The 144,179-nt window shown below is 38.2% G+C and overlaps 1 protein-coding gene and 1 long non-coding RNA gene across 4 annotated transcripts; one reads left to right on the forward strand and one right to left on the reverse strand.

The window, feature by feature from the left end:
• Nucleotides 1–2,762: 2,762 nt before the first annotated feature.
• ITGB8 (integrin subunit beta 8) lies at nucleotides 2,763–82,025 on the reverse strand. Of its 3 annotated transcripts, none has more exons than XM_036010528.1 (14): nucleotides 80,955–81,085; nucleotides 53,503–53,588; nucleotides 44,935–45,093; nucleotides 38,325–38,571; nucleotides 36,756–36,921; nucleotides 36,015–36,173; nucleotides 25,413–25,508; nucleotides 23,179–23,268; nucleotides 19,274–19,408; nucleotides 16,454–16,859; nucleotides 13,902–14,127; nucleotides 11,325–11,428; nucleotides 8,239–8,402; nucleotides 2,763–8,145 (listed from the first exon to the last, which is right to left on the reverse strand). In XM_036010528.1, exons 2-14 carry the CDS (start codon nucleotides 53,576–53,578, stop codon nucleotides 8,023–8,025), a joined length of 2,151 nt encoding a protein of 716 aa, XP_035866421.1. In that variant the 5' UTR covers nucleotides 53,579–53,588; nucleotides 80,955–81,085; the 3' UTR covers nucleotides 2,763–8,022. The 3 variants fall into 3 exon arrangements, with proteins under 3 accessions (XP_035866421.1, XP_035866422.1, XP_028381225.1); XM_028525424.2 differs by having other exon boundaries at nucleotides 2,778–8,145; nucleotides 44,935–45,106; nucleotides 80,955–82,025; XM_036010529.1 differs by lacking the exon at nucleotides 44,935–45,093.
• Nucleotides 82,026–82,049: 24 nt separating this feature from the next.
• LOC118497049 lies at nucleotides 82,050–87,421 on the forward strand. The gene is made up of 2 exons (XR_004899599.1): nucleotides 82,050–82,856; nucleotides 86,786–87,421. It is a non-coding gene; the product is annotated as an uncharacterized LOC118497049 (long non-coding RNA).
• Nucleotides 87,422–144,179: the final 56,758 nt, after the last annotated feature.

Raw genomic sequence — 144,179 nt, forward strand, 5'->3', positions numbered from 1 at the left:
GGAGAAGTCTAAACAGCACCAGGTCCTAAGTACTAAATAGTATATATACTAGACCAAGGAAGTGCTAACGGATTACCAAATTGAAACTCAAGGTGCCCTTTTTTAACTTTATTTTTACTGTTGACACTATTACAGATGTTCCCATCCCCCCTTTGCAGCCCACCACTGCTTTTAATTATGATAAAATATTCATATATAAAGAACTAGATAAAAAGGAGATATTGTGTATCTTTTAGATAAGTTTATTTTGATAATATTGAAAGCATGATCATTGACATAGTTTAAAAATTCACAGCTTTAGTTTTGTCTGGCCAAGTATTTTGATGAAGTTAGAATTTAGTCTGAAAGTCATGGATTGGCAAGAACAATGTGGTGTGTGAAACCAGATTGGGAGTTTTATCCAATTTGGATAGAAGTTTGTAGTGACTTTCAGAGTTGGCATCAGAATTCTCTAAGACTAACTCCTTTCCTTAATACTAAATTTCTGTCACCTGTGCCTGGCCAGTCCCCAAGTTCTCTCACATCTTCCTTGCAACAATAGCTCATATTTCATCATTTTGTACTTTTGTCTAGATCTTTACTTTCTCATACAAATTCTCTAAGCTCATTTGACTCCTTTTCATCACAATTTGAAATGTCCCCCTGTTGAACCTTAGACCAGTCCAAAACATTCCCAACATAAACATTTCTCTCTACATTGGCTGCTTTTCCATGATAAATAGGTGAATCTCTCCCTTTCAAAAAACTGGTTATTTAACCAATCTCCTCTTGTCAAATACTGAAGTTGTTAACCAGACTTTTAGATTTGGTATCATATCCTGCTCATTCTTTTTCTAAATGAATTTAAGAGCTATGATTATGGCACATTCATGGATGGGATATACCCGTCTAGTAAAATGATTGTTTAAAATGACGTGGAAAATATTTGAAACGTTTTTGAATAAAAATATCTTTACACCACACTATGTATAGCATATTTATATGTTAGTTACTAATGGATGATCTATGTAGCTAGCTAGCTATGGCAAGGTCAGCTCTAGGTGGTTGGATTAGACTGGTATGTAATTTAGGATATTTTACAGTAAATATGCATTAATAACATTAAGAGTTATAAAGTACATAACAGAATAAAATGAAAATATGTCTATATTTGAAAGTGATCACTATTAGGGAGTGGGATTTTGAATTTTTTTCCACCTTTGTATACTTCCATTTTTTATTCTAGTAACTAAATAGTGTTTAAATTTAGTATTAAGTTGCATTTAGTAGCACTAAATATTTAATAGTTTTAAATAGTACTTACAGTTTGTATTACAGGGTATAAAATTAATGTTTATATAAGATTACATTTAGTTTATGGAAATATATGCCAGACTATATATAATTTTAGTAACATTTCTTTTCTGTGCAAAAATTTCAGGGCTTATTTTTTCCTAGTAACCAAAGTTCAATGTTCTTAGCCAAGAAATCAAGCACTCCATAACTTAGGACCTACAGGTTCTTGCCTCCCGTTACCAGTGTTTTGCTTCAACAGTATTTCCGTGTTCTTGGACGGAATCCACACTCTTTTCTGCTTCACTGTTTTCCTGGCTCTCCTTGACCTCGCCTTTCAGCATGTCCCCACTCACCTTTCCTCCAAGGCCTCGGTTCCCAGCTGATCTGTGCCTCGTTTTTCTTATTTGAAAAGTTGAGGAAAATGGTATTTAGTATTGCTAAGAATTCAGTGAGACAATTATATAAAAAATACAGATAATCTGATATAACATCAAATGCAGTGGTTTAGCTATAAAGAGATTGCTTTCCTACCATGGATGTCTTGAGGTGAATGTTTGAGGGCTGAAAGGGAAGCTTTGACAATTTCAGCACAGAGCTTCCTTTGCTAAGACATGTGCTCAAGTTGTCCCAGACAACAAAAAGGGGAAAAAAGGAAGTAAGACCTGGGGTTGAATCCATATGACCAACTCCCATGCCTAACATTTAGTCCTGTAATCACAGTTAGCTGCAAAGGAGTCTGGGTAGTTAAGTCTCAGCTGTGTGCTCTAGTGAAATGCAGAGGGAGGGTCCTTTTAATAAAGGGGAAGCAAAGGCAAACAATATTAGTAATAAAATCAGGATTCTGACCCTCGAAGACTGTAACGCACACCCAACTTCGATGAATTCCAAAATGAAGACCTTGTGAGACCTGCTGATAGCTTCCCTCTGATCACTCCAGAGCCACTATTCTATCTATAGATTTGCTTCACATACTTTTCCTTCAAACTGTTAAAACTCCTAAAGGACAGGGAATCTGTCTACATGTCTTACTCAAATTTTAGTATGTCCCCTCATCTGCTTTTCTCTCCCCTCTAGGTTAAATAAAAAAAAAAGTCACCATAGGGGTATTCCATAAATTTCTATAGTTTAAATATGTTTCTAGAGGATGTGTGAATGAAGTTTACGAACACGGTATATTTTTATCAAGGTGCTGATAGAAGTCTCTGGCTGATATAAAAAGCCTGATTTACCTTTCAGCTACTTTTTAGATTTTTTTGTGATTAGGATATTCATTCTGCTTCCTTCATTGGGCAGCAATCAAAAGGCAAATAGAGTGATTAGGATGGCCCCACACCTTGTCATTGGCCCTACAACTTTCTAGAAATAATAGTTTTGGAATTATGTAATGTCCTCTACCAATGACAACATATGGATGTCATTACTTTTCTTCGTGTGGCAACGTGCTGTCATCTGGCAGCTCTGAGGATCATGGAAAACACAATGGTAAATCAAGGAGAAGTCACAGATTTTTGCATTTTTATTTTAAAACAAAATTTTATAGTGATTAACACCTACTTTTAAACAGAATGATGCATTAATTAAATGCCTTGTCATAACTATTATAAGCTCCATTAGAAAAATAGACATCTCACAACTACAGCATCAGCTCTTTAATAAATACATAATACAGCAGTTAGTAGTCAGTCAGAATTATTTGAACAGTTTTGTAGTATATTATATGAAATCGTCATATCCCCCAGTCTTCTGTATCCTTTAAGGAGGTTTAATTCTATGTATAATTCAAACCCAGAAATAACAAGACACTTGTTTAATGAGAATTTGTTTCTTAGAGCTATCTTATATTCAAATATTTTAACTTAAAAATACACACTATGTTAAACAATTTTTACAAAGGCAAAACTTGTTAAATGAAACAAATAAGGTTATATTACTGATAATTTAAAAACATTTCTAAACATTTTTTCAGAGGTTTAAAAATGAAGTAGCTGGTAAATGTAAAATTATTTTAAAGTTATGTTAAATAGACACAAAATGAATTGCTATATTAATATGTGCACATTTATACTTTATTATAATTTAGAATTAAAATACTTTATATTCAATATTCTTAATAAAATTTATGTACCATACTTGTCACTGTGTGGAATTCTTGTCAAAATCACATTTATCTGTGTACAGTGTAAAGTTAGTAAAAGTTCTTTCTATAAATCACATTTTCCTTCCTTGGTGACTGCAGTTTTTTATTTTTTTAACTGTTGGGTTAAATACTTTAACTGAAGTAGGTTATAGAGGTTAGAAACGTGATTAATAGAGTTAGCTTACAAAGATAAGTTTTATGCAGGAGGGAATTTCAGGTAGATAAAAGAGTAGTGTTGTTACTCTCAGGTATTTCATTAACAGCTGCCCAGATAGCTGAACAATTGCTTCATATAATTAAAATAACTTAAATATGCAGTTTTATGACACTTATTACATGGACTTGAAGGTAAATTTAGCAAAGCCAAAGAAGAAAAATCAATCAAAGAACAGACACGTTAAGGAAGAATAAAGAAGTAGAAGGGCTCAAAGAGAAAGTACTTTTTCCAACAGCATTGGTGGTTGTATCATATTTTCTCCTGTCACTGAAGTAACACGTGCAAGATGCTGCAAAATCTAATTATGATGTTTCCATGTAGTATTCTTCCACTCAATTCTGTTTAACAGCAAGATCATGATACAAAAGTATTCTTTACAAAGGAATAGAAAGAATAAAAAATTGTCAACAAAACTCACTCTTGTCAGTTAAGGTAGGGTTTGCAGAAATCATATCCACTAGCATAAACAGGAGGCCAAAAGCTTTCATAACATAAGGTCTGTAGGGCGCGAGCTCATAATCAGGCTCCAAGTTGAATCATATGTGATTCAGTTGTACTGAAAACTGGCTCATATGTTATCATAAATGACTTCTCAAATATTTGTAAGACAGGAATGTCCCTATGTCCATGAACATTTAGTTAAAAATTAATTAGTGTAATATTTACTTCAGCACAACTTCCAACACTGTATCTAACACACCAACAATTGCAAGATACAGCACAATTTCAGAGATGTTATATTGAAAAGGTAGATTTCTCAGAATCAATGAAACATGAACATGTAATCAGTTACCCATAGTATATTTTCCATAGAGGAATTATTAAAGAAAAGGGAAATGATCTGAAAGCTAGTTCTACATTTCTTTGAAAAGAAATACATTTCAATTTGCATTTTATGAAATGGATTTTTTAAGGTCAATATTGATAAGGACCATCATAAAATAAATGTTAAGAGCAAATAAAGCAATACAATATGCACATGCTTGAACTCCCAAGTAGCTGTATGTATTTCACTTGAAACTGTTATTAAAATAATGTCTTGAATCCTTTAAAACTGGATCTCTAACAATTGTGAAAATTTAAAAATTTTAATGGATCTGTCTTTGTTCAGGTGTATAGATTCAAATGAGTTTTAAAATCATTAAGAGATGTTTGGAAATGAAGAACTTTATTATACCATTACATTTCTTATTTTTCCACAATTAGGCTTATTGAGTTTCAAGTTTTAGTGTAATCCCTTAGGAAAACTGAGTAGAAAAAAACAGGAGTAAGGAATGGAAGTAAAAGCCACTGAGTCTAATTTGCTATATCAGGTACCCGGAGGAGTATATTCTACGGAGAAAAAAATTCATAGTTCCTCATAAAAATGTTTTGGTGTCTCATGGATGCCTGTTGTCATACATAAGAATATGTCCAATGGAGATTGAGTATATATTAGGAAATATTTGGAATTTATTCCTTAGTGAAGTATTGCATCTGATGCATACACGAATTTTAATTTTGATGTTTGAAAATCTATAGAAAAAATCTATTTTTTAATTCAAGTTTTTAAAATCTTTATTAACCTAAGCTACATTGAACATTTAAGATATGATCAGGTTTTTAGTGAATTTCTGAGACTTGCAGAGAATATGAAATCATAAATATTAACAAATTTTGTAAAAGATAGCAAATGCTTATAAGTCCATGTGCACTGCAGTGTAAAGGTGCCTCAGAGAAATAAAAGGCATACAATTATATTGTAGTGTATGGATGGCACATTTCTAAGTCATTGCATACTTATGGGTGCAGAAGTGCTGTCGTACCAAAAGTGTTCAAGTTATTAACGTTGTTAACCATTTAAAATTCATGACTTGTGTTTAATATCAGTGAATCTCAAAAGGCTCCTGTGGACACATTGAAAATAGCCTCTATTTACAGATACTATTTAATCTAATAATACCCTGTTTTCCCTTACCTCTTAATTAATTCTAACTAGTCAAATATTAATTCTCTTCTCACAACCCACTACATAGGAACATACAGATTATTCAAGTACAATAGAAGCTCTAAAATCTTTAAGAATTAGATCCTTAAGTAAAACAGGAAAGCACATAGCAAGCATAACTTCAGTCATCATCCAGCGCTGAACTGCCCATCAGGAGGTTTGTCCTTTCCTGTGATGACAGCCTCGGGTCATTACAAATTAGTGCAAACCAGCGAGAGTGTGAAAAATATAAACCCCAGACATTTCAGGGTTTCATTTTATTTTGCTCTTTTGGATAGATACTTCATTCCACATGAAAATTGTTTTATGAACATCATAATGTTCATTTTTAAGTTGTCAGCATTTTAATTAATGGATGTTCCCCACTTTTTCCTTTCGGGGTTGTCAGGTATCCATTTATTTTCCTTTTTAAAAGGATGCTGTGTGTGAGGCAGATTGCAAAATACGATTTTTACGTTATCCTTAGTGGTCAAGGGTGTCTTACACAAGTGAGTCACAGTACTGAATTATGTCAGTGTCCCCAGTCTCTCATTTGGGGAAGGAAATACAGTTTAACTTAGAGTCATAATTGCTTGGCTGGAGGGGACAGCTAATGGAGCTGCTGTGTTTGTTGGCTCCAGAACAACTTATTATATGTTTTAAAATGCTCTTCAGGGTAGAATATGGGGTGGGGAGTTAGTCTTCATTGAAATGCACTTTGATTAATTCAAGTGCTGAAATGTTAATAATTATAAGAAGACATGGTTGTCAGAGGCAAAGCTCAGGACTATACACAGGACGGGTGGGCTGGGCCTGTGGGCTGCGGTAATTGTGAAGAAGTTTCCACTGCGGCGGATGAAAGCTCACGATCTCTGTGTCCCACTCTCAGGTTGAGCTCTGCACAGACTAAGGCGGGAACGGATTTCCCTGTAGTTAGTGCTTAGAAGCTGATTAGCAGGAAAGATTGGAAGCCAGTCATGACCCGTCCAGTTTGAATGACTCTTTTCTGCTTTGCTTTGACATTTTCTTATGCCCATATACTTAAGACTTCAGTAAATCACATTTAAAGACACTTGCCAATTAGATATTTTAAAGACTCACGAGGTAGCATGATATTGTGCAACAAACACTAGCCTGGCAATAAGAGAAGTTTCCTTTGAATGCTGCCACGTAATCGTGGGGATGGTTTTTGAGAAATCATTTAAACCTTCTGAGCCTTGATTGCCTGACTAACTAAAAGGATGAATGATCTTATTTCTAAGATGTTGTCTGTCTTCCTCCAATTGCATACTTTTAGAATTCTGGCAGTGAAGTTGAGGTGATACAGGGAAAGAAGGTCCATAGGCTTCATCAAAAGGCAAAAATAATATAGCTTAATATATAGCATTTAATCTGAAAATGCTGACATCTACTTGGAGTAAATATCTGAGAAAGCTCAGTCAAAAGTGTGTGGCACTTTGCTTGAGGCAGAGTTTCTAAATATCTTGTGCATTTTAACCTGATGATGAGACACATTAAACGGTGAAACAGTCCATCCAGTTGACCAGGTAAGAAATAAAACTCCACATCTGCAAACAATGAAGCTGTTTTGATGTTACTTTACAGTGTCCCTTATTAAACATTCAGCTTTTAAAACCAGTATTCTAATAAAGTGACATTGTACTATTAAGTTTTTATGGCAGTAGTAATTTAGCACTTATTTAATCCAGTCATCTGTGACATATATAAACTTATCCTGTAAGAAAGAAAACCAAACTATAAAAGCAAAGAGGAGAGAATGTTGGAATTAGTATCCATTTTGTAAAAAAAAAAAAAAGAAAAAAAAGAAAAGAAAACAAACACACATGCATAAAACGACACAGTTTCAAAAGCAATATCCCTCAAGATGAAGGTTTCACCTGTTCAGCTCCCGAAGGAGTGAAACACTAACCATTTATTCATCTAGCTATTCTTGTCTGTTCACTGCCAAATGTTGAAGTGTTTGGCAACATTAGTATAATTGCCTTATTATTTTTTTTTTCATTTGCATGTTCTGTGCAGGGATTACTGTACCCTTGCAGCGACACGATGCCAAAACTCTCGAAAGCATTGTGTCTCTCTGGGAAGCGTAGGAATGGCAGGTACCTGTAAAGTGTAATCAGTGCTCTTCAGATGATCTACATTCTATGCTGATCTAAATAAGTTATATATTACAGTAAAGTGCTACAATGACACTAGTCTCAAACAGTAGTAAGACACATGTTTCTCGGAACAAGTCAGCAGCGATGTGAGTCACATGACGATGAGGATGCTTGTCAGTCTTCATTCGAGTGAAAACCAGCAACTAGCACGATCTAGAACAATTTGTCTCCTCCTGTGACTTCTACAACTATACTTTTTAGGAGCAATTATTAAAAATCCAGTTTCCCATAAAGTACTTTATGTTTTTTAGAAGTTGCACCTGAAAGTTTCATGAGCATTTAATTTGCTGATGTCCATTTTTATTTCTTCAGGTTTCTCACGTCGGTAGGTTACTGCTCTTGTGCAAACACTTTGCAGAATCAACTTGTCCTTGATGGAGAAGAAATATTATCATTAATTATCATACATATTGGAAGTAGGCAATCACGTACTGGTAGTAATTCTTTTTTAGAATTCACTGACCTTTTTTGAGGCTGACACCCTGTAATCTGCCGAGGACTTTATTTTGTTACTGTTCCATTGCAGTATCACCTGTCTAATGATAAGGACTTTCAGCAACCCAATCAAGAATGTAACTATGAAAATGATGAAAAATATCCTCAAGTAGCTTGGGCTAGAGAAGCATTCTGTAATAAAAGCAGACAAATAAATGGGTTAAAAAACTGGAATGAGCAAATCAAAGGATCCCAACAAGTAAGCATCTCAATTAAAAGGACCAGAGACATTTGTAAATCTACATTTCAAAAATAGAGGACTGCCATTACTATTGATTCAAAGAGTAACTCTTGATTTTTTATTACACATTTATTATTAAAATATTTCAACACAAAATTCCTCTTTGTAGAATAATCACAATGAAGGTATTTAATAAGAGCATTTTTTTTGCAGCTTCATTCCATAGTAGTATTAACTGGAATATGTCCAAAGCCCTTAACCAAATATAACCATATCCATTACAGAGAGAGGGACAATTCTCATGGTGTATACCCTTGAGCACTAGTGGAAGATAGGATTTAAAAAAATGACTTAACAGCTCTCCTCATTAGTTTATGTTTCTCTTGTTGTGCTTGCTCTTCATTTGTTGCACACAGTAATGGACGATAAAGTAAACATCTGCTGAGGCTAAAATCAGTACCACTCTAACAGAAGAATAAATATTTCCTATGAGATTGCAGTGCAACTTTTCACGAGTATTACACATAGCTTCTCCAGGAAATAGGAGTGTCCAATTCAGGGCAATATACAAATCTCTTTCCTCAATTTTTATTTATTTATTTATTTTTTACTTGTCTGTTAACCAAATCTTTTTTTTTTTTTGTATCTAAGTATTCTACTTGCAGTTTTCAGAACTCATTTACTGGCTGGAAAAGGTTATGCTGCACTGAGAGGAGGGGCATACTCGGTCTCTGCTTTAGCACTAGACTTTTGGCAAACTCCAGTTGGAAAGTCTACAGACTCTGTGGCTGCCAGGGGTATTATCCAAATCTAAGAAGAACAAGGTTGCACAATATGCAAGTATTCCACAGAACTTACCAGCTGTCCCAGACTCAAAAAAATTACCTCCTGGCCTAAAGAGGCATCTGTTTTTTGCCTGTTCTCCAGACTTTGGGGACTTCACCTAAATGTCTGAAGGTCTCTCCCTGAGAGGGCCTTTGAGGAGGGGACCTGCCAAGATTTAGAAAATCAATCACCCAATCGTGAGTGATTTGTGTCTGCATTATCAGGGATGATCAAGCATGCTTCTAAGCATGCCAAGAACTCAGTAATAAGGGCAAGGGCTCATCTCCAAGTGGGAAGACAGAGCCCAGTTTTCTTTTGGTTAATAATAAGATTCCTTGAAAGAAAGGCTAATGATAGGCTGGCGGACCACTAATTGGAATAGAAGCACCAAACACAAAATGCAAGTTTTCCTTTGTTATAGGTCTCTCACACACAGAGAATCCCTGAGGCTCTATTCAAAGGTGATGCCCTCGGAGACTTTCACTGCAACCTTAAAGTTTGTAACATGCATGCCTTTAATTCTGACAGGCTGTCATTTCCCTTGGCTGACTCAGAACTACTCAATCAGCTACGATCTTTATAGGGGGCATGTAGCTTGATCCCACTTACTGGCTCCTCGCCTAACAGAAGCTTAGCCAGAAAGAGCAAAGAACACCCTTTAAGTGTGATTGAGTGGCTAGATAATAGAGGTGGCTAACAAATGCCCTTTCCCTCTCCTTGCACAATAGTTGTGAAGAGGAGGGGAGTCCCCTAGCTACCGATAACATTTTACTAACATTTCTAATAGGTTAGGATGGAGGACGTTTTCAGGGCCCACACCTGAGTGCCCCTGGCCATGACTGTCTTCTTAGTTCAGGTCAAGCAAGGGCTTTTCCTAAGGAGCTTTAATGCAACACTCTTTGTAACCACACTTAGGTCATAGTAGGTTTATTTACTTAACATAATAGATGACATGTTGACAATAAGGGCTCTATTTATTAGAAAAGGCACTTGGCTTTCTGGAGTGATTGCTACAGCCGCAGCTGGCAGCACATGGCCTTTTGCAGAGGCCAGTTCACTAGGGGCTAACATCAATATGGATCCTAGGGAAGAGGCAAACAACACTTTATGGAGAAAGTTTATTTTTTTGTGCACTCTCCCTAACGTTGGAATTGTTTTTACAGTTGAACGTTTTCAGTGAAGACGTAATTTCAGACTCATGTGTATCTTAACACCTGACACTTGAGCAAAGCGGAGTGCTGGCTTCTGGGTTCTCATAATGAAATGGTCTTTGAACACTGCTGTCACGCTTCCCTCATTTGTGTGTCAGTGTTTAAATTTACATAATTCTTTCATGTTGACTGGCTCATTTAATCGTACACAACTCTGAGGTTGGTGTTACCATCTCCATTTTACAGATGAAGAAACTGAGGCTCAGGGAAATATTGTAAGAGGCTGATAGTGTCAAGGGGCATGTCCTAGGCCAAGGTCTTCAGACTGAAAGTTCCATACCCTTCCCATTATGCCACTTTCATTATCATTCACCCAAAAATTTATTGATGTCAGAATCAAAAGTACCATGAAGGAATGGCCCTTTTTGAAGTTACGCATCTGGCAAAAACACATCATCGCTACTTAGAATTTTCTGGCTTCACCCGAAATATGAAAATGTTTGACACCAAGAAGTTTATAACTGAAGCCAGTTTGAGTTATGAAGGGTGATTATGGTGCCATAGATACTGTTTCTAATGGTGAAATGGACTCCATGTAGGAAACTCCTTGGCTCACTGAGGTCTCTCTAGAAAATATGTTTGCTGTACTTCATGGAGGTGCACAGCATGGAAACTGAGCTGGGTTGTTGAGATCCGAGATCTAACAATTCAGCCAACGATGGCAAACATACTCAGCTGGTTTTATAGAGTCCCATCTCCGGGAGATTGAAAACACTGAAGCAGTTAGTCCATTCTTTAGGATGGTTCGCTAGGACCCTTATGGGGGAACATGATTCTCTACATATATGTTCTGTAGAGATATGTTCTCAGTGCTTTGGTCATTAAGCTTTGGTGTACCTGATGTTTGGTCCATATAATGTTCCATGAAAGCACATGAGGATTTACACCGATCAAGTATTGCTTGAGACAGGTTGTGGGGGTGAAGGCATTGCACGCAATTCCTGTAAGGAGAAACAGAAGGGAAAACATACAGTCTTTACCAAGGTTATAGCCTGTAGTGTTTTCTATAAGAAATAAAATTAGATAGAGTATCGCTTTAGTATAGCAGCCTTGTGGAACTGGGAAAGAAAGCTATGACACTTATTTGTAATCCTGGCTGAATTTGATACCATGGCAGAGTCACTTTCTAAGCATTTAAAATAGTTTCATAATGTATAAAATCAAAATAATGATTTTTCTGCTTATGTTTTCATCTACGATTTTATGGTTGCAAGTCCTACATTTGAGCCTTTAATCCATTTTATGTTTATTTTTGTATATGGTGTGAGAAGGTAGTCTAGTTTCATTTTTTGCATGTATGTGTCCAATTTTCCCACCAACATTTATTGAATGTAGACTTTCTTTATCTCATTATGTGCTCTTGCCTCCTCTGTCATATATTAATTGACCATATAGGCATGGGTTTATTTCTGGGCTCTCTAGTCTGTTCCATTGTTCTATGTGTCTGTTCCTATACCAGTACCATCTTGTTCTGATTACCATAGCCTTGTAGTATAGTTTGATGGCAGGTAGCATGATACCTCCAACTTTGTCTCAAGATTGCTATGGCTATTTGTAGTTTTGGGGGTTTCCTAAAAATTTTTGGACTATTTTTTTTTGGTTCTGTGAAAAGTGAACTTTGGCATTTTGATAGGAATTGCCTTGAATCTGTTGATTGCTTTGGGTAGTATGGACATTTTAATAATGTTAATTCCTATCCATGAGCAGCGTATATTTGTATCTTCTTCTGCTTTTTTCTTTCTTGAGTGTCATAATTTTCTGAGTACAGGTCTTTTATACCTCCTTGGTTAAATTTATTCCTAGGTACTTCAATTTTTTTGATGTGATTGTAAGTGGGATTGTTTTCTTAGTTTCCCTTTCTGGTAGTTCGTTATTGGTATATAAAAATGCAACTGATTTCTGACTTAGAGGGTAGAGTATTATGCTAAATTAAATAAATCAGTCAGATAAAGACAAATACCATATGATTTCACTTATATGTGGAATCTAAAGAACAAAAAAAACAAACACACAAAACAGAAACAGACTCATAGATACAGAGAACAGACTGATGGTTGCCAGAAGGGAGGGGAATTGGGGGACTGGGTGAAAAAAGTGAAGGGATTAAGAAGTACAGATTGGTTGTTACAAAATAGTCACAGGGAAGTAAAGTACAGCACAGGGAATATAGTCAATAATATTGTAATAACTGTGTATGGTGCCATGTGAACGTTGGAAATATCCAGGGAAGCACTTTGTAAAGTATACGATTGTCTAGTCACTATGTTATACACCTGGAACTAACACAAAATAATATTGAATGTAAATTATAATTGAAAAATAAAACTAAAAAAATGACTTTTCTATCTGAGGGGAAAATCTACAGGAAATAGATAATACTCTCACCACACACATACAAATAGCATAGATGCTTTAGAAGATGAATATTTAGACACCGTCAGAAAAGTTTAGCAATTGACTACACAGTTCAACACTATCATTATGTTTAAGCACTGTGTTTCTAAGAGAGTTACAGAATTGGCTATGCATACTTTAAAAAATTTTACTCGCGCTACCAATCCAAAGAAGTGAAGGTCATAAAAATTTGAATAGAACAAATTGGAAGGCACAGTGATGTTTAGAGTAGTGGTCGTGTTAGAGCAGGACTCACACTGTCACTGGGACATTAACCATTGGCACGAAACCCTGATGCTGCTTCACTTAACATAGCGCCTTTCATTTACCCACCATTCATTTCTATAGTGCTTCATAACCACCATCATTCTTTATCTTTAATAAAAATAAAACAATGATAATAGCTAACATTTTTCTATTAGATAACTGTGTACTAAGTACAAATTATTTTTTAACATGGAACATCTAATCTAATTATCTCACAGAACTATATAGAACTATATATAGCAAGGTATCATTATTATCCTCTGCTTTTGATATCAGAAATATTAACAGAGAATATTACCAGAAAATTCTCAGAGAATTTCAACAACTTGCCCTGGTCCAACAGCTAAGTAAGAGTAAGCAGGACAGGCAGCCCCTAAATCGTCATATTGGAAACCTTAAACTTGCATGAGGTTATGTGCCAATTATATATATCAATAAAGCTGGCAAAAACCCAGTGAACCTTTATGAATACTGAATATTATTCTTTAAAAAAAAACTAATTTACAAAAGCAAAGGCAGTGAATGCCTGGATAAGTTCTAATGCTTCCACAGCTATCTAGTGGTCAAAGATTAGAATCTAAGCCTGAAAATTCCCCAACTCCCCATTCAGTTCTTTTTTAGCACGATGGTAACAATTTAGTTGGATGAGAACATCCAGCACATCTAAGACTGTGGAAGGCAGAATAAAAAAGGAGCAACAAAGCTGTTACGAAGGGACTGCTTTATGCGTGTCTGGAGTCAGAGAACACATACCAGTTTTCATTGCAGGCTGTGGGACACGTGGGGCAGTGTTCACAGAAGCGGCCGATGCTCCTGGGGTCGGTGCACTCACACCTGCCGCATACACATGTGCCTCTGCCACTGCACACTTGGCCCTTTGGGTTGATGCAGTGCTGGGCTGATGCTGAAGGGCACTGGCACCGGTCTCCTTCCCAGCCACTGAAGCACTGGCATCTGCCCACTTCGCACTCTCCATGCCCTGTGACAGAGATACTCCAGGACCTAAGTTATTGGGGCCGCTGACACTGGGAAGCATTTCCAAATGTGAATTCCCCTCCCATCTCCATGGAAACACACAGACAGTCCAGTGAATGGAAATAGCGTCACTTTCTGTTTGTCTGACATAAACAAGCCAAGACGTAGGAATGTCTATTTTCAAAGCTGTTCTACTGTAGATAATCTCCTGATGCTATGGTGTCGTGCTGACAAGCGTGAGGTCGGCCCGGCTGCAGTGCCTGTCTGACTACTTGAAGGTCACTGTACATTCAGTTTTAAATGAAAAACATGAATATAGAGTTACAAAGACTGAAGTAATGCTAATTGCCTGACTTAAAAACAGGGTTATCTTATTAATAGCTTCCATAATTTATTCTGTCTGTCTCTCATTATTGCCAAGGGCCTGGGATCAATTTGAAGGTCCATGAGGCAAACCCTTCTAGTGCTTCAGTTTGGTGAGTGCCATGTTTAAAGATCTGATCTCCAGGAAGTCAGACCAATCTTTTACATTTTCAGGGCATTATGTGTCGAGCAGGTTGGCAGGGCCTGTCAAAAGTGAGCTGTGCACTATTATTACAGGTAGCAAGAGCAAGCAAGGCGGTAGATGTGTGTGTGTGTTGGTGTTGGGTGCAGACAAGTAAGTTGAGGAAAAGCACTGGTTGTATGTAGTGAATGTGAGACTGCACAGGTGTCCGAAATTTAACATGATAATGAGAACTAGACGGGTACATTTTACAGGGTTATATAGTGCTTCTCAAACTTACTTAGCCACAAACTTCTCCCCCCACCTGCCCTCCCTCCCTCCCTCCCTCCCTTCCCTTGCCTCCTTCCCCCTCCCTTTGTTGCAGAGCCCCTCACAAGGCTCCTGTTCCACAGAGCTTACTGTTGGATCAGCTGTGTGCTAAGTGTGAAGCTAATGAGGTCCAGGCCAGACAAACGCCTGCCAGGCCCCGTTCCCTGTGAGCAGGCTGCTCGGCTAACTCTAGGCAGTCGACCTGCGAACATGTGTTTTTATTCTCCAAGGAGGCTAGTGAAGAAAATGCTTGTCAGCCTACAGTTTGCGCTTATAATTTATACACAAATAATTCAAAGCAGGTTCTCAACTGCCTGTATCAGTAGTATCACAGTTATATAGAAGAGTGCCACGACATTGATTTTTGATGTTTGCTATAAACAGAGACTGGAATTTTCAAGACATTGACAGTTGTGGGAAATGATCTCAGAACTTTTTCTTTTCTCTGTCCCACATAGGATTAGCTCTGAAAGATTAGCAGATAATTACTGGTTTGTTCTAAAGTCATCTATAATCTATTCTACCCATGATAGCAGGTTGAGCTGAATAAATGTTTAAAATATAAAATATTTTGTGTATATAATAGAATAAAAAGGCAATTTGTCATTACATATTTGTGTAATATAGGGCAAATTTTTAGCTTACACAAGAATAGTAATATATTTTATATCATTTTTTACTTTCCATATGCTTATGACAATAAAATACTTGTCAATAATTTAATTGATATTTACATAACAAAATGCAAAGACTAAAAAGGTATTTTAACAATAAGTGATTAGCACCTTGGCACAGAAAAATTAATTCACTTAAAAACAATGATTTGTATTAATTTTTAAATGCTGCAGATTTTCTGGATTCTAACCTCTAGGTGGCAGTAAACTGAATTAGCCAAAAAGTACTTCAGATGTTTTTGCTTTAAGATTTGGTCTGTGTGTGGCCTCTGGGACTAATCTCTTAGATTACTAATGAAACCAGTTTTTCTTGAAGAATGCTATCTTTTGACAATTTTATGTCTGGTATTGTTCCCAAAATAAACTGGAGAGATTTAAATGACTACAAATATTTAATATCATCTATATAATGCACTAAGAATTTGCCAGTGAATGGTAAGTGTATTTTTACAGCTCACTGTCCTCTGAGCAAGCTGGAGGGAGTGACCACTTATAAGAATGAATCAGATCCTTCTAGAAGAATATCCTGATTATAGAAATCCTGTCAGACATCATCAGTAATTTCCTTTTCTGGTATATATCTTCACAAAGTCAAGGCATACTTGAGGATGACAGTTAATTTTTGGTTTTTATTTTTTAAGTGCTTAAAATAGAAACATCAGAATCATGTGATATAAATCTGTTGCTATGCCCCAATTGCACAGACCTTGAAACTCTGAATATGAAATTCAGGTTCAGGGTTAATAATTATAAAAGATGTGATTTAAAAGTACTTTAACATGTATGCTAGTTTGATAGTGACTAGTAAAAACTCATGCATACATTTATATATTTATACTCACCAGCACACAGCTTTCCATGGTGATATGGACAAGAAAAGTCATCCTTTTCACAGTATTTTCCATACACTTTCCCAAGCTTACTTCTGTGACACAGGCATTTCCCACAAATGCACACTCCTCGACCGCTGCAAACAGGCTGCTCCTCGTGTGGCTTGCAGCTCTCTGAAGGAAACTGATCTTCATCAAAGTGACATTTATTCTCTTCACACTGGAAACACTTGGAATCGAGAAAAGTTTCATCTACACACTTCCTTTTAGGTCCTCGGCTGTCATCACACTGACAGCTGCAGTTTCTGTGGATGTGAATTTTAGTGGTTTCATTGAAACCAATAGGTTTGATGATCGCATAGCTTTTTCCTCCTGTGACATCACATTTTTTCATTGTAACTGTTACATTGAAAAGAACCTAAATTTAGGACAGGGAGGAAGAAAACATATATGTCTTGATTATTTTTATTACCAATATTACATTTGTTAATGATATTTTGAATCAACATTCCATCTTACAGAAATTAGTATTTATAAATTATATATGTAATCTTCCATTTGTAGATTTTAATCCCTTTTGAATTTATTTCCTAATTAATGAACTAGAAAGTTAAAGGATGCAATGACTACTACTCACTTATGTTATACTACTAAATATATGGGGGTTAAAGAGTATTTGAAATGTCTGTTCAACTTTCAATGATTAATACATGTCCTCTATTGATTTTTTAACAAGCTTGAGAGAGCCTAGGTCATTTTCTGGATTTGGCCCTTACCATGGGCGGTTACTGACTATTTGATACTAAGTCTAGGTCAAATAAACTAAAAACCTTCTACTGCTTTGAACCCCTGAGATAGGGTATTCAAATTACTCAAGGAAAAAAATATCTAGGACTCTCACTCTCAGAACTTCAGATCTCAACACAGGTTGTGCATTATTATCTCAGTGGAGAGCTAAGCCCCGAACTATGAGTGTGGGCTGGCAGGGGTTGGTTTTCTCACAAAACTACAGAATTTCTTCCTACTGCCAAATTTGTTCTTTTTCTCTATTTTTATTTTGCACTTGATTGGTTTAATGTGTCTATTTATATTTGCTAACCCACCTTATGGTCTTTAGGTACTTTGGTAAATAACATATGTTTTTTCCATGTTAGACTGAAATCCATTACAATTTAAAATAATTTGTGCTAGACTTTTAGTTTGGAATGAAGACAGAAATATATATATATGGATAGATATATCACAAGCAAAAGTCTATCATAAATATATTTATCTTTGTATATATATACATGTAATACTATGAAAGTTTTAAATTTAGCTTTATATATTATATATGCATTAGAGATTAGAATCAGTCTCATAACATTAAAATCAATATAGTTGGTGTTGTATTTGAAATATTTTTCATCTTTAAGAATGTTAAGGATTAACAGATGTGTACAATAACGTGGTCACTGCCACATTAATAGTAGAACGTTACGTACGAAAATGTACGTTCATATAATTAAGAGGTCATATAACTCTCACTGAAAGTCAAACTGTTTATATTAGTTGTGTAACATGAGGGGAATAAAAGGATGTAGGCAAAAAGAGAAAAAAAGTAAGATGTAAGGAAGTATATTCTGTCAAAACGGATTTTAAAAGAAAGAACTACTTCTAAGAAGGTAACCCTTTCTCAGAAAGTAACCTAGTGCCTTGTATCTGTTATAAAATTTCCTCTATATTTAATGGAACTCAAATATGTATTTTGTAAATTGGTATATAATGTTTTTTGAACAAAATCCAAGGAGTGATTATGGAGGAGCCTACAAAATTCAAACTAGCAATAATTAACTTCAAACACACAACTTGTGGGAGCATCTATACCACCTGCAGATTCTAAATTTACCAGGAGAAAAAATATAGTCAAATCAAAGAGAAAGGAAGATTGTATTTTATTCAATCTTAGGATCTTAGGACCTTTTCATCTTTTTCAATAACTTTTGTTCTTTTTCCTACATCATGACATTAAAATGATTAATAACATCCTATAAGCCTTCGAGATGGAAACAAAAGGGTTTATAAATCTAGTCCACGCTGTTCACTTAAATATGGGGCAACTGATGTCTCAAGAGGTAAATGACTCACCGAAAATCACTTTATTCAAAAAGAATTTCCCTTTAAAAGTTTTTTTTTTTAATCTTTGTGTTTACTCTCTATTGTGCTGGTCCCAAGAGAATCCCTCTTTCCTCTGGTCCCATTTCCTGAAGCTACTATAATCTGGGCCTCTTTTTTCCACATTTCATCCTTTTTTAGTTAAATGATGACACTTCTTTCTATTGTTTTAACATATTTCCCTACCTCCTCCTACATTATTAAGAGTGTATTAGGAAAATCTCAAAGTGAAAGATTTTGGAATTTTTAGTCTTTATCAACTGATCCATCGCTTTCATTCCTTTCTGTGGCTCATTAACCTTCAGTTTTACATTTGCTCTGAGAATTTTCAGATTTGAAATAAAAGATATTATCATCATCATAAGTATAGACACTACTTATTTCAGGACATGTGATTTCCTAATATATAATGGCCATGTCACCTAAGTTTAAAGACATTATCATTGAATAAGTATATAATATAATATTTATTTATTTTAACTTGAGAGTTTGAGAGAAACATCAGTGAAGTTAAAACAAGTAGGAATTTTGCAGAAACAATAAAAGTTACTTTGAAGTGTAAATAAGATCCTTGGAGTCAGGAGTAAGTAAAGTTTCTCAGAATGGTTTGATTTTCTGTGAGAAAACATGGCAAACAACTTAGTTTACTTGAAATGGGAACCACGCGCACCCACATACTTCATCGTTGCTTGTCACATTGCCACATCCTTCTGCGCCTGGCCTCCGGGTCCCATCTGGACAGATGGCAGTAATGTTTACATAGATGCCTTTCACCTGGTTTTCCACTTGCACTTTGACTTCTGAAATAAGTTTCTGCAGAAACATCATTTTTAAATTTTATACTTAGCAGTATCAAATGTAAGCAACTCAACAGTGTCAGCTTTATTAAATCATTGTAGGTTTAACTAAAAGAGTCTGTCTCTATAAAAAGATGAATGAAACAGCATTTCCATATAATGACCCAATTATATGTGAAATACATGGAGAATACTGAAGGCTTAGACTGTCTGCATTTAAGTGCTCTATTTTTAAAGAATATCTCCATGCATTTCTTGAATTTTGATCCCTTCAAAGATAAACCTCACTCAGCCTGTGTTCCAAAAATAATCACACATCATCAAAAAGAGTAAATCTTGACAGCTTCAAATCTGAAACATATTTCTCACATTTACAGCTATTAAAGAAACATTTCAGTGTCAAATACTTCAGACTATAATGAAAGCTAAAATGCCTTATTGATACAGAATTAAAAGGAAATTTATGGGAGGCCACTTCTATACAGTAGGCATAAGAATTACCTGCCAGATATGGTCCTATAAATTGTCCATGAATGGACTAGGGATTTTGCCAAGTTCCTGAAGCTTGCTTGTGTCAATAAAATCTGTCCCATTTCTTAATACTGAAATAGAACCCCTTACTGAGCAGAAAACCATTTGCTCATTTATGCAGTCTTTCAAAAACCATCTATGTAATGCCTATCATGATTTAGGCACACACCAATTTCTTTCATTACAATCATGGACATAGATAACAGTACGCTGATTGCCAGAGAGAAGGGGTTGGAGGAAAGTAGGAGAGGGTAAAATGGGGATAAATGGTGATAGAAGGAGACTTGACTTTGGGTAGTGAACATACAATACAATACACAGATGATGTGTTATAGAACTGTGTACCTAAGACCGATATAATTTTATTAACCAATGTCACCCCATTAAATTCAATAATCAAGAAAGAAAGAATATTCTAGCTATATTAAATATGTACTGTAGATCTGCATGTATTTCATTTCATAAAACTATGAATCTACCACATGTAAATGCCCTTAATATATACTTGTAAACAAAGGAAGGGTAAAGATGACAAGTGTACCTAAGGAAAGAGAGTGAATGGCAGGGTATGAAGGAAAAATTTCCAATGTCTAATTTTTTACCTGAGTAATTTTTCTTCTTCAATTGTATCATCAGTAAAGAGATATGTGCTAATTAATAATTTATCATGGAATTATGGTAATAAATCTTGAAAACAAGATGCTTCCTCAACTTAGTAAATTTTATTTGGATTAGGTAAGACTGTGTCAGCCACATTTTTATCTCCCAGAGAACTCATACATTGTAATCACCTAATTGAATGATTTTGGCAAACCCACAGAGACTTCTAATGGTATACAAATAGTGTCGATATGGTGATGGTTTGACAGATCAGAAGGAAATTCCTAATATTCTGAGTGTTCTCAGCCTGGCCTTCTAAAATTTTGCTCTTTGAAAACCTTGAGCTAGTTATACTAATGTGTTTCAAGAAGGGTGTGAAGACAAATAACTAAAATGTTCCTCAGTTTTGGAATTTAGAAGTTAAGCTCCAGACACAAGCTTAAGTTTCTCTTTTAAGATCTAAAAGGTACAGTGGCAGAATCTATTTTTTTATAATGTATTATTCTTTTTCATTCAATGTAATTTATTTTTCCTTTCTCAATTTCAGCTAAATTACTATTGCTACTAGAGTTATTATTTTTATATGATTTTAATTCTAATGGCTGTCTTGGTGTAAATGCTAAAAAGTAAAATGTAATTGCATTCACCATGTGCTAAAATCTTAAAAAGGAAGTGCAAAAAATGAAAAGTTAAAATGAAAATATTTTTCTCCTTTGTTTTTCATCAATGAATTGTGAATTGTTTCTTTTCGACTATAAGGACAAAGTGAAGTTTTGGAAGGATTTAAAAAATATAGACATATATAAAATAATAACAGAATCCCAACTTAAGGAGATTAGTTAGCCAGAGTAAGTTTTTGTTGGATATACCAGTATTTTTCCATTGTTTAAGGTTAATTGGGACTGAAATTAGCTAAGGCATTACACACCTACTGGGCAAATAAGGAACACAAAATCAAATGCAGCTGTTTTCCTTTTCCTTGGTGCAGTCTTGTATACAGTCACAGTTGTCAATTTCTAGTCTTTGGGGTAATAAATGGGTTCATACTACAAAAACTAGAGTGGCTTCTAATACTGGGGGCTCCTTCCTTATTTCAATTATTCCTGGGAACAAACTGTGGATGGGAATGTTATACACGCAGTTGGTTTTCGTTGATAAGAAGCTCCCCCAGTCCTCAAGTTCCTTTGTAACAGTGAGAAAGAAATATAATTAAAGATGCAACGTATTTTCAGACATAGAACAACTTTTTGGCCAGAAAAAAAAAAAGAACCTCACAAGATTTGTTTTCCTTTTTTAAAAAATCTCACAAGATTAGCTCAAAGGGAATAGTCCAAGAACATGTATGAATGACCCATGGACATGGACCCCCAGGTGGGGAGTGACTGGAAGTGGGGATGGGCTGGGTGGAGGAGGGCAAAGGGGGAAAAATTGGGACAACTGTAATAGAATAACAATAACACTTTTACAAAAGTATATATAAAAGACAAAAAAAAAGGAAGTTTAAACAAGTCCTTCATTTTCTGTCCTCTGACTGCTTTCGGCCCGTCCTCGTTGTGCCCGAGCTGAAGGCGGATGTTGCGTGGAGACACTGCGAAGAGAAGCCTGAGGTTTCTCCCAGCGCTTGCGCTACTGCTTCCCCGTTCGACTCCACTGTGTCGGAGAGGGAATCAGAGAAGTCTGGGGAGTGAGACTGTATTAATGCCCCATAAATTCAGGGTCGAATAAAGCACATCTTTGGAGAGGATGTAAAATATAAAATCCCAAACAGGTGGTATCACCTGGTCCTGGCATTAAGGAAGATCTGGGTTCTGTTCCTGCTTCTTCTGCTTGTTAGTTGTTTCACCTTTGGTTCATGTGCTTAGCTTCTTTGGGGTTCTACAAATACACAATGGGAATACTATCGCCTGCCTTATGGGTCAGTTGTGCAGATTAAATGAGGTCGCATATGGAAAGTAACTGGCTCTTAGTGGAATTAAAGTAACAGTCACTATTGTCACAACACCCTAACAGAGAATTCTTTCCAGGGACGGCCTAGGTTGAAAGATCAGACGTTTCTTTAAACCGTGGCATTTGACACCCACTCTTCACAGACTGAGGACAGCATATAACTATCAATAAAATAATATATCTCTTAAGATGATTCTTTTAATAAACTTAGTTTTATAAAACTGCTAAAATAACTGATTGAATATTCAAGCGATTCATCCAGGAAACCCCAACAGAGTCCTCTTAGTAACCTCTGCATCCAAGGTAGATCATTTTACCTGACAGATTGCTGCTTGAAACAGCAGTATGATTTCTTATTTATCTTGGTGACATAGGAAATCGTGAAATTTCTTGGCCATAAGGTATATTCTATAGCTGTGATTTGGTGACTCATGGAATATTTGATGTGGAAGGAGATTTAGATTGCCTGTAGCCCCCTCCCAGGCTTACTGTCAGTGAGACGCGGTGAGGCACAGTGGGCTGAAATGGCCTTTCCCCAAGGCCCCATGGTTAGTGAGTGGGAGGGCTGAATTAGGTTCTTCAGCCCGGATGTTATGTTCTTTCCACCACTCTTTCAAGACAATAGGGCACTGGTTTGTACCTTGCCATAGAAATTGGGGTTAAAAGAATTTTTATTCTAAAAATTATGTGAAATATATTTGCACATACCTGATAGGCTTCTACTACCAAATTATTGAGGTTTGCAGCCTTTGATTCTATTTCACCAGCAATGGTGCCAGGCAAGAGGGGTAAAAGGTCCTAAAAAGACATACCAATAACATTTAATGACAATCGTATGCTATGGTTCAGCAATCAACAAACAGTAAAAATTCTTGTAGTTATCAGTGGAAGGTGACATGAATCAGAAAAGATTAGAGAAAAGAGAAATGTATGCAACCAAGTAGGGCAGCTAAAACAGGTACACCTGAAATGGTAGTGTGTATGTGTATGTGCAAGAGAGTGTGTGCATTGCACAAATGACATGCTGCCCCCCCAAACCTAGTCAAAGCACAGACCGGCATTTCCCAGAGTATCTTCCATGGAACATAGTCTCCATAGGTTTTAAATATGAAAGGATTCTAAGGGAAGATAAGTTTGCCAAGTTCTATGCATGGTTTCTTCCACTTAGTGACTCAAAATGTACACTTGCAAATTAAAGGTTCAGAGAAGTCCTGGAATTTAGAAACAATGTAGCATTATTTAGTGCAGCACTTCTCAACATTTCTTTAATTACAAAACTGTTTTCTTATGTAACAGCAAATATAAACTGTAGAATGACTGTTCTGTGGAACAAACTTGATCACATGTTGGCTCAGACTGGAGAAAAAAATCAGTCACAAGTGGAAGCTTCATGGAGCAACTGTTCTTGAGGGATGTTCTTGATTATTGAATAATGATGGAGAAGACTCCAGGTATTCCTAGTGAGAAAAAGCATTAGTGGAGGCTTAAAGGTTTATGTTAGATGAAAGGAAAATAGAGAAGAAACCAGTCTGGGTAGTTGTAAAGGATGTGTAACTGACATGAAATCAGATGATGAGGTCTCGAAATCCACTTATGCACTCATTTTTATCATTCACAAGCATCGTTAAGTTCCTGCTGTGTGCCAGCTGACACTTAGATACTAACCGCTTGGTATCTCAGGTAATAGGGAAAATGTATCTCTTACTGATTTTTTAAAACCTTTGTTAGGCACCTATTCGGACCACTTTGGAGATGCTAAATCACTAGACCACTTATTTTCCATTTTTATGGATCCCACTGGTACATAAATGACAATTTCAAAAAAACAATGTATAGCGAAGTAATAGAAAGAATGTGTAGACTCTAACGAGAGGGGTACCCAGCAAGCATTTGATGGCTGGGGAAGGTTGTCAGGGACTGTTTCCTGGAGGTGACACATGAGCTATGCCTTGTAGGATGTGTAAGAGTTAGCCAGGTAATGAGGGAGGAGGGAGAAGGGCTTCCAGGCATGGTGGGTACTTGGCCATAAACATTGGCACGAAGGAGAGAAAGGGTTTGGTGAGTGGTGTGCACAGGATCAGGAGCAGGGCTGGAGGGACAAGTGTGAGGCAGAGGGCAGTAGGGGATGAGTCCAGAGAAGCAAGCAGGGACCAGGTGGTCCCTTAGGCCACATTAAAGACTTGATCCTCTACGTCAGAGGGGACTCTGGGAACATTTGACTTGAGGGAGCACTCTGCCCACACTTAAGATTTCAACAGATCATCCTGCCTTGCAGCCAGGGGGATGATGGATTTGGGAGATATGTTAAGAAGCTGTTACAACTCAGATGAAGGCGCCTGATAAAAATGTCTCTGGGCGGCTAAAGTAGGCGACTATAAGAATCCACGCAGGACCAGAGCAGAGCTTGTCAGGTGCTCAGAACCTGTTGATTCTTACTGTGCACACAGCTCAACTAATAATAAGCCTGCCTGGTTTTATGGTTTACCAGGCAGTGAAATTCTCCTTTTAAAACAGAGCAGGGAGAAACTGATAGAGCCAATAACACCATCAAGAAATACTAAAATAGTGGTCAAAGAGGCAAAAGCAACAAAAGCAGCACAAGGAATATAGTAGGTAACATTGTAGTAAGTATGTACAGTGCCAGATAGGTAATAGTCTTATCGCGGTGATCGCTTTGTGAGGTACATTCAAGTCCTTTCCATTATTTTCACAGTACTACACTGAGTTTTAGTGCCCACACTTGGCTCTAGGTCCTATGGATAGAATTTATACATAAATGCTCACTCGAGACACTGCACAGTATATGTTAGCTAATATAGCATTCAGCTTCGAACATACGAAGTACAATAACTCTAGAATTCTTACTTGGGATTTTAAGAAGTATTTTCATTTCAACTACCAAGGCAAACATTTTAATTTTTGCATTTTGGGAATGCACATACCTTGTACCAATGAAACTGTTTTCCTTGAACTGCAAAGATGACATTAATGTTGTTGTCTATTAACTTCTCCGAGAGTTGGCCTAGTGAGGGATGTTCCTGTGAATGGGTGATGAAATAAGGAAAGAGTGAAATTGAGTAGCTCGATCCCACACATACGCAAACACTTCTTACATGGGAAACCATATGACTCTCATAAAAATCTGTTTTGTTGTTGGGAAGGGTTATGGTTTTACTAGAGACATTAAACTTCTTTAAAAAATAAGATCAACATTAATGCATTAAGGAGTTTTCATAGATAGAAGCTCCATGACAACATATATCTCAGAAAAATGAAAAGTGCTGAAGTCAACATACTACAGAGTGTTCAGCACCCCTTTAGGTTCACGTGGGGATCAAAGTGATGGAGAGATAATTTAGTATTCAGAAACAGACTCATTTGAGATAATCAAATTCTGCGGCAAAATTCATTAAAAAGTGTTGAAAGGCAAGTATGTGCGCACGCACACACACACACACACACACACACACACATTTGATATATAACACGATATAGTATGAACTCTGTTTAAAACCAGAAAACCCTGTACTCAAATCCCAGGTTGTCACTTTCTAATAAAAATTCTACCTCGGGCCCATCCTCTCTAACACATGAATGGTATCTGCTTTCCATGATTGCCGGCAAAATGAAGAAGGTAACATTAGTACGTGAACCATTTAGTGCAGTTTCAGGGTAGGTGCCCAAAACTGATATCAATGATCATGATGTTTACTCCCCTCAGCTTACACAAGGTGCAGATTATAGATTTCTCAAGTTACTACCATCTGCTGAACTTTTTCGTCATATAGATGTATATTTTTTTTAAATCTGTTTTACTTTGATAAATAAAGCTTACATAGAGCCAACTGTGTCATTCTTTGTAGTAGTGAAAAAGCTTGGGATGAGTAGAAGGAGAATAAAATTTAGTAAGTATGAGAAATCTGACAACTTGGAAATTGCTGTATCTAACGTTATATAGTTAGATACTATACTTGATATTTTTTCTTTCTACAGATGCTCTTCTAGGAAAAAGTAATAATCTCGTTTGACAACTTCATACTAGATACCTCTCCAAGGGGTGATGTCGAACTTTACCTGCACTGGTTGCCACCTGTCCCTTGGTGCCTGGTCACATTAGCCAAAGGGCATACTGAGCCTAATTAGTATCACGTGATTCACGTTCAAATTACGCTGTAGTTTTTACTCCCCTTTCTCCTCCAATGCTAATTGTTTTCTTAAGGGAAATTTCGCTAAACCATCTTGTCTGACATTTCTGAATTTTAGCAAATATGTGGACTTATTAAAGAGCTAATCTCATTAGTTTTGGTTATAGCCTAAGTTCTGTGACCCAGATATTAAATTTATATACAAGATATAAAAGATAGTCTTGTGCTTAAAGATATTATCACTAACATGAGCAAGTGCTATGATCTGAATGTGTCCCCTCTCCCCAAATTTATATGTTGAAACCCTAACCCCCAAGGTGATGGTATTAGGAGGTAGGCACTGGGGAGATGATTAAGTCATTAAGGAGGAGACTTCATGAATGGATTGGTTCCCTTACACAAGAGGACCAGTGGAAGAAGCTCCCTCCCCCATCCACAAGTGAGGTTACAGCTAGAATGTGTCATCTGTGAAACAGAAAGTAGGCCCTCACCAGAGCCTGAATCTGCCAGTGCCTTGTTCTTGAACTACCCAACTTCCAGAACTGTGAGAAATAAATGTCTGTTGTTTATAAGACACCCAGTTTATGGGGTTTTTTGTTGTTGTTGTTATAGCAGCCCAAATGGACTCAGAAAATAACCATAACAAATATGCTTTTATTTTTATATAATCTATAATTGCTGTGGTATAAGCAAATCAAATTTTTGTGGCCTGCATTTAAATATGATATGAAACCAATTTATGAAGAAGGTTTAAAAATATTACCACATGGGTTTCCATAAGAAACATTTTGCCCAGAGTAATTCTTAAAATATAATTTTAAAGTAATAGAAAAATAATCCCCCAAGTATGAGTTCTACCAGATAAATCCTTATTCCTCGTTCCTAACAATATATATACTCTTAAAATAGATTTATGACAGTTTGCATGAAGCTGGGAAGTTAAAGAGAACAAGGAAGGGTACATCTAGCTGTATCTGAAGTATTTTTTAATGGCAACAACTACTTTTCATATATTGGTGCTTGTACAAAAAATAATCACAATTTGCCAAGTATTCCCTCTTGTTAATTTTTCAAACCATTCATATTGTAAGGGTAATTTAATCCATATGTTTTTAACCAGCTTATACTTAACTCACTTAAAATCAATATTTAAACAACAGTCCAAGATGTAAGCAGCGTTTGGAGCCTTCTTAATCTCTTTCCCCTTTCAAAAACAGGAAATCACATTGAACAAAAGTACACAAATTTTAAATCTAGAAAGTTCTAGTTCAGTCAGAAGCTCATTAAAAAAAAGGTCAGTGGATTTTTAAGCTTAAAAGAACACATTTTTTTTGAACCATAGAAAGACATCTGTTTTAGAGAAAATTCCAAGTACCTTGACGCAGATTTCTTAAAATTACAAATGTTTAACAGATGTTTAAATAAACCACGTTGACAGGAGAGCTGTGGATTAATGACCATTGTTGAAACCCCTTCCCCTTCCTCCCCTGAAGCACATTATCCTTTAAGCATTTTATCTTTTATGTCTTGTATCTCCCTAGCAGGAACACTCCCTCTCAGCCAGCTGTTCTCGTGACGTCACTGCTCCTCATCCCTGACTCCCCCTTTGTCTAACCCACTACATATTGTTTCTCTAAACTCTGAAGATAATTAATAGAGATAACAGGCATTCCAGGAAGAAGGGGAAGCAAAGCGCCAAGACAGCTGCTGTGTAATTAAGGGCAAAGGATTCCTTTCACATTTTTCTTCTTCACTAACACCTTCGCTGTGACTTGTGGGAAATAACTTAAAAATGTCCAAAGGGAAGAGGAGTTAAAGATTCACTGACAGCAATTTTGGTTAAAGAGATAACTGTGTAGAAATGTATGGGAGAATTTTAATAATGTGCATATGTAATGGCGAAAAAGAAATGTTTAGGATGTTAAGACCTCATAAAAGTAAGGATAAAAAAAGTAAGGCTCATAAAAGTATTTTGTAAAATAATATAGACTTTGTAGTACTGAATACCATAATATGCAAAAAAATCCCAGTGTATTCATTAAAGTATTCAGTTATCTGGATTATTTTTTTACAGGTCACTTTTTAGAGGAAAGAGACAAATAGCATGAAAGCAATCTTATAACAGATTTATTTAGAGTTGAAGGCTTTATGTGTTTTCAGCTTATGTTCTATGTACATGACTACACAGCAGTAATCTCTTGGATCAGGGTTTCTTATCAGTAACCCTATAGACATTTGAGAGTCAGGTATGCTGTGCTGTGGTGGGGCGGGGGGAGGCTGTCCAGTGTAGTGGGATATTTAGCAACATCCCTAGCCTCCGTATACTAGATTTCAGTTTCTCCCCCTTCTGCCCGTTGAAACAGCCAGAATGACTCTGGACACTGAAATGTCCTCTGGGGGGCAAAATCGCTCCAGCTGAGAACCATAGGAAGAGCAGGGGCTCCAAACACACACCACTTGGGACCTCAACTCCTGGCTCTGCAATTACTAGCTATGTAACACTGGCCAGCTGTCTCAATCCCTCTGTGATCCAGTTTCCATATGTACAAAATAGGTGCAAATACTAGTATTGACCTCTCAGGGTGCTGGTGGGGAGTAAATGCGTTAGCATGTGTAAAGGCTTTACTTACCAGTCTGTAATCACTAAGCTTAGATTAGTGGTGAGCAGGAGCTCATGTGCTGATGTCACACTGCTTGGCATTTACCATGGGCAATACTCCGCAGGGCTGTGTGACCGACCACACGCAAGTTCCTGCTCCCTTTAGTGTTTCTATTTTCTCACGTATGAAAGGGAGGTGATAGCAGCATCTACACCTCACTGGGCTGTTGGGTGGTATTACGTGAATGTAAGGGACAAGCACCATAGGCCTGCCTAATAAAAGACAGCTTTCAACAACAGACTTAATCTAATGCACTTGGAGGCCATTACTAAAGGCTAGAGGTTGGGCTCTTGCATATGCTTTATTTGACTTGCCCGACTTAGGTATTTACCCTTAGCACCTGGCCTCTGAAGTGTTTGAGCGTGTGCCTTCTGCCCAACACGGTATCAGTGGTAACCATGATATCCTAGTTACCGAAGGGACTGAGGGGCATGGACTGATCATTTCTGCAAGCTTTTCAATCAGTGGGAGTGGTCAGAAAAAGTTCTGTGCTAGCCCTGGCTGGCGTAGCTCAGTGGATTGAGTGCGGGCTGCAAACCAAAGCATCGCAGGTTCGATTCCCAGTCAGGGTACATGCCTGGGTTGCAGGTCACCGCCTCCAGCGACCGCACATTGATGTTTCTCTCTCTCTCTTTCTCCCTCCCTTCCCTCTCTAAAAATAAATAAATAAAATCTAAAAAAAATAACCTTTAAATTAAAAAAAGTTCTGTGTTTACATGTGAACTAAAACATATCATTTAATTGGAACATTCCATTTTGTAAATATTTTCATCAAATTTTGTTTTCATTGTGTCACTTTATTTAGCAAGCCATTATTTGTTCTCAGCAGCAGGGCCATTGTATCAATACAAGCAGTGCTAGTCTAAGCCTGGCCCAGGCGATTCTGGGTGCGACTTTTGCTTCGAATTAAAAAAAAAAAAAGAAACTAAATATTGTTTTCAAAAATCATTTCCTGGCTCTTTTGCTGCTACCATGAAAAGCATTCAAATTAGGTCTCACCTGAAGTTACTGAGGTCAGTATTGTTCACATGGCATTTACCATTTAAAACAGATCATTCACAGAGCAGCTGATACCAGGCATTGTGTTGGTTTTAAAAGTCATAACAGTGTTTTAAAAAACATGTACATATGGGCTTAAACATTTTTAGGTATGTTCTGCCTGGGTGACATTTCCTTTATTTTCCTGATTTTGCATGTTCCTAAAGCCCAAAACTGCCAACACTGTAAACTGATCTTATCTCTTTAATTAATTTTAAAAGTTATATTTTTAATGCAATGTTAAGCAGAGAAAAATAAGTAAAAATCAGGAAATAAGGTTAAAATTTTTATTATATGCTTTAGTTTGGCCAAATTAGAATTACTGTTAATATTATTCTGAGACCAAATATCTAGTAATACATCCCTCTTTTTCCCCTTAAAATGATTGTTTTGATTTAGGTGGCTTCTCTACTTGACTTTAAATAACTATTTTGTGCTGATAAGCCCTAGTCTATGACAGCAGGTAGCAGATCTGGGTTGTTCCAGATTTTCTTTTTTACGAGCTATAGGATTCAGTATTATGAGAAATTAGGAACACTGTATGAATTTGGGCTTAGGAAGTGCATCTTTTTTAAGTGTTTAAAACATTTAGGGAGAGTCTTCAGAGTTGAAAGTGCTTAAAATATTTTTTAAAATGACTTGCACTACAGCTCCTTTCAGTGTGACCACCTGCATTCACAGGTTTCCTGACCGGTGGCCGTACTGACTTGGTATTAAGACTGAGGCGTACGGAGCAAGCTAGAAGTCTGCAAATCAGGTACCCTGGGGAAGATATTTACCCCCCCCCCCCCCACTTTATTTATCGTGGATGGGTATGATGATGCCTAACAGGCCAAGCTGATATGGAGATCTAATGAGCTGAGGTATGTTGAGAGTCTGGCAGGTGACCTAGCTCAGGGTCAATGACAATAAATGGAGGCAGCCAGCACAGCGTCCGGTTGGAGCACATCAGTGGATTCTGGTGTTAGGGAGCTGAGGTGTAGGTCTCAACTCAGATATTTGCAGTAGCTCCGTGACCTTGCATAAAATTACCTGATGCCTCTAAGTTTCAGTTTCCTCAACTATAAAAGGTTGTGGTGAAGCCTGAAGAAGATAATATAAGCAATATGATTAGCATGGTGCCCAGCTCAAAATAACTGCTCAGTGAATTAGTAATTTTATTGGTAAAATAAAAATGTGTCTGGAACAAAGAAGCCCAGATGCAGAAAAAAAAAGAGACATTTAACATTTTCTGAAGTTGAAGAGGCTATTTCTTAGTCACAGAGCAAAATAATTGTCTTTTTACTAAAAGATTAAAATTGTATCTTTACACAGAATGCTGTCTGATATCAGCAGATATAGCAAAATATCAGAAATAGCCCAATCAGTAAAGAATAAAACAGAGATAGATATAATAACTTCATGAAAGGTCCCCTCCCCCCTCAGGTAGCAAAGTTATGGATTAAATTAGCAAAATAGCTTCTCAAGCTTTCTTTCTCATTTGCAGTCCTGGAAAAATCTAATATAATTCCAAGTAGTTGAGGTACATGGTAAAGAGGAAGCTTCCTAAATGACTTACTACAAACCAAGAGCATGTTAAACAAAGTTGCATGGAAAGTCAGAGGCATTGACATTTTTTACCCATAAGGAAGCAAAACTCTTGAGTAATGCCTAACATGCCTTCTGCAATTCAGCTTGAGTCCCCTAAGACGGTGATCAGTTCAGCAGCTACTCTGTCCAAATGAGAAGGAACAAAATAAACTTTATATGACAGGAGGGATGGAGAAACACTGACTAGAATATGATGAGGCACAGAGAAAAAGAAGAGGAAGTAGAGAAAGAAACCCCAAACCCAAGCAACTAAATACAATGGAGAAAAACGATGGTGCGATCTTGCCTGGGTGCACCTCTCCATCCAGGACTGAGAGTCATAGCAACATTTAAAAAACCCCACTAACAATCGTTCATCGTGTGACCTGTGCGCCTCTTCCAAATGCTCGTTCCTTAGCCCCCTTCTGTTGTGACTGGAGACCCTGGTGTTGTTCTTGGCCTCTGCCAAGGGTAGGGTGAATGATGGTGAGGACTCTGTGTGAGGCTGGGCTTTACCCTGGAGGTGGGGGGTGGGAAGACAGGGAGAAATGCCAGACCCTTAGTATTAATAACCTATCTTCTACACCACTAACTGTTTTTATACTAATATCTACCATTTTCAAAAGAATACCATATCTTAAACTGCCCTTATTATTGGATAAATTATAAAATTACATTACCACTCTAGTTTTTCATTCTAGCACTTGGGAGAAAAAGCTGTGGAAAATGTAATTTATTTAAGAGTATCATCATCATTTGCCATATAAAATACTGTAATAATGTGTAACTATAAAGTCCTTTAAATTATATCTTTTTTGTAATTTATGTAAGCCAAATTATGTGCTTTATTTCTTCTATAAGCAAGACTGCAACCAGAAAGAGCAAAAATTGTACTATTTCTTCTACTTTTGCCCTGAAACACTGTGGCAAAGTGGTTAAGAATACAGATTTTAATATTACAAGATTGAGTTGGACTGAGCCCAGCTTTGTTACTTTTTTAACTTTTTATCTGTCTCCCCTTAGTCAGTTCAATTCTTCTACCATTAGTTTTGTGTTTATAAAAAATAATTATGACTGCCCTAAATAGTTGTTGTAAGATAAGTTGGATTCTGTATGCAGTGTTTGCTGCAGTGGTTTTGATTAGCAAATATTCAAAACAAGGTAGTTGTTTTTAGTTTGCAGGTCACATTGCAATAGTTATGTGTACACGCAGCAGAGCTCTGGCCCAGGTAATTGAGACATATAAAGAAGTCTTTTATTAGTTATTTCCTTCTATAAATAAAACAACCAGAATCTTGGACCAAGAAACTCAGATGGCATTTGACATTATGGGTATGGCTGGCTGAGATAAATTCAGGAAGCAGAGTGTTTGATTGCTTGTCTTACACCTTTTACAATTTCTCTGTAATGGCCAAATAGGAGAGGATGGAGGTCATTTTAAAATGAACAGTAAATATGTGTTGAGTCAGGTTCAGGGTAGCTTTGCATCTAAAGCAATAGCATGTTGTGTGTATATAAATGCATAGTCAAGGTGAATCAAAATGCTTCAACTTTTATTTTAGGGCAGTGTCCTAGAAATGAAAGGAATGAGAATTCTTAGGAAGAGGATCCCTAAACACAAATCTAAAATGAGATAAAAGTATTTTCTAAGATATTAACAAATAAACTACTCGTTTTTGTTTTGTTTGTTTTTTTTACTCAATACATATCAATGACACATGGAATGTGCCTCCTTTTAAGTAGGTGGACCAATGTCGAAGGATGCAAATGAAGTTCATGGTAGAATATACAAATTCCTGGTCTCATAGGAGCCTGTCCCAATACTTTGTAAAGTTCCACAAGATTAGAATTTATTTCCCTAAGTTTACATGGTGTGGCCTATGTTGAAAATTATGAGAGCATTTCTTTGCCTTAAGGCATCCTTTCTAGCTGAGCAACAGCACCCTCTAAAATACAATTATGGAGAGATGACTTCAGGGACTTGGCCAAACTTTAGAAGAATAATGCAATGCAATTTGAGAATAACGTGATTATCATTTTTCCTTAATGAAAGCTTCTTTTTGTCTCACAACAAAATAATTCCTCTTGTCTCCTCCTCCACTCCCTAGTAAGTAAATTCAAACTCTACTGAAAATTAAAAGAGGTTAACTAGAAGGAAGGAAAGATAGGAAATGACTAAACTGAAGTGGATGGATCTACCAAAGTGAAATGTGGCCAAGTAAAAGAGAATTAACAAAGGGAAAAGACACAGGGGGGATAACTCCCAATCCTAAATTTTTAAATTCAAACTCCAGTTAACTTTTAAAACCTTTACAACATGAGGCTGCCTTCAAGAGACTAAACTAACCGAGGATTGAACCTGTTTTATGTGAGAGTGCAGTTGCTCCTCTCGACTTCCAATATGCCTGGCACAGTGTTCAGATGAACCAAATTTAATCAATTTAAATTTCACTCCTGGGAACAACACACAGTTCAGCATAATTTATATGCTTTTAATATTGCAGTTCCCAATCTGGGCATGAGGTTCCTTGGAACACTGCAGCCCACTCACCAGGGTGCCTCACAATGTCTCAAAATTTCAAGGGAAACATAGAGGTCCTTGGCTTCCCTCAGGTGCCTGGAAGTTGTTCACAGTTTTAAGACCACGCTTGGCTCCGTTCCTTCGGAGGACATGGAGCCTTTACAAAGCTGGGCAGGATGAAAGTCAGTGTGAAACAGGAAATGAGGGTGGTGATGTCCAATCTGATTCCGAGGCTTGGAAGTTCCCATAAATAACTCACGAAGAGTGACACAAATATATGTATATGTGATTCATGATGTATACTATTTTTTAACTGGCTGCTAACTCTTAGGACATAAATAGTTAAGTTATTTGGACCTGACTACTTAATAAACAGAATTGTCAGATTTGTGTTTTTGTTTTGTTTTGTTTTTGTTTTGGACTAGGGGAGCCAGGGAAAAAAATCCCGAGACACTAGGGTACAAAGATCTGGGAAAGTGCGGAAGTTTCTGTTCCAACATTTGGGTGAATGTGAAAATATCTGTCAATGTCAGAAATAAGTGATGCTTCATGTGGTCAATTTCCCACATGTAGAGCAGATGATTCTGGGAAATATATGGTACTAGAAGAGTGCATGTAAACATATGACTCAGAGCTGAAATGTCCTGAGGCAGCAATCCAGGTATTTGCTGATTTAAAAAAAATTAAAGAACCCCTGAACACAGATAAGCTTCACAGGGAAGAATTGAGGCACAGAACACTGAAAGCTGGCCTTTTTTTTCCCTTGTCTCTACTTGGATTCTGTCTGTACACTGTGAAGTTTCCTCAGGCCAAATACACTTTTCTTTCTTTTTTTTTAAGATTTTTTATTTACTTATTTTTAGAGAGGGAAGGGAGGGAGAAAGAGAGAGAGAGAGAGAGAGAGAGAGAGAGAGAGAAACATCAATGTGTGGTTGCTGGGGGCCGTGACCTGCAACCCAGGCATGTGCCCTGACTGGGAATCGAACCTGCGATGCTTTGGTTTGCAGCCTGTGCTCAATCCACTGAGCTATGCCAGCCAGGGCTTCAAATACAGTTTTCTTACCAATCCTTAATATGTTTTTAGGTACCAACCCTGCCAAACGAGTTTATTTATATTAGGGCAAACATATATATATTAAGCCAAACATATATATAATATTAAACCAAATATATATTAAATGTGCATATATAATATAGGTATACATTGTATAATGCATATATTATATGTGCGTATATATACATTATATATAATATATACACATTTATATATACATTTATTTTATACACACACACACACACATTTCCCTTATATGGTCCTTCAGTTGCACAAAAAGTAAGGCCTTCTGTCATTTTTGCTTTCATAAATTATAAAGTGCTTTGTAGCATATCAGAAAGTCAGCTGTTAGATATTGTCAAAATATCTCAGCTTTATATTTTATTGACCAGCATTTATAGATTTCATTGTCCCAGAACCCTCTCATGGCTTGTCCTGACTACGTATGATGCTCATTGAGGTAATTTCTTGGTACAAGAATAGCTTAAATTGCCCACTTAAACTTATACTTCAGCCAGGAGTCATAACGACTAAGCGGCAGCAGCTGCGTTAATTACCATGCTTGTTGACCTGACGTAGACATTGTTCTTCAGGTGGCAGTTTCCGTCATTCGGCACCACTATGCCTGCCAATTTGCTGTCGAGAGCAAGATGAGATGTCTGATCTGTCATCACCAGCAGCAATCTTTTAGCTTCTTTTCTCCATCCAATATGACTCTTGAAGATAAACATGTAATTAGACCTTGTACAATAACATAGATCTGTATTGTGGTCTTTATCTTAAGTAAACATTAAATCCAAGTGCACAAACATTAAGTCAGGCTAGAATGATGTGCATAAATGCAATGCTGTTTCATAAACAGAATTGACTTTTATTTGTATATTCTCTATTTTACCACAGTCATTTGACCACACAAGCCCTGGGCTGGAGCTGTCCGATGTTCCCCCAGAGGAAGAGCAAGTCATGGTTAAGAAGTGCAGAGCACCCACGTCACGTGATGAGGACAGCAGGCACTTTCTGGTTCTTCCTTGGATGGTGGTGAGTAAAACAGCAGCCTTTTGGAAAGCATTTCCAAGTGCATACGCTACTCATTCCCTTTTATCTTTTCCTATTTATAGCCTGCCCCAAATTTAGCCTCTCTGTCCTGAACACATACCAAAATGAGTAACACTGGTGACGAGTAAGAGTTAGAAATTATTCTTCTATGCCATTTTCAACCCATAAATCAAAAATAAAACAGGAATCCCGAATTCTTGGGAGTTTTCCTTTTGAGCACTCAATGGTATGAAACTTCTTACCTCACACACAGCAGCCTGGAGCATCGCATCAAAACCTCCTTCAGGTGTGTCTATATTTCCAGAGATCTTCTGTCTATGAACTGCTTTTTCAAACTCAGTGACGTTCTCCGTCAAGGACAGCACGTGGATGTACCCGTGGGGAGGCATGCAGTCTAAGTTGTAGTCACTGTGTGGGGAAAGAAGAAATGCAGGTTCTGCTTTGCTGTGCTCCCTTCAGAGAGCCAACATACTGCTCACAGTAAAATCATGTGGTTGGTGTGAGAAGGTAGTACAGCTTTTGGGTTTTGGCGTATTTTTTTTTACCAAGGAAATTATATTAGAGAAAGTCTGTACTTTATAAAGTCAGAGAAAAGTTCAATATTAGTGAATATTTCTTGGTAATTAGGAAAGAGGAACATAGCAGTTTGGTGTTCAGAAACAAAGAAGATTAAACATGTTTCTTATATAATACAGGGCACCAAAGGGATTATATTTCGCTAATATATTAATTGTCAAGAAGGGATAAGAATTTGCAGTGGTTTCCTATCACCTTTGACCATGAAGCAGCTGAAAAGCACATCTTGGGAAATGTATTTTTAGGAATTTAGGTAAAATTGTATATATGCTATTGTTAGATTATTTTAAAATATTGTGCTATTTTAAAAGTGATGCTTGGTATGCAATTACTGGTGAACTGTCAAAGCTCATTAAAATGGCTCGGAGAATTCCATGATGTTCCGCAAAGTGAGAGGCATTCCTCAGGCGCATCCTCACGGGAGGAGGCGGATGCTTCAGCCCCGCCCCGCTGCAGCAGAGTTCTTGTGGGAAATTAGAGTGTGTGCTGTAAAGTGGTTTGGGCGATTTGTGGAAGTAGGAATGGAGATGTTAAAATAAACAGTTTTATTAAAGAAGAGCTAAGCATTTGTATTTCTCTCTGAAAATTCAACAGGCTAATTAGAATATTGCACGAGAAAGTTGTATTTTTAAAGTCAGTTTTGGTTTCATACTGGGGCGTGTACTATTTAAAATTAGACCACTGAAATGATAAGAAAGAGGGCTCTTCTGATCTGGCAAGCAGATTCTCATCTTTTGGCCTGCCCTCCAAGTGCTAGCTGAGCTTTCTGTGAAGTCACATCTTAAGCAACGAAATTATAAACAGCCACAACACAGTAATGGGAAGATGCAGTACTGCCATTGTGCGTACTATAAATTTGACAAATCTTCTTTGACAAACCTTATTCAACAAATTTGAAACCATCAGAAAGGAGAAACACAAAATTTTTGAAGAGGTATTTATATACATGGGACCCTAATTATCAGGAAGCTTGTCCCAAAGTACTCATATTATTTGTGTTTTGGGGGGACAAAAAGTGAATGGTATTTGAAAATATATAAAATAAAAAGCCCAAGCTCCAGGTAACCTCAGAAGTTTTCAGATAAGAACATACTTCCCCTCCAAATATTTTCACTTCTCATTTAATGAAGCAAAAATATAAAATTTAGTAATTCCTTTACATAAAAACAAAGTGAGATTTTATAAGAAAAAAAATTTCACTTAGCGGTAGGAAATGCACCTCTAGCACACGGTACCTGCATTGATTATGGATCCTTTCCGGGTGGATGCTGATGTACGGTGAGACTGTTTTGTCAACGTACGAGCCAAACCCAAGACGGAAGTCACGGGAGAAAAATGCCATTTTCCTAGATAAATCGTTTCCAACGGAATTTAGTTTTTCAATATTATTGTGCATTGATGCTGAGACGTCAACCAGGTAATAAAGATCCACAGGATATTTCTTCAGGGGATGAATTTTCAGCATAAAATGAGCTTCAGCTCCTAGTTCAAAGAAAGACAGATATCATGTATTTATTTTAAATATCTCAGGATTAGCTGTCAATGAATCATTTGTAGTTTGGATATTGAACAATGATCACAGATTCGTCGTGTATAGTAAGTGAAATTTGGAATACTCTGGAATAATTTTAAGGCAATTTGAAAACCATCCAAATTATGAGTCTCCAACTTCTACAATGCATTTCTCACAACTCTATAGGGCAGATAGAAATAACAGCAAATGGACCAGCTCAGTGTCAGTGTACTAGGGAATGTATTTATTACCATGTGCACGTGTATTTCTAGTATGGAGAAAAGCACAGCAGGAGACAGTGAGCAGCATTCCGTCTCAGCAGAGAGTAGGCGGCTGTGTTTGTTTGAAGCTGGCTTTCAGGTTTGAAGAAAACCAGAAAGCTATCTTAAGAAAAATGGCTTCTTATTGGCCGCAGGTATAAATTCATGCTTTTGGGTTAAGGCGTATTTACATAGGAGCTGTGAAAACTCCCTTACTTCTTTAAGAAGTACATTAAGCTATTCACAATAATTAGCACCTCATCAAGAATTACATGATAAGATTCTTCTCAGCAGTTAGTTGTTAGAAGGAAGGAGACAGTGGTCTAGAGAAGAGCGCCCGGCAGCGCCCCACTGAGGACCTGGGCAGTGTGGGGGACAGCACTGTCCAGTGCACACTGGGTTCCCGGTAACCACGTGTTCAGGAGGCATCACAGTGGAAGGCAAGTAGCTGAGAAGAGGGTCACCACAAGGAGAATCGTGGGCACTGCCCAAGGACAGCTCTGCACACCTGGCAGCTCCGTATTTAAATTTCTGAAGGAGATGGTGAAAAGTTACCAGTTTAAATACTTGGTGAATTTTACTTTTGTTAACAATGAAACAAATGTTTTGTAAGTCATCATTGGTCCATAGAGGATATTTTGAGTGGAAAAAATTTTAACGAATACCAATTTGTATACCGTATACATTTTTGGTAGTCTGACCTATCTATTAAAGGGATCCTCTAATCTAGTAAACCATATTTTCAGTCTTAATGTGCTTAAAAGTAGCAATATTTTCTCTTAAATTATTTCACAAATCAGATGTTTTTCAGCCAGATGAAGGAATGAATTCGAAACAGTAGGTTTTTTTTTCCTGATACATAATAATTATGGGAGAAAGGGGCTATTGACTCATTGCCAATAAGTGCAGGGAACCCCTTTTACTGTAGCACTCCAAACTTTCTGGCCCAAGAGTTTGGGAGGAGAAACTGGGCGTGTGTTGCCCGGCCCAGCCAACCCTCCCATTCCTCCCGTGGAGGAGGTGGGCTGCCTGCACAGAGGCTCTGCTTTTCGGGGACCTGGTGAAAAAGCCTGCCCGTCTGGAAGTGTCCTGCAGTTTGAGCAGAGAATTTCAATTCAGGAGAATGACAGAATCTGGCCGACAGGGCTGGATCAGTGAGAAACAGAAGTGGAGTGTGACTGGGGAGAGTGGTTCATGAGGAGGAGCTTGAACTTGAATGTGTGGGTCAGTACTGAGAGTTGTTTTTTTTTTTTTTAACAAATTGTGTGGATGTTTTTAATCATTGACTTGGACATATGGCCGAAGGCCTTAGGCACTGGCCGCACGGTATTTTCATCTCGGTGGATCATTGCAGTTTATCGTGGCTCTATCTAAAGATGAATGGCTGTTTGTTTTTATACAGTCATAGCATAATAAACCAGTTACACATATTTTGCAGGTTGTTATATTGTTAGTTATCTCGGCCAACAGGCAGAGTCCGTGGCCTAAGCTATTCAGGGAGCTCCAACCAAATGCCAGCCACACAAGGGCCCGCAACACACACCAGCTGCTCATAGACTAGCAAGCAAATCCTGGTCTCACTCAGTGTTAGTAATTATTACCGTTACTGTTACTAGAGTCTAAGCAACATTAGGGTAAGAACTGTTTATTCATCTCTGAAGCCTCTGGGTTTGGTATATGCATAGCCACTCAGAAATGTTTAACTGGACAATATTTGAAGCACATTTTTAAATAGCCTTTCAAAAGGCCACATATTTCTGACAGAAAGAAGCTAATATCCATGATTTCTTTCTCATGGGTTAGGGGAAACTTAAATAGTGTCTTTCTTTAAGAGGAAAAGAGTATCATCTAGCCCCCAAATGCTCGTGCTACCAGGTACATTATTATGTCCAGGAAAGCTTCATCCTCATACCTTTTGAGATTCTAAAGGCTCAGACCCTCCTTTCCTTCAATCAGCTTCAAAGGGAAGAAGTGAGTCTATCACACAGAATAAGAAAGAGGGCTTGGAGAAAAGTTGAGACCTACTTAGAGCTACTGCCAGTATTGGTTTGAATAGTCCAAAGAATTAATTAAAAGTTGTTAGAGAGATTTTGAAACACTCAGCTAATGGTGTGAACACTCTGAAGTCCTGGCTGCCACAAATAGGACTGCACATTAAGTAAAGATAATTTTAAAATGTTCTGCATTAGATGAAATTGAGAAACCATAACAGAACGTGTAACAGTGTAGCAGGAAGAAAGAGCAGGCAATTACTATGAATTATACTTGGGCAGGGGAAGGAGACTGCCCAAGAATGAGACTGGTTTGAATAGCCAGGCGCAGACCCCAACACAATTCTGAAGTTTTGTTGTGGGGGAAATGGGGTACATGTGTAGGGGTGGGGGGAAATGCTAATTTCTATGTTTTGTGAAAAAAAAAACTTAATTTAAAAAGAATACCTGAAAAATCTTTTATTTTAAATTAAGCCACACTAAATGAGAGAATTTTTTCTTTTCAACATTAAAATGAATCAAATTTGAAATATTTTTTGAATTAGTGAAGTATAGATTATATTAATCCTCATCATATACATTGTGTTACTCTGAAGCAGAATTAGAGAATTCTCCTCTGTCTCCTATCTTCCTAAAGGTTTAATTTCAGTTTTTAGGGCACATCAACTAGGATCAGTGACTTATTTCTGTTATTATTGCTCCATAAGTTTGATAGGTAAAATAATAAAAATGTATAGTTTAAGAATTGAAACATAAAAGAAAATGTCATTTTAAAATCTCATTTTAAATATTTATTATTGTATACATTTACTAACATCCTTTAAAAAATTTAGTCAATATATGAAGGAATAAAAATATCCATGGAAATTTAAAAAATCTTAATAGATGCTACATTGAAAGTCATGAACTTTTATCAGAAAAGAGTAAAGTGATTATTTATGACTAAATCAAGTAAATGTCAATTAGGGATAAAAAAATTTTGCACTTAGGTGTGCATTTTATCAAACCCTCAAGCCTTATATGCACCATAGTGGAAAAGACTTTGATTGTACATTGTGAGGGGTAATGTCCCTCTATGTCTGGAGTTAGTACAACAAGCTTTTTATATTATGCCCAAAAGCTGGCATGTCTTTGATGTCACAGTATATTATTTAAATGAACTAAATAAACCTAATTTAATGACTATTTGCTGTATGTGTAGGTTATAAAATAATCTACAAAGTTATGTCATAGCTATGTTGGAAAGATGACCTACGCCCATTAGACATTCATAGTAATTTGCATATATAAATTCAAATAGTGGTGGGAAATGGAGTAAAACCAAGTCCCATAATGGTTGACATAGACATTAAAGCATTTCCCTTTTCACTCATCTCCTACCCATGATCTCACCCACACTGCCTTCGCTTACCATCTCTTGTTGACATCTCCCGTGTCTCTGTCTCCAGCCTGTGTCTCTCTCTGCCCTGAACTCCAGCCTCACACACATGAGTCACTACCTTGACCTCAGCAGTCTCAATCTGAGCTCATGGCCACCTGCTCCACAGAGGGCAGCCTTCCCCATCTCACCTAGCTGCTTGAGCCAGAGCCCAGGTACGCCAATGCTCATCACCAATCACCAGCCCCTGAGGGTGCTACCTTCCCATTATGTCTCGAGTCTATCCATTTTCCCCCGCCTCATTGCCATCGCTGCCATTGCTGGCATTATCAGTACTGTCACTGTGCAAACAGCACTGAAAGTTTTCCAACTTTTTAACTGTTGATTTATAGTCTTGGGAGGATTCAGCTACATCCTATCTACAAAAAGGAACAAGCTAAATTCATTTAAATGTAACAAACTCATAAAAATGTACCTTGTATAAATAATTTCAAATCTTTAAATATTTTTTAAACAGACATTTTTAAAGGATGTAGTCATTAATTAGGTATAAATAACATACAAGCTTCATGTGTTCTTAACTTCTTATATCTTAACTTTTTCGATTTGCTAGGGTTTCTCCTCTGGTTGAGTCAATTTTTAATCATGTATTTTTCTATAAAATTATCTATGTCATCAAGATTTATACATTTTACTATAGATTTTTATGTTTAATATTTTCATAATGTTTTTTCCCCTGTTATTTCTCTGGTTACAGTCTGTATAACTAGTCTATTTGCTTTTTGTCCTCTTTTCTTAATTAGATTTGCTAGCAATTTATTTATTCGATTGGGCTTTACAAAGAACCAGTGCTTGGACTTGCATTCATTTTACTTTTCTATTTCTATTTTACATTTCATTAATTTTGTTTCATTCTTAACTTATGAATTCCTTCTCATTTTTGTTTTTCTTATAGTAATTTTGTTTTCATTGTTCCTATATTTTTATTTGGATAGTTAATTTTTGTTCATTCTTCTTTAATAATAAAAGCATTTAAAGTTTGAATTTTCCTGAGAGCAACTACAGTCACATTCTATATATTTTGATATGTATTAATGTTATTATTGCTATTATTAAATATTCTATGACTACAGTTGTGATTTATTCTTGGAGACAGAATTTATTTAGGAGAAGCTTTTCTTAGTTTCTCTGTTATTTAATATTTGTTCATCCTCTTATATTGATATCAAATTTTATTGCACAGTGCTCACAGATATTGGCATGTAACAGCAGTTTTACTTTTTGGAATTCAGTTTTCTTATCTAAAATATGACTAATTTCTGAAAATATTTTATGGCCTTTGAAAATATTATTATATATAGCACGCACTATGGACAGAATTGTGTCTCCCCCATTTACATGTTGAAGCCCTAACCTGCAATGGTGTTTGAAGATCGGGCCTTGGGAGCTGGTGAGGTTTAGATGACATCATGAGGATGGGCCCTTATGATGGGATCAGTGCCCTTAATCAGAAGAAACACCAGGGAGCTCTTTCTCTGTCTCTGTCTCTCTCCCAGTCTCTCTCTGTTCCTTTTCAGGAACGGAACCACCTAGCACCTTGGTCTCAGACTTCCTTGCTTCCAGAACTATGAGAAAATAAATTTTTTATTTAAGCCACCTTGTGTATGGCATTTGGTTATGGCAGCAAAAGAAGGTGGCAAGCATCACAATCTTACTTTCGCTTTTTATGTATCCCTTTCTGGCTGTTGCTCATATATGTCCATATTGTGCCATACAATTGTTTTGTATGGTGAAGGGCACAGCTTTAATTGGAAGCTGGTAATATATTTAAGGCCAAAAAAGAAATGGACTTTGTTTATCTGGTAATCCAAGAGTGTGGAAGAAATAGTTCTGCTTTGGAGTAAGGAGGTTGTATGTCAATAATAGTTATTTAAGAATTTAATGACAAGATCACCCAGAATGAAATAATGAAGGCTTGAAGGTAACTGCACACTGGTTAAAACTAAATGCATTTAATTGAGTGATGCATCCCTGTGCACCTGAACTGATTTTGCCACATGAGGTTGTACACTAGGATTCTCTAGCACTGGAGGGAAATTAATAGTTTCTAGTGGCCTACTACATATACCAAACTCCGGAATACAATGCAATGAAAGGGAAAGTACAAAATAACTACTGGAGGAAAAGTGTGTATTAATCTCAGGGGCCATGACAAAGCTGCTCAAGTTATTATGACAATTTTGAATTGTAATTTTTGTGTCACAAAGGTTCTAGGAACTTAGCTTAATTCACATCCCTTACTAATTGATTATTCCACTAATAAATTCAACAAATACTTATGGAATGCTTACTGTATGCCAGCGCTTTGCTAAGCATTGGAGAGACAGAGTGGAATAAAATGTGTTCTCTGTGTTCCAGAGCTCCCCGTAGAGCAGGAACACACTCACACTACAATGTGGTCAAGTCTGGTAACACATTATTATAATCCAGTGTGGTCAGGTTTGCAGAGAATGTCTGAGGCCACACAGCTAGCTAATTGTAGGCACAGCAAAGACTAGAATTCTGATTTCTTGATTCTGAGCCTACTTTTATTTTCACTACAACAATATTGCCTGCCACAAAATATTAAATATGAGCAAATAGAACTAAAGGCAATTTCAAATGAAAAAAAATCATCATAGATTTATTTGGAAAGCACCAAACCTGGACGCAGCTGGACCAACACTTCTCCTGGTGTCACCTGGGTATTAATTTCATTTTCGCTTGGCATTACGTGCACAGAAGGGTATTCTATTGAATCAATTGAACATCCTTTGCTTATTAAATTGGAAACAATATCACAGCGTTCACTCCTTGATCCACCTGAAATGAAATCCTGTTTAAAAGAAGGAAAATCACTGACATTTTTAGGCATATTATCTTAATTATAACCAAAGAAAATCACATTACAAATATTGCAAAGAGGCCATCTTCTAATATTGTACAAATTGTGCAACTATTTGAAATAGCTGCCTGTTTCCAATAAGGGTACTGGCAAGTTTATCTTAAGTAAAGCTTTAATTTCTAAATCTTATTTAAAAAGAAAAAAATGCATATTAAAGAGAAGATTTAAACCAAGTACTTTAAATGTTGTTAACTGATCACTGTAAAATTATACCAACTTAATTCCTTCAAAATATTTTACTTTGGAAAGACTGCTCCAAAAGAAAACTTATCCAAAATAGACCATTCAGTGGTTCCAAATGTAAGCCTCAGTTCTCAAAGAACTCAACTGGTATGTTTATTATATACTATTATGTTTGGAATATGAGAGCAAGTCTTCAAAAGTCACAAGCCTAATTAGGTACAGAAAATTCATAAGAGAATGAATTGGAAATCTATGTTTTGATTCTAGACTATGAAACCCGCCAACTTCTTATTCACCCAACAGTAATTCAATAAACTAAGAATGATCAATGCTTATAACGAGGCAGGGAGATGAGATGGCAGCTCAGATTTTCCTGATTTTGCAACTGAATCTACAACTTTCATTACTATTCAGCATTGTCTAGTTGATGTTTAGCCAATAAACTTGGAATTAATGGAGCAACCTTAAAATATTGTTTATCTGAACTGAGGAAAAAGAACTGATACTTTTTGCATCATGTAATCCTTCAGGTTGTTTCCCTAAGAACAGGATATGCATTGAAAAGTATAGAAATATATTTTATTATAGATAATGTTGGCCTGAATTGTTTGTGATATTTGCTTACACATTAGCTAGACATTTGCTCAGTGATCTTCCTGGCAGTGGCTGTTTTGATCTGGCATTCAGTCATTCCTCCTTTAGTTCAGCTGATTCACAGAACTGGATTAACTGTCAATTAATCATTCAATCAAAGAATGTTGATTGAATACTTAGAGACAGGAGTTTGTTAGGTGCTGAGGACACAGAACAGGACAAGGCAGAGTGAGTGTCTGTTATCAAAGACTTAATGGACCATCAGCGAATTCTGCCATTGAGCAGGTAAATGTAATTATCAGCAGTGTTAAAGTTAGGGGAAAGCAGAGATTGTCATAGGGTTATGGAGATGATTAAGTTCAATATTAGTGGTATATGAGTTCACTAATTATGAACAGGGACATCCCTGGCAGTGGAGAGTAATTAGATGGGATGGTGGTAGGCGATATAAAAACATTCATACAAGGATTTTAATTTAATTCCCGTCTCAATTTAGAACAAGAGTTGGAAAAGTAGGAACAGTGGGACAAATAACAACCCATGGCCTGTTTTCATATGGCTTTAGTAATAAAAAAATCTTTTTACATTTTTAAAATGCTATAAAACAGTAAAGAAGAAGAATGGCAACAGAGACAGTGTGTAGCCCACAAAACTCAAAAAATTTTACTATGACTCTTCACAGTACTGATCCTTCGAGTGTGGAGTGCACTTGTCATGCAATGTAATTAAAAGATAATGAAGAACATTTCCTTTTCATTCAAGGCTTTCAGGTTTCATTTGGTAAATGGCTTCATGGAAAACAGAAAAATTCAGTTTGCTTTGCTATTGACCATACACCAAGATTTTAGTCTGAAGTTTACAATGTTCAAAGCCTTAATTTCATGTATCTAAATTTATCCTAGGTAATAAAACTTAGAGGGACTGAATGTGAGATTTGGGCTATAAACAATTTGGAGTTCCTCAGAAAGAGGTGGCATATACTTCTATCATCTGTGTAACTTTCCTTCAGAAAGCCTCAGGCTAGATAGGGGGGTGGATCCCCCCTGTCCCGGAGCCTGGGCACCTGGGCAGCATGTGCTAATTTGTGCTCACATGACAGGACGCAGACCAAGGGCCACATGTGCTTTACGGATGCAAAACCCCAAGCCTTCGGATCAGCAAGGGAATAAAGTACAAATAACTCCAATTTTTCTTTTCAGCCAAGGATTTTGCTATTTGTGTACACAGAATGGAAAAGGAGGGAGTATGGTTAATTCACTGCAACTATACGTCAAGCTATGCCATGTGACCTTTAAATGTCGAATCAGTTTGCTGAAATGCGCCAAATAGTCTCAATTGTTGTGCAATGTCTAAACCAGCATGGCTGTTTTTACCCCACTGTAAAAACTTAGTGTGTGCATGAAACGAATATTGTATGCCAACTATAATTTTTAAAAAATGTTAAAAATGTGGAAAGGAGATGGAATGTTATTTGCATTTTTAAGCAGGATAGTCAGATGACATTAGACCAAACCTGTGAAGTATTAGATAGGAAACTACAAGAATTTCTGGAGGAAAAAAATACACGAAGAGGGAACACACTGAGTGAATGCCCCAGGCAGAAAGAGGTATGTCTGGCTTGGGCAAGGAACAATAAGGAGGCCAAAGCAGGGGCCAGAAATAATAATAATAATAGGAATAAAGTAGCTAACTTCTGTTGAGAAAAAACCCTAAGTTATAAAAATATCGCCAATTCGACAATTAGGATTGAAAAGGGAAGAAAAGACCATGGCATCAAAATAAAGAAAGGAATGCTGCCGTGTCCACTGTGGCCTACTTTCCACTTTGCGTAAAAGAAAGGAATTCGAGGCCACACCCGTTTACTTTTTGCTGTTTTGTGGCATTTTAATTTCTTCTAATTCTGATGTTTTATGTTTTACTTTTTCTATAAGAAATACTCAAGCAAACTCATACTTCAACTGTCTGCATCTAAAACCAATTTGGCGATGATGTTTTCAGTTGTACACTTGAAATCTATACAGTTTAGTTCATCAGTATCACCCCAATAAACTAAAAAGAAACCTAGGATCAACTGTTGAGTTTTCAAATTTGGCATCACATTCTATAGTGTAAGTTTAGTTATTTTGAGGTTACTACTTGAATTTGTATTATAGTCATGGAAATTTTATGTCATATAAAAATTTTCTCAAAAGTGTTTCATTGTGTTTATTATATAACTTAAGTATCCTGTTCTTTCTAAAATATATTACTTTATATTTAAAAAAATAAGAATTAAAAAATAGAATCTGTTTGGAATGAAACGCCCACGTCGAAGTTATCCTGGTTGGCCTTTCTTCAGCTATTACTTTCACCCATTTAATGTAATAATCTGGGGAGATAAATAAGAAAAGTGTTTTCTCCTACTCATTTCTGAGTCCTTTTGACTTTCAAATACGGCAATCTGTACAGAAATGAAAGAATTTTCTTTTTTGACAGTGAATGTCCTTTGTATCATTTTTTAAAAAATGACGATTCTATGGAGAGAGGGAGGGAGAGAGAGAGACAGAGAGAGAAATAGCAACCTTGTTGTCCTACCTATTTATGCATTTGTTGGTTGATTCTTGAATGTGCCCTGACTGGGGATCAAATCCTCAACATTGGTGTACTGGGACAATGCTCTAACCCACTGAGGTACCTGGCCAGGACTGTATCGCATTTTAATATAATTACGCTCCAGGGCTGCCCTCTAAATATGTGTCTGCCTATGCAATCTGTATCTGACCTCCCAGCCAGAAGAGGAAGAGAAACTGGTAAAGTCTTCCCCATATGTTAAAAAGGAACAGGAGACATTAAACTAGGTCATATTAATAAGAATTTGCCTATCTTAAATATTTTTCAATTACTTTTATGTAGCATAGAGAGAAAGAGAAGATAAAATATATGGAATGGCAGATTAACATGCTACACAAGAATGTATGCAAATTGAGTATATGAGGTCTGTCCAGAAAAAATCCAGCCATTGTTAATATAACGAGAACGGTTTGTAAAACATCCATGTATCCTGCCAGCCAAGGAGAATGGACTGGAACGTGCATGTGTGAACAATGATGACTTCACTGTACTAGTCAATGGGGGTGGTAGACATCGTTGAATGAGCATGTGTACTGTGTGGTTGTTGGCATTCAAAATGACTGAATAGAGCAATGAATCTGCATCCAATTTTTCGTTAAGCTTGAACATTTCTCTGTGGAAACTATTTAGATGATTCAGAAGGCTGCAACTATGCACAGCCAGAGATTGACAGCTTCATCACGATGAGGCGCCTGCTCATGCATCATGTCTTGTGCAGAGTTTTTGGTGAGACGTCAAATCACCAGGTGGCTCAGCCCTCACACAGTCCAGATTTGGTGCCCTGTCACTTCTGGCTTTTCCCAAAACTAAAATCACCTTTGAAAGGGAAGAGATTTCAGACCATCGATGAGATTCAGGAAAATACGACAGGTCAGCTGATGGCAATTGGGAGAACTGTGTGAGGTCCCAAGGTGCCTACTTTGACAGGGACTGAGGCATCATTGTCCTATGTACAACATTTCTTGTATCTTGTTTAATAAATGTTTTTCATATCACATGGCTGGATACCTTCTGAACAGACCTTGTATATTCTGTATAAATTTTCTAGTGATCTTTTTTACTTTTTGTTGTTGTTAGTGAGAGAGGGGGGTAGAGGAGGGGAAGAGAGAGAAAGAGAGTGGTTTTTAACACTTTGTTATTTATAGTACAGTTGTAATTCTTATCTTAGTACTAGTCATTTTATCTGCTATATGGTCCTAGGTTTAATTTTATTCAAAAGCCATAAGAGTCTCTCAGCTGAAGTTCTTAAAACTAACTGATGGTTAATTTAGCTTCAGGTCATGAATAATAAAGAAAAAAGATACCAATAATATTTCTTTAAACTTAAGAAAAATCTTTAAATTACAGCTGACATTCGGAGTTATATCAGTATGAAGTATACAGCACAGTGGTTAGATATTTATGTCACTCATGAAGTGACCACCCCGATAAGTCTGACACCATACATTGTTATTACAATGCTATTGACTGTATTCCCTTAAGCTGTGCTTCACATCCTGTGACTATTTTGTAACTGCCAATCTATACTTCTTAATTCTTTCACCTTTTCCACCGAGCCCTCCAAACCCTGTTCCATCTGGGAACCATCAGTTCGTTTCTGTATCTATGAGTTTGTTTCTGTTTTATTTTTTTATTCTGATTTTTAAATTCCACATATAAGTGTAATTATATGGTGTTTGTCCTTCATCATATGACTCATTTCACCCAGGACAGTGCCCTCTAGGTCCCTCCGTGTTGTCCCAAGTGGTAAGGTCTTGTTCTTTTTTATGGCTGACTAATATTCCAGTGTCTATATGTACCATTTTTTCTTTATTCATTGGCCCTTTGACTGGTCCATTTAATCCATTTACATTTAAAGTAATTATTGATAGGTATGTACTTATTGTCATTTTATTAATTGTTTTCTCATGGTTTTTGTTGTTCTCTGTTCTTATTCTCTCAGTCTCTTCTCTTATATGTTGATGACTTTCTGTAATGTTGAGTTTAGATTCCTTTCTCTTTATTTCTTGTATATCTTGTGTAGATTTTTGGTTTGTGGTTTCCACATGCTTCATATATACGAAGCTGTGTTTATAGAAGGCTATTTTAAGTTAACAGTCACTTAAGTTCAAACACATTCTAAAATCACTACCATTTTTATTCACCCCTTCCATGTTTATGGATTTTTTTGGTCATGATATTTTACTTCTTTTGTGTGTTTGTGTGTATCCCTTAATTTACTGTTGTAATTACACATGACCTTCTTGCTTTTTGCCTTTTAACCTCTGTACTAGCTTTAGTGTTGGTTGATCCACTGCCGTTACAGTGGGTTTGCTTTTGTCAGTGAGATTTTTTTCTCTGTGATATTTTCTAGTTCACATTTTTTATTTTCTCCTTTTTGAAGAAGTTCCTTTAATATTTCATGTAATACTGGTTTGCTAGGATGAAGTCCTTCAGCTTTTCTTTTACCTTTGATCAGCTTTGAAAATTTTATGAAACAGGCTTAATTTGTTACTGTTTATCTCTTCTAATCATGAACAGAGAAAACAGCATCTTCTTTCCTTGTCCCCCCACCCTTGATGATGGAGGCATAAAAGGCATCAGCTGCGTGCGTGCCTAAGTGGTGGCTGACCTTTCACAACTAACCATTACATTCTTTCTCTTGGTGATGTCAGGTCAGCCTACAGGAAGTGGACAACTCCTTCTGAGTCCTAACGCTGGTTGCTTTCCCTAAGGTTGTGTTCTTAACACAGGCAATTCTCTGACTTCCCTGAGCCTGAATGAACTGGTCCAGAGTCTCACTGAAGTTCTTATAATAACAACTCTCATTTTGTAGGCCATATCTGTTTGCCAAATGCTTCCCACATACTATTTCACTTAGTCTTCACAACAGTGAGTCATAGGTGCAGTTACTATGTCCATTTTAGAGCTAGGTAAAACTGAGCTTCAGAGTGGGTAAGTTGACATGCCCACATCTGTGCAGTTAGAAATGGATGGAAGTGGGATCAGAGTCCAAGTTGACCTCATTTCAGAGCCTGCTTTTTCAGCCTTTTATTTAGACCGCTGTTCACTATGCAGAATAAATACTTTGAGATATGAACCGCCAAGTCATATGTGAGTATTTTCTGAGATCCCTGATACAGGTTTGGCCAACAGAAAACACAGGTTCGTTTTGCTTGTTCTGACAACCCCACCTTTCCCCCTGGCTAGCCTCCTTCCATTTGGCCACCGCTCCTCTCAAAACCCCTTCTCCTCTGGCAGGACTGACGCTGCAACTCCTACAACTGTGACTCCTCAGCCTTCCCACGCCAGCAGAAGTGTGAGATGGAGAAGGGGTTCCCCTGGAATGAGACATTCTATGTGGCGGGTATGGTGCATTTAGCTGACAACAGGGTTTCTGAACCATGTTTTGAAAGTTCTTCTGAACAACACTCACTAAAGTTCTCAGCAACTGATGTCAAGTTGGCACAAACTTCATGACTCTAAGGATCTTCCTTAGTGATACAGTAAAAATATAAAATGCAGTATTGGGTTAGGGTCAGGGACTATCAAGCAATGACACGTTCTCGAGAGAGAGAATCCTGGAAGTAAACTCTAAAATCAAGATTGTAGAGATGAGGAAAAGGAGGCTCAGAGAATGGAGTGGATTTTGCGTGGTCATTTGGCTCATAGAAACCGGAAGAAATGAGATTGGTCTCGGAAACTTGGGAATTGTCCTCTCTAGAACATTGGTTGGCTCCATGGATTCTGGTAAAGCACTGCTTAGTTTTGAGTGACATCTGATTTTCCCACTGGCAAAAAGGCCCAGGAGGCCTTGGGTCTGTCAGTAGGAGGGGCGCTTACTTTCAGACATGGCTACTGTTTTGTGAAACCTCTCCATGTCTCTTTCTTGACTAGCTTCACAGAAGAATGTAACGTCCATCATCCTGTGCTACTTTTTACCTTTCTTCTTCCTCCTGGGAGATACAGAAGAGGAAGCAGTAATAGGAGAGGGTGGAAAGAGGAGTGTAGGTACAGTTTTTGAGCTAAATTAGAGGAGGTAAAGCTAGAGATTTCTCTTCATGTCAAGCAAATGGCCATTAAAGATCTGCCTGTTCCCACTTTCAGGAGTTACATAAAATAAATACAAAATTACCTAGGTAGTCTTATAGAAGAAAGCACAAATTAGCAGATGGCTGTTTCATTGCAACTTATTATATAAGGTAGTTCTGCCTGAAGATTTCCAACAACATTCATAAAACAACTTTAGACCCAAGAAAGAAGGAATGCATTATAATTATTTTACTAACAAGTTACTGGGATATGCTTCTCTTGCTAGAATATAAAACACTGATTTTGAACAATAAACATTGCTGAACTATTTTCCATTCCATAGAATGTGGACCTGCACAAGACCACATGAGCAGCACCGCATGGGAAAGAAGAGCACCCCCCATTTCCCATAAGCAACTAAAGAATTGATGCACAATGTTACAATCGAGTAAATCACTTATCTCCAAGTATGTCAAATAAAAACAAATGAAATAGACCAATAAATTAGCTTGCTCCTCTTTACTAAGCAAGTATAAGACAATGATCTAACTTGGATACACAACCTAATGCCCCAAAGCTGCAGCAAGAATTTCACACAAGCCTTCTGACCCAGCAAAAGTTACTCTTCTGTGTTTGCCAATTTTTCTCTATGGAACAGATGGAAAACATAAAATGGTTTGCACTTTGTTTCAAAGTTACCATAATTTTCCTAATAAAATGGTTATACTTTATATTCAGTCAGATAGGCTGTTTCCAAGCATAAAACCAAAGAAAATTTCCTGATGCTCATCAGTATTTTTTTTTTCCTGATGCACCTTCAAGACACAGAATATCAGGGCAAGGAAGTTACACTAGAGAGAAGGGCAACTGTGAGAAAAACAGAAAAGAGCAAAAAAAAAAAAAAGGAAGAAAGGGAAAAATAGGCACACCTCTTGAGCACACCATCCACACTGCGGATCCAGGGCGAGGCACCGGGTGCAGGACGCTGCGTTTGAAGATGCACATCTATTGTTTTCTGTGTGGAGGACAGAAGGAGGCGTTAGTGTTTACTCTCCCGTCGGGAAGTACATGCAATTCTAGACCAAGTGTTTTCTGAAAACTGAAAGAACTGACCAATAGCTTTAAGGACATGGCATCAAAAAATATATGTAACTTCTTTGGGAAGAGTTAACCTGCTCACAGCTATTAATAGATACTGCATTTCCTAAAGAGTTATTATTTGGGGAAAATGAGAGTGGTAAAAATGTGATTTTAGCCAAGTTTGGGGGTTTGGCTTGCATTCTGCTGCAATAGTAGAGGACCCTCCAAAGTTCTTAATGTGCTGAAGTTTCACTGTATTTCATATTATTTGAACCAATGAAGTGTTTTTGGATTTAGAATTTTTCCTGTAAAAATAATCAAATGCAGGCCTCAATCTCAACATGTAAATCCATGTTGAGTCATAGTGAATGAATTTCCTGAGGAATAATCTTGCTGGACATATACTGTAATTAATTTGGGTTAATATTGTCATATTGATTATTTTGGCTTAAAGGGTATCAGAACCAGATAATTGATTCAGCATTTTAAAGGAAAAGTGGTTAAAATGAATGAGTTATTTTAGTTAGCGTAATTTATCTGACTGGATCACTTTAAAATCATTACCAATTCACTTTTCCATTGATACCTACACTTGGCTGTGACATTTTTAATAACATAGTTATGCCTAGAAAATATTTACCTTTATCTCTCTAGCCACTACTTACACCATTAAAAAAGGCTCACCATTATAGATTTAAACACATAAAATATAATGAGTCAAATTCTTTTATGAGTTTTTAGTGGAATAATCACATACTTTCTATATTCTCCCCACATGCTCTCTGCATTCTATTTGCTACAAAGTGCCCCAACAATGCTGGAAACTACCGCATCCCATCCAGCTCACTCACAGGCACACAGTAAATAACCCTGTCATGCTGGTTGTAAGCAGCTCACAGCCCAGGTGAGAGGAGAACTGTATCAGCAAGCAGTAAAATGCAGTGTCATAAGCACAAGAGAGATATCACCAAGGCCCTATGAACGCAGTGAGGAGCTTCTCACTCTGCTGCAGAGGGACGGGCAGGGGTTAGGGAGAGGGGGTGTTTAAGGGTGGCTCCCCAGAGGCCATGGTATCTACTGTGTTTCTTCGCCACCTCACTTTACTTATTCTGATCTGTGTTTACATCTTTTGAAAAATACAATAGGTGTGAAAGAAGACTGCGTGTGCACAATCACTCTGACATGGGAGTTTGAAAGAGGACAGAGCCCACAAAATCCCTAGCTGTTCCCATCCCATGGGTTTATCTTTTTCTTCTTTTTCAATTTGACCCAAACATTCTAGAGCGCAGGGCTAAAACAGCTGTGACCTGGAGGTGGGATGGGACGGGTGTTGGCAGTGGGAAGAGAGAGAGAGGAACTGTAGGGGAGCAGTCACAGCGGAAAGTTGCTAACCATGGCGGAGTGAGGACTCTTCCCCGTAACTCCTCAGACACCAAGGAGTTAAGCTGAAAGCATCCTTTCCTCACATCCCTGCTGTTCTCTTACCTCCTCCCTTGCACCCTTTGTCCTTGGCTTTATATCAACTTTAAAAATACATTATCTAAAAAATTCCTCACTAATATAGATGCACTGGCCTAGAATACCAAGGACAAAAAAAAAATAACTAATGTTTGAGGCTCCTTTTACTACCAGCGTGGCCACCTAACTATGAAGACTCCATAGCCTAGAATCCTTCCATGTAACGTAGCCTGCAAAACTATAAAACCTACTTATTCCTAAAATATTCAGAAGAGGGAGTGACCTTTTAACTTGTCCCAGAAAGAAAAAGGATTTAGGTCTAGAAATCAAGCATATTTGCAGACCAAAGTTGACCTTTACCAACCCTTAAACTTGACCCAACTGGAACATGGAATTAAGTGTATTACAGGTCAGACTTGACCATGCCTTTTACTGAATAGGTAGGGCTTTTGCTCTGGCAGTTAAGACCTCAGTCTTCCGGATGGGAAACAGCAGATTCTGTGACTCTGGTCTTCATGTTTGTAATAGTTTTCTGACTCTGTCCTAAGTTAACCCAGATTCAAGTTCAAATCAGGCTCCTACTTCCACAGCACATGAGGTTAATAATGAATGTACAAGCAAATATGTTTTCTTTGACTTCTGCTTTCTGACCGCTTTCTTTACAAAGTTCTAGGCCATCCTCTGTTCTCAAACTTTCGAAACCTAAGGATGATGACCAAGAGGGATAGAGACTTTGGTTCTGTCTATACCTCCCAGGTTCCAAAGCTGATGTTACTCAGAGTCTGCTGCATAGCTACCGGAAAATACCCCATAAATGGATGTGGAGGAGGTGGGCCTCACAGTTCTGCAGAACTGGAGGAAGGCCATAAATGGAACGCCATGGGAATAGCGTCAAATGTTACTGCTGGGGAGTGTCGTCGTTAGACCTCACAGAAGACAAGCCAGATACACTTTGGTAAATAGAATGTTAAGGATTTTCTTTTTAATTTTAAAATGTGCAAGTAAGTAAACACCTAACACAAAGATATCACACCAGTTATAGCAATTCTTTATACTAAATGGACATGCTCTTCTGAGGGCTGTTTGTCACTACGTGTGGGGAATCTGTGCATGTTTGTCTCTCACACACACTTCTGTGCAAACAAGTCTTTATACTGCACCCATGTCAATATGTGACTTCTGTTTAGAGACACAGGCAGCTTGTCATCTGCCTGTGGAGCTACTCATTTCCTTCCCATCCCTGATTCAACGTCACAGGAAGGCTACTTTCCAGACATGGTTTCCTAGCAGTTCTCATTGCCGACCCCTCATTAGAGGTCGTGCCTATGTGGTTCTTCTTCCCTCTGGGACAGTGGTAGCTTCTTGTCCAGTTCTTTGTCCAGTGATGTGAAATGAAACACCTTGTTCTTTATATGTTAGCACTAGTTTTCATTAAGGATAGTTTTTTAATGGATTGTACTGGAAATTCTTAAGCCAATGGAAGTAAAGTGATAATATTTTAAACCACATATCCTCAGAACCCTCTTTTGTATCATGCTTTTTTTAGTCCTAAGTGTCTCAAACGTCACATCATTAAAGAAATGTGCTGCTATGGCAGAAATCAGTAGAGAATTTAACATCATATTGTCAGTAAGTGTGTACATGCTAAATACTTCTATCCCTTCATCGCTGAGCATGGGCTGAGAGTCTCACTTTTTCTCATTTTGTTACAATTGGAGGTAACAGATGTGATGAGGTAGCATTGCTAAATGGGTACTAGGAACAAAGTCCCCAATTTTTGTAGCACTGCTCCATAGTAATCATGTGCCCTAGACTAATACTTACCTAAATTCTCTGAGGCTTCATTTCCTCCACTGTAACACAGAGCTAACTATTCCTCTGAGGTTGGTCCAGAAAAAGTCCAGCCATCGTTAATATAATGAGAACAGTTTGTGTAACATTGATGTAATCTGGCAGGTAAGGAGAGTGGACTGGATTGCACATGTGTGAACAATGATGACTTCACTGTACTAGTCAGTGGGGGCAGTAGATGCTGTTGAGTGAGTATGAGTACTGTGTTGCTATTGCATTCAAACTAACTGAGTAGAGCAACAAATTTGCATCAGATTTTGAGTTAAACTTGAACATTCTTTTGTGGAAACTATTTAGGTGACTCAGAAGGCCGCAGATATGGTTAGCTGGTGATTGGCAGCTTCATCACAATGAAGCACCCTCTCATGCATCACGTCTTGTGCAGTTTTTTGGTGAAACATCAAAACACCCAGGTGGCTTAGACCCCCTAGAGCCCAGATTTGGTGCCCTGTAATTTCTGGATTTTCCCAAAACTAAAATCATCATTGAAAGGGAAGAGATTTCACATTGTCAATGAGATTCAGGAAAATACAGTGGGGCAGCTGATGGTGACTGAGAGAACTGTGTGAGGTCCCAAGGTGCCTACTTTGAAGGCATCATTGTCCTATATACAGTATTTCTTGTATTTTGCATCTTCTTCAATAAATGGCTCTATTTTTCATATTACATGGCTGGATACCTTCTGGACAGACCTCATATATCAAAACACCAATATAAGGTGAAATGAGCAAGTATAAGCATGCCAAGAATAGAGCTTATGGTATAGTAGACACTGAGTACAGGGACTATTGTAGTATGATTATAATTAATATTGTATAAGTTATATGCACATATACACATATATGTATTCATATCCTTGCATTTAATTCTAGCTTTAAAATAAGGAAGGCATTAGGCATCTTTAAATTTGTCGTAAATGTAATTAGCTGTCTTTAAAATGAAAGTCACTCGGTTTGTAAAGGCAAAGGTTTAAAAATCTAGCTAATATATAAAATACCTATTAAGGTAAAATTTTCTGTATTTTTTTATTTAAAAATGATTCTTTGAAGCCATTTTAATCAGGTATACACATATCGGTCTCATCTATCACAAATATAGTTTTGGCATGCATATAATTGAAATTCTAAAAATGTCTTGGAATACCTTCGTTTTGTTCACATTGCAAAGTGAACATTGACTTAACCTGAATGATTTTTGAATTATTTCCCAGAATTAAATGTTTATGATGTATGTAAAATGAGTGCTATAACTGTCTGTCAGGAAGTATAACAATATCCATTGTTAACTGGCTAGGGTACACAAAAATCAGCTACTGCATATTTATGACACTCTTTTAGGTGTTCTTTGTTTTGGATGTGGGTTTATCCATATTCTCTTGGGAATGTTTAATCTACAGAAGTGAAAGGAAAAAGAAAATGGATTGAAAAATAAATAAAACTAAAGAAGGCAGTAGAAAATTCTCTGATAGATTGGGATATTTCTGTAAATCAAGTGATCAGATCAGTGAGAGTTTTAGGAAACATTTTTAATGTTTTTCTGCTCTAAAGTCTAAGACAAAAAAACTTTAACAAAATTTAAAGGATATCCATCGTTATCCGGTAAAAGAGGCCACTAAAACTGATAGACATGGTAGTCCTTAATGTTAAGAACCAATGATTCTGAGTCTCTTGGTACTCCTAGAAAGAATGATTTGTGAAAAATGCAGAAATGCACTTTTTTCCAGGCAGTATCCTCTTCCTAATTATATTTACTCTACAAATTAAATTAAACTTGGATAATTATAAAAGCTACTTCCTTTTAAAAACAATGACAAAGTAAACACTGTTATAATGAGTACGTGTTCTACTTTGATAACATTCAAAACCAGGCTAGTTGACCATACATAGAATAAAGTTTGGAGTATAGCTTTGGGATTTCCTTGCTCTAGATGTAAATCATGTGCATGTCAATTTTATAGATACCTTCAAAATCACCTGATCAATGAAAGCTCGCTTTACCCAGGAATTTAATATATGCTATCGTTTGATAAAAAGAATCAAAATGAAGAAATAGATGAGTGTTCTAATCACTTGCCATTCCCTAGTTATTCCAAGTTTTGGTGGAGAAATTGATCCCTAAAAGCCCCTTTAAAAGTATAGGGAGGGAAGGCATGGTTAGGGCTACTTCTTGGAAAAGCAGGCACAAGAAACGAAACCAAAGTCAACTGGAAGCATGGGGAGCTCTCTGGAAAAGGTAGATGTGTGTAGGAAGCTCTGAGGAGCTAGAAATGTGGGCAGGGGAAGGCAGCACCTCAGGCAGTGTCTGAAAGCAGAGGAAGCAAGGCAATAGTACAACCACTGGTGCTTCCCTCTTTCTCCTAGTTTTCTTTTTCTCCCCCTGGAACTTCCTATAAACACAATGCAAAACTGCACTCTTTATTTATAGCACTTTTCATTTGCTCTTTTACTTAGCATTCAGAATTTATGAAACATAATTTTACTGTTGAAATAGACCAAGAAGCAGATATAATGAAAAGAATTAAAATAATACACATGTGGCAAAATGTCAGCTTAAAATATTTTTTTGTAACAAGTGCATATTTCAACTGTACTCATACAAAATTAGTTGAAAAATACATTTTAATTATTGTAGTTTGCTACAAAATTATACATTCAGAAAGTGTTACTCCTTAGCAACAACACCCAGCCTCTAGTATTCTCCTCCTCTGCCTCTACCATATTGACTGTTTCAAGCCTGTAGCAAATAAGCATTCAGCTCATTAAAATGAAAATGAGTTATCTTTATGGGGAAAACCACTTTGTCTAAATAAGCTTGCGTCTCCTTGCACTTGAGAAAACATATACCCATATTTATGTCCAGGGAAAAGCAGCTTGGACTCATTTCTTGTCTTCTCTGTTAGTTGTCCCAGTGAACAACTATATTTGATCACCTAAAGGTATATTTGGAGGAATAGGTGGTGGTATGATGACGTTTAATCCTTGTACAGGGGCTCAGAAGAAAGGGTGAGGGAATGGGGACATCATAAGCTCCCCAGAGGAAGAACCTGACACAGAGGTTCTTGGAAAGTGATTCACTGAAAAGGCCAGTGCGGTAGGAAGGTCAGGACAGGACAAGGTGCTGAGCAAAGATGTGAGTCCAGTTGAAGTCATCCTCAAGGCGTTCCACTCAGAGCACAAATGTCACGACAATGTTGTGCCCCTTCAGGGCAGAGGGTTCTGGCTTTTATACCCTCCTGTCCGTCAATCCTGGTGACAGCATGCTGGAGGGGGCTAAGGGGTTAGGGTGGGTTAATCTCCAGGCATCTCTGAGCCATGCGGCTTGCTCTGATGAAGGCTAATCCTTTTGAGAAGATGGCAGCTGTGAGCCATTCATGGCCAGAACAGAACTCAGAGCAGCTGGGGAATAGTGGGGCACCCCTACGAAAGGAGGTCTAGACCAACAGCAGCCATCTCCGGACCTAAGGGAGCCCTTCCCATGGAAGCCAGTGCTAAGGGTGGCAAAAAGTAAAGCACTTTAATGTACACTACGCTCAGTGCCATTCACCGCACTGGGGAATTGCTGCCCACATTTTGGATTGTCTCTCAGAACTGCTTCTGATGTAAGAGGAAAACTCAACTGAGTTTTTATAGTAAGAGAAAAGACTTGGGCAAGATGAATGTAAATGCTTTTATAGCAGAACATTACTTCACATAAAACAGACCATACACTATGAAGAGATTTTTTTTTTCATGTTTTCTTTTTCCTCGGAAAAGTAAGACTACCAGGCTGTCCGTTCTTGGAGGACAGGTGGTTGAGCGTTTCCTTTAGGCCCAGAATCTGAGTCCAGCATCTGGAACATACTCAATAAATGTGTGATGAATAAATGATATTCTAAATTGAGATTACCATGGCAATTTAATCTCTTAGGTTTTTGTAGCTCTTGATTATTTACATTTTGAAAGAATCTCCATTTCTGTAGGGGAAATGGAGTCAGTCAGGCTCCCTTGCCCAGGTGTCTGGGCAACTGTGACTTGGCAGTATTCCCATAACCTTGAGTGTGGGCTTGCATGCACAGAATCATGCTGTGTTATATAATATCTTGTCACCCTGCCGGCTTTGTGTGCATTCAGTATATAAAGGTTTGGGACTTCCTGCGGCACGACAGGTGGTTTGCGGTGCACGTGGATCACCCCACCCCAGAGTAAAGGCATGTGATACATCCTGATGGCCCAGTGAATTTTCTTCCATCTGCCCGAATCCCTTGCAGCCCCAATGGCTGCAAGAGAATTTTCAAAACCTATTTATTGAAAAAGGCAATATAATTATATTTACTTAATGATCCACATGTGCATGAACTCATCTTGATGTTTCCAAATGTGAAAAAAAACACAAACATCCTAGGTGACAAATTTCCTTTTGTTATGATTAGTTTTCTGATATTGTACAGTGCTGTCGATTCATTCTAAAGCAAGGCTAGTTAAATTCAATATATCATGAAATGACTGAATTGAAATAGCACTTTTTAAATGCTACCATTATCAAATGCAAAAACATGAAATTCACTTTTTTCCCTTATTGCTTAGATCTAAATCAAATTTCAGTCCAGCTAGTTTCTCCCCCCTCCCCAAGGTTAAGCAATTTCTTTCTGAGCAGAACTTCCTTATAATGCCAATGTTAAGAAATAGCAATTTATCTTTGCTTCTCACTAACCAGGTTTATTAGACTTTGATTATATGTAATCTTTATGTTTTAGAGGCAAGGGTCAAGCTCCCTTGTTACATAGTATAAAGATTTTGGAGAAGGAAAGGGGTGGGGATGGGGAAAAGCACTTTCAACACTGGGCAGGTTAAGAAATGTTAGGGCAACACTATGCATTCCATCAGCCTGCCCTACCCTGTTTGGGGCAATCCCGACATGAGTCAGAACTTCATGTGTGCTGGAATGGCATAAATCAAAACTCTATTCATGCTGGAATTTACAAGAAGAACCATTGTGAAGCCACTGAGACGCTCATGTGTGTTGAAACAGGCAGTCACAAGGAGGGTGCTCTGGTGGGAGTCATATCACAACCATTCATTGTTATTCATTTACACACATTGTAATCAACTTTGCTTTGGAAAATTTTTGATGGCAGCACCCATTGGATGATTGTGTAACTTATGGTCTACATGAGAACACTTTTTAAGTTGAAAGGGGCACCATTAACTAGAGTGGTGCAGCAGGTATACACTGGAATTTCCCAGGTAAGCTGACGTCTACAGTCACCGCGCATGCACAGTAGTTTGGTGGTGTAGAACAAGAAATGAAAGCAATGGTCAAGGTGACAGGAAATGTGAAAGGAGAAAGAGAACATCATGGTTAGTGATGAAGTGAGTGATGAATCTTCACATTCAGGAGGGTCTGACAGGTTTTGAAGGATAGGTACAATGCCGAAATCTGGTTAAAAGTTGTTTGTTTGTAGATTATATGCCACCTACACCTTGACATATATCCATTGATGTGGGAAAGAGATGAAAGAATATTAAGAATTATTGTCACTTGCATTTGAAAACGACCTTGCAGTTCATATCATTTCGTAGACAACGAAGCTGCTTTTGGTGGGCCCAGCAGGCATTCAGTCTCCAACAACAATCATCCCCAAGGAGGATCACATTCGGTTTTGCAAGTTGCTCCTTTACCTGAGTACATAAGCTTGTCTTCTGACACTCATTCACTCACCTGGTGGGAATTTGTGAGAAAGTGGGAGAGACTCAGGAAGAAAGATGGGGTTCAAAACACAGAACCCCTCAGTATGGCTTCAGATTTGGAACTTCAAAATGGATCAAAATCTCAAGATTCAGGGAGGGCTCCAGAGGCCCCTCAGAGGCAAATTCTGGTTAAAGCTGCATTTGTCTAACTTGGAGAGGCAGTATTAGTCATGTGCTTTGTGTCTTGTTTTAACTGGAACTTTTCCATACATTCCAACTGTCCTGTTTATGAGGCACACTCCCTTTTTATAAAAGCCAAAATATTCACCGATTTCCCACTCTGCTGCTCTAAATAATGTTTTTAATCCAACACACTAGAGTTCCAGGGGCTCTTCCTATTTTCCTCTCTAACTCTTGGCAGGTACGAATTTCCTTTTTCCCCCTAAAAAAAAATCACACCACAATTCACATCAAAACCTCAAATGCCATAGTTAAGGAAGTAAAAGAAATGCCTAAGGATGGTAAAAAAATGCACTTGCTACATTCTATTTTCTAAACCTAAAGTCGCATCACAGGTGTGCACTTAATTAGAGCAGCCAAAAATATCCTGTACAGTAAAGACTTTTGTTCTAAGTAAAAATTAATTAATTAAAACCTAAAGTGAATTTTAGTTCATTTCACATTTGGTTTTCCTATAATTATATTTTACTCTGCCACTTAGAAAATCAAATCTATATATACAAGAGGTTAAAATTAGAGAAAATAAAAACTATTAAGTGATTACTGTTTTGGGTCCTATATCAAGCCCTTTGTATGTATTATCTCATTGAAACTTTATGAAAATCCCATAAGGGAAGCATTACCATGCCCGTTTAACAGATGGGGAACCAAAGCTCAGGCGAAGTATCATCCCAAAGCGACTAAGTACAGAGACCAACTTTGAACCCAGTTCTGACTATAGAGCCTTTTTTTCCTTAAACACTACATGCAATCAGGAATACCAGAAAGACAATTATACCAAAGTAAAATTTAAAACCTTTGCTGATTGCGCTATTGTCAGTCTTTAAGTGATGACTCAGTAATAATTCTCATATGGGTCAAGACAATTCTTTCACAAAAGTAGTCCGTCATTATTTTTCCTGTCATCAGTCCCACTTTAGAGATGAAGAAGCTAGATTTTCCCCGTAGGATTATTTTTTATCCTCAGTGCCAGATACTCCCTAAATGCTTCAGGGCCCTTTTCGAAATTCATTTTGTTTCCATGCACAAGGAAACTGAGTTTTAATACTAAAGCCCCAGCCTGAACATCTCACCAAGAGCCAGAATTAAACTGGTTGGCACTCTTTCAGGATGGGGGAGCGCTTCTCCATTTACAACTGTGTTTCCCCAACTTCTTGCCAGGGGATGGTTCTGGGCCGCATGCTAATTAGGCTGACGCACTTGAAATGATGTTTGTAGTTGCTGTTTGCATTTGTGAATTTCCAGATCTGCCTTGGAAGCCAAATCTGGAATAGGGTGGCAGGCAACTTGTTCTATGCTCTGCCTGTCCTCTGACCTCGGCTTCATAATTCAACTTTGCTGAGGTTTTGCTGCCTTGCTGATGAGGTAGGAAAAATGCCCCTCCTCCTATTCATGTGCTGCATTCATCCATTGAGTTGCAAAAACGCTTTAAAAAGTAGAGTGTAAGTTAAATGACAGGATGGGTGGAGAACATGTGCTTTAAGGCATGTACCAGTCTGTTAATTCATGGAAATATTTTGAGATGTGATGTATTTTAACATGGAAGGATTATTTTAAAAGGCCATCCAATGTTCTGTCTGTTAGATCTATCAGTTGCCCAGTAATGCAGAGTCATTCACTGTTTCATGTTTTAACACTGTCAGCAAGGAGGCAGAAGCAAACTTTTGGAAGCATGGATGTGTTCCGTATGCTGATTGTAACGCTGGTGTCACAGGTCCACACACACATCTGTGAAAACCCACTGATTGTCACTTTCAGTAGATGCAATTTATTGCTGCAAATTATATCAATTTTGATTTAACATAGCATTTAAAGGTTTTACTTCTGAATTCAAAGGAAATTCTGAATTACAATCAAAAGATTTTCACCTACATATCTTATAGGATAGAAATTTAATCTGCTAATAACACTTTAATTACTTTAAATTATTTCAGATAATAATTGCCCAGTTTAATTTGATTGGCAGAAATTTTACTAGGTCCTTCTTTATACATATATATCAATTACCTATGCTTTACCTCATAGTCTTCAGTGTGTAATTCCTAAGAGCAAGGATATTCTCTTACAAAATCATCATAAAAGTGGTTAATTTAGGGCATTTATTATTGATACCATAAAACTAACTAATCTATAGTCCATATGATACTATGAAATTCTTATTCCATATTCTTCATATTTTCCAAAATGGTCCAACTACTATTTCTCCTTCATCAAAACTCAGCCTTATCAGATTTTATCATTTTTTGGGTAAATCTCCAACCAATACTTCAACCAATACTTTAACCTCCTCCTTGTCGCTGGATGCTTGTAGAGTTCTCCACTACTCTCCACCTTCCAACAGTATCAACCTCTATTCCTTTGGAGTTCAAAGCTCTTATTTGCCCTGGCTGATGTGGCTCAGTGGACTGAGTACTGGCCTATGAACCAAAGGGTCACAGTTTGATTCCCAGTCATGGCACATGCCTGGGTTGTGGACCAGGTACCCAGTGGGGGGCACAAGAGAGGCAACTACACATTGATGTTTCTCTCCTTCTCCTCCCTCCCTTCCCCTTTGTAAAAATAAAAAAAATCTTTTTGTAAAAAAGCTCTTATTTAATATGTCCTTCCCCATCTTTGTTATCATCACCAGATACTTTTCTAAATTTGACAATGTATTCATTACCTTGCTGACCACTTTCTGCCTCACTAGAGTCCATGTCATTGTCCAAATCATCCCCACCTCACACTACCTTCACCTTGGACAGAGTCACTGGGAATTCCTGGGGCCAGAGAATGTGGTGGGAAATTCTCATAAACTAAAAGGGCCACTGGATCATGAAACCATGAAAGAGTTCTCAGGCCCCCAAACCATAGAGAAGTAGAAAGAGTGACAAATTCAGGAGGAGCCACAGGATAGGACAGAAGGTAGGCTCCTGAGCCAACAATTCTAAACACAAAGTTGAAAATAAGTAGTAGATCAGACACAAATGGGGTGATGCAACAGCTTAAATCTTAGCATCCGAAGCTGTCTTTATGGTGGGATGCTGTCATAGGCACATCGAGGAGTGGGTCTCTTCCAAGCTCCTTTTTCACCTCACCTAGCCCCTAGGCCTTGCTTTTATTCATCTCTCGTTGACTTTCCATCATCATTTCTCACATGCGCTATTCTAATCCTTTCTCCTCACATCCCCAAACTCTTCCCCCAAGTCCTCGCACTTAAGATATGACCCCAACATTACCTTTGTACTACCTAGCATAGCCAAATAATTTTACTTAAAAAAAATAAAATTGTCTTTGTTCTCTTTTTAGAGGAAGAAGAATTTTCTTCCGTGCCAAGATCATTCCCTCTATCTGTCTAGCGAATTGCTCACTCAAAGGCAAACAATGATTTCCTGTTTTTATTTAGCAACCAGCATTTAGCGGTGTTTAAATGCCCTCCATCTTTTCACAGGGAGTAGGCACTTCAGTGTTTCCATTCTCACAACTGATTATCTTTCTACATCTTGGACTATTTTTACATCTCCCGACACTAATCCTTGATGGCTTCATAAACTAATGTGACTTTAATTTTCACCTTCTTGTGCATGATCAGCTATGAGTTATCCGTAGCTCCAAACTCCCATCCATGTTTCTGTCTTAAATTTTCAACAATCTGCTGGAAATCCCACTAAGATTCCTGGAGAACTTCGAACGGTAAATGTCAAGTAAAAATTATTCCTGTCCATGAGTAACTCTTCCTGACCTGACCGACATTTCTGTTGATAATGTTATTTTCCTGGTTATTCCGCTGTCTTTGTGGTCAACCTGGAGTCCTCCCTCTACCATAACCCTAACAACCTGCCAGTCACAAAGCCTTTTTTGCTTTTCCCTAGGCATCTTTAGCATTCATCTCTCCATTAATGAACTTCCACCCTCATTTAGAAACATATTTATCACGTGCTTCATTGTAACAACTTTCTCACAGTCTTTTACCTCACTCACCTACCACTCAGATTCATCATGCACATCAGTGCCAGACTGACTTCCTGACACACTGTCCTTAATGTATCACATCACTGCTTTACTAAACAATCAAATAAAAAGCCTTTGATGATTTATTTCCTGCTACCTGAAGAGTAAAGTTAAAACAAATCTACCTATATCTAACTTTGTGCTTTTACTTCTCCTCGGATGCCCTATGTCCTGACCGATGTGTATGCCTCCCCTCTCCTGGGTATTTCCTGGGTACTTCCCTCTTTGCAATCCTTCCAGTATGCAATTTACACACTTATCTCACGTACACATTTCTGCCATTATTTCCTTCCTGTTCCCTTCAGATGTATCTGATCTGGCACTTTTGAATCCTTTTAAAATTTGCATTGTGATTCCTCCCTTCTACATTGAATTATAGTTATCTGTATGTATGTTACTTAGTTATTTGTGTTTTGTTTAGTTAGTTGTGTGTTTTGCACCTGTGTACCTAATTTACATATTATACATATGGAAATATATTTAGCAAGAAACAAATTCCCCTAGGAAGGAGATGATCTTAAGTAGTTCGGGAAGTCTTTGGTAAGTGCTTTCACTTCCAAAACATTGTTGGCTTGTGCCCCCTCAGGTATAACGCTTAGGTATTGTATACTTCCTCAGACAGTCAGCTTCATCATCTGGGGCCAAGGGCATCCCAAGGCATTCAAAGCAAGTCCCTCTCCCACTTGGCAGGAGATCGGGCTAAGTGACACCTGTCACACCAGAGGTAAATCAAGGCTTCTTCAAGCCTCTTCCCTTCCTTCCACAAAACAAGAACAAGCCCCAGAACCACCCTCTCACCACTCGGAGCCTCACTACTGTATCTGCCCGAGTACCCAGAGAGTGATCTCACTTATCCACGTTTACTTCAGGCCCTTCAAGGAGGCGAAGACTTGAAGATGCCCCTCCTTTCCCCACATGCTCTAATCCCTATGCGGCTCTACAGGGCCTACTCTCTCCCTTTCTGCACTCCTTCACAACCCTCACCTCGTGCTCTCCAAAATTCATAGTCCCTTTCCAGAAGTCCCTGTATCAGTTTTCTACTAATTTTCCCATTCCTTCTGCTCTTATGAAACCTGGCTTCCCCCTGTGGATGGGGCTTCCCTTGCTGACCTCATGAACTGATGATGTTTTTGAACTTGCTGATGTTTTTCCCACAAGTCAGGACGCTGGGCCTGCAGGCAGACAGCTGCCCTCCTTAGCCCTCATTGCCACTTCCAGGGTATTCCCCATCCCAGCTTTTGTACTTTGTACTCAGATTATGTCATCCAGAACCCTGAATTATTACAGGCATTTTTTGACCCCAGGGTGATGTCTTCTCATTTCGTGAGAATTCTGACTCCTTGCTTATCATCACATTCTCCAACTGTACTCCTATTTCAGTTCTTGGAAATTCCAGTGTATATACAGGTCATCTTTGCAATACCTAGATGCCTCACTTCCTCGTTCTCCATTATTTTGTCTTCCACTCTGATTTAACTACTTGCTTCCATGGCCATAGCTTTGGACCTTGTAACTACCATTAACTGCAACCTCTCTACAATCTCAGTTTCCTCTATCACTCTCTCTGACCGCCACCTCCTGTCTTTCAGTCTAACTCACTCCCTGTAGGATGCTGACACCGACAATCTGCCGCCTCCAGCCCTCCCATCCTTCCACCTGTTTCACATCTCTTACATCCCTTGATATATTGTTTTCTCTCTTTTTTAAAAAAGGTTTGATTCATTTTTAGAGAGACAGGAAGGAAAGGAGAAAGAGGAGAGAAACACCGATGTGTGAAGATGCATCAATCAGTTGCCTCTTGCATGCCCCCCAACTGGGGACCTGACCTGCAACCCAGGCATGTGCCCTGACTGGGAATTGAATCAGCGGCCTTTAATTCACAGTCGGATGCTCAGTCCACTGAGTCACACCAGCCAGGGCAATATTCTCTGTTTTCTTGACTCCTTCTGCAAGTATCCACAGGGCTAATGCTGTCACTGCCTTCAAAACTTTGCTTAGGGGAAAAGGGGAAGGGTTTACAGGAACTAGTATAAAGGACACATGGACAAAAACAAGGGGGAAGATGAAAACGGGAGGGAGGTGGGGAGGGCTAGGGGGTGGGCTAGGATGCGAATAGAAGGCAGAAACTGTACTTGAGCAACAATTTAAAAATAATTAAAGATATAAAAAAACAAACTTTGCTCAAACATCTCCTTTCTTAATTTAATCAGTCCCATCTAATGCATTTAAAACGGCAACTTCCACTATTCCCCCAATCCTTCTCTACTGTTTTCCATGGCCGTTATCACTTTCTAACTATATAATTACTTATAATCATGCTTACTTTTTATTTTTTTAAAGGATTTTATTTATTTATTTTTACAGAGAGGCTGAGGAGGAGAAAGAGGGGGAGGGAAACATCCATCAGTTGCCCTTCTCACTGCCCCCACGGGGGACCTGGGCCGTCGCAGCCAGGCATGCGCCCTGATCGGGTATTGAGCCAGCGATCTTTGTTTCTGGGATGATGCCCAACCCACTAAGCCACACCCGTCAGGGCGCGTCTACTTTTAATTTATCTTTCCTGCCTCCAAATGACTCATCAGAACAAGGCTTTTTGTCTTTTGTTTCGTAAGGCTTTTTACACACCTTAGACAGTGCTTTTCAAAGTTATTGATGAAAAATCTCTGTTAAAAGACTAGCAATGATTGGATTTTAGTTTCAGTTGTAGAATATATTGGATTATAATATATGTTTAAATGCCCAAATCTTCCTTTAAAGTGTTATGTCATTGAGGTAGATGCTGCCCTGTTCCTATTTCCCTCCAGGTTTAGGGACTTGGCTCTTATACCACATTCTACTGGGAGAAGGCAGACCATAGACAAAATAAATAGAATGTGGACAACTTCTAGTCTGCTATACATTCTACTTATTTTGTCTGTGGGCTGCCTTCACCCCGCAGAATGTTAACTCCATGAGGGCAGATATTTCCATCGGTTTTGTCCACTGCCCTATTCCCAGGGCTTACAGTAATACCTGGCACTCGGAGCATGTTTGTGGAATGAGAAGGTGAATGCGTGTCTCCTCCGCACTGACCAGCATGTCCTATGCATGTCCTATGTGCTCTCTGTCTCTGACGTGATGCGTCCACTTCTGTGTTGCTCAGGTAACTGTCCTTCTCTCAATCAGCTCTGGAACTTGGACAGGACGTCCCCTCTTGAGAAGGAATCTTTATTCTGTTACTGCTCACACTCTCTCTGACCATGATTCTCTGCTCCCCAGCACTCACACATAACACTCTTTGATCCCCCTGCTAAACTCACTTGATAAATGAACACGTACACTTCTGTTCTTCCCCTCTTTACACACTCATTTAACAGTCTCTGCTAATAGCTGGAAAAGATACAATTAACCATGTGTACTGTTGGAGTACACGGTACAAAACCCGGATTTTGCTTTCTGCTGATACGTTTTACGGCAGTCTCTGGGAATGCATTCTACCTAAGAAGGTGAACTGTATGTGTAGTAAAATCTAAATAATTGGAACCTTCAGTTAGTCAAGCTCCACAGGGTAATTCTCTGAAAAAGCATAGGAAATATTAAAACAAAGTATTACTATTTAGAGGAGACGGCAAGGTTCTGCCTTGGTGTCAGGATACATCTGACCTACGTCCTGTCTGAATCACAAGTCGGAAGCCCTGCAGCCTAAGGGCTCAGACCACCCACATCAGCCTCACATCACTCTCGTGGGCCTTGTACCCACAGAGGTCCCCACGCTCAGCTCTCCCATCTGCACGATGTCTTCTCCTCTGTTCCCACTGCTGCTAGTACAAGCCAAATGTACTAAGTAGGTGCTCAGGAAAGACCTTTTGATTTACTCATGGAATGATAACTGTGAGGAGTTCCTCAAATCTCAAAGTTTGGAGATGTACTTACCATGACAAGAAATTTTATAAATACATCTTTATAAACTATTTTCAAAAAGAAGAGCCAAAATATGAATGATGAATTTAATTAACTGAAATACCACCATGCTTGTGTACTCTAAGTAACCAGGCTTTTACTATCACCCTTTTTCACATTCTCATGGGTGCTCTGTTAGATTATTATAAGATTTCTTGATTACAAAGAAGAGGATGGGCAAAGATTAGGTCAAAAAAGGAAAGGACATTATCATCTGGGAATAAAAAGCAGAAAATTTCACTTCTTGAGGAACTGGGAATTGTTTAATGATTTGGGTAGCATTCATCCATCCACGAATTGTTGGTAGTTATTTAATACCTGCTATAACCACGGCATTATGCAGGGTATTGTAAATAGGGTACCTGTCTTGTGAAGCTTATAGAATAGCATCAAACACAGACATGTAACAGATCCTTAACAAATGTGCTTCCGAATGTGCTACCAAGCAGGGCGCTATGGCAGCAGATGACAGGAGGATGTCACCTCAAGGAGAGACAGGGAAGGCCAATGAAAACTTGAGGAATTTGCCAAGTCCTTTTATTACATGATTACCTGTCTGTTCTGTCTGGCTCAAGAATGTATGCTGTCTGTTAGAAATCACACAGTATTGTCAGGTTGCTGTTGAGAGGCAGCCCTTTTAGCTGCATCAGTAAAATCTGGCAAAACAGCAGCAATCCACTCGGAGAAATGAAATCATCCCCCAACATCCAACACCGCAGGGCTAATCGTTGATGCCTGATCCCCTCTGGTTCCTACTCAGCTTCCCCTTGTACCTCCGGTCTCTTTTGCCTTCCACACCTAATCACCCTTTTTAGGTTCAACCTCTGCACTTCTGCTAAAGATTCCCAAGCCGCCTGTTTAAAAAATACACAATTAAGTATAATTATATTTTAATGGGAAAGGAGCTAGTCCCTCGCTGTGACTGAGGCTTATAGAGTGCCTCTCTGCCCTGTCAGACCTGCGTTACAGAGCCATTGGGTATGCAGACATGGGTCAGTTTATCTACCCCTTCCGGCCTGGACAGCTCTGCTCTATTTCCAAACAAATGACAACCAGACTCCAAACTCTGTTCTAGGCTTCTGCGCTCTCACCTGAGGCTTTACCTCCTGCCCAACCCCCAAACACCCAGGTGTCCATCACACCTCACCTTTTTGCACCAACAATTTAGAAAGGGAATGAATGAAAAGACTTTTTCCAAATATGCCATGGGTATATAAGTTATTGGTAATAACCTTTCAGATTCTGGGATTCCTTGCCAGTTTCCCAGGGTTCATGTGGTATCTCCTATGACCTTTGGGAGGGAGGGGCTCACTGTATATCTGTGCAACATCCAACCTTGTTTAACCGACTCGTTTGGACCATTCGGGGCCGTTGAACTGTACAGAGCCCTCAAAGCCCTAGCAAAGGGAGTTTGTGCTATCGTGGGTGAAGTTCTTGGGAACTGAACCCAAATTCCTTCGTATATTGGAGTGCCACTATACTGGAGGGAGGCGGGCTTCTAAAGTTTGTATAAGAACACATTTCTGGGGATTTTATGGGTGTTTAGTTCCCTTCTTGTCAATAAGGACCCCTAACAAATACCCTAGAGTGGACTGACCAGTGATTAGGTTCTTGCTACCATGGCAGCTCTGCAGAACTCGAAGGCCCAGTTCTGGCGAAGTACTCCGGAGCTTCAATTCTTTAACACAGAGCTGCAAGTGCCTGATTGGGTCAAAAGGTCAAGAAAACCCTGGGTCCATACATGGGATTCCTTATTTAAAAAAATAAGCCCAAAGGAATTGTTAAATACCCAGTGTGGGAGAATAGAACCCCATGACATCTGGGCAGTGTTTTAGTTATTTTTTTAATTTTTTAAGGATTTTATTTATTTATTTTTAGACAGGGGTAGGGAGACAGGGAGAGAAACATCAATGGTTGTGTGGTTGCCTCTCATGCGTTCCCTACTGAAAACCTGGCCCACAACCCAGGCATGTGCCCTGACTGGGAATTGAACCAGTAACCCTTTGGTTCGAAGGCCAGCACTCAATCCACTGAGCCACCCCAGCTGGGGCCTGGGCAGTATTTTAGCAGACTACCCTGCAGGTAAGCAGTGTGTAACATCCAGCAAGGATAGTTCTAACCAACCAAACCTTTCTGCGCTGCCAAGTAATTCAGTCAGAAGTAGCGCTGTTACCACTAAGGTGACTAAGTTTCTGTTTTGAACTTCAAAATCAAGTACATCTCTGGGATGCTTTGTGCAAAAAGCCTTGATATCTGAATTTTCATAATGCCCGTAAATCAGTTTCTACTCCAACAAGTTTATCACCCGATCATCTAGTCTGCAACACTGTTCTCAGACAATAGTCACCTCTGGCATCAATGCTGTGCTGACCTTCAAGTAGCCAATGGTCAGCCCTGGGTGTATATATCAACATTGACAGGGTGCCCTGGACTTTATCCTCCAAATGTTCTCGGCCACCCACAGTAGGGTACAGGTACATGCTCAGCAACTCCCTCCCCTTCTCCCACCTCATCTCAGGTCCATCCAGTGTCACCGAGCATCATGTGGCCTGGGATTCTTTAAGAGGCATTAAACATGCTAGGTCCTCTGAATTAAGGACTAGTACTAATAACATTTAGTCCTCCTATTTCCATTACCAACCTTGGAGGTGAGACACCGTGATTATATACATTGGCCCTCACCTTAGTGCTCCAGTTCTCCATGGTTGAACACTCATCCAAAGGGACCTTTTGAACCAAAATTCAGGATGCCTGAAACTGAGTCCCTTCTTGAGTGTCTTTTTCAGTGTTACTGTCTTCCAGATAAATTCTCTTGGAACCTGAGCACAGTATATCATTTCCAGAGAGTTTTCTTTTATAAATTATGGTCTACATGTGTTCAATTCACCATAAAAATCCAAACCAAATGCACAAAAAGGCAACAGAGCAATACCTTGGGAGGTGTGCCTTGTACTAAGAAAGAAACGGGCTAGATCATTTTTCTGCAAATAATGCAGTTCTGCTACAATGAGCTCTTTGTTTCCAACCAGAACAGCCAGTTCCACAGCAATTCCTGCACATGCTTGAACTTTCCTGTATGCCTTGTTCTACTGCAGTTAATGAATACCTAGGCATAGCCAACCTGGCCTCCTCACCCAGCTGAAGCTGGCGATTAGGAAACATATTGCCTAGTTCAGCACCCTTTAAGGTACCTCCTATAAATGTCATTTTGTAGAATTTTGAATATTTCTTTTAATAATTTTTTTCATTTGACCTCATAATGTTCTAAACTGCCATTGAAGCTTAGTGGTAATACCTCATTCCATAAGGATGACCTTTTCACCAAGCTCCTTTTCCTACCCAGCATGTTTAACAGTTCCTAGGGAATTGTACTAAATATATGGCCTCATCAAAATCAGAAAAAAACATTCTTGTACCTGGGAAAATGCGGTTAATTCCAAGGATAGGACCCTGGTGCTTTGTGTACATGTGGAACAGCAGTTCCTCAACTCTGGCTGCATTTCCACATTGGCATGCTAACTTTTTTCCTAAATATCAAATTTTTAAAACATTTTATTTATTTATTTTTAGAGAGGGAAGGGAGGGAGAAAGAGAGAGAGAAACATCAATGTGCAGTTGCTGGGGGCCATGGCCTGCAGCCCAGGCATGTGCCCTAACTGGGAATCGAACCTGTGATGCTTTGGTTTGCATCCCGCGCTCAATCCACTGAGCTACGCCAGCCAGGGCTAAATATCAATTTTTTATTCTAAAAGAAACTTGGGTCCAAAATCATGCAAAATGTTAAAACATTCCTGGCAAAAGGCCACTGCACATCTTACATATCTAATAAAGACCTATTTGGCACAGTTGCTACAGAGCTGACAGCTGTCTCGTCTTCATCCTCCCCCATCCTCATTGCTAGCCTTTCCCTCCACTTCAAACTCAGTCTCTTCCAGGGGTTTTGGCTTGAATGAGCCTTTGGCTGCTACTGTGGTTCCATACTCTGAACTGCCTGGGGACTGGGATTTTTTGGAGGCCATTCTCTAGACTAATCCAACTGCACCAGTACTGACCTGGAATGGCAACAGAGCTTGTTTGTTGCCCATCTTTGACAAATGTAACAGTATTTGTTTGTTAAAACAAAAGAAAACGAAACAACAAAAATACCTGGGAAAGAGAGATAACATCTCCAAAACGACTTAAGTCATTATTGATAAGGTCAGCCCAGAAGGCCACGCTTTAAGACCTTATATGCTACCTTACAATATGACCTTTTAATACTTGAAATAATAGCATGGAAAATAAAAGCATATTTTTAAAAATCACTTTAAGATTATATGTCCAATAAGGCAACGTTTTAATTTTAATTTAATGATCTTATTCTTATTTCCTAAACTAAATTTTAGTTGGGAAACTTTTAAAGTAACTCAAGAAAGATAAATTTAGTGTGTGTTTAGTATTAGTAGTTCCCTAGTAAAAACTGATCCCATTAGTTTTGTCAATCTGTATAACTGTTTTAACTAAATGATTAAATCCCAATGGAAACAATTTTGACTTTCATTTCATTTTTTTGATATGCAAATTATGGCAATTTGCTGTGAAAACAGAAAGCAGGTCACATTAAGATGGGTTTTTTAATTGAAAACTAGTCCTTTCGGTCCTTGAAGGCAGTAAGGCAGTGTTTTTTTCTATACATTCATTTATTTATAGCTATTCAGTATATGCCAGCTGAATAATCCAACCAGATCTGGCTAATTCATTTCAGTAAAAATGTTCTTTTCTGTGACATGTTTTAAGTTAATAATATAAAAAATAAAACTAAATCTATAATGTGTATATACTAGACTCTAACACAATTTGCAAGAAAATACAATTCAGTGTAATCTGCACACATCTTAGAATTTAACAAAAAGCTTTTAGTTACTAACATATAAGTACCTTGACATGAGGTAGTTCTCTATGCAAAGACCTCTCTCTGGTGCTTTCATTGTGTGTCAGCCCCTGGCCCCCACCCATAATATTTAAATTAATAGGCAAGTCTGCCCCTAAGTTTTTCAGGAACAAAACAAGGGTACAAATGGTGGCGGGCATAACAAGACTAAATATTTACAACTTGGGCTAAGAAACCATCAAGTAAAATAAGTTCTCTTTTCCTAACTTGATAAGTATACATTTATAAAGCCCCAGAAGGCTAGGTCTGAGTTTAGAATTTCACACGCTTTAGATTTCTACTTGAGAACTTGGCAGTGTTTAAGGGGTTGCTCCTCCAACCCTTGATCTGCCCTGATTCTCTCTCACTTCTAGTTTTATTCTGTATTGAAAGTGGCCTATGACTTACCTGCGTGGACACTCCAGCCTGCATGGATACATCCCCTCCAGCTTTGTATAGCTCCCCTTTCCTAGGGTTGGGCAAATGGGTGGCACAGTCATCCTATAGGATGGCCATGAAAGCGGTTTGGGGCTGTTTGGGTAGAGAATTCTGGAGATGATCTAGAAGGAGTTTGAAAACCCTGGACAGGCATGGCTCATGGATTCATTACCTGTGGGGAGGGCCAGAGCAGGGTAAGAATGTCTCCACCCCTGAAGGATAGTCTGTAACGGTGACTGAGGGTTCAAAGTCACACCCACAGAGGTCTGAATCCTGGTTCCATTACTTATTAGCTAAGACGTCTTGAAGAAGTTATTCAGTGTCTCTTTACTTCACTTACTTACCTATAAAATGGGAACAATCAGAGTCTATACCTCAGAGGTCGTGGGTACTAAAGGATTTACTTTCATATTATAAGTCCAGAAGGGTGCCTGGCATATAGCAAATATGTCACAAATATTAACTATTATTATTCTTTTAACTCCAGAACCCAGAACAGTGCCTGACATGAGGCTGTAGTTGCTTTAAGAAACTCTGAATGAATAATAATTAAATAGTTGAGAATAGTGTGTCTTTCTATTACCTTTCTTGGTGTTTGGTTAGAAGTGACTACAAATTCCAGTTTGCATAGCCTAAATAGAAATCAGTATTAAAATACATATTTAAGGTAAAAGATCAGGACTACTTTTTATACTTAATTATCAATTAAAACAATTATCACAGAACTTTTGAAAGCAAACGACTTTATAAAAAGTAGATGAAACATCAGAAAGCCTCTATTTTGATCTTGGCTAATGATTGCCCTAGAAGGCCAAGACTCTGCTTCTTAGGGTTGACTAAGAAGGCGGAAACAAATGTCTTACAGTGTTATATCTTTTATAGTAGAACTGCCGTTTAAAGGAAACTCTATTTCTTCAAGTGTGAATTCTAGTGAGAATTAGAGAAACAGAGAGATCAGGGATGCTGCAAAAGTGTGACCCAAACTACTCGAAGTCTGACTTATCACTTACTCATATGAAGGAGTGTATAAAAGGAACAAGCTTGAGGGAGAAAATTGGAAGTTTGTTTTTTTAATACATTAGGGTAATTCTGCCTTTAGACATAAGTGGAAATGGTGAACAGGCAGTTTGCTGTACCCTCTGGAGATCAGACTGGAGTTGTCACCATAGACATGGTACTTAGGACCCAAGACTAGATCAGTCCACCTAAGAACTTAGTCTATAGCCAGAAGAGGAAGTCTGAGGACCGAGTCCTGAGCCACGCACACGTTTGGAGGTTGAGACATGAAGAACTAACATCAGAGAAGGAGCTTCAACTAAGAATGTGTGTCCAGGAACCAATGAAAGAAGCGTTTTGAAGGGGGGAGTGGTCAACAGTGTCACGTAGCTGACAGATAATAGGTAAAGCAGAATGAAGACTATGAGTTGGCCATGGGATTTGGCAATAGGGGGGTCATTGTGATTTTAACAGAGTAATATACTTGCAGAGGTGATAAAGAAAGCCCAACTGCAATGGATTCAAAAAAGCAGGTAAGGAGAATTGGAGAGAGCAAGTTTGGACCACTCAAGATTTTTGGCTACAAAGGAGAGTGAAAAATAGAAGAGGGATATTACAGCCTGTATGGATATGCACATGCTGTAAGTGGTCCAGTAGAGAAGAGAAAAGCTGGTGATTCAAGAGACACAGGTAGCAATCCTTCCAACAAACTCAAACAAGGTATGCTTGCTGGATTCCATTGGCACAGGCAACATTTGCCTGGGGAAATAGATTTATCCATGTTATTTTTTCCTTCATATACATGCATACCCAAAAGTTGTTACATATGCATATTTTAAAGAAAAATGCTTTTAAGGAGCCATACATAATAGAACCATTGAAAAGTAAGTGGTTGAAATGGTCTTTGCTTGCCTCCCTCACTTCCGCATTCTTCCTATGAAAGGTAATGGACACTCTTGTGGCCCTAAATTTCAACTAAAAAATTTCATGTTCTGGGGTTAATGAGTGTGTAACTCCTCCTGTAATATTTCGATGTACTGAAATATTTAGGATGAAAGTATATGAGAGGTTTGCTTCAAAATAACTGAGCTGGGGAAAAGGGATGAACTCTTTTTTCCCATGAAGCTGAAGGGATGGGTATATGGCAATTCCTTATACCATTCTCTCTGCTTCTGCATGGGTTCCAAAATTTCCATAATATCAATTAAGAATTAGAAGAAACATAGTGTCAATAACATGTTAATTCAAAGATACCCATTTCAGATAATTTGGTAATAGGTGAATATTTGAGGCACAGGAATTTCTTTGGCACTTTCAAATCTTATCAGTTACTTTGCTTTTATATACAGCGCAAACATCTTTTTTAATCAGTAAGTGTCTCAGTTGCTTGGAGATAGACTTAATTTGAAGGCTTAGTGTGCAAACAATTTGGAAGATTGAATTTGTCAAATAAAGGTGTGGTTCTCTTAAATATCCTCTCACTTTAGGTAAGCATAAAAAAATCCAAGAACACTTACATTATGAAATACGTTCTGAGGTAAAGTAATAAGACAGTTAAAAAGCAATGGTAGTCCACTTGGTTGTTATTTAAAATAATAAATAACTTATTATGCACAGAAGGTGAAATTACATTGCAGTAATAGTTACCATGTTTTAAAATTTTCTGAAATGTGTCACTTATATTGCTGTATATTGCTGTTATTTCTAAAATATAGTTAAATAAGATTTTTAACCTTTCAAAACTAGCAAATATAGAAATAACAGTGTTGCTATATTGTCTTCAAATATTAACCACTAGGTATTCTTTAGTGTTTTCCAGTTACTCATTAACCATTTTTTAGTGTTATTGTTACCCTAATTGTTGGTAATTTCCACTGGGAAAATTTGAATAACGAACTCCAATAAATTCTCTAGATCAGAAGAATATTCAGGTTTTATTAGTAATATTCCTCTTGCTCACAATATATTCATTAAAAAAAAGCCCATTATTCATTTGGGACCTATAAATTCCACTTCAAAAATCAAACCCAAAGTTACACTGCTGTGTAGTTTCTGGTTTCTTTTGTATGGCTTTAATGCCCTCAACATTTCCTTGGTGTAAACTACTGAGCAGGGGAACAAGATTTCCTTTGTAACTGATACCTAAATTTCTATTCTGCTTTAAGCGTCTAATTTGCACTGTGAAGACATATAATTTGAGACTTGTAGCTATATCACGAAAGTACAACAGTTTATGCTGATCTCTAATTTTCTGCGTTGTGCTGGCTGTAATTTAAATTTTTTGCATGTTTTGAACTGCACTGCAAACCAGCATACATGAGAAACCTTTGTACATTGACAGGGACTGGGAAAAGGATGCCTTGTTCTGATTTCGGATGAGCATTCCCTTTTCACAACTGCAGGTGCAAGAGAGCCCATTCATAATATTTGCTTCAAATCTGTTATAGTTACTGGCTGGAAATACAGTGCTATCACATGAGAACTTGACTAATCTTTACAAGCACAATGAATATTTAAAAATTATTACTATTATTAGCAAATTCTAGAGGCAAGTAGGACTCTTTCCATGCCTATGTTTTGAGGACATAATACATGCTGTTTGGGTCATTTTACTACTATGTGTGTATGTGTTTACTAAATCTAGAAAAATACTTTGTCACTTATTAACACAGGATGGAATTATGCTCAGTGGAAAATCTGCTGTAACAAATGCATGTTCCGCTTAAGAGATAATTGATAATGAATGCTACTCTTTCCTTTGCCTTAAGTTTCACTTATTTCTAAATCAACACATAAGCCAAAGAAATAACCACAAGATAAAAATTTACTCTAATTGCTCTCATTTCACATAAATGGGTAAGTCTCATTTTGAAACAAATATTAGATTATATATCAAAAAAAATAAGCGAAGCTAGCTGGATGTTTCCAGTATAAACCCTTATATATAAGGTAATGACTTGACCATTTTAACTAGCTTCAGGCAGCAACCTGTCAAAGCAGTTCAAAGCATTGGAGAAAAGTTTAGTCTACAACACAGTTATAACTCTCCTTCACCTGGAGAGGTAAGAGAAAGATTCTAATAGAACTTAAGGGCTGGATGTCCAAACACAGATAAAGTCAATTAAAAAATAAACTGGCAACAATCATTGCATTGGCAAAATTACCTAAGTGTTTGGCATATGTATAAAACAATATGAACTCATCCCAAACTGGCGGTTATTACTTGCTATATGTTTTTACTGTTTGCTGGTAACCCAGTAGTATCACCTTACATTTGCACATAATTGAAAGTGCCAAAACACTTTTGCAACTTTAATTCATTCAGGCTAGTCACTGTGATGGGAAAAACTTGTCTGCCGTCATCCTTTTCTTCTATGGCCTCAGAAGCGGAAGACACCCATTTATCCTCAGCCTTGAATCAAATGGAAGCTAGTGGTTAGCTCCATATGCGAGAAAGATGGGGGTCATCTTTAAGGATGCCTTCAAGGATGGGACAGAACCCCTAAACTTGCTTTTGTAAATACGATCGCCCACGTCCATTCTATTACTGCTTCCCCAGCACCCACGAGACACACACAGTATCACCACTTGTAATTATCGCTGTCACTCCAGGGCGGAAATGCTTGACACCTGGCCTCCCTCAGATCACATGTAATGGGGGACGCTGCCACACACCGCCCCCTTCTGAAATTCTAAGGGTAGATGGGAGGAGGCTGACACCGGGCCACTTACCTAGCCGGGATGCTCTTCGTGACAGCCCAAGACCTTTGAGTCAGAGAAGAAAGCAAAAGAAAAAAGAAAAAGAAAAACTTACCACTTTGGCCCAGTCCAAGAATAACTGAAAACACCCAGGCCGCCCGGAGAAATGGGGCAGGACCTGGCCGGCAGTTTTGCAAGCAGACAAATGTGGCAGTAAAAAAAGCCAGGGCCGAGCAGCACATAATGCAGAGCAGCCCGCTAAGCGCCCGCCTGGGTGCTATCCGGATGCGCGCTCGCGCCTCCCAGGCGCACCTCCGCGCGGGCGGACCAAGTGTCGCTAGAACGTTTTAAGCAGGCCCAGCAAGCGGACCCGGTGGCGCGGAACGAGCGGTGCAGGTACGCTGGCCCCGGCACCACTAGGCATTTCAGGGCCCCAGCGGCCCTCCCAGCTCCGCACGGCGGGTCTCGAAATCTCAGCGAGAAGCACCTCCTCCGACGGCCAATGGCCCGGGGCGGCGACGCGAGCGGGGCTCCGCAGCCCGCTCTGGGACAAAGAAAAGAGCTTTTGTTTCTCTCCAGCCGACGGGAATTCTGCTGCATAAATCAGCTTAGCGAAGAGCCAAACACAATCAAACCCAAACAAAGCCCGAAGCTGGGGGGAAAAACCAGCCTAATGTACATTCACTGGGTGATGCTGCATTTGTGGGAGGGGACGCCGGTGAGGCCGAAGGGAAAAAAAAAGTCGATGGCGCATCAATCAGCGCCAGTTTCTTCCACAGGTGGGCAGGGAAGCCAACTCCACTTAGTTGCAGCTTTGCAGCCCCGTTAGCTGAACAGCGGGCAGAGTCGAAGCAGTAGCGTCCTGGCTGGCGAGGAAGAAAGCTCTGGGTGCCAGCAGTCAGAGGAGGCAGCTCTGGGAGCGCCCTAGAAGCCCGTGCCGGTGCTGGCGGATACTGAGCGAGGCATCGCAGCTTGGCCAGGAGTGGAGCGCACCGCCGCGAGCGAGGGAGGTTCCGCGGGGGTGCAGAAGCCCGGCCTCGCGGGGCGGGAGCTTCGTGCCCTGGTGCTTTTGGTCCCAGAGTGCAGTTCAGGCTTTCGGCGGTCCAGAGCCCGGGCTGCTAGCGCGCTCTGGGGAGCACCCCGGGAGTAAGAGAGGTAGGCGAGTTGGGGGGGGGGGGGGGCTGGGAGGTGTGGTCCTGCCCGGGCCCCAGGGTGAGGGGTTGGGGCGGGGGGACTCCCAATGTGCGGATAGTTAGGCGCACTTAGGGCCACGAGTTGCTAGGAAACGGCCCCACGCTATGGAGCGCCTCGCCTCGGCAGCCGCAGCAACAGCAAAAGCTCGGAGTAGCGTGGGCGGGACATTGATGAGGCATGAAGTCACTGCGGCCCACACTCGTTCTTTGTTTTGCTCACTCCAGCTCCTTTTCTCCCCGTTGGCTCCGATGGTTGCCATTCCCGTAGTTCACAAGATCTCCTGATGCGTACCCGCGCAACAGGAATGGCACTCTCTGTTCCCTTTCCCTCTCCTGCCCGAATTCCTGAACCCCAGCGCTCGCCTAGCGGGTGTAGAGACTCGCTCAGCACGAGTGGTAGCTGCGCGCAAACCCCAGCCTCTCACCGGGCTCCACGCAGTCCTTTGTTTGGAGATACTCACTGCTCGGCAGCTGCCGTACGCAAAGTGGAGTCCCAGAGCCTCTCCCCACCTCCAACACCCGCTGTCCCTCGGGTGCGCACTGCCCACTTTGCTTGCAGAGTTAGGAGCTCACCCTTTGCCCCACCCCAAGACTCCCCAGCACTTGGAGAGTTGGGCCAGTCCACAGGGGCTGTACTCGGAACTGCAGGCCGATATTTCTCTCGGCTCCTCCACTCGGAGGGAACATCGACCTTGGGCTGGACAGCCCTGCTCTTTGCAGGGTTATCGGAGTGGGTTTTTTGACCTTAGTCGTCACCTTCCCAATAAACGGAACAAAGAAGTTACAGAGGGCGGCGAAACGGAAGAGAGAAGCTAGGAAAGGAGGTGAGAGAGCATTTCTGCCTGCCTGCAAGTCAGAAATTTAGGTGCAAGCAGGGAGCGGGTGTTTTGCTGGGCAACTGTCAGGGAAGCCGCGCGCCTGCTTGGGTCGCGTCACCACCAGGCTAAGCCGAGGGAAAAAAACCCAGCCGCCCGGATTGAAAACAAGGCGCTGTTTTCAATCTGAAACACAGAGTGATGCTTCTCTTTTTCCTCCAGGGGCAGGAGCGGTTCACCCTGGTATAATCCGACCTCTCGTTTTCCACTAGCAGCCTTCTCTTACAGGCATCAGATTCGTCCAGCCAGGTGAAGGTGAAATATGCGGGAGTTTCCCTCCTTACTTGCTTGATAGTTTCCATCGCCGTATTTGGAGTAAAAAAAAAAAAAAAGCAAGTAGGAGGCTTTCTCTCTCTCTCTCTTTTTTCTTTCTGTTTTCTAATTGTTAACGAGTGGAAAGTACCTGATTAATAAACCACAACATTGAAAACTCCCCCTTTTCAGGTGTGGACTGCACACTGAAGCCCACAGAATTAGCTAAGCAAACCAGGAACCCACTTGGAAAATTACAAGTGCCTTGGATCTACAAAGCAGGTTTTTTGTTTTTTCGGTTTTTATTTTTCTTGAAACCAACTGAATGATCCAAACCTGAAAAACCAGTACTTACAAGCACAGTTCCACTACAGGCAATGTCCTGTAAATATGTAGCATGAAATCCTGCTCAGCTTCATTACTTATTTTCTTTCCTTGGTTCCAAGTTTGAACTAGAGTTTTGCTTTTCATGACCTTAAAGGAAAGGCCTGTAAAGTGGCTGGATGGGAATGGGGCCTTGAAATTGGAACACAAAATGAGCATATTCAGACTCTAATGAGTACTCTCCAGGGGTGTAGCATGTGTACATGTATTTCGCAGAGATTATTTCACAGCCCAAAGGAATGCAGCCACCCTTGAGGCAGTGCAGCGCTATAAGGAAAAAAAGTCAACCTGTAATACCTATAAGGGTGTGTGTAAATGCACTTATTGGAAAGAAAGACATCCGCATCCTGTTTTGAGAAACGCAGGCAAATATATTTCAGGATGCCACTTTTATGGAGTTGTCGAAGAATAAACACAGTGCCATTCATCACCACTCTCCAGTTACAAAGAGGTTACAATTCTGGTTATCAAAATAAAATAAAACAGAATATCCTAGCTGTGAGACTGTGATCCTTGTAAGTTATTTACGAACAAGTTATCTGTACACTTTGGCCTATAAAGATAAAGGTGAATTTTCTTGAACCCTGCAAATCATCGGTAGGGTTTTCTTACGGTAAATATAATCAGTAGCCTAAGAACAAAACAGTTTCCTTATTTCCAATAAGTGTCATTGATCACCACATGACACTCATTCCTTTTCCCATAAGAAAATGTACAGCTTATTGTGAAGAAATGTGGCATGATCTTCCTCATTTACCTGAAGAATTTGTAAATTATTTTTTTACTTGAAGAATTCTAACAGAGAAAAAAATGTTGCAGATTAATTCCTGTCTTTATCATGTTCTGTTTTACTCTGAAATTTCTGACAGCTAATTTTTCATCATTTGTGGTAATAAGAGCAAGTGAAATTCACAGGTAGTGTGAAAATAACATTTCAGCTATTCATTCTAGCCTTACTATCGTCAGATTCTTTTAGTTGGTAGAAAGTCATAAAATTAGATGAATTACGTTTTTTTCCTGGTTCTTTACCCTTGTTTCCTCACTAACTCAGTTCATGGTGAGAAACGAGTAAGCTATAAATGGAGTGCAGGAATGCTCCTGTTAGTGTGTATTCAGCCTTTTCACAGGATTTTGTCTAAATCGTTGACCTCATAGTTACAGCTAAAACCATATTTACATTTTATATAACAGATGATTCTCAAATTATGATAGGGTTACTTCCTGATAAAACCATCATAAGTTGAAAATACCATGTCAAAAATACATTCCATACACCTAACCTACTGAACATCATAGCTTAGCCTAGCCTATTTTAAGCATGCTCAGAACACTTACAATAGCATATAGTTGAGCAAAATCACCTAACACAATGAATGCACTGAGGAGGACCAGCTGTTTGCCCTTGTGATGGCATGGCTGATCCCAGGCTATGGCTGGCTGCCGCTGCCCAGCGTCATGAGAGCATATATACCCACACATCCCTAGCCAAGGAAAGATCAAAATTAGAAAGTCCAAGCATGGTTTCTACTGGATTCACACTGCTTTCACACCATTGTAAAGTTAAAAAATTGTAAGTCACACCATCGTAAGTTGGGACCGCCTGTATCAGAAGTTGGTATTACAGGTAGTATCTAATAGGTTATTTAATAGGCTTTAAGCAGATGTTCACAAGTTGTCTATGAGCTTGCTTCATCAACAGCTCTTAAGAGATGATCGAGCCCAGCCAGTGGGATGTATTACTTTGACTATGACTTCAAGCTTCTTCCAATAATGAAGCACATAAGCAAGCCACTGAAAGTTACTTTTCACTGAAATATTACATAAGTTAGTGTTGCTCATACTGTGGACTGACCCTGTCTCCAGTATAATCACCTGCAGAGTGATCCCTTCGGTGTATTCCAAGAGATTCTGAATTCGTAGAGCTGGTGTGGTACCAAGCAATAAGCATTATTATGAGTTTCTCAGATGGTTCGTTATGCGCTGAGGTTTAATAACCCCTACCATAATGGATTAATACAGAGAGGTTCCTCAAAGGCCTCAGGTGTGATTATTGACAAACCCCAGTATCAGATGCAAAGTCAGAGAAAAAGGAAATGCTTGAGTCAGTGTTTCTTCCCAGGTGATCCTGTGGATGATTAACTCTATGAGATGTTATTGCTTTAAGCCACAAGACTTCCATAACTAACTGTGGGAAGTACTGGGTTAAAGTTAAATTAAATTCTTTACTGGCGGATTTTCCAGAAACTTGAGTAGGCCAAATCACACTAGATTCTCCCAAGAAGAACCCTTTATTCGGGGAACATTTTACAGGCTAATTTTCCAGAAAGCACACTGATGAGACTTAATCCTACTTTACAAGTGTGGAAACTGAGAACCAGATTGTCCAGGAGACTGACCTCACTTGGAGAGAATCACTGAGTGGGCAAGAATCAAAGCTCTGATTCTTCTCTGCCACCTCATATCAATGATGACTTTGAGTTTCAAGTAACAGCCAGACTGTGGCTGCCATGTAAACAGAGAAAGAAGGAAAGAAAGAACAAGAAATTACTGGAAGGAAATTGGGAGCTTACCGAATCAGCAGGGGGCTGAGAGACCAGGATCGGATGGGGCAGAAATCAAGGGAGGAGGTATAAGCAGTGTTAGTAAGTAGCCAGGTAACAAGGATGCTTTCTAATCACCCCTTTATTTCTGGACAATTTGTTCAAGATTCAGAATCTTGGTTGGGAATGTCTAATTTTCAGAACTTTTGTCACATATCAGTCCCCCTGGCTGGAGGTGACTGGGTAGGGAGGTGGAGGGTAGGGAGGAGGGTCTCTTGCCTTTGGCTTTCTCAGTGGAAAATCTAATAGTTTCCCAACAAGACGGAGGGAGCTCTGAAAAGTGACAAATGTTCATTACTCACGTATCCTGATTTCCACATGCTACAGCTTCTCATTACAGTTGGATTTTGGGCAATGATGCAACTTTAATTAGCTACCCTGCCTACTAACCAATACTTTGGTTGGCAGTATTAATTTTCTTCACGGATACTTTTGAATGAAACATTTTACTTGTGTATAGTTTCATCCTAGCTTTGTGTTAACCCTCCATAGCATGCAGCAAACTAATGCTTATTTAGCCTTTAACTCATCATCAGAATGGTTATAGAGATGTGGTGTTAGAATTACCTTTTTAGGTTTGTGAAATTCTTTGCTGACCAAGTCTACAGCAGATGCTTTGCTGACCTTCCTGTGTCCTTCCAGGCACCCTGTTTCACTCCCTCCAGCCAGGCATTCTGGGGAATGAAACTTCTCAACTAAGGACTGACCTGATGGAAAGCGATGGATAAAGACCCTGCCTAGCTCTTGCTCCTTGTATGGAACCCCTTTGGGCCTTGTGTCCTTCGCTAGGGCTTCTCAAACTATTGTTAGACCAGTTTTTTATTTCAATCCATCATGGATTGGTACTTTAAAACTGAGTTATTAAGAAAAATAGTGTCATAAAAGTGCTGAATTTTTATAAAAGTTTCTCAATACTTACTTTAACTTTTTACACCTTCTTTATACTGAACCAGTCTCAAACAGTTCAAGGACAGGTGCTAACGCACACCACACTCTGAGCAATACTGAGCACTTCTGCCTCAGGTTCCCTAAAGGAGTAAGTACAGTTGCCCACAGTGGTAACTGTATTCAAACACATCCTCCCCTGGCCGCCTTCCCCTCCCTCATTTCCCAACTGCTTCCTGGTATTTCCTTGTCCCAGTGTCCTCTTCTGGAGGAACCTAAACTAAAACAAGTAATGATGAGCCCCGAAAGTACTCTCTTGGTGTCCTCCATGTGTGAATTCAAATTTTATTCTTGTCTAGATATAAGGCAACCCTCAGAATAAAAAAGCACTAAGACTTTGGAGTCTCAAAAATGCTAAGTTTGAATCATCTACTTAGCAGCTGTAGAACCAGGGGCAAGTTATCTAACTTTCCCGCACCTCACTTTATTTATTTATGTAATGCTGAAATTAAGATAACTGCTGAAATGGCAAATTCAACACCAAGACGGCACTGCACGTCTATTAGAATGGCTGAACTCCAAAGCACTGACAACACCAAGTGCTGGTGGGGGCATGTAACAACAGGAACTTTCATTTGCTGCTGGTGGGAATGCAAAATTTTATAGCCACTTTGGAAGGCTTTGATGGTTTCTTATAAAACTGAACATTCTTAGTATATTGTCCCGCAATTGCTATCCTTGGTATTTACCCAAAGGAGTTGAAAACTTATATTCACAAAAAACCTGCACATTGTCAAAACTTTGAAGCAAGCAAGATGCCATTTCATAGGTGAATGGATAAATAAACTTTGGGAAACTAAAATGCATATTGCTAAGAAAAAGAACCCTATGTGAAAAGGCTACACACTCTATAATTCCAATTACATGACATTCTGGTGTCAAAAGTATATAGACATTAAAAAATAATGGTTGCTAGGGTAAAGGGAGAGGGAAGGATAAATCAACGGGGCACAGGGGATTTTTAGGGCAGTGAAACTACTCTATAAAACTACAGTGGTAGATAACATGTCACTGTACATTTGTCAAACCCACAGAATGTATAACATCAGAGTGAACTCTAATGTAAACTATGGCTTTTGAGTGATAATGATGTGTCACTGTAGGTTCATTCATTGTTACAAGTGGACTGTTTGCATGCGATGTTGACAGTGGGGGACCCTTTGTGTGTGTGGGGGGGAGTAGGAGGCATATGGGAATTCTCTGTACTTTCCATGCAATTTTGCTGTGAACCTAAAACTGCTCTAAAAAATAGGGTCTATAAAACACACACACACAGCTACCAAAGAAAATTATTGTGAGAATCAAAGTAGAGGTCATGAATGAAACATTTTAGAATTCACCATATACTATCCCAAGGGTTTTTGCAATGCTAATTTAGATTATTTAAATTTCACAATATAAACACCATTGAAAATGCATAAATGCTCATTTCAAGATTTCCATATTGTCATAAAAATAACATCAAATATCTTTGCCTTACTTTATACATAACTTTCCTTTTCTGGTAACTATACAATTCTTTACCCACATTAATAGATATAGTGAGCATGTCTTTATATAGAAGCCTGTAAGCTAGCATTTTTTATGACAGTCTAGTTTTATATATCTGTAATCAAACAAAATTGTTCCAGTCCTTTCAGCCTGAAGTCATCCTTGTACAGTTTGATATGAAACCAAATGAAAGCTTCACTAATTTGTACATGACAGGGACAATATACTTCATACTGCCTTTCATTTATAATTTAACATGTTTAAACTTACATGTACTCAGGAGAGTAAGTATGTAGTACATTTTAAATGTTATCGTTTTATTGCCCAGTACTCTAAATGTACAGCAGTGTTAGGGGTCCATGGCTGGTTCTTCCAAGTAAAGGAATCAGCAGACATTATAAAGACAACATTTCACTATTGACATAGTTCATCTGTTGGGCCATGGTGGTATGTGGACTGATTTGCACATCATTATACAGCTAAAGGTCTTTGTGAACTTCAATAACTCACAGTGAGCCCACGACTAACATTCCCCCTTTCAGCATTTTCTCATGATCGCATTGCCTCTGGAGAATGAAGTCACTACAAAATTTAAATTATTCTAATCAAATTCACATGGTATTTTTATACTTGGAATGCTTCCATTCTCAGCCCCCTTCTCTGATTTCAAAATTACTTCATGTTTCACCTTGAAGAATGTGACCTTTTAACATAGTGAGGAAATTCTTTGTAAATTAGGCATAGGGTATTCAACTTAAACATTCATTTAATAAATATGTAAATATTTGTTGAACATTTATATGTGTAAATTGATAAGTCCTATGGAAAAATACAAGCATTGGTAAAAATCACTTTTCAGATATTATCTTACTTGGAAATAATATGTAATAATAAGAAAAAATGACTGAGCTAGTAAGTAGAATATCTCAGAAATATATCCTGATATGAAAAATAATTTAATACAACACAAGATATGTTTTGAAATTAATGGAAGAGGAATAAATACTTTAATAAATGATGTTGGGACAATTTATAGCTATTTGGAAAAGACATTAATTTAGAAACATATTTTATACCAAAATGCATTCATGATGGGTTGAAGGGCTTAGTGTAAGTTGCAAAACTATACATATTATTTTTTCCCAGTGTAAGTAATACAAGTTTTATCTAAATGTAAAAAATAATTTATCCAATTTCAAAGAACAAATCAACAAATCTGATGACGACTTCTTTAAAACTTAGGTGTTATAAATATTTCAGAAACAGATAAAATACATCCCATAGAATATGTTCCTGCAACTACATCTGAAAAAAATGTACAGTAGATAAAATAGGCAAAGAGTATCAGCATATGATTCAAGGATAGGGAATACAAATGCTTAAAACCTGGGAAAAGTTCAGCTTCATCAGTTATTAAAAATACTAATTTAAAGACTGAGAGGACACTTATCCATTAAATGCTCAAAGATTTTTCGAAACAGCAATACTTAATGCTAACAATAGAGGGTTGTAGTAGGAACTCATTTATAGTAGATTGGCTCAAACTTTCAATCAGTTGAGAACATGTAATATAATCTTCAAAGTGTTTGAAGCATTAATGTCATGTCTGTGAAGGTTGTCCTCTAAAGATTCAGTAACATAAGGAAATTGTTTATAAAGATGCACATTTCAGTGTGGTATACGGTCACAGCAAAACTGCAAATGATGTTTTCAGTCATTTGAAACCTTTCCAAGCTGAAGTAGCGGAGAAGAAGATCAAGTTTTTCGTGTGCCCTAGGTATTATTGTTCTGTCTTAGGGCCGTACGCTGCCTAACACCCGTCTCTCATGAGTTACACTCATCCCACTTCAGTGCAGCGTCTCCGGTCTTTTCCTTTCTATTTAATGTCTTTACTGCCTTAGTTCAGACTTTTCTCTTCTTTTCTTGAAATCCCAGCCATCTCATCCCCACATGGCTACGAGAGTTTTTCTTCTGAAACACAAATCTACACCTATCCTTAAAAAAGAGCTTTTTTTTATGCTTTATCTCGTGCCATTCCCCAATTCTCCTGGCCATGAAAGATCCTTTAGCATCAACTCTGAAACTTTGAATATTCTGGTCTCCATCACATTCCCAGCACCATTTTCCACCACGTCTTCCTTCCCTCTAGATTGGGAAGGAAGTGATTGTCAAGAATCACTTATAATGATAACATCTGTAAAAGCTTTCTGAATTTCTCTAGGTGTAATCTACAATGACTTGCACTTTGAAGTAGTCTTTAAATTAAAAAGTTTTCATGAAAAAAGTAATGTGTTTTGCCCTGGCCAGTGTGGCTTAGTTGGTTGGAGCATTTTTCAATAAACCAGAAGGTCAAAGATTCAATTACCAGTCAGGGCACATGCCTGGGTTGTGGGTTCAGTCCCCAGTCAGGCTGCATGGGAGAGGCAACCAATTGATGTTTCTCTTTCACACTGATGCTTCTCTTCCTCTCTCTCTCCCTCCACTCCCCTCTCTCTAAAATCAATAAGCATGTCCTCAAATGAAGATAAAAAATATAATGTGTTTTTATTATAGAAAATTTGAAGCATATATTACATTTTCATGGTGGATTTTATTTGCTTTATTTTTATGTAGCTTTGTTCATATTGTATTCACCACTGTTGTTAATACACAGGGTGGGGCAAAAGTAGGTTTACAGTTGTGAGTATGTGAAACACAGTTTATTCTTGCATTACTATTTATTAATTATTGTGTTATTTTTCCATATGAACAACAGCTTCTCTTCCATTAAAACACTTGAATTTTATGAAACTAGACCCTGACCAGTTATCTATGAACTGACCAGGTCCTGAAACTATATAATAATGTGACTGTCTATTATTATTGACAGGGCACTGAGGATATAGTAGATGCTTAAGGAAAGATATACCTAGAGTTGGGCAACCTCAGATTTTATTATTTATGTGAAGTGTTCAGTATGGCATTAGGCCTAGCACCTTTAAGAAACTATTTAGAAATATTCTTGAGAGTATTAGAAGGATAAAAGATAACAAGAGTTTGAAGAACTTAAAGGTTCATCTTAAATATTTTACCCAGATACCAAATAATATATCTCTAGAGAAGGGAGGGAAATAACGGCCAGAAGCATAATTGCTCTATGACCTTCCTCCATGAAGGGCCTGTTGGAAGCCAGACCTCAGCACGTGAACAAGTGGGAGACATCTTTTGAGATGCTGAGATGAGAAGAGGATGACAGAGGTCAGAGAGTCACCTGAGAGAGTGAGACTTCTACATTTCTCACAGCAGCTTGATGTATCCTGCCAGAGTTCATATTTTAGTAACAAAGTATGGAAACTTTTGTTTGGTATTATAACATAAGCCATATTGCTAAAACAGCTTAACTGTCAACAGCTTGCCTGGGAGTAGGAATTGATATTTCAGATTTCAGTCTAAAGGGAAATATAATAAATTAAATTTTAGGAATTAAGGCTTGTATAATACAAATGACACATTGAATACTAGAGAGATGAAGTGACAAAGTTGCTCAAGCATTTATTGACAGAGTCACTATCAATTAGATTTGACAGTTAGATTTGATGTTTTATTCATTAAGTACATCTCATGTGCCAGGCACTATACTAAGCACTTTTCATTTATATTTTTTTTATCCTCACCTGCAGACATTTTTTTTCATTTGTGTAAGAGAGATGGGAAGGGGAAGAGGAATGGAGAGAGGGAAACATTGATGTGAGACACAAACATTGATTGATTGCCCTCCATATGCACCTGGACTAGGGAGCCTAGATATATGATCAGTAATTGACCCCACAACCCTTTGGTCATGGGGACGTCGCTCCAACCAACTGAGTGAGCTGGCCAGGGTTATTTATATTATCTTTTAGTCTTCAAAACGAATTATGACATCAGTACTATGAACATTTTGGAAAAGATGAAACTGAGACAAAAGAGATAAAATAACATGCCCAAGATCCCTTTGTAAATGGTGGAGTTAGAATTTGAATCTAGGCAGCCTGAGTAGAGAGCTAACGGTGTTCATCATGACCGTGTTCTAGCACAGACAGGCACACGCACTGCACAGTTAGCACTCGAAACTGTCAGAGACGCTCGTGTTCCTCTTCTATAGACAGGAAGCATAATTATGTCATTAAAGGTTGTTTCCGGTTCTGCCTTTAATGGAAAAGAGTTAAATACAGAAAAGCTGCAACTTGATAATTATTGAGAAATTTATTAAATTAGTGTTTTCCTTCAACAAATACATTCTGAAAAGAATAGTTTTTTTTATAATAATCAAATGTTCAGAAAAGCTGATTGCCATGATGAAATAACACATTTTTGCCAGGGTAGTTATTATAATAATAGGCTTTTTCACACTTTTTTTAAATGAACAGACATTCATCTATCTGCTTAGTATCTGAGGCAGATGGCAATGCATATGCCTCACTGGTGTTTTTTGGGGGGAGGGAGGGGAAGACAATTCCTATTTAGAAGGAGATGAACATCAGCAGGATGGCATCCTATGAACTTCAGTCAACATCTTGAACTGAAAAAATTATATAAATTATATGATTTAACTTTAACTTATGATATGACTCTCCAAGGGTAAAATTATAGACATATCAACTGATGTTTTCTATCCATCTTAAGCAAGTGAGAGAGAATCTAGTGAAGAGAGCTGATATTGTTGGTGGAGAAATGAGTAGCAGACTGGGCCCATTATATAAGAATTAGCTATTCAGCATTTTCTGGCTTAACAAGAATTAACTAAGGTTTAGGTTTTGCTTTTACCCCAAATAACTGCAGAAGAATGAAGTAAGAGTGTGTACCAGATTCTTTTCTTGCCAAACATGGCAAGCTAGTGCAGAAGAGCATGTTGGCCAAAGGTTCTCTGTGGGGCAAGGGGGAGAGAGGTGCCAACAGGATCACCTGCCAGGATTTTCCAGCTTCATTCTCTATACCTTACCAATGCTTCTCCTCCCCCTGTCTCTTCTTCTCACACTGAGATTTACACATTAGAACCTCCTAGGTGCTTTTAAAAACTACTGACATCCAGAAACTTTTTGAATCAGAATTTAGAGTTGGGGATCAAGTTGGTATAAATAAAGTTAGTGTTTAAAAATAGCAAAACATTATAGTAAAAATAAAAGTTTTGGGAGAAAATAGAATTTGATGAATTATTTTAATTTTTCAGCTAGGGTTGAGTATCACAGGCTCCCCTGTGTGGGCTGAAAATCCTCACAGATAATTCTGATATTCTATTTCTCATCTCCCAACTCCCCAACACACCATTTCTTCAAGTCCAGGTTGAGAACTCCAGACCTATATGATGGTGGAGAGAATCATGGGTAAAAGTGGAGTACCTTACTGCTGGACCAGATCTAGGCCCAAGTTTCTCAACTTCTGCACTATTTAGGCTTCATGATTCTTCATTGTTGGGGGAAGGGGCTGTACTGTGCATTGTAGGGTGTTTATCTGATATCCCTAGCTTCTGTCTACGTACCTACTAGATGTCAATTGCATTTTCTTTCCAGTTGTAAGAATAATAATGTCTTTAGAAATTGCCTTACGTCTCCTGGGGATATTTCTGATTGAAAACCACAGATCTAGGCTATAAACTAAAGTGAAACCAGTCAAGGGGGTCTGGGGTGCATCTGGCTGGTTAGAATCAGATATCCTTGAACGCAAACTAGAATGCATGAAGGTTCATCTAGGGTTTTCAGTTTCAACCAAAGAAGCAACAGTAATATTTGGAATTTGATCTAGTTACCAATTGCTCTGTAAAAAAACCTCTTCAAACTCAGTGACTTAGAATGGTGATGACGATAGTTTTATTCACAGATCTGAAATTTAGCCTTAACAAGGTGAGAGAACTTGTTTGTACTTTACTGGGGTTGCCCACATGCGGGGGGCTGGAATCATCTAAAAGCTCACTCACATGACTGGTGGTTGATGGCTGGCTGTCGACAGGGGTTTCATCGGGAGCCATAGCTGAAAGATCTGCACGTGGCCTTTACTTGTGGCTGCTTAGCTTTCTCACAGCACAGTGGCTGGATTCCAAGGGCAAGTCTCCCAAGAGAACCAGGCGGAAGTTGTATTGCATTTTATTCATTGGTCTTGGAAGTCACATAATGTCACTTCCACTGAGTCAAAGTCTGCCCAGATTTAAGGAGAGAAAACATAAACCCCTTCTTTTGGTGGAGAGATGTCAATGTCACCTGAAAGAAAGAGCATAAAGGATGGTATGTATTGGTATAGTCATCTTTGGAAAATACAATCTGCCACAAAGTTGAAAAGGCAGATCATTTAGGATTGCTTACCTGGAGTCTTATGACAATACTATCTAAAGATTCTTCTAAGGACCACCGATATCAATAAGCTGGGGAATACTTGTTTCAAATACCAGTTTCTGGACTTACATACACCTTTTTAAAGATTCTCATTTGGCAGGTCAGCTTTAGGTATCCATATCTGGTTTTCTCAAAATAATTCTTATGTGCATTAAGACTGTTCTTTGTTTATACAAACGCTTTAATCATTTACACATTTCTACTACATATTTACATAATTTCCCCCCCATGAAACAAGGTGGTGATACAGAGAAAGCTTTGAGGGATGTAGCTATTCAGAAGAGCTGCTGCAAATGTGACTTTGCATTTGTAATACACACATGTTACTTGTCAAAAGACACTTTGAAAGTGGTGTTGCTAATTGGAGTTTTGTGGACATTTGATTTGTTTTAGTTTCCATACATGTCAGAATGGAAAAAGGAAAGAGATAACATAGTACAAGTCAAGAAATTTGGGATTTTTTTAAGTCTGGTTTTATGGTCAATTTTTATTTGCTTTTGTTACATTTGAAAACTATAGGCCTCAAATGAAAACCAGCATTCATAATGATGCAGCTGCAGTTGTGTCATAAGGACTGATCCTTTTTAGAAACTTAAAATGATAATGTATAGGGTAATGTAAATTCCATTTTTGAGGAGCACCATGAAAAATGTGGGAAATAAAATGCTACCATAGGATATCTCCTTAACTTGAATTCTGCTGACCAAGCAAGTTCAATGACCTAAAATATTCCTGAGAAAACACCGTGTAAAAAAACCCTCTGTGCAGTCATAGATACAAAAGTTCATACTTTCCATGGAGTCTACTGCTATTAACTTGCCTGAAAATCTGGTAGCAGAGCTCTCAGCTTTATAGCAGAGGAAAAGCATCATGTTAGAATGGTCAGAAGTGGATGGCTATAGTCTGGCACAGTGAGAGCTAGGAGCAACTGAAGCAACAACAACAAAAAATTCAGTTATTTCAAAGCACAAGTTTTATTTTTCAGAGTAGGGAAACCCTCTTTTTCTCACTATTTTTAGAGGTACTACTAGAGTACAGAAGCACAGCAACTATTTTTTCAGAATGGTGAACCCGAGTTTTTGAAAAGTTCATTTAAAATATATTCTGCTTAAGAGATTAGAGAAGTATGTAACAATTTTAGGGAAAAATCCATCAAGTGGCTAAATTAAATAAGCCTTGATGGTTTTAATAGACAAACTATCATCATCCATAAAATTGTTTTTTGTAGATGGCTTCATTTGCAAAAGGTGTTAGACAATAAGGGTTTCTATACTGGCATACAAACAGATCATTCTAATAAGGTATTTTCATGAAACTATTGTTTTTGATAAATTAAAGCTTAGATGTGACATAAATCTAATTTAGATACTTAAATTTATTTTGGAAAACAGTATCAGCATTTCAAATCTATCTTCATATCAGCAAATGCTAACAATCTTGAAAGGAATGGCAGAACCAGGGGGTCATCTGATCTACTGCCAGATCTTATTGAGTCTAGCTCCAAAATTCATCTCAAACGTGTTCACTTCTCTTTGCCTCTGCTGTTACCACCCTTGCTCACATCACCATCAAGTCTCCCATCTGCATTTCTGTTCTAGATTTCTGTCTCCATCTGCTCTTGGCTGCCTCCAATTCCTTCTCCACACAGCCAGAAGATCAAGTTACTAATCTGATACGGTCTTTTTCCATTTTATTCAAATAAACCTGAAGCCCTTCACCTACATGACTGGGTTCCTGCTGACTCCTCCAGCCCCATCTCATGGAACTCCCCTTTGCTTACTCTGCTCCAGGTCCCTCGGCCCTCCCTTAGTATTTTGGCTTTTGCACTGACAATCCCTTCAGTCTCCTTATATTCTTGGCAAAGCTGGCTGCTTATTCTTTCGATCTGTTTGAATATCACCTCAGAGGATAGTAAAGGGAGTGAGAATAGGATATAGAGCAGGGAATTATTAATTCTGGTATTTCATCTACCCTTAAGCATAGTCAAGAGGTTATACCTGTGAAATCTAAAGAGTTTAGCACATACATTACAGTCAGAAATGGTTTCATAAACCTGAGTTTCCCTTGGAAAGTTGTAAATCAGAAACATTTCTCCTTGTTTGACTACCAGATTCACTCCATGACATCCCATTAATGATAACTCTAACCCAGATTGTGACAAAAGAGAATCCAGTTTCTTAAATCATTGGACCTGGTGCACGCTTCTTGAACCAGTAACCATGACTTAATTTCCTATTTTCAAGATGGGCCTGGGATGGGGGGTGGTACATAATAAGGACACACTCTTTCTTGAATAAATAGATAATCTTCATACCACTTAGAGGACCTAGTTTACATTGCTTTTGTATAGAGGAATAGATTGGGAAGTGGATATAATTATATAGGCTGCTAATATAAATACACAAAAGTAAAAAAGACATAGTGAAATAAGTAGTCTCTTTACCCTATACTTATATAGAAATGTGACATTGCAGGCAACAATGTTATTATAAAAGGCATGCACAGTAGGTCTTACATAAAATAAAACAAGAAAGAAACCTTTAGGTGGCGGCCAAGAGCTATGATTATGAATTCCTTAGTCTGCCTTTTTTGAGAATTTATTATCTAGTTTGAAAGGAGTTGTGTTAAACGGGCTATTTAAACTACAGTAATTCAGTACAAAGGAAGTACAAGAAACAGAATTAGGCCTAGAAAAAAATGGATTTGACTGTTCATATCATCAAACAGTCAATCAAATCTTAATTTTGATTACATTACAGGTATTCTGATTATGAATATGAGTTAAGAAACCAGATCTGGAGAGATAATTGTTTGATATTGAGTCATGGGGTTGGGATTAATTATCCTTGGCAGTTAAATAACTGTTTTAATCTTGAGAGAAATTATCTTTAAACAAAATGGTAGCAGTTTAAGAACTCACAAAGTATAATAAAAATGTCAAAACTGTCCAGATACTTGTTGTGCAATTGGAAACTCCACTCAAAGTTGACACAAGGCCCCAGAAGGAAAAAGAAGGTCAGTGATCTGACTTGTTTGCCACATCTGCCAGAAGCTGTGGCTTCTTGGAGTACGTATGTGTTTTTCTGTCCTTCTTTCATTGCTTTCTGACGTGACAGTTTATGATCAGATCTATCAGGTACCTCTTTCAGTTCTTAAAAAAAGGGGGGGGGAGATGAATTTTTTTATAAAACATCAAGATTTTGTGATGGTATGCACTAGTTTTTCCTCCCTGCCTGTTCTTTTCATTAATATGTATGTTTACTAGAAGAAGAAGCATTTTAAAACATCACTATTAGATATTGCTTTATAGTAATTTTCATTTAATATTTTTTCACCATTAATGATTAATTCTGTTAGCATTTAGATTTATGATGGCTCCTTTAGACAAGTTTAGCAACATAGACTAAGTTTGGGTATTTGCCTCCAGTCAGTCAGGACATTTGTGATGAAGTTTATCTAGTCCAATTCTTGTCTACTTAAATAGCCCACATTTAACCTCAACCATATGCACACCCAAGATCACAGAGGAGAAAAAAACAAATAAAAGACAAACTTGGTACACATGGAGTTAACAAGCTTTCTACATGCAACAACAGAGCAGAGACAAAATACTATAGTGCAAACCACATGTTATTGGTGAATAGTAAAAAGAAAGGCCAGGAAAAGTGTGATTTGATATTAATAAGGAAATGTTCCATACAGGAGATAAATAGACCGGTCATTTGCCAATATATTATTGGGGAAATAAACACCTCAGTTCCTAAGAAATTCTATTTCAATTACTTAATGTTAACATTCTAAAACTATACTGAAGTAATACAGATAAAACTGTAGCATTGAACAGTTCCTTATCTAAGTATTCTCAACTAAATTACTCAATGGACATGGCATCCTTTCTCAGAAAACCACTTAGTATGCTGCTAGGTTACATAGCAAGCTGCACAAGGATAATTAGCCAAAAATTATTTCCATTTTCTGACAGTTTGTAATATCATTGTCTAGAAGTAAAGTTGGGCTAAAAATCTACAAAGATGTACCTATGGGATTTACATGGTAGGGATTAATATTTTCTATGTCACCACAAATATCTTCAAAATGATATTCCTGAGGCTAGGAATTAAGAAAACTGGCTCTGATCTGGACTCTCTTGAATATCTATATCTATATCTATATCTATATCTCTCTCTCTATATATATATAATTATGGTCAGGTTATTGGAGATATTGTGGATTCAGTTTCACATTACTGCAATATAATAAAAATCACAATGATGCAATTCAATTTTTTTTTGTTTTTCCAGTGCATATAAAAGTTCTGTTTACAGTATACTGTAGTCTATTAAGTATGCAAAGCATTATGTCTAAAAAATGCACATGCCTTAATTAAAAATACTTTATTGGTAGACTCTGGTCAAGATAGAGGTGTAAGTAGACATGCTTCACCTCCTTGCACAACCACAAGAAGAATTGCAACTAACCTCAAAATGATAAACACCCAGAACTGCCAGTCCAACAACCAAGGATTTAAAGAGCCACGTTCATCCAGATGAGTAGGAGGGGCAGAGTCATGGAGACAGGAAGAGAGGCAGTGTGGTGCAGTGAGGTGGTGTGGTGCAGTGAGGTGATGGAGGTAGTGGTGGTGGCAGAACAGGGAGTCCCACATTCATGTGTGGTGGATAAAGACCAGGAGGAATATTTTGGGAGTGAGCGATCCCAGCCCCAGGCCAGACCAAAGTTCCAGCACTGGGAAGATAAAGCCCCATTACCTCTGGCTATAAAAACCAGTGGGGGTTGTGGTGGTGGAAGAAACTGCTGATTTCTCAGAAGAGTACATTTAAAGAGCCTCAAGGACTTAGAATGTACACAAACACATTTACTCTGGGAATCCCCACCAGGGCAATAGCTGGAAGGGTGCCAGTGCATATATGAAGTGGATGAAGTGATTGGAAACAGGGAAAGTGCTGGGCAAACCTACAGAAGCCAGGTGGTGGCATTGTCCTCTCTCTGACCCCACCCCCTACACAGAGCCACAGGATGGCAAAGCAGGTTGCCTTGCCCTGGTGATTACCTAAGGCTCTGTCCCATACAACTTAATAGGTGTGCGAAGACGGAGTCAAAGCAGCTCTACCAGAAACAAACACAAAGAAGCTACCAAATTGAGGAGACAAAAAAATATGGCCCAAATGAAAGAACAGAACAAAACCCCAGAAAAAAAGAATTAAATGAAATGGAGATAGTCAACCTATCAGAAACAGAGTTCAAAACACTGGTGATCGGTATGCTCAGAGAACCCACTGAATATGGCAAAAATATAGGGAAGAAACTAAGGTTACACTAAGTAAAATAAAGAAACATCTACAGGGAACCAACAGTGGAGGGGATGAACTGGGATTCAAATCAATGATATGAACATAAGAGAGAAATAAGCATTCAACTAGAACAGCAAGAAGAAAAATGAATTTAAAAAAATGAGGGTAGTATAAGGGGCCTCTGGGACATCTCCAAACATACCAACATCTGAATCACAGAGATGCCAGAAAGAGAAGAGGAAATTCAAGAAATTGAAAACTTATTTTAAAAAATAGTGAAAGAAAACTTCCCTAATGTGTCAAAGGATATAGACATGCAAGTCCAGGAAGCACAGTGAGTCCCAAAGAGGACCACACCAAGGCCCATCATAATTAAAATGCCAAGGGTTAAAGATAAAGAGAATATTAAAAACAGGAAGAGAAAAGGAGAGAGTTACTGACAAAGGAATTCCCATGAAACTATTAGCTGATTTCTCAAAAGAAACTTTGCAGGCAAGAAAGGACTGGCAAGAAGTATTCAAAGTTATGAAAAGCAAGGATCTGTAACCAAGATTACTCTATCCCACAAAGTTGTCATTGAAAATGGAAGGGTAGATAAAGTGCTTCCCAGATAAGGTAATCACCAAGCCATTATTGCATGAAATGCTAAAGGGACATATTTAAGATGATCAAAACTATGATCATCTTAAATATGATCATTAAATGACAACAAACTCAAAACTATCAACAACTGAATCTAAAAAACAAAAACAAAAAATAAGCAAACAACCAGAATAGGAACAGAATCATAGACATGAAGATTATTTGGAGGGTTATAAGCTGGAAGGAGGAAGAGGGGGAATGGGGGGAAAAGTAAAGCATTTAAGAAGCAGAATTGGTAGGTACAAAATAGACAGGTGTTTTAATAGACAGGGGACATACAAAGAACATATGTATGACCAATGGACATGAACTAAGTGGGGGAGGGGATTGCTGGAAGGAAGGGGGGCAAAGGGAGAAATATTGGGACAACTGTAATAGCATAATCAATAAAATATACTTAAAATACTTTATTGATAAAAATGCTAATCATCATCTGAACCTTCAATGAGTTGTAATATTTTTGCTGGTGGAGGGTTTTGTCTTCATTTTGATGGCTGCTGACTGATCAGGGTGGTGGTTGCTGAAGGTTGGTATCGGTGCGCCAATTTCTTAAAATAAGACAACTATGACGTTTTCTGTATTAATTGACTCATCTTCATGAAAAAATTCTCCGTTACATGAGATGCTCTTTGATGGCATTTACTCACAGTAGAACTTCTTTCAAAATCGGACTCAGTTCTCTCAAATTCTGCCTCTGTTTTATCAACTATGTTTATTTAATATTCCAAATCCTTTGTCAATTCAAGTCTTCACATCATCTTCCCCAGGAGTAGATTCCATCTCAAGAAACCATTTTCTTTGCTCATTTATACAAGCAACTCCTCATCCGTTAAAATTTTATCATGAAATTGCAGGAATTCAGCCTGATTTTCAGGTACCACTTTGAATTCTAGTTCTTTTGCTATTTCTGCTGCATTTGTAATTAGTACCTCCACTGAAGTCTTGAATCCCTCAAAGTCACCTATGAGGGTTGAAATCAGCTGCTTCCAAACTCCTGTTAATGTTGATATTTTGACCTCTCCCCATGAATCATGAATGTTCTTATTGACATCAAGAATGGTGAATCCTTTCCCAAAACTTTTTCATTTACTTTACTTAGGTCCATCCAGGAATCACTATCTGTGGGACTTAAAGCCCTATGAAATGTATTTTTTAAATAATAAGACTTGAAAGTTGACATTACTCTTTGATCCACTGGCTGCAGAATGGATGTTGTATTAGCGGGCCTGAAAACAACATTAATCTCATTGAACATCTCCATCAGAGGTCTTAGATGATCAGGTACATTGTCAATGAATAGGAATATGTTGAAAGGATATTCAGCAGGTCTCAGCAGCAGGTCTCAGCAGCAGGTCTCAGCAGTGGGTTTAAAATATTGTAAACTGATGTGCTGTCACCCAGGCTTTGTTGTTCCATATAGAGTATAAGCAGAATAGATTTAGCATTATTCATAAGGGTCCTAGGAGTTTTAGAGTAGTAAATGAGTATTGGCTTCAACATAAAGTCTCCAGCTGCATTATCCCCTAACAAGAGAGTCAACCTGTCCTTTGAAGCCTTGAAGCCTGGCATTGACTTCTCTCTAGCTATGGGTGTTCTAGGTGGCATCTTTTTTTCAATAGGAGGCTGTTTTGCCTACATTGAACATCTGTTGTTTAGTATACCTAACTTCATTAATTATCTTAGCTAGATCTTCTGGATAACTTACTGTAACTTCTATATTAGCACTTGCTGCTTTACCTCACACTTTTATGTTATGGAGGTTGGCTACTTTCTTTAAATCTCATCAGCCAACCTCCGCTAGCTTCAAACTTTTCTTTTGCAGCTTACTCATGTATCTCAGCCTTATGAGAATTTAAGAGAGTTAGAGCCTTGCTCTGAATCAGGCTCTGATTTAAGGGAATGTTGTGCTTAATTTGATCTGTACAGACCACTAAACCTTTCTCCATATCAGTAATAAGGCTATTTTGCTTTCTTATCAGTCCCATTTTCACAGAAGTAGCACTTCAATTTAAAATGAGAGATGCATGGCTTCTTTCTTTCACACGAGCACTTAGAGGTCATTGTAGGGTCATTAATTGGCCCAATTTCAATATGGTTGTGTCTCTGGGAATAGAGAGGCCCAAGGAAAAAGAGAGAGATGGGGAATGGCCAGTTGGTGGGACAGTCAGAATACACACAACATTTATCAATTAAGTTTTTCATCTTGTATGGGTGTAGTGTGGGTTCCCCTAAAACAATTACAATAGCAATATCAAAGGTCACTGGTCACAGATTACTTTAACAAATACAATAATAATGAAAAAGTTGGAAATATTGTGATAATTACCAAAATCTGACACAGAGACAATGCAGTGAGCAAATACTGTTGGAAAAATAAAGCTGATAGACTTGCCACCAAACCTCAATTTGTAAAAATTCAATTATCTGTGAAGCACCGTAAAGCAAAGTGCAATAAAATGAGTTATGCCTATAAATTGTTTCTCTGGAAGCGTCTTCCTTCTCTGTAACATGAAAGGAACCAGATGATCTCTAAGTTTCTTCTTAAGTCTAAAATATTACATTTCTGTATTTTTTTAAAGAATAAACCAAACATTATCAAAGTAAAAAATTTTGTCCATCTGATGGGAAAGAGCATGACATAGTTTCAGCAAGCATTGCAAAATGAATCCAACTGCATACAGGACACCACACATAGGGCAAGAATGGCCCCCTACCATTGTGCAATGCTCCATTTGCATCTCTGTATGTGTTGGCTCCATAATTAAATCAGGAGTAAAGAAAGAATATAAGGAAAATTCCTCTGTACTAAAGAGTTTTATATAATAGTGGTTTAGTTTCTAAGTCATGGACTTTTTCCAGAATCTGGGATCTTTAAGCAAGATAAAAACTTAAATATAAAAGCAGTGAACTGGGGGAAACAGAAAGATACGTGAAAATGAGGGACTAAGTCTTTGAGTGCTGTAAAACCAGTAGATGTTATGGGACATCAATATTTTCTCATGGATTAAAAAGATTGAAAATTCATCAATGGGTGAATATGACTTTTAGGTGCTTAATAAATATAATGTACTTTAATGTTTAATTTCCATTGTGCCCAAGTATAAATAAAGAACCTGCTGCTATGCTGATGGGTTTAGTTGCATGTAGCTCTCTCATATAATTTATCTAACCATAAATTATATAATTTACAGTATCCTCATACTTCAAAGCAATGCATTTAGCCCTGAATGGACCATTTATCTTTACATGCAATCCACTATTGCATGCTTTTAGAAATTAGGTGAAAGTCTATAAAAGAAAGATAAACATCTAATTTCCAAATCAAGTAATAATTGTCTGATCTAGGCAAATACAGAAGATGCCTGTATATAATGCCTGATCTAGGCAAATACAGAAGATGACAGATCACATTGATTCTATTCACTGTGAGCCTACTGGGGGACAAAGACATTGATTTTTAAAAAGGCAGTTTAATGTATAAGATGCTATTTTCTGAGGCTAACTTTTCTTTTCACTTTTATTATACTAAATAAATACTTTAAATTGTTCCAATCATAATCGTTTGCACAAAGTCAGTGAGACTGGGATTCAAATGATCAGGAAAAATAGTACATAGAATGACAGAGAAAAAGAATGCACCCAGAAACAATACATAGTAACTAAAAAAAAAGATAGAGCAAAATGCACAAACTTTCAGGAAAAGAAGGAGTGCAAGAAGAGGAAGAAAAGATGGCAAGAATGAAAATACTGAAGGCAGAGAAGGACACTGAAAATAAGGACAATGAAAGTAAAGCTAAAGATTGAAGAGGGAAGAGAGTATGAAACAAGAGTGAAGCCAGAAAAAAAGCGAGGAAAAATGTAGAGTTAGAACACCACAACAGAATGCGGAAAGGAAGTCAAGGCTTCAGGGCAAACAAAACACAAAGGCTAGAGAACACATAACAGAGAAGTGGGATAGAGATGGAGGTGCCTAAGTGCGGGGAGAAGTGGGCAGGCAGAAGGGAGGAGGGAGGCTGCAGAGCAGAGAGCCAGGGGCGCCTGGCTTTGTCTTTTTCAAGTTTTTCAATTGGACTTTATGTCACTTGAGTGTAGCTTGCAGATGGGTGTGAATTGTTTTACTGGTATCATTGGAAGTCCTGCTGTAATAGTGCTAGGAATTCGTCACCATAGTGTGAGCCTTAACTAAGGCTGGCTTCCCTTCATGTTCAACCAAGGCAGCTGAAATTCCACCCATGTACAGTTGGCAAGCTCTATTCAAAGGGCATAAACTGGCATTTGATGGATTTGAAAAAGTCCGGATATTAAAAAAAGAAAGAAAGAAACATAATCTGTTTTTATGAAAAATAACCTTATGCCCATTTGTTCAGTTTCATTACATTAGTGTATAGATTTTTTCAAAGCAAGTTAACTTAAATTTAGGCAGCTTTATGAAAATTCCAATAATTCTTGACGTATGTAAAAACAAATTGCCACTATGAGAATCAAATTGCTAAAAATAAACCATCAAATCACCATTAAAAAGGCTCTTTGCCGAGGTAAGGAGTTTTAAAAACTGCCTTTGGGGAAAGAACTGTTTAAAGTTGTTATTAAGGACACCAAGAATGATTTGTTGCTTACCAGGTCAAAAGAAATCAGAAGTAGTTTGTCAGCTTTGAGCTTAAACTTGAAACCTAGATACATTTTCTGCTTTTCTGTCTTGTTTTGTTAGTTCTTTAATAGCCTCTGAGCCAATTATTCATTGAGTGAAGTTTTATATCTTCAAGTTCAACTCTGTTTAGGTGTTCGTTTTTGTTTCTCCATGGGAACAAACATGTTGCCATGGAAACTGAGTAGCACAAACTATAGATAGTACAGAAATCTTTATAGAAAGAATCAAGCTCATAACACAAAGTTAACTACCAAACTTGAGTGCTAGCTGGGCTCTCTAGCATCTAATGTATTAGGGCATCTCAAAAAAAGTAACTTGATCCTGTGGCTTATTACATTCTGGAACAATAGAACAAAGGAAACTATGCTGTTTTGTCATTAGAAAAAAATGTAACCATTTAATTGTCATTAAAAAAGAAACCACCAAACAGATGAATTGTGGTGATTGTTTGCATTCAATAAAAAAGATGTCTCCTGGATTTCTTTATGGGATGAGTGCCCTTTGCACACTCATATGGACTTATCCCGCGCCTCAGTGAGGTGTGCTGAGTCTCAGGTCAAGGAAAGAGAGGTAAGCTGGCAAGGGGGGCTGGGACCAAGGGTCTAACGTGGGTGAGTGACCAGCACTTACAATCACAGTATCTGCAGGAAGGGGGACTGGCCTTCTGGGCCTTGAATAATTTATTATAAGGGGTTGGAATCTGGTGGAGGAGGACATAGCAACAGGAATTCCTGGCAGTGCTATAGCTTTACCTCCAGGCAAGGGAGGGAAAGAGCTCATTCTTTTGGAATCTGAGCTCCAGCCCCTGTCCAGGGACATGGTGTGAAGTGCATGCAGATTCTAGTGTGGGGACAGGGCCTCTGTTAAGCCAATGGTGGTTTAGCTTAGGATACCAGTTGCAGCCCGGGGCGTGGAGGATGTTTCTAGGACAAGCATCCAACAATGAGGACCAGGCAATGTAATTGCTGGGTGGGAGAGTGGTTGCAGTTTGCCAGGTTCGTGAATGTGCAGGACACTCCACAGGCACCCTGGATTCTGGGCCCGGGGAACAAGTGGTTCATTCCAGGCTCCACTTAATGACTATGGACATTGCCAGGCTGCAGCCAGATCGACTAGGAGAGGCGTGGGGCAGAGACTGAAACAACAATGCTTTATAGGCAGTGGGGTGATCTGATACAAATAGTGATTAAAAACAACACACAAACACAAAAATAAACAGACTTGATTTGCCATAGATCAACCCCCAATAAGAATTCTACATTTATTGTTTAATGCTAGTACAACTGTATATAGGAAGAAGCATTTACAAATTATTGGCAAAATAAGGACACTCATGCAGGCCCCCCCTTTAGCTTTACGTGTTCAGTAGTATGCTGTCCTAGCAATGATTGTGTATCACCTTTAAGTGAGACAAATAAATGATGTGACACCAACCCTTTTAAATAAAAGTAACACAATAAACATCAGTGAAAGAGAGAACATCATAAAAAAACGTGTCTAGGTGCCATCTCCCTACCTTGTGATTTCCAGAGTGCTGCAGTGGCTGCTCGCCAGAAGCTCAAAGCTACTGCAGGCCACCAACCAGAGCCGCCCCGTGGTTCCTGGAGTCTGCGCTGGAGGGCCGGCCAGCCTTCAGCTTCCTGGGAAATTGTGGTCAGGCTGGTGTGCCTCACTGCACTTCGGGTCACGGTGCGTTAAATTTCGTGGAATAAAATGGGCCTCTACATAAAGTAGGTTTTTTTCCCTCCAACCAAGTTTGAAGCAAATAAAACATAACAAATTTTGAGGTAAAAACCCAGCATCTCCCATAACTTGCTTGTAAATTCCCCATGCTCTAGTTATAGAAATGCTCTTACTAATATAAAAGATATGAAAAGAAGTAGACAATTGCTATTTTAAAAGGAAGTAGACATCCAAAAGGGGAAGATGTGAGGTTACTGGAAACACTAGAATTTTTAAAAAATGATACTGAGGAAGCTAAGAAAGGAGGAAAACAAGCTGACGAAGATTTTAAATTATTTTAAGCTGTAAATTTAATGTCGTGTGTGCTGTTCCTATTATGATTTGTAACTTGAGACAAACACTAAAGCGACGTGTTAGATCTTCTCCATGTGGCCCTGTTCACAGTGGCCATACAACTAGTTCCCCCTTCCTTTGTATGCAGTCATTTACCACATTAGTGGTGGGTGGCATCCATGTGACAAAACTCAGTTTAGTTATTTCGTACATAGTTCACATGCAGTGCCAAAATCTATCTGACAGAACACTGTCTGTTTCACCGTTTCACTTTACTCACCTGGGAGAAAACAGAAGTTTGCTATTTCCGACATGGGAGACACAGCGCAGGTACTGATCTGGGCACTCGGAGCACAGCGTGGCAAGTAAGAGGGACTCAATAATAACAAAGTGGAGAGAAAGACAGACACGATTAAGGCGGTGAAGATAGAGTTTAATCAGTAATAACTATTGCAGCAGGGAAAAGAGTCCAGTGTGAACGGAACTCAGCTTTGATTTGCACGAAAGTGACCGGGCGTTGTAAGGGGAGAATAAGGGAGCAGACAGGAGTGAACAAGCATTCAACACACTTTCAATAGGGAAATTTAAAAAATTACAAAAAGCAGGAAGTGGGGATTTGATCCACTGAGATCCATCTGGGTTTGCTAATTGGTGTTTTGCAAAGTGGGGCTCCTCTTTTCCCAAAGAGACTGGGAGACAGGGCCTTATCTCCAGGTGTTGGCTGGAGTAAACAGCGACTACTTTGGCAGCCTCTAGGCAGACACTTCAAGGGGGATCAGGGGCACTTCAAGGGGCTGCATCCTAGGGGCGCAGCCTAGAGTGGTTAGAAACTGTAGCAGTATTTATTGAAGTCTTTATAGGCTGAGGTTGAAGCCTAGCTGGGAGAGGACTTAGAGGAACCTCAGAGTTTGGTCAAAGATTCCTCTTTGTCAGTGTTCGGGAGAAATGTACCTGGGAGGTCCCTGAAGACTTCACATCTGAAACATCATGAGGGAGGCATAAAAGTTTTCGTAGCCAACACAATGGGGAAATTAATGGGGTCAAATAGAATCAGGGTATGTAGCTTCTGGGGTGGCAGGAAATGAGGCTGAGGAGTAAGATCACAGCAGGCTATCAAGTTTGGATTTTTATCTCTCAGTCTAGTGCAGGGATGTCAAACTTTTTCACCGGGGGCCACATCAGCCTTGTGGTTGCCTTCAAAGGGTCAAAATAATTTTAGGACCGTATAAATGTAATTACTCCTTCACTGTTAAGGAGTTGAAATTACATTCAGCCCTTTGAAGGCCACCGTGAGGCTGATGTGGCCCCTGGTGAAAATGAATTTGACACTCCTGGCAGTGCTTCCTAAAGTATGTCACTCATCTACAGATGACATTTTAAAAACAGATTTTATTTATTTATTTTTAGAGAGAGGGGAAGGGAGGGAGAAAGAGAGGGAGAGAAACATCAATGTGTGTTTACCTCTCCTGTGTCCCCAACTGGGGACCTGGGCCACAACCCAGGTATGTGCTCTGACTGGCAATTGAACCAGAAACCCTTTGGTTCGCAGTCCTGCCCTCAATCCACTGAGCCACACTAGCCAGGGCTATAGATGACATTTTGATTGTACAAGTATGCAGCTTTAAATCATAAGTCACATTGGAAAAAAGAATTTTCTTTTCAACTATCTTTTAATCACTTTAATTTAAGAAGAAAGTCTTAGGTTGATACTAATGTGTCTTAAATGGTATTTGCTAATCAGTTAGTCTTTTAAATAAAGAGGGGTCGATTTCTGCTAAAATATAATGATTTTGCTTTATTTTTATTGAATTTTTAAAAAATATATATTTCTTTTATAGCAACTGATAGTGGTTGTCCATTTTGATTAACAATATAAAGAGTTCCCTTTAAACATACTTCCTTAAGTTTTCAAAATGCTGAATCTGTTTGAAGACAGATATTAAGTGGGAGAAAGAAGAGTCAAGAAGACCCCTCTGCTTTTGTGTTGCTCAAAGAGGGCCATGGTGGTGCTGTTAACTATGGTGGGGGCCACAGGAAAGCAGCCAGAGCAAAGGAAAGGGAAACAGAAGCCAAGAATAAGAAATGCCTTGTCTATTATTACTGGATGTCTAACAAAGTTTATTTAGGCCTATTGTCTTCCAAGATCCCATTACTTTAAAGTCATACCCAACATGCAGCTTGATGTTTTCTACTATATAGCAAACAAGAAAGAAAGAAAGCCATAAAACAACCCTGTTTGCAAAACATGATGTCTTGCTGCTTTGCTTCACCTGAAACATGCTCAAGTTACTTTCTTTTCTCCTACCAGGCATTAACTCTAGGTTGTATCCTTTGTTCCTAGTGTACTTTGGTCTTGACCTTAAACTTCAGAATTTTCTTTGGTCTTTATTTTATTGCTTTCAATTTGGGCATTTCTGGAATACTATATCCAGCCGAGCTTTGACTCGAGTCCAGGGTGCTGGCACCAGCGCCTGCTCGTCTGGTAGAAACTTGTCTTGTGTATGTATCCTTTCTCTCACAGGATGATTCCGCTCTTTCATGGGGGCTTCGTAATGGAACTTGGCAGTATACGGCTTCTTTTGTATCATGCACTAAAGTATCCAAGGTCAGAAATGCCAAAGCCTCTTCACCATTGGATATCACCGATGGAGTAGTTTAAAGCAAAATCCCTCTTTTTGAGCAAGACTTCAAACTTGCTTCTTCCTTTTGAAATCACTATCTTTTTCTTTTGAGATTCTCTTTGATTGAGGCTTTCATCTGAAGCTATTCTCTCTGTCTTCTGAGGTGCTGTGCTCTGTCATATAAAAAAGTGTGTGCTGCGTACTGGGTACCATCTCCTTGAAGATGGCTTTTGCCTGCTGATTATCCATGGTGAGGTCATTCTGCCTTTTAATTTCAATGGACTCCTTCAAATGGAATCTTAGAATAGATAAATCTTTAAGTGAAAAATTAGCACAGTCATATTTTAAATTCATCATAGATTGTAATCAAAGAAGTGCTTGATGGCTTCTTGTTTTTAACATTTTTGGAAATGTTGTTACATTTTGGGGTATGGTAATAGATGTTCATTTTTAAATAAGTAAGGTTTTATATTTTCATATGAAACTTAGTGTTATAAGTAAATCCAAGAGCAGTTGCTCTTCTCTACTGCTTACCTATTATTTTCTAATTATAGGCTTACTTGTAGTGAAACTTTGACATGAGTATGCAAGAATCAAAGGCCTACAAAGGGATTAGACTAATAAAAACACAAGTATATTACTTCCTATAATTTATTTAAAGAAGTATTTTTATTTTAACTTTAACACTTCCAGTTTTTAAAGCGATGAGTCACTTCCTCTGTCTGGGGGATGACTATGAGTGGTAAAGTCTGGGTAAATATGTTAAGGTCACAGACATTTGTTACGATTCCGAACTCAAGTTCAGTTTTGAGTTTTATCATGACTTTAAAATAAGGTGATGGGGTTATTCAGATAAACCAATGAAGTTATGACTGAGTTAGTAGGTAAAAACTTAACTTTTTTCCTCTTATTACCTCTAGTAGGAACAGGTGTTATTCCAAGCCATGGGTTTCTGAAATACTCTTCCATGAGTCTATAAGGAACCTAAATTCTTACTGAGGGACATCCTCTTTGCTCAATTTTTGGTCAGCTTGCATATACACTAACAAGACTGTAGGTTAAAGAGTAATGTCAATAGCTATGACAACAGGGATATCCAAGAAAACTTATACATCTATTCCAATCTTTAATTCAGCATTTAATATGGAATTCACCTACCCTACCTAGCAGTTGTGAACTTGAGAAAGTTAGTCTTTTTCAGTCTCAGGGTTCTCATCTGAACATAGGGGGTTTATAATACCTCCTTTATTTATTTGCTGTGAAGACTCTACTAAAAAGCTATTGAATGTACTAATATTTGAAAAATTCCTCAGATAGTTTATTGTCACCAAGCATATGGTTTGTTTTTCTCCAAATTCCCCATGTTATCCCCCTTTTCTTCCTTAGAAGAGAATTTTTTTTTCCTCACTGTCATTCATTTCTCGATTACAGATGATTTGCTAAAATCTGTGAAGATGTGTGACAGACAATGGTAGGTAATGACAGATAATGGCAAACACCAAACAGATCATGGTCTGTGATTATCTGGCCCCATTAGGCAGGATTGTCTTCTGAATTCAGATGTGCTACATGCATAATGAGACAAAGCAATTTTTACTTGTTTAGCAGATGGATAACACAACTTACTTGGAAAGCCCTCGGTAAGTTTGTAGATGAGGTAAGTTTTTGTAGGTATGGAGGTGGACTCATTTGGAGTTCAGGAATCGTGTGTGTGATGCAGAGATAAGGTTTTTTGTGTACAAGGGGGCAAAGGAGGGCAGAATTAAGGAATGAGAGAGATGAGAATGGGGACAAAGCAGAGGTAACAGGAGATGGAAGATAGCTATTCTATGGGTAATGTTGCTTTTCTCATGACTGCTGAAGTGACTGGACTCACAGAACGCTTGTTGTGAGTGGGTTTTTGTGGATCCCAGAAAAAATCCATTCCAGGCCACCTGGCTCCATGGATTTAGGAGTGGAAGCAACAGGGACCTAAAAATGTAAACCCTAAGAAATATGCAGGTATAGTAATAATGTTCACAGGGAAGCTTTGGAGCATCAAACTCAAACTGATGGTTTGAATGAGACTCATTTTGGTCTGCAGGTGAGGGTTTTGAGTGACATTTACTTTATACATGACTGTATGTCATTTCAATCATCAATATGTAGAGTGTTACGGTCCACATTACTGCATTTATAGTACATGTATAACACACTAGAATTATTTTGAAATAGAAATGTTTACTTCTTAACTTTTTGTAGTCAATATATTTTCCATATATAAAGCAAAAACCTTTAATAAAGTTCTACTCTGAGTTGTGCTATAGGTCAGATTGTGTTCTCTTATGACAACAGCAAAGCTAGTAATGAAGATTCTATCCTTATTTCTAGTTACCAACATTTTAACGTTATTTATTTTTTTGCTGTGTTCATGAAAAATCCATTTTATACACTGACAAAAGATTTTTTTGAGACAAAATGTCTCTCAACAGTATACTCAAATGACCAGCAAGGCTGTCAATTAGAAAAAGAAATACGATAGTGGAATGAGAAAAAGCTGTTGTACAATGTAACTTTTGAAGGAAACAAAGGAATGGTTGACTTTTACTGCCATGGCTGATAGTAATTGATTTTGTACAAAAACCTGAGGTATGTCCACAAAAAGTCCAGCCATTGTTAATATAATGAGAACTGTTTGCAAAACATCAATGTAATCTGGCAGCCAAGGAGAATGGAATGTGCATGCATGAACAATGACGACTTCACTGTACTACTCAGTGGGGGTGGTAGACACTGTTGAGTGTGCATGCATACTGTGTTGCCATCACATTCAAAATGACTGAGCCAGTAGAGCAATGAATCTGCATCAAATTTTGCATTAAGCTTCAACATTCCTCCACAGAAACTATTCAGATGATTCAGAAGGCTACAGCAATGGGCAACTGGTGATCGGCAACTTCGTCACCACAATGTGCCCTCTCACGTATCACATTTCATACAGAGATTTCTGAGAAAACATCAGATCATCCAGGTGACTCAGCCCCACTACAGCCCAGATTCCACCTGGCTTATTTAACTTAGCATAATGCTTTAGCATAATGCTTAGCATTATGCTTAGCATAATGGCTTAGCATCCATACTGTCATGAAGGGTAGGAGCTCCTTCTTTCTTTCTGTCATGTAGTATTCCATTGTGTAAATGTACCACAGTTTTTGATCCAATCATTTACATGCCTTCTTTTTTTTTAAGATTTATTTACTTATTTTAGAGAGGGAAGGGAGGGAGAAAGAGAGAGAGAAAGAAACATGAATGTGTGGTTCCTGGGGGCCGTGGCCTGCAACCCTGGCATGTGCCCTGGCTGGGAATCGAGCCTGCGATACTTTGGTTCACAGCCCGCAATTTCACAGCCCGCACTCAATCCACTGAGCTATGCCAGCCAGGGCCACGTGCCTTCTTTTTCATTGCCACTGACCTATCTCAGGTGAGGAATTTGTGGGTTTCTGTGACAGTCTCCTAGTGGTTCCTAATTTTTCTCTCCTCTAATGTATTTTCTATTATTCAGCAAATGATGTTTGTAAAGTTGAACACTCCATTGCTATTAGGGTTAAAACAAGACTTCTTACAGGGCTCGTTATTTACCAATCTCTTGTTTGTCCATACAAACATATTTGCAGCTACTCACACATGTGGTATGGATGCTATCCCATCTTTGGGCTTTTATGAACCTTTCTTTCCCAGCTCTCCATCCCTTACTCCTTACCCCTTCATTCTTTTCTTCAGTCCCAGTTTAAAAGTCCCTTCTTTCAGGAAATCTCCCCAATCCCTCAAGAGAACTAACAAATAGTAGTTACCCTTTATTAGGAATTACAGAAAACCAGGAGATGTCCTCACAGATGGAGGTGACATCTGAGTTGAGTCTTGAAAGACTGAATGCCAGGCTGCTGAGGAACAGAATGGAGTTTCAGGCAGAAAAAAATGATCTTTGTTAATATGAAAAGGAGGCATGAAGGGACAAGGGGAGTCAAAGAGACAAGCAATAGTTTTGTAGAGTATAAGATATAGGGATCAGGGATAGTGGAAGATTGTTGACAATTAGGAATGTTAGATTGTTATGGGTATAGAGAGATTTTAATACCTAACCAAGAAGCTTCAACTTATCATACAGGCCATAGATCTTCATTAATAGAAATATTAAATTTGCGTCATGGCACAACATGGTCAGACATATTTTTAGAAAGATTATTCTGTAAGAATTATGGAGGGATAAAAAAGAGGTTGAGAATGATAGTTGGGAGACAGTTTTCGGGGCACAAGTGAATGAATCATGACATTTGGAGAGAAAGGGAGAGAAGTAAAACAGTCAGTCTTAAAAGTAAAATAACCCTTAGTAGTATAGAAAATAATTATATGAAAAATATGGGAAATAAATGCTTCTAGGATTTCAAGAATCTTTTTTTTTTCTTTAGATTCTGAGAGGGATTTATTGAAGGGGATATTAGATGATGACAACACATTGGTTGGGATTGTGGCTGGGAACAAATTCATCTCAAATGACTGAAAATGAAACATTGATGCTGTGGTTCTTAACCTTGGCTATACGTTGGAAACACTGGGGAGCTTCAAAAAATACTGATACTGTGTCCTGTCCCAGAGGTTCTGCTTTACTTGGTCTTGTTATGGCCTAGCCACTTGGGATTTTTAAAAGCTTTGCAGCTGATCACAACAGGCAGCCTGAGTTGAGAACCACTCCTTTAATGAAAGGACTGCATTCAGAGGTGTGGGCAGTGTTAAGAAATAAATTGTGGTAAGACACCAGAAACTAGTAATGGGGGGAGACATTACCACCTTTATGGCCAATGAACAAAGGAGACAATAGATTGGCCCAGTGAGAGCTGGAACAACAGAAAAGTGAAGAAGAGGCCATTTTAATCAGAGCTGTGGTACCGGTGGGAATGAACTACTTTCAAATACTCAGTGCTGAAGCTGGGTGCATTTGTCAGGGTTTTCCAAAGAAAAAACCATCTTTCTCTCAAACTCTCTCTCATAGAGAAGGTGTCCAGCCATGTACTATGAAAAAATAGAGATATTGAAGAAGATACAAGATACAAGAAACATTGTATATAGGACAATGATGCCTCAGTCCCCTTCAAAGCAGGTCCTGGGACCTTGGGACCTCACACAGTTCTCCCAATCACCATGAGCTGCTCCATCTTAATTTCCAGAATCTCAACACATGTTCACTCAGTAGCATCTACCACTCCCACTGACTAGTACAGTGAAGCTGTCATTGTTCACACATGCACATTCCAGTCCACTCTATTTGTTTGCTATGTTACCTTGATGTCACATAAACAATTCTCATTATATTTCATTATATTAACAATGGCTGGACTGTTTTCAGACAGACAGATGTGTGTACACACACACATACAGCAAGACTGAGAGGATACACACACACACACACACACACGCAGGGTGTTCCACAGGGAGAGGTCAGCCTTCCATTCTGTTCAGGCCTTCAACTGATGGGATGAAGCCCACCCACCTTATGAAGGTCAATCTGCTTTACTTGAAGTCCACCATATAAAAATTAATCTCATCTAAAATCCCTCTCATATAAAATCAGAATAATGTTTGACTATAATTCTGGCCACTGTGGCTCAGCCAAATTCACACATAAAGTTAATCATCACACAGGCAAGAATTGGAAAAGAAGTAATCCAACTTTTTTCTCCTCTCTTTCTCCTTTCTTTGGCCAAACAGCCACCCAGAATAGAACAGAATAGAGAAGAATGGATAATGGATCTGAATGGCAAATGAAAGATGTCCTGCTCGTACCACTAACTCATTTATCATACACTTGACCATTATTTTGGAAATGCCTTTTTCTATTGTTAGAATTCCAGTTTGGTTAGATCAATCAATATTACAACATTCTTGAAGTTATTTTTTTTTAACTATGCTAATGAGTTAGTGACTTCTGAAATGATTTTCTAATGACCTTTGCTGCAATGGTTTCTCATTTGACTAGAATAATATAAGGAGGTTTGTGTCACAAATGTAATTTTATTAACAAATTAGAGCAGTAGGAAAATTTTTTGTCAGTTCAAAAGGAGATACCATCTTCTTAAATTTTGTATAAGGTGGTATCAGTGTTTTTTTTCAAATTTTTAGAAAAGTTTTATTGTTAGTTATATATCTTAAATATTCAGAGGAAAAGATATGTGAGTATGAAATATAAAGGTGTAGAAAGACAGCGTTGGATATGTAACCTAGGTGGTGATTGCAACAATTCAAGTGAGAAATAATTCATGTTTTAGTAAGCAGCCATAGAAATGGAAAAGAAAGCTCTGAGTCCTGTGATATTTTATCTCGTGGCTGCACCTGTTTCTGTGTGGTATAATGTATTCCATAAATAAATGGAGAAAGAGCACATTGATATTGACATATCTGTAGTTTATTGAAGTGCAGCCATTTGAGGGGCAAACAAAAGTCTGGTTTGAATTTGGGAGAGTGTTGTGGGTTCATATTTATAGACTGGGCAGTCATTGTACACCAGTGGTGGGCAAAGTAATGACAGAGGAGAGGATGTTTTAGAAGAGTGAACAGAGTAAACACAGCTGGAGCTCTGGGAGCCACTAAAAGTTAAGAAGAGTATTGAGAACTAAATGAGGAATACTCAGAGCAAAACTAGAGGAGAGAGGAATCAGGAAAGCCAAACAAGAAAGGATTTCAGACAGGAGGTAGTATCAAGTGATTAGGAAGACAATGTTAACCTGGGGGCTGGAGGGGAACTAGAGGTAGGGAGAGCAGATAATTCCTTTAAGAAATGTGGCTGGAAAGGAAGGAAAGGAAAGGAAACAGCAACTAGACAAGATGAACGGAATTTCCTTCACCTCTCACTCTTCCTTCCTCCCTCCCTTATTTCCTTGCTTCTTTGTTCTTTCTTTTTTTCCCTCCTTCTGTTTTTTAATAGGATAAAAGAGTTAGGGTGCTGGACTGTAAGTCAGAGTTTAAGGTTCTGGAAGTGAATTAATTCTAGAGGTTGACTACATCTATGGTCTGACTTTGGAAGTACTCTTTAGGAGTTGAAAGGAGATCATTTAACTGGAGGTCTACCTTTGGGATAGAGGAGGTCAGTTGAATCACTGAGTGTGGGATGGGATGTTGGATAGGTGAGGATGAAGACGGTGGGTCACATGACAGTGTCCTCATTAAATGTTGTGAAATCATTTGAAGATTAGAAGATGAGAGCAACAGGTTCAGGTAAATGTGTGTAAAGCCAGACAGCATGAGCTTAAAAGGAGAAGAAGCTTCTTCAATGAAAATAAATGTGCAATCAATAGGAAGTGGCAGTAGAGAGCCAGAAGGATGGCACCCCTGTCTCAGAGGCTGAGCTGTTCGTGTTGCTTATGGGAAAATATGCAGACCCTACTGGAGACATCAACATGAAAGAATTTACCTCCCATCCAAGTTATGTTTCAGTTAAAAAAATGGTGCAGGACATGCCCTGGGAGAGGTTAAAGATTGAAGGACGTAGAGGATTTGGTTTGCTTGTTGGTGTTTCAGAATGGAAGATTCCAAAGACCTGTGGAAAGGTCTGGGCTGAAAGCAGAAGTGGAAGCATCCAGAGGAAAGGGAGCAGAGGGTGGATGGGACACTAGGACTAAGGAGCTCAATCACTGGTGACCATGGTGGAAAGGGAGGTGGGATCTTTGGGTTGTCCCTAAGTGACACAGGTGGGATTCCATGCAATTAATGGAAATTTTATTTTACATGACTTTGGTAGTGGCATGGAAACAAGTTTCTGGCTATCTGATTCCGTAGGCATCCTGCTCCCTACCAGTACTGAGCTGATCCAGACTTCCAGGAAGTTAGGGTGACCATTAAGGCCTCCTGTTACTTCACACCCTCTGACATGTGCCAGACGGGTCTGGGCTTCAGGAAGAATGAGGAGCTGTTACAATCAGTGGCAATCGGTGTAAGGATGACTAAATGTGGCAATTCCATTTTGCCCACTTATCCCTCAGTGGGACCTACGGGAATTCAAAAGGTGCTTATGAGAAATCTGTGGTTGATCAGAAGGATTATTGAGGAATGCTTCATTCCATCTCTTTGCCCACAGGAGTTAGCTGAAATTCCCCCATAGCCTTATAACATGGAGATAGCCCCTTTCAGTTCTTAGAGGGAAGAAGTAGGGATTTCCCAAGGGAAAGGAGAATCCCCTATTTCAGTCTCACCATTGTTCATAATCATAAGCAAATGAACAAAATTGCTCAGGTCAGAACATGTATTTTCATACTTCAAACCCTATCATTTCAGAAACAACATAGTGATATTTATATCACATTATAGTTTTGTGCGTTGGTTTTATTCTTACCTCACAGACTACTGTTCTTTTAAATGTCATATGGACATAACATTTTAAAAGCTATAACTCAGATGGTATTTACTTTTTGCTTTTTACTTCTTGCTCTTTCCCAATGTCTAACTTGGGACTGTGCGAGTGAATACTGTAGATACTGCAGGCCACATAGCCAGTCAAAGAAAATCATTTCTGTAAATAGATATTCATGGAACCCACAGGGGAAGCACACTGCTTTGTGTTTGAGTTGGAGAGTCACTAAGCAGAATAATATATAAGGAAGAATGTTGAAAATGAGAATTGTTAAAAATATTCAATACTAATTCTTCAACACATCTACTAGAGTATATTTTGGAAACAGTGGGGAAAAAAGACTCAAAATTGTACAAATGTATTGAGAAAGCAATAGGAAATGGTTCTGCCATCATATTTTATCTTCATTTAAAAATTATTTTTTGAAAATTATATTCTCATTCCAATGAGCTGTTGTATTTATTGCAAGTACAGGGAGCTATTGATGACTGTTAAAAACATTTATGTGGGCATGAGAGGATTCTGAAAGATGGTGCAGTAGAAAGGACCAGAAATCCAGCTTTCCACCCAGACAACAGTTACGGTGACAGAATTTGTCTCATGTAACCATCTTAGACCTCTGCAGTTTACTGAAGGCTTGCTGCTTCCAGGGGAAGGCTTGGGCATTACATTGTGATTAATTTCAGCCAGTTTCATTACTTCTGGGCTACCTGTTTTCACCCCCTGCCTGTTGTCAGGCCATCAGGCACATGTTCCTGAAGCAGTTTACACACAGCTTGCAGGAGCCAGAGTGGCAATAAGGATCCTGTTCTCCAAACATCAGGAATCTGTTCCAATTGCTGGTTACTGCTTCTGACCATAGAAGTGCAGACACAAAACAAAATGAGAAGGGAATTAAAACACTTCACTACAAAAAATAATACAACAGAAGGTACTAGTGCAAGAAATGAGAGATACAAAAAGGCATAAGGCATATAGAAAATAAAAAGCAGAATGACAGAAGTGAGTCTCTCCTTATCAATAATTAAGTGTACATGGATTAAATGTTCTAATCAAAGGACAGAGATTGGCAGAATGGATTAAAAACTTAAAAATATGATACAGTTATATGCTATCTACAAGAGACTCAGATCCAAAGATACAAGTAAGGTCAAGTGAAAGGACAGGAAAAGATATTATCCTTGCAAATAGTAACCAAAAGAGAGCCGGGGTGGCTATACCAATCAATATATGACAAAATTGATTTCATGTCAAAAAAGTTTACAAGAAAGGACATTGTATGTTAATAAAAGATTCAATACAGCAAAAGAGATAACCGTTACAAACATTTATGTATTTATTAACACACCATCAAAATATAAAAAACCAAAACTGACATGTAGTTCTAAATAGTAGTTGTAGACTTCAATACTTCATCTCAGTAATGGAGAGGACAACCAGAGAGGTGTTACATAAGGAAACCAACAACTTACAGTAAACAAACTAGATCAAACAGACATATAAAGAACACACTACTCAGCAACATCAGAATACACATTTTTTCAAGCACAGATGGGACATTTTCCAGGATAGATAATAAATTAAGTCTAGATTCTAAAAAGCTCAATGCTATACAAAATATCTTCCAACCACAATGGATGAAGTTAGAAATTAACACTGAAAACTAAAAACGTCATACATTTGTTGCAGTTAAACAGCACACACTTCAACAACCAATGTATTAAAGGAAAAATCACAAGGGAAGTTAGAGAATACTTAGAGTTGAAAGAAAAGAAAAACACAACATACCAAAACTCAATACTTGGGATATTGTGAAAACAGTGCAAAGGGGGAAATTATAGCTTATATTTAAAAAGAAGAAACAACTCACATCAACAACCTATGTTTACAAATTAAGGAACTAGAGAAAGAACAAACTAAACCCGAAGGGAGATGAAGGAAGGAAATAATAAAGATTAGAGTAGAGAAGTTTACCTAACACCATATAGAAAAATTAACTCAAAATTTACCAAACATATAAATGTAAGACCAAAAACTATACAACTCTTAGAAGAAAACCTAGGACAAAAGATTCATGACGTTGGATTTGGCAATGATTTTTGGAGATGACACGATAGACACAGTAAAAAAAATAAAAAATACATAAATAAGATTTAATGAAAAATAAAAATATTTTTTTTCATCAAAAAACACCATCAACAAAGTAAAAAAGCAACCCACAGAATGAGAGAAAATATTTACAGATCAGATGTCCAACAAGAGCTTAATACCCAGAATGTATAGAGAAATTCTAAATCTCAACAGCAACAAGAACATAGAGCCTGATTCAACAATGGGCAGGGGACTTGAATACTTTCCCCCAAAGATGATGAATAAATAGACTGGCCAATGGGCATGTGAAAAGATGTTCAGTGTCACTAATTATTATGAAAATGCAAATCAACACTACAATGAAATAGCACCTCACACATATTAGGATGGTTATTATTTAAAAATAATACACAAAAAATTCGAGAAAAATAATAAGTTGTTGGTTAAGATATGAAGAAATTGGAACTCTGTTGAACAGTTGCTGGGAATGTAAATGATGTCGTCACCATGGAAATCAATATGGTGGTTTGTAAAAAAATAAAACATAGAGTTGCTATATGATTCACCAATACTAACCTGGGTATATATCCAAAAGAATTGAAAGCAGGGTCTCAAAGAGCTATTTGTACACCCATGTTTATAGCAGCATTACTTATAATAGTTAACACATGGAAGCAACCCAGTCCATTGATACATGAATGGATAAGCAAAATGTGATTACACACACACACACACACACACACACACACAATGGAATATTGTTCAGCTTCAAAAAGAGAGGAAATTCTGTTATATGCTCTAAATGGATGAAACTTGAGCACATATTGCTGACTGAAATAAGCCAGGCACAAATACCGTGTGATTCCACTTATATGAATTAAAGTAATCAAAATGATAGAGAAAGAAAATGGAAGATGGTTTTGGGAGGTGGTTAGGGAAAGAGAGAATGTGGAGTTATTGTTTAATGGGTATAGAGTTTCAGTTTAAGATTAAAATATTTGGGGGGATGGTGGTGATGGTTGCACAAAAATATGAAAGTACTTAATAATACTGAACCGTATACTAAAAAATGATGAGTTCTGAGTTAGACATACAGTGCCTTGGAGTCATTGAATAGATGATAGTGGAAGCCATAAATTTGAATTACAGAGAGGAGGCAAAGTGAAAGATCAGAGTAAGACTCCAAAGTTTTCATAAGCTCAGTAGTTATTTTTTTCTTTTCTGTAAACCGGGGTTCTCTCTTTTGGTTTCTATGCCAATTTTATCTCATCTGCTTTCTATTTACAGAAATCCCTCAAAATTTTTCATCTATTGCTGATCCCCCTTTCCTTTGTGGTTTTCATCTTGCAACTTCTTTGTTTCTGTTACTTCAGTGTGGTTTTGGGAGACGGTGTGTGTGGTGACGGAGACCCATCTAATGCAGTTTCCCCAAGCAGATTTCTCACGGCTCCTAAACCAATTCTCCCGCTTCAGACCGTGAAACTTTATCTCTCAGTCTTCTTCCGAGCACTCCCCCACTGGCCGAAATGCTACGTTGTTTTCCCAAACATTTCCTAACTTTAAGGTCAATATTAATTTTAAGTTTCTTCGAGAAGTGAAATCCCTAACCAGTCTTCTTCAAATCAGTTTTTGTTCTCTTGGCTGAATTGGTATGACACTCACTCTTCTTACTTTTTTTTGACATTTATAATGCTTATATTACCTTTTAAACTTGGTTATTTTTCAGGTCTATATGCCTATCTGCCATAAACAATTTTTGTCCTTTGGAATCAAATCCTCTTCTAGACTTCAGAAATTTTTATTGTTATAAATACTATGCCTTATTTATAGAGGTGCTCAATAAATGTTTTAAAAATCAACTTCCTTTTTTAAAAAATTATATTTTATTGATTATGCTATTTTAGTTGCCCCAGTTTTTCCTCCCTTGCCCCACTCCACCCAGCAACCTCCACTCCCTTAGGCAATCCCCACACCGTTGTTCATGCCTGTGAGTCAGGTGTATAAGTTCGTTGGCTACTCCAGTTCCTACACTATACTTGACATCCTCCTGGCTATTCTGTAACTACCTATTTGTACATCTTAATCCCCTCACCTCTTCAGCCATTACCCCACACCTCCCTTTCCTCTGGCAACCATCAAAATGCTCTCTATATCCCTGATTCTATCTCTATTCTTGTTTGCTTAGTTTGTTTTTTAGATTCAATTGTTGATAGATATTTATTTTTTATGATTTTATTAATAGTTTAGATCTTTTTTTTTTAAACAATTCCCTTTAACATTTCATATAATAATAGTTTTGTGATGATGAACTACTTTAGTTTTTTTCTTGTCTTGGAAGCCCTTTATCTGCCCTTCGGTTCTAAATGATAGCTTTGCTGGATGGAGCAATCCTGGCTGTAGGTACCTGCTGTTCATGACCTTGAATATTTCTTGCCAATCCTTTCTAGCCTACAAAATTTCTTTTTAGAAATCAGCTGACAGTCTTATGGGGATCTCCCCTGTAAGTAACTAACTTCTTTTCTCTTGGTGCTTTTAAGATCCTCTCTTTATCTTGAAACTTTGGCATTTTAACTATGATGTGTCTTGGAGTGGGCCTCTTTGTATCTATCTTGTTTGAGACTCTCTGAGATTCCTGGACTTGTATGTCTATTTCTTTCACTAAATTAGGGAAATTTTCTTTCATTATTGTTTCAAATAGATTTCCAATTTCTTGCTCTTTCTCTTCTTCTGGCATTCCTATAATACGAATGTTGGGCCTTTTGAAGTTGTCCCAGAGGCTGCTTATACTATCCTCATTTCTTTGGAGTTTTTTTCTTCTTGTTGTTGTGTTTGGTTGTTTTTTGTTTCCTTATGTTCCAAATCATTGATTTGATTCTTGATTTCATCTACTCTACTGCCATTCCTTGTAAATTGTTCTTTATTTCAATTAGTGTATCCTTCATTTCTGACTGGATCTGTTTTATGCTGTTGAGGTCCTCGCTAAGTTTCTCGAGCATCCTTATAACCAGTGTTTTGAACTCTGCATCTGATAGATTTCTATTTCTATTTCATTTAGCTCTTTTTCTGGAGTTTTGATCTACTCTTTCAGTTGGGCCATATTTTCTTATTTCCTCATTTTGGCAGCCTCCCTGTGTTTTTCCTATGTATTAGGTAGAGCTGCTTTGACTCCATGTCTTGGTAGTGTGGCCTAATGTAGTAGGTGTCCTATGGTGCCCACTGGCACAGCCTCCCCTATCACCCAAGATGGGTACTCAAGGTGGGCCGTTCATGTAGGCTGAGTACATCCTCCTTTAGTAGTTGAGACTTGGTTGCTGTTGGCAGATCAATGGAAGGGATTTACCCACGCCAGTCAGCTGCAAGGATTGGCTGTGACCACTTACCATCAATCTCTTCCCTCTGTGGAGGATCAACTGTGCAGGGGCATGGTGGTGGTGCTCCTGCATGGTCTGTAGCTGTCCACTAGGTACACTGTCCCTGGAGTTTTGTGGGTGGTACAGGCCAAGGTCAGCCCTCACCAGTGTTTTGCTTGGGGCCACCCTGCCTGAGCTTAAAGCAATATAAAATGGCTGCTACTTGTGCTGGGCTTGGAGATTCACAGGTGAAATGAAGTTGTGACTCTAGGCTGACTACTGCTAGGCTGACTGCTGCTGCTAGGCTGGCTCACTGAGGCCAGCTGTTGCTTGTTTGAGAGGATTTACAAAGTGGTGAAGCATAAGCTAAGACCAGCCATTCATATGGAAAAGCAGCTTGGGTGGGTCTATAAGTTGGGTGGGGCAGAGTCTCTGGGGATCTCCAAGGAGGCTTGAATAGTATTAGCCAGGTTGATGGAGTCTCAGATGTGGCACCAATTTGCCAGCTCTGTGGGGGGAGGGTTTACAAAAGGGACAATGGCCTCTACTCACCTGGATGACAGATACTTCAGTTCCTCCCTTTATGCCACTAGTGCTTTTCAAGCTGCTACCCTGGTACTGGAGCTCAGAGTGAGTCTGAGTTCCTTAAGACTCACTGTGTGTGGGTTCTTTAAGACAAACTATTTGGGGCTCCAAAAGTTTCTTCCACTGATTCAACCCCTGCTTGTTTATGCAGCAAGAAATTGTGGGGACGTATCTTCCTGGAACTGGAACCCTGTAGTGGAGGGGGCCTGGTGTGGGGCTGGGACTACTTGCCGCCAAAATATCTCTCTTGAATTTTTGTTCACCACACATGGGTGAGGGACCAGCCCTTTCTGTGTCTGTGCCCCTCCTACCATTCTGGATGAATGTGGTTTCTTCAATTCTGTATTTGTCAGACTTCCATTCAACTTGATTTCTGACAGTTCTGAGTGATGGTTGTTCTATATTTTAGTTGTCATTCTGATGTGGTTGTGAGAAGAGGTGAGCCATGCCTGCCCATGCCACCATCTTGACCAGAAGTCTCAACTTTCCTTTTAAAAATCATGTAATTTTTGTGTCATTTATCATATGGGTTTCATTGATACTAAGGGTTTCACTTGTGGACAATGTGTTGGACATTTCCACAGAAATAAAGAAATACTGAATTTCTAGTTTTGCTAATTTGGCCTCATAGGAAACATTTTTTAAAAAATCCTAGCTAGATACTCTGGTTTCTCTTCAAATCATGTAAATCTTTTGCCTTTTAAAAACCTAGCTAGTTCTATACTCTATTCTGATTGATTAAAACAATATCACCCATAGACACTTATGACTGAATTTGTGGAAAAATGATAATTGATAAATATGAAATGCTAAAAACTCAATGGATTATTATAATTAGTGAATAAAAAGATCTCTCTGCCACTGACAAAAGCTTAATTATGTCCTTGCTAGGGCTCATAACATCCTTGGGATTCTGAGAATATTTTGAATCTACAAAGAATATAGCATTCATCCCAAAATGAATAATGAGAGGAAATATGTAGACTTCAAGCATCTGCCTTTATAACTTATGTTTCAATAGAGCTCCATTTGTTTTAGCAAATTTTTGGATGAATCTCATTTGCTCTTTGGGCTTGGAATTTTTATTACTTTCCTTCTTCTCTAGTCTGTGTTATCTTCAAGTCCTTACCACCACCAGATTTCTAGAAAATAGAAAGTACAAAATGAACCAGAAACAGCAGCAACTATAGAAAAATCAAATAGAAATAAAGGAGCAGAGAAAACTCAAAGAAAGTGCCCAAATTCCAAGCCAAATAAACACACATGCAATAATAGGAGTATTTAAACTGGATTTAAAAAATCAGTGTCTATCTCTGAAATGTTGTATATCAAGGTGAAAGTATCATTTCATATTTTTTTTTTTTAGAAAAAGAACTAAAACTTGAATGACTGGGGAAGAAAAAGCAGTTGGGTTATATTAAAGTCTTGATTTCATCTAAGTGACAACTGAAAATGAGCTTTATTGAGCCCCCAACATCTTGAAAGACTGCCATTATTTTTTATTAAATTATGGTTGACATAAAATCAAGAAACTGTTTTTTATCTGTAGTCTGTTTCCTTATCAACAATTTGATTGGTAGTAGATATGTATTATTATTGGCTGTGTTTCAATGATTTATGTTTGCCCATGTGTTTTTTTTATTAATTCATTTGGTCCTATAGATCAAATTTAAAGGTAAGCAATGTGAACATGAAGCAAACATTTTTGATTTTTATATGTGAAGAGGCAGAGATTCTTCTATGTTAGTATCCCAAAAATGTATTTAGTAAATGGTGATACACATATTAATCACTGTCTGCCTCCCCACAGCTCCAGTTGATCGCCTGACTGTATCTCAGACAGTCACAGCTAAATGAACCTATACGTTGACTAGATGTTTATGATAATCTGCAGTAGACATTAAAGAGAGGAACAATAATACATCTACTTTAGGAATTTGGAATCAAGTTATTGAGGAACCTGAGTCATTCAGAGTAAGTCAATGAACTTACTGGTGGTAACACAGAGTTGGGTTTATAGTCATGTTGGGCTACCGTAAAAATGGGTAAACAGAGGAAGATGATACAAAATATTACAGATTGAATATATTCATAGAGTAAAATAGAGAAAAACAGTCTAGACAGTTCTCTAAAGACTGGGTAATTTTGGTTTCCAATCTTGCAGTCCCAGGTCACGAGAAGCCCAACTACACTTCATTTTCTATCTTAGTATTCTGGGATATTTTCTATTTTTGAATAAACCTCTATTTTATTTTGTTAATTTGAGTAAGGTTTGTTTCCTATGAATAAAGAGCCCTGTCAGGAGCAATGATTTAGATTATCCGGTGCCAGTCACAGCATCACTTGCTAAAGGCTGAAGGTGACAAAAGACAACCAATATTACATATTAAAATTAAATAATTTAATATAAGCCTATACCTTGATAAATACTGATGTCAGCTGTTTTGTAAATTTGATATTGGAAAAGTAGACACTTATTAAAAAAGAAAACAATATTTAACTGGAGCCAAAAATAAAATAAAGTCTGGTTACTATGATAGCGCTCAAGTGATGCCATGCTTTGTATTGCTCCTTGATTATTTCCCACTTTTACCCGTAGAGGAGGATCAGATCCATTATGAGGCTGTGAGAATCATTTGTGTTTCAATGATATGTTCTTTGAAGTTGTGTTTTAGAAAATTGTACATAGTGAGACATATAAAATGCAATGGAGATTTTCTAGAGTCTGGAAAAGCAAAAATTTCCCTTATCACAACACATGTAACTAAACCAGGTAGAAAAGTTCAGCACTAGTTTTTAGGAAGTATGCCTATATCACCAGTAAGCAAACCATGCACAAACCCAGCAATACTTCAAGAACACAAATAGTGAGTTTATTTAGTGATTCGATTTCCTGTCCTTTTCTTGGAATAAATTGGATTCAGCCTCTGGGTTTTCCCTAAGATTCCTCCACCATGTGTTTAAACATCTTTTGATAAAATGTTGTTGGTTATTTTTAAAAGAATATGTTTATTTATGATGAGATTGAGTACATACATATTAATAAGTACAGGGCAGAAAAATGTGTTTCTTCTTAATCTTGAAAAAGAAAGACCATATCTGTGCCTTAGCCTTAAAATCACCAATGTGAATCCTTTTTAAGCTTTTACTTTATGATAAGAATGAAACTATTTTGGATTTTGGGTCTCAGGGGAAGTGCCTTCCTTTATTCCTGGTATTTCTGTTGGAAGTGATGAGAAGTCTTTGATGAAATTATTACTCCTCATTACTCTGGGTTCTTGATCTGTAACACAATAACCACATTATCCATCATTCTTGTAGTCTCTTTTTAGATATTAACATAATACTGATTATTTAAAATCTATTTTTTACTTACTAAAAATATTAAACGGCTTACGGTCAAAAGAAAAAAGAAGCAGGGCAAAAATTATTCCAAAATACATTAATATTGAATAAAAGAAACAATTAAGAAATAAGGTAAAGGAATGATTATATTTTTAATATTTTATTTATTTATTTATTTTTAAAGAGAGGGGAAGGGAAGGAGAATGAGAGGGAGAGAAACACCGGTGTGTGTTGGCCTCTCACGTGGCCCCTACTGGGAACCTGGTCTACACCCCAGGCATGTGCCCTGACTGGGAATTGAACTGGTGACTCTTTGATTCACAGCCCACACTCAGTCCACTGAGCTACACCAGCCAGGGCAGCATGATTACATTTTTAAATGTCCTTACTAATAATATACCGCAATGCTTCTTGGTAGTCAAGGCAAAGACTGAAATATGATGGATTGTAGATAATTCTCACTGTTATTAGGAAATGAACCAACTAGTTCATCAGGTCATAAAGTCCACATCCACTCCCTGTTAGGGGCTCTCAAAAAACTGAGAGGCTGATTTGTTTTCTTCAGTGGGGAGGGGGGACTAAGACGGAGTATGTATGTGATGGTATTTTTGCAATTTTAGTAATTTGGTCTTTGATAAAATGATTAGAACTTAAGATTAATTTTTCATTCTATAAAGAAAATTTCACAGGATGCTTACTTATTATAATTTTCAAATATTTAAAATCTCAGAAATAATGTAACTTTAAGGAACACATTTCTCATGATGGCCACAACAGCCCCTTCCATCCCATGTACAGTTTTGCAGTGTGACCTTGCTCCTCCATTCATAAAGAGATGGATTTACCTCCTTTTTCCTTAACTTTGACCTTTTGATTTGTTTTGACCAATAGAATGGAACTTCCAAACTTAGTACTCAAGGGACCTTGCATATTCAGTTTCACTGATTTGGAAGCCAGCTGCCATGTAATGAAGTTAAGGCTACTCTGTTGGAACGGGTATTTGGAAAGAGGCCCTTGAATATAAAAAGGCTACATAGAAGAAAAGGAGGATCTTAGTTGACAGGCAGCACCAACTGCTAAAGATGTGAATGAAACTGTCTTGGATGGTCTCACACTAGCTGAATTCCCAGCTGAATGTGGCCATATGAGTGATTCTGGTCAACAGTAAGTGGACCAGAAAACCCATAGGATTGAAAGAAATAAAAGAACATTGTTTTTAAACTAATTTTGGAATGATTTATTATGTAGCAGTAGATAACTTATGTGGGTTTTTGTAAATATTTTGCTACAGTCTGTGGTTTTTTGTTCCTCATCTTGGCAGTGCCCTTTGCAGAGCAGAAAATTTTAATTTTAATGAAGTCTTGTTCATGAATTCTTTCTTTCATGGATCATGCCTTAGTGTATCTAAAAAGGTATTGTCAAACCCAAGGTCATCTAGATTTTCTCTTATATTATCTCCAAGGAGATACATTTGTGTTTTACATTTAGGTCTGCAATCCATTTTGAGTTAATTTTTGTGAAGGGTGTAAATTCTGTGTCAATTTTCTTTCTTTCCTTCTTTTTTTGCAAGTGGAGGTCCAGTTAGTTGCTCCTTCACCAGTTGTTGTAAAAGACTACCTTTTATCCATTTTATTCTGAAAGGGGTTATTTCTGAATTGAATGACAATATGACAAACAAAACAGTTAAAATCTATGTGGTGATGGTATGGATACACACACACACATAGTGTGTATACACACACACTAGTTTGTTACTATATAAATGCTTTCTTATTATAAATGTCACTGGCTTTCTACTGACATATGCAGTCAGTAGAAAGCCAATTTGTGGAGATGTTTCTAAAGAAGAGCAGACAGGAACATATTAACCACCTGGCTTTACTTGCAAGGTACCCAGTGGAAACCTCATGGTGATAACTTTGGTGTCTCTTCAACTGAACGAGGACTATATCTTGTCATTTACATGAGTTAAGGGACAGAGGCCATAAAAGGAAGTGTTCTTGTGATTTCTCAATCTTTCATTTATCCCATAATTTTTAAGCAATGAAGAGCTTTCTAGATTTCCCCAACATGGCGGGACTCTCAATTCTGTTCCCATCCGAGAGAAAAGCAGTTAAGAAACCCATGGGGCTCCCCATGCAGGGAATGTGAGTTGAGATCCCCAACACAAATGGGGACATCCAGTGGGAATTCACTAACTTCCAAGGGAGGGTCCCTTCCCACCTGGGGAATACCTGGGGTGTTATTTTCCTAATTCTAAACCAGTGGATATGCATGAAGTCTTTTTGAATTTACTATGGTGACTAACTGCTCCAGGTTGCCAAGTTCTGCTTATGACTTCAGATGACAAAATTCCTGATTGTAGAGTTGACTATAGCATTTATTCTCTGCTCCCGCCATATAGTTATGTGAAATCGACTGCCCTGCTCTGGCTTACATCCTAGTTTTTAATTCTTCAAAGACTGAGAGTTAAGAACAAAAGAAAAAAAATGGAAAGAGGGATAGAGGGAGAGAGGGTGAGAGGAAAGAAAGAAGGAAGGGAGGGAGTGAGGAAGGGAGGGAAGGAGAGGGATTAAGGAAGGAGGGAAGAAAGGAAGGAAAGATATAATTTAAGACATCGGTGAGTGGGGAGATGGGTGAGCAATCTGAGTTTAGATATAGTTTTAGATTTTGTCTACTAGGCTGCTTCTGACTTGTCAATTAATTATGTTTTATTTGCCAAATTAAATAAAAATTCAAAACAGCATGTTTCTTTAATGTGTATTATTGCTACGCTCTTTTGTGGCTTCATCATGAAAGTTTGGTTTCAAAAACAAAATGAAAGCGACGGTTCTCAGTGGGATTGTGAGGTTTCATCCAAAACTAGAACCAGCAACAAGGAAGATTAACTCACCACAGATGAAAAATGAAACCACTATGACCTTGCCAAAATAAACATGTATAAGTACCACATGTTAACCAATTGCTTCTGTATGGCAAAAGAATCTGCCAACAAAACAACAAGCCAACCAACTGAATGGGAGAAGATATTTACAAACAACAGCTCCAATGAGGGTTTGATATCCTAAAATATATAATAAAGTCATATACCCAACACCAAACAAACAATCCAATTAAAAAATCAGCAGAGGATCTAAACAGACACTTCTCCCAAGAAGACATACAAATGGCCAACAGAATAATGAAAAGATACTCAACTTCACTAGCTATGAGGGAAATGCAAATCAAAACCACAGTGAGATACCACATCACACCTGTTAGAATGGCAGTTGTCAACAAGACAAGTAATAACACATGCTAGTGAGGTTGTGGAAGAAAGGGAATCCTCATTCACTGCTTTGGGAATGTAACCTGGTACAGCCACTATGGAAAACAGTATGGAGGTTCTTCAAAAAAATTAAGACTAGAATTATCATTTGTCCCAGCAGCCCGTCTTCTGGGTATCTACCCAAAACATTTGAAAACACTTATTTGCAAAGATATATGCATCTCTATATTCATCGCAGCCCTATTCATGGTGGCCAAGACATGAGCATGGCCAAGGTGCACTTCAGTAGATGATTGGATAAAGAAGATGTGGTACATATACACAATGGAATACTACTCAGCCATGAGAGAAGGTGAGATACTGCCATTTGTGACACCATGGATGGACCTTGAGAATATCATGCTAAGTGAAATAAGCCATACGGAGAAAGCTAAGAACATATGATTTCACTGATATGTGGGATATAAAACTGAAGCTCATAGACAGACAACAGCATGGTGGTTACCAGAGGGAAGGTAAGTTGGGGAGTAGTGAGGGGTAAGGGAGGCCAAATATATGGTGACAGAAGATGATTTGACTTTGGGTGGTGAGCACACAATGCAGTATATACACCATTTACCATATAAATGTATAATTGAAACCTATATAATCTTATTAACCAATGTCACCTCAGTAAATTCAATAAGAAGGAAAAATTGTAAATTTTATAATTTTTCAGAAGTTTGAGAAACATACAGCAAGTGCATTTTTGACCCCCAAATCAGCTGAACTTATTCTTGTTTAAGGTTTCAAAATGAAATATTTCCTCACAGTTCTAGTATAGAGTCCTTGAAATTGATAAATACTATATGTTTTGTATTTACTCGGCAGATAAAGAGAACCCCTTTAAATATTCATATAAACATAATTATTCTAACTAAAAATTCCTTATGCTTAACTAGAGTATCATTTCTTTTTTTTTCCGCCATTATTCCCCCCACCCCAGCCATTTCCACTTCCCACCCTTGATCCTACCCCTCTTTGGTTTTGTCCATGTGTCCTTTGTACAGAGCATCATTTCTTAAGATGGTTTTTCCTTTGAACTAAAATGTTGGGAAGAAAATATCATTGACATAACTATTGCTATAAATAAATCATTGCTGCATATTTGCAGTGTTAAAATTCTTAGCTTTGTGATTTAATGTTTTATGCACATTAATTTAACTACTGAATAATCAGTATAGTGTAGTATAGGTATAACAATTTTTTTGAGAGCTGGGCAATATTTTGTGTTTTTCCATCTGATTTTATTTTTATAAACCTTTTGATATAGTTTAAAGCTTATAAAAATTTGCAGCAATAGCACAGTATTTACAAGTTGTTTATATTTTGCCCTATTTCTTTATTACTCTTCTCTATGAATATATATATAATATATATTCTGTATACACATATGTAAATACATATGTATGTATATATGTAGAAGTTTTAGGAATTGATGTCAAGTATATGTATGATTGTTATATGAAAAATTTAGACTTATTTTATGTCTTTTTTAGTGATCAGATAATCAATATATTGTGCATACATTTGAGACATGCTTTGGCTCAATATAAAGAAGAATTTTCTGGCATTTCAGCTGCCCATAGGTGTGATAGTCACTTTGTCAACTATTTTAAATTATGACAAGTAAATACCTCCTTTATCAGATTCTGAGGCAGAATTAATATTTATTGAGGATGTGTTAGAAAAGAATTAGATATCTTCTAAACTCCCATAGTGACAAAAGAGAAAACCATTTCAATTTACTTAAATAGCTTAGATTTTGACATAAGAGTTTAATTTGTAGAGGACTCAAAGCATGGACAATATGGGGGGATTGGCTGGGAGTGGGGGATAGGGCAGTGGAGAGAAACAGGGAAAAGGTGGGAAAACTGTAATTGAACAACAATAAAAATAAATAAAACATACAATGAAGAGAAGTTAAATTTGTGGAGAAGGGCAGCCATCTTATATTACTATACTCTGTATTCTCAATTTAGATGAAAGAGGCAAATGGGTGGAAGTAAGTGAATGTCAATGATATCAATACTCTCCCAAACATCTTCAGATCACAGTATATGGTGGTAGCATAAACTCTTACATCTTTTACACCTCTGAATAAAAAGATATTTCAAACCATTATTTTAAGATTTGTAAGTTCCTAAAATTTCATTAAAAAATCAATACTTAACAGAGCTAAAAAAAGAGTAAATTACTTATAAAAAGTTTTTGCAATAAAAGTATTTCAATTGTGTTAGTAAGTTTTAGTGTTAAATGCATTTGCTGTATTTTGAATGTTTATAATTGATAATCCATGTTTGGATTTATGGGCTAACACTCTATTAATTATAACATTTGATTACCTTATTCTTCAAACATGCCAGATAAGTTTACTTAACTCCTCTTTTTTTATCTGCCAAAAAAAAAATGATCAAAAAGACTAACATCTGCTTTGCATTATGGTATGGCTGACTCTCCTTCTGGGGCACTGCCCCCAGTGCACACAGACTTAAGAATTCATACATGCACTGATGTGTTTTACCTATTTGCACTTATACATACAGGGATAGACAACTACAGCTGCATATGAAAATACTTGTATAATATGTGTGTGTTTCTATATGTAATATGAATAGTAACAGGCACTGAGAGAAAGAGAAAATTGTATTAGCAGGATCTTCTAATCGTAGGACTTCTAAAATAGTAAGACTTGGCAGTTGCTGGGTTCTTAATTATTGCTAAGCAATACACCAAGTGATTTAAATGCTTTATCTTTCTAAATGCTCATAATTCTTTGAAACTCTATTGTTGCTTTCATTTTAAAGGTCTCACAACTAGTATGTGGTATGTTTAAAATTTGCAATTGGTAGGTATGATTCTAGCTCGATTCTAGCTCTTCTGAAGCGCTGGATCCCATGGCTGATGATGACCAACACAAACACCATCTTCTCCCTTTCTGTAATTAGTCACAAATTCACATCTCCATAGCACAATGTGTCCCTGTACTTATCTAGTCTTAGGTTTGTTAAGATCAGTGGTTCTCAACTGGGGGAATTTTGCCCCTGTGGGGTATTTGGCAATGCCTGGAGACATTTTTAGCTATCATAACTGAGAGGATATTCCTGGTACAGCCCAAGAACACTACGGACATCTACACCACACTGGACATCTTCCCAACCCTGATACACACACGGCAAAGAATTATCTGGCCCTGTATGTTCACAGTGACAAGGCTGAGAAACCCTGATCAGGAGAGACATACATTTGAAGAGAAATGTAAATACTTATGTGTCTGTATGTACATCAATATTTCTCTTTAAGAGCTCCTTTTCAGTTGTTAGAAAACAATGGTTCTTAAACTGTTTGAGCATTCTGTAGTAGGTTATTTTTACTCACAAAACACATAACTTGACTTCTACTGCAGAGAACAGTATTGACACATTGTTCCTTATATTCAACTCTGTTATGTGTCCAAAATGCCTTGACTTGGTGTTGTTGACAATATGTGTTAAAAAACCTCACAATCTTGGGCAAAAAACCAGTTATGAAGTCATCTTTTTCTTAGTCCAAATGGTATGATTTGATCAATATTGTGTTGGGAATGAAACAAAAGCATCCAGCAATAAATGAACATGCTTTCTCTGGACAACATTTACTGCTTTGAAACTGCTTGAGGCCCTTTCCCTTAATTGGCTATGGCAGACCACATTTCCCGTATTCGAAAGGACCAACAAGTCCTTGTCAAACTACAGTGTTCTCTGGCCTACCAAACCTTCTAGCAATGCAAATCTTCTGACATGGGGTTTAATTCTTAGCTTTGAAGTTCGGGTTGTCCACAACCATAAACAGTTCTGGGAAGAAGAATTTTTGTGGATGAAAGGAAGAACTAAGAATGATGGAAAAGTTGTGTATGAGTATAGGTTGATGCATATGAAATTGCTAAAAATTTGACATTTTTTGCCTATGATAATGCCATTTTCACATAGTTGATCTGTATTGGTTTTGGTTCTTGAACATATAATGTAGTAATAAAGAGCAGTGGCTCTGCAGTTAACTTGTGCTAATTGTTTGGACCCTGGCTCTGGGTCTTCCTGCCAGTGAACTTGAGACATCATTTAACCTGACTAGATCTCAGTTACCCAAAGCTTTCAGTTCCCATATTTACTGAATATGTATATTTTGTTTATTTGTCTTCGTAAGAGCAGGCAGCTTACCTATCTTTTCATAGTTCCATTTATATTTCTTAGACAGTTCTGGAAAGAGTGGCCACAGTCAATGTATTATTAACATTGTTGAATGAATAAATGTATGAAGAATAGTATTTATTTAATAGAATTGTTGTGAGGCTTAAATAAGATCATGCATGTTAAAGTCCTCAGTATATAAAGTATTAAATGTTAACAGTGATTTTCTTAATTCAAAAAGAGCAAGATATTCAGAGGGTTTTTTTTCTGTTTTCATGTGTGATTATCTTCACTTTGAAACTACATTTTTGGTTCAATGCTATTGCTATAAACTTTTATCTGATCCTGGTAAACTTGTGTGTCAGATACAGTTACCACACTTGCAGAAATGTGATCTTAAATTTTTTGTGCATATAGCACTCTGTAAATGGTTTAGTGAATGAATAAATGAATGAGTAAAGAAGTTCACTTCTCCTTTTCTCTACTTCTGCCTTTCTCCTCTAGATTGTGAGAAAATACATTCTTTTCAAAAACATCTATAATTAGGCAGGTTTCCATTGCAAAAAGCAAAAGTTCCAAGAGGCCATCTAGTGTCTTTTTTAAAATAATTTTTTCATTGCTATTCTATTACAGTTGTCCCAATTTTCCCCCTTTGCCTTCCTCTGCCCATCCTACCCCCTACTCCCACAGTCAATCCCCACACTGTTGTCCCTGTCCATGGGTAATTCATACATGTTCTTTGTCTAGTCCTTTCCCCTTCTTTCCATAATTGTGCCCTGGTCACTTTCAGTCTCTTCCATGTTAACATACCTGTGGTTCTATTTTGTGTGAGAGTTTATTTTGTTCATTAGATTCCTCTTATAGCTGGGATCATATGGTATTTGTCTTTTACCTCCTGGCTTATTTCACTTAGCATAATATCCTACAGTTCCATTCATCCTGTTGCAAAAGGTAGGAGTTCTTTTTTTCTGCTGAGTAGTATTCCATTGTATAAACATACCAGGGTTTTTTGACCCACTCATTTACTGATGGGCACTTAGGTCGTTTCTAGCACTTGGCTGTTGTAAATAGCGCTACTATCAACATTGGGGTGCGTAAGTTATTTTGAGTTGGTGTTTCAGGGTTCTTAGGGTATATTCCCAGCAGCGGAGTTGCTGGATCAAAAGGCAGTTTCGTTTTTTAATGTTTAAGGAAATTCCATACTGTTATCCACAATCACTACACCAGTTTGTATTCCCATCAACAGTGTATGAGGGGGTATTTCTCCATTGGCACCCCTGGTGGAGGCCGGTGTGTCCATGGCTGCTGGTTTCTTGGTGCTCTGGGGCTCACAAGCCCAGAGAGCTAGCTTTCATTGATTGGTGTTACACCCTGCATTAACTGCACTAAAGCAGAGTCACGTGGGGGTCTCAAAGGCTCTCTCCTCAACTCTGTCAAAGCCTAAACAGAGCAGCCCCACAGTATCACTAGGGCCACAGTAACTCCTTCAGCTTTTCCCTCTGTCCCTTCTCTCAGTGAGGTTCAGATGGGCACCCAAAGTGCCCATCTTAGGAGAGAGGAGCCAGAATGATAGAGAGCTCTTGCTGTTATCTCCACCCTAGCCCCTAGTTTTCAGTCAGCAGGATCCAAACACTCCTTCTCTGAGGGAAAAATGCTCATGAAGCCCCTAGTCATCAAAACTGTTCAAGATGTGGCTGCATCTCAGCAGCACCGGGGGTGGTTTCAGATGGGGTCATAGTTTATCTCTTTACTTGAAAATGTGGGGCAAGGAGAGTTGAAGTTTGATTAAATGGAATCAGAGGTGACTTTGCTTTCTATCCAAATTAATATTCTCTTCAAATGTTAACACCAAATATGGAAAACGAGTTATATGACATGCCAGACAAATATTGCCAGAGAGCACTGAAAATTGCATATTAATAAAAAACAAGTGTGTATTCTTCAGCAAATGTTTGCAAAAGTTAAAACGATCCAAATTATATTTGCTATGGTATATTAAATGCCCCAGATGTTAATAAAATAGAAATGGCTAACACAGATAAATGATTGCAGCCTTAAGAGCAGTTTAAATTGTAAAATTAAGTGAAAAACAGCCCAGGTAGCTGGTCACTCAGTCTGCATCCAGGAAGACAAATTATGCTGCAAAAACCCTCCTTATGAATCACAATATAGAACTTCATCTGGTAATTTGGGCAAGTCATCTGAAATAGAAGGAAAGTCCACTCTTTTTTCTTTTGGACTACAGTTTGAGGAATGGTCGAGCATACAGCAACATGACATTTCTGAAGGTATCTAAGTCCTTTCAAGTGGCATCAAGGAGCTGCCATAAACAACGTGTTGTAGAAGCTCTTTGGAAAACCCTGCACTCACATGCATATGAAGGAAATGAAGAGGCATAAATTAAAAAGGACTCACTTGAAGTCTTACGAACCTGTCATAGTGGACTTCATAATGTGTATTTGATCACTTTCAATGAACAGAATTTGTACTACTTTCCATTTATGTATGAAAGAAACTTTGGGTGCTTCTTTTGGCAAGGAGAATTTTTGGATCTCATTCTTCAGCAGACTGAAGTACTTCTTTTTCCCTGTTTTAAATAGAAATGAAAAAAGCCATTGAAGAAATTTTGCTTAGGTTTCTCTTTTTGCAGAGACACTGCTATTCCACCTATTTTAAAATAGCTGATGAATGGCCACAAAAATTTCAACCAGAAAAGCTGTAGGAATATAAACTCAACATTATTAACACAAGAATTGATAATAACGCCAATAATAATTGCTAGACTACTAAGCATTGATGTTTCTCCAGGAAGACGTAGTAGGGCAATGTCGGCTGCTTCTGACTGTACAAGTTTTCCCCGAGTCTCAGGTGTTTTATTAAAAGAAAAGTAAGTGTAAGGACATTGCGTAAGGTCAGACATTACTTGCTGCCAGAAAGTCACCAATCATCTCTGTGCAAATGAGGGGGACTATAGAATCCACTTTCCAATCATGCAGATTTGTTTCAGAAAGTGGTCTGTTTGAAATTTCATCGTATTAATAATGTGAAAACATCTGCAAATACAAGATATTTCATGAGAATCTGTAATATCTGCTCTAGGAAACTTGAAACAATGTTGCATTGTCTTCTTTACTCACTGTTCATTAACAAAAAGAATCTAGGACAGTGATTGCTTAGGATAATTTGCCATCATTTGCAATTTGATGGGAGGAGTCCTCAATCCCATCAGATCTGAGGCTATCTTCTATCACCTTTAGTAAGCTGAAAATACATTTGTAAATAATATAATATATTTGCACACATAATTTTCAAAACATGAGTGTATTGCTTCAATAGATAAATCAGAAATTAATAAGAAGTTATTTTTAATGAAGTTATGTGTATTTTAAAGCAAATATGAGGACAAAGCTATACCAGAAAATGTGATAGTCCAATGCTTCCACATATAGAGACGCTGTGGGTACAATTGAAGACCAACCCAAGTGAATGATATTCATGATTAAAACATCTTAAGAGGCATTAGCGTCAATGGTGTGCTTTTCTTGAAATTTTTCTTCTAATCTTGATAAAGTATTGATGGAAACAAAGCACAATATTCTATCGATTTACATGCTATTTACATTTCTAGAAAACAGTGTATATTAAAACAGTTCAAAATGCCTTGCCTTTATATGTAAAGTGGATTAGATTCTCAGCTCAGAAAATTACAAACAAGTTTTAAATTCACATGAATGTCCACTGGGAAAACATAAATCTATATGCAAGCCCAGAATATTTGCTGTATGTGACTGTCACATACATTCCTGGGAGTCTAGCATCCCTGGTTCCTGCACATTAAATTCCAGTAGGTTTCCCAACCTTGGAGACACACAAAAATCATGCTCTAGGGAGCAGTAACCCCTGTTGCCCCCACTCCCTGTGGAGAACTACTGTTTTGACAGTCAGGGGAAGGGGTTGGAGATTTCCCCATGTGATTCTTTTGCCCTGCAAAAGCAAAATTTTAATGCAGTTGAGATCGTGGACAACAAAGGCTCTTCCTGTGAGGTTAGATTATGACACACATCCCATGCCAGACAGTTCCAAAACTCTGATGTTTAATCATAGTGTGTTGAATTATATGTTGCAAAGATCTTAGAACTCCACTATGCAAGCCCCTTCAATAAACGATGAGGAAATTGAGACCCACAGAGTGTAGAACAGCTATTGAGGACCTGTAATGTAGCTTTACGTTATTTGTTTCTCACAAAAACTAGATGATGAAGATATTCATTTTCTATTTCACAAATGAGAAATCTGAGGCTTACCTTCTAGGCAGAATCTCCCTGGTAAGTCTAACCTCACACTTCATGTTTTCTCTGCTATATCTCCCTTGGGCAAAATCTCGAAACAGATTGAGCCAACACCTACTATTTCTGTAGCCTTCTTATCCACAGATGACTAGGGCTATTACAATACATGCTTTTCCCGTCTACAGTGTCTTCTTCACCCTATTGTTTTCCTGCCCATTGTTCTGGGGGTTGGCAAACTGTATCATTTGGGCCAAATCCTGCCTCCTGCCTGTTTTTCTAAAGGAGGTTTTGTAACAGGGTGCAGCCAGGGGGCCCCAAATAGGTATTTGTAATGGTATCCAGAACTCAGGGTATCCAGGAAATATTAGTAAAAATATGTATAGGATAATCTCACCCCTACAAGTCTGAGCTGGGAGATGGGACGCATGGAGCACAGGGCCACTGAGAGCTGTTTTGCATAGCAAGAGCTTTGCAGGTAACCTCTGGCATGGTCATTTAACATATCTATAAGTTTTAACTGGTTTCATAGATACGTTAAATAGTTGTGGCCATGCTTTGAGCCAGGGGGATGGGAGTGACTTCCACCCAGGAAGTAACTGGGAGGCAACTCCCCCTGGTTACAGAGCCTGTGTGAGAACTTGGAGATGATTGTCTCCACACCAGGTCACACCTGCCTGGACTTACTATGGCAGCCCAGTAAAGCTAGATGAATATGGGAATGCTGGTAAGTGTAACTGATTGTGGAAGGAGTTGGAAATGGGGCTTTTTGGGACCATGTGGCTTGGGCAGAGAAGAACAATGGACTTCTATGTCTTTTCCTGAGATACGGTACTCTAGACTGGGCGAAGGGGAGAAGGAAGGACTGTGCGTTTGTGGGTATTATAAAGGACTTTAGTATTTCTAATGAAGACATTAAGTCATTACTCAAAGTTTATATAACTTTTTAAATAAATAATCCTTTTCCTTTTCACCAGTCTCTGGCATTGAGAGACGTCTTTCCCTGGTGGTGAGCAAGGCGAACCTAGTACTGGGGGGCCCCCAGGAGCACAAGGGTGGGTCCATTTGGTAATAGTATATCATTTGCCCCATTTCCCTTGCCCCTAGGTCTGTTCTGTAACAGTTTCATTGAAACTTATTGATGGTTGCTTTCATGCTACAAGGACAGACTTGAGCACTTGTAGTTGAGGCCATATGACTCACAAATCCTAAAATATTTACTGTTTAGCTCTTTATAAAACAACTTTGCTGATCTTTGCTCTACATTGAAAAAAAATGTTCTCTTGTGTTGCTATATATAAATGATAGATATATGGTCTGTCCAGAAAGTACCCACCCACACACTATGAAAAATGGAGGCATTTATTGAAGAAGATACAAGATACAAGAAACATTGCACACAGAACAATGACTCCTCAAGTCTCCTTCAAAGTAGGCACATCAGGACTTCACGCTGTTCTCCCAGTTGCCATCAGCTGTCCTGTAGTATTTTTCTGCAGCTTATCGATGGTCTGAAATCTCTTCCCTTTCAAAGGTGATTTTAGTTTTGGGAAAAGGCAGAAGTCGCAGGGTGCCAAATCTGGACTGTAGGGGGGCCAAGTCACCTGGGTGATTTGATGTTTCTCCAAAAAACTCTGCACAAGATGTGATGCATGAATGAGCATGTTATGGTGATGAAGCTGCCAATCACCAGGTGCCTATAGCTGCAGCCTCTGAGTCACCTAAATTTGATGCAGATTCATTGCTCTACTCCCTCAGTCATTTTGATTGTGTATGGCCACACAGTGCACATGCTCACTCAACAGCATCTACCACCCCCACTGGCCTGTACAGTGAAGTTGTCATTGTTCACAGGCAGGCATTCCAGTCCACCTCCTAGGCTGCCAGGTTACATCAATGTTGTGCAAATTGTTCTCATTATATCAACAGCGGCTGGACTTCTTCTGGACAGACCTCATATATATCATGTTGCTAATGTGTATCATTTCTTTACTTGCCCTTGCCAGTGCATGAATGACAATTAATTAGTATGTTATTCTTTTTAGAATAATATCTGTATTTCTTTAAAAGTGCTTTCTATAAATAGTTAATTAATACAAAAAATGACCCTAAAGATGGAAAGTTATCATAAAAGGAGTGAAGAAGAGAATGAGTCTGGGATAGATGGACATATTCTTTTTTTTATTTTTTTAATTAATTTTTTTAGAGAGGGAATGGAGGGAGAAAGAGAGAGAGAGAGAAACATCAATGTGCGGTTGCTGGGGGCCATGGCCTGCAACCCAGGCATGTGTCCTGGCTGGGAATTGAACCTGCAACACTTTGGTTCGCAGCCCGAGCTCAATCCACCGAGCTACGCCAGCCAGGGAGATGGACATATTCTTGTTCAAGTCACTGCACATAACTGCCATCTACGGGCAGAATGAGCTGTCCAAGACCCTCATTTTCAAAACTAAAATTAAAAAGAGCATCTAAAGATTTTCCATTTTATTTTTAATTAATTAGACTTTTCAGCAAATCAGTTGGTCACTAACTGGAACTAATTATTTTTGAATAGTACAAATATCTTTCCAGATTAAAAACAGAGACTCTTTGACAAATAAATAGGAGAAAGTATGAATGTTGTTCTTTGCTGATGGAGATAACTTTTACTTTACATCATTCTCAAATGATATCATTCTATATATTGACTATGTATAGCAGAATATATATTTGGAAAAATCTCTTTTAGGAGGGAGAAACTTTCATTTAGTTAGTAGGCAAATGTACCAGTTATCAATTTACTTCCTGTCAGCTCCAAATTCACCTTTCCCTGCTCTGTGATAACAAAGGTGGGCCTTGCTGAACACTGTTAGTACGTATGCAGTGTCAGAGGGACACTGGGGGAGAGAGTTTTTACTCTCCGATTCAGTGTGCTCATTTAGTTGAGCTCCTGCAGGGAAAATGGCTTTTTTTTAGCAGTGTCCTGGCATCAAGCAGCAAGTGACAGCTCCCCAACTTCCCCTGACACAACCCCCACCCCCTTGGGTGGTTTCCAGCTGCGAGTGCAATGGCACTCCTGAGGGCAGCTAAATTCTATGGATTTACCAGCTTGTTTTCCAGTGAATCAACAGCAATTGCTTCTCACACCCCTGCCACTTCCAGGTGGTTTTTCATGAGTCCAGATGGTGCCCAAGCCGGCTTTCTAGCAACTCAGTAACAACCTAATCTGGTAGCTTCCCAGTGAATTTCATCATTGTCATAATAGGAAGTGCTCGGATGTCTAGACAATGGGGCACTCTGTCTGGCCTGGAACAACCCACTGACCTTTGCCAACACCCAGTGGGTTTCAACTATACCCCCTCCAGTGAGATCTGAGTCCCAACTTTGGGATAGGTTCTCTTTCCCTAAGTTCGTTCCTTCCTTAGTACTTCCCCTCAGTAGGCCTAGAGCATCCCTTAGAGTCCCCTTGCCCTTAGCCAACTCCCTATTACTACCCAATCTTCGTTTGCTGTTTCTTTTTACTAATTTTTCCGTGGTTCAATTACTGTGTAGTTTCGGTCTTCTGATTGGAATGTAATTAATACAGCAGAGAAGTAAGAACAAACATTTTATCTGATAGGCAAATTAAGTTTTCTTGAGTACAAACTGTCCACGGACTAGACTTTTAGGTAAGCCCTATAATGAAATTACTAAATCATTTCTGCCTCGGAACACGATCTCCTTGGTGTTTGAGAGTACCTCCAGGAATTACTATGAATGATAACATTAGGGCAGAGAAAACACTCATGGTTCTTCCAGGCTCCTAGAGAAAGCAAGCAAGGGCATAAAGGGGAAGCTTTCCCTTTTGGCCTTTTGTGTTGATCTTGTCTGAGTTCTGTTTCTGTCATGGTCCTGTCACATATTAGCCAGATTTATTCTTATTGTTCCGTGGGAATGTTACAACTTCTTGCCTTCTTTCCTGGTTTATCTTTCTATATCAGGAAGCTGAAGCAATCCTGCAGTTAGGAGAGAAGAAGCTTAGCCAAAGCTCCATTTCCATGCCAATCCCTTCCCAGAAGCGACTCAGTCCTGGGGATCTTTGTTACACAGACTCAGGTTTCCATGATTCCCTTTTTTCTACTTTTCTACCTTCTTCCTAATTTTTCACTTTATCCCCCATGGAGTCTCCAGCTAAGTACCTCTTCAGATACCTAATATTTAGAGGGCAATTTTCTTATTTGTCTTCTGTTTATCTGTCAAAGTGTCAGGTGCTACTTATAAATGTAGTGTCTGTTCTAGGTTAGCAGCTAGTTAATTTGTATTTAAACCTTCCGGTTAAATTTTCTTTGAATATGGTCAGTATATATATGTCAAAATATAGATTCCTGGATCCTGTTCTAGACTTAGTGACTCAGAATCCAAAAGGAGCTGGTATCCCAAAACCTGGATTTCTAATAATTTTTCTTCTATACTAAACTGTTAGTCCAGTTAATAAGAGTTTATAGTGTTGTCCCCCGATAGATACTTGCATTTGAACACGGTAACTTCTAGCCCT

This window comes from Phyllostomus discolor, chromosome 10 (assembly GCF_004126475.2).
Source record: "Phyllostomus discolor isolate MPI-MPIP mPhyDis1 chromosome 10, mPhyDis1.pri.v3, whole genome shotgun sequence".
Taxonomy (NCBI): Eukaryota; Metazoa; Chordata; class Mammalia; order Chiroptera; family Phyllostomidae; genus Phyllostomus; species Phyllostomus discolor.

Coding starts and splice junctions, on each gene's coding strand:
- ITGB8 (XM_028525424.2), bottom strand. CDS start 81,081: ATGTGCTGCTCGGCCCTGGCTTTTTTTACTGCCACATTTGTCTGCTTG. Junction 53,589..80,954: donor TCTTGGACTGGGCCAAAGTG/GTAAGTTTTTCT, acceptor TCCTCCACACAG/AAAACAATAGATGTGCATCT. Junction 45,107..53,502: donor GTGGATGGTGTGCTCAAGAG/GTGTGCCTATTT, acceptor TCTTTTAAACAG/GATTTCATTTCAGGTGGATC.